The sequence below is a fragment of the Ornithodoros turicata genome, chromosome 1, assembly GCF_037126465.1.
Source record: "Ornithodoros turicata isolate Travis chromosome 1, ASM3712646v1, whole genome shotgun sequence".
NCBI lineage: Eukaryota > Metazoa > Arthropoda > Arachnida > Ixodida > Argasidae > Ornithodoros > Ornithodoros turicata.
Genome location: NC_088201.1, coordinates 33515597 through 33659775, shown reverse-complemented (window position 1 = coordinate 33659775; position 144179 = coordinate 33515597). Strand labels below are relative to the sequence as shown.

The 144179-nt window shown below is 44.9% G+C and overlaps 4 protein-coding genes and 1 long non-coding RNA gene across 12 annotated transcripts; 3 read left to right on the top strand and 2 right to left on the bottom strand.

The window, feature by feature from the left end:
* Positions 1-6709: 6709 nt before the first annotated feature.
* LOC135398081 (ganglioside-induced differentiation-associated protein 1-like) lies at positions 6710-15249 on the top strand. 7 transcript variants are annotated; one of them, XM_064629522.1, is made up of 5 exons: positions 6710-6851; positions 13666-13861; positions 13942-14091; positions 14146-14364; positions 14870-15249. In XM_064629522.1, exons 1-5 carry the CDS (start codon positions 6795-6797, stop codon positions 15070-15072), a joined length of 825 nt encoding a protein of 274 aa, XP_064485592.1. In that variant the 5' UTR covers positions 6710-6794; the 3' UTR covers positions 15073-15249. The 7 variants fall into 7 exon arrangements, with proteins under 7 accessions (XP_064485592.1, XP_064485599.1, XP_064485586.1 ...); XM_064629529.1 differs by having other exon boundaries at positions 13918-14091; positions 14146-14303; positions 14953-15249; XM_064629516.1 differs by having other exon boundaries at positions 13918-14091.
* Positions 15250-17625: 2376 nt separating this feature from the next.
* Positions 17626-33896, bottom strand: LOC135377942 (protein disulfide-isomerase TMX3-like). Its single transcript, XM_064610722.1, has 13 exons — positions 33583-33896; positions 33425-33482; positions 33138-33177; positions 32224-32387; positions 30522-30602; positions 30288-30405; positions 27927-28077; positions 25523-25700; positions 25388-25441; positions 25123-25321; positions 20230-20298; positions 20020-20149; positions 17626-19603 (listed from the first exon to the last, which is right to left on the bottom strand). Exons 1-13 carry the CDS (start codon positions 33617-33619, stop codon positions 19575-19577), a joined length of 1308 nt encoding a protein of 435 aa, XP_064466792.1. The 5' UTR covers positions 33620-33896; the 3' UTR covers positions 17626-19574.
* A 37044-nt stretch (positions 33897-70940) lies between these two features.
* On the top strand, positions 70941-126313 carry LOC135377939 (dual specificity protein phosphatase 22-B-like). The gene is made up of 6 exons (XM_064610719.1): positions 70941-71171; positions 101727-101938; positions 109214-109330; positions 113351-113475; positions 114818-114989; positions 121608-126313. Exons 2-6 carry the CDS (start codon positions 101918-101920, stop codon positions 121845-121847), a joined length of 675 nt encoding a protein of 224 aa, XP_064466789.1. The 5' UTR covers positions 70941-71171; positions 101727-101917; the 3' UTR covers positions 121848-126313.
* Positions 126314-134002: 7689 nt separating this feature from the next.
* Positions 134003-136964, top strand: LOC135377941 (uncharacterized). 2 transcript variants are annotated; one of them, XR_010418220.1, is made up of 3 exons: positions 134003-134313; positions 134387-134571; positions 136643-136964. It is a non-coding gene; the product is annotated as an uncharacterized LOC135377941 (long non-coding RNA). The 2 variants fall into 2 exon arrangements; XR_010418219.1 differs by lacking the exon at positions 136643-136964 and having other exon boundaries at positions 134387-135058.
* Positions 134013-138468, bottom strand: LOC135377940 (uncharacterized). The gene is made up of 3 exons (XM_064610721.1): positions 137995-138468; positions 137664-137810; positions 134013-134330 (listed from the first exon to the last, which is right to left on the bottom strand). Exons 1-3 carry the CDS (start codon positions 138151-138153, stop codon positions 134163-134165), a joined length of 474 nt encoding a protein of 157 aa, XP_064466791.1. The 5' UTR covers positions 138154-138468; the 3' UTR covers positions 134013-134162.
* Between the last annotated feature and the right edge of the window lie 5711 nt (positions 138469-144179).

The following is a 144179-nucleotide window of genomic DNA, read 5'->3' as shown; positions in this document are numbered from 1 at the left end:
AACCGGTTCGTGAACCGAACCGTTTAGAATAAACCGGTTTGAACAGCTATAGTTTCCTTCCGGAGCTGAACCCTCGTGGTCAAACCCGAACCGAAGCGACAACATTTTCTGTTCGACTCTCTGCACATGTGCGATAACATACTTACAATTCGCGAACTGTATTTCTTCTCGCTTTCCTTTTTAGGTTATATTACGCTTTGTTACGAATGAAAAAGCTAAAAGATTCAGGAGACCGTGGCCATGACGTTGCGCGGGAAAGCCGCGTAGCGAAAAGTGCAGAACGGGACAGGTATTGGATAAGCGTCTTCCCTAGTCTCGGGGTTTTACATCATGCATCATCTTCACCAGCTCGCTTGCTTCCTAGCCATTTTTTCATTGTAGATAAGAGCTTGACATCAGTCCTGAGACTCCAGAAGTAACATGATCCCCACAGGCTTTGTCTGCAGTAAATGGAACGGTGTCAAAAGAATTCATCATTATGTAATTATGTCGATTAGACCGGCTATGTTTTTTCTCTGTCTCTTCACAGCCGAATAACTGCTAGGCCCACAATCTCTAGAGTTGGGAAACACGAAAGAAAAGAAAGGAAAGGCAGGAACGAAAAGCAGGGACATGGTAAGCGCATTGCAAATTAGCTTCTAAGAACCAACGTATCCTTCGTCTCAGTTGTTTACTCGCAACGTGGTGATAAACTGACAGTCGAATTTGGAAGTACTCCTTGCCACGCAAACCAGCAATCTGGAGTGGAGATCGCCTATAGGGAGTGCCAGCGTCTGGGGGAATTTTCCGAAGCGAAGCCTCGGAACTCCGCCAATCAGCGACCGTTCATTTTTGAAAGTCAGTTTTTTCTCAGCGTTCATTTTGCTATGTTTATTTTTGCGGGTTTACTTGTACGTCGTGGATATATGCGCAGTTTATTTTGAAAGTCTGATTTTTAGGATATTTATTTTTCGATAGTTCATTTCAGCGTGGCCGTAAAAGCCAGGGGAGCACTACCCTGCCGACGCCAGCTGTTTCATGCAGTATGACGGGCACTCTCTCGATGTAGTTAAACTGCAACTACTACCTACTTGTTAAAGAAGGAATTGAAAGTACTAACCCACTATTTTTATAGGAAGCAGTTAACCTACACCTCTAACTATACGGCAAAGTAGTTTCAACTACGTTTGCAACTATATTTCCACACAAAGTAGAACCTAATAGAGTTGCACTGTGTCCTATGGCGTCGCACACTATATAGGTCAGCACGCTGCTGGTTCCGCCAGAAAACATCAGCTTCTACGCTCCAACGGTAACCTCACGACGGATCATTTCCCCCTTTATGGGGAACGCCGTACAACTCTTCCAACTTTGGGCACTCAACAATAATCGGCATTTGGCAGGAGAGTAGAACGTGCGCGATATGCAAAATAAGAGCCCTGTAGTGCAGAAGGGAACTGCAGTGGTGCCCATCTCTGTTGTGTGCTAAAAAAGAAGAGAGCCTCCATAGAGTTTGCGTAGGACGACTTCGCATGTGACGGGTTATAATATATTGGGCCTCCAGCACACGTGCAACGTTGTGCGCGTGCATATTGACGATTCAGTCACCCTTAGGCTGAAAATCATTTCCTGCTCCGATCGAGATATATGACAGAATACCAAGGTAAGAAAAACACGGTGCTCGAAATACATAAGAAGGTTCCTCTTCGTTTTCGACTTTGCTGGGGTATCGGACGAACTTCCAATTCCTTTCTTTTGAGTAGTTCATGTCATACACTTGACGTAAGATGTCACCTGCAGTTCTGCGTCACCGCACTCGCGTCATAGCACTCGTCCTCCATGGGCCGTGACATCGCAGGGCGCAACCACCATGGGCTGCAACCACCACGCAAGCGGTGGTGATAATGGAAAGCAAATGTCTAGCGAAGCCAATGGTCAAGCTTATGGGAGCACCAAGGCCACATTGTTTGACGATACGATAAGACGTAGAGCATAGTGGAAAGTAATCGAGAGGTGTGTGGTTCGACTCCTGCCGCTGTGTGCCTTTTTCGACAACCGCCATATTGGAAAAGACGTAACGTATAGAAGACTTGTATCCTAGGTGACGGTGGTCGAGCCTCGTGTGGTGGCTTAAACCTGAACAGATATAGAAAAACGTTCTTGCACTGCATGAATAGCACGTAGCCTCATCATTGTCTATGAAAGCTTTACGTGAATTTTGTGTTTGTCAAACGCACCAAATCAAGCCCCCCACATTTCTTACGATGTATACGTGTAATTAGTCTGGCATGCATGTGCATTCGTTCGATTTTAGCTGCTGTATTTCTGCAGGATTCTGACTTTCCAATGAGGTCAACGATAAACCCATGACAATGTTTCGACAACATCTCTGCGCGTAACACGAAGCTGCCAATGAGAATCATATCACCGAAGTGCCCGCTGCTCCTTGCTATCCCAGCTGGAATTTCCCCTCGGTGACCTTCGGAGAAGGTGCGTCTTAAAGTCATTACCCCAGACCATCCCTTAGCAGACCGCATCAATAGGATCCCCACCTGAGATAACTCACCATGTAGACAAGTAAAAGCTCTTCAACGTGGCGCCTGGAAAAAGCCATAGAAGACGAGAGGCACTGAGGAGAAGCGCGACCTTGCAGGAGTCCTCTCTAAATAACAAAAATTTGAGAAAGGGACCCATGAGGGAAAACCAGTTTCACGACAGGGAAAATTCCCGTCCATCCCGTGCTCTTTATAAAAAGAGGACTACCACTACCAACCACTAGCCTGCCTGCTTCACTTGTCCTCGTCTCACCTCCTTGTACACCTGACACCATGAGAACAGTAGTGAGTATCGTATATTCATATTACCTCCTTGTTCTCCCGAGCATCGAAGACAATTAGGTTAGGAGATATAGATACCAATGTGCATGAAACCAAGCATTACATGATATGTCAGATTATAAAAGCCCAAAGAATTTGTCATCTCATCAAATGCTTGGTTTCAAAAGCATTCCAGTCTGTAGCAATTGTATGTGCGCTCGAGTGTTTCTTTTTTCTTCTTTTTAGCCTTTCTTTGTGCAGTCTTTTGAAGCCGCTAATATTTGTTCAACTGGCTGTTAGCCTGCTTACGTAAGATTTAAGACATATTTGACTTGTGCACAGCGAATAACGATTGAAAGTTTATCTGAAACGTTCGGAACTGGAAGTCACCGTTTTCTTTTTTTTTTTTTTTACCTGTCATCGTGCATGTAATAGGAAGTGATGTCAAGTGAAGGAATACGATTCCTTTATTGTGAACCGCATGCTTGATTTATTGTTGAATTCCTCCTTACGGCTTCCTCGGTCTACAAAGGGGGGCTGCTGATGACAGGTTCTTGGGAAGCATTTCTTCAGTTCAGTGTGCTGTGCATGTGTAGAGATGTGATTTTTCAATGTTTAAATTTTTCGAGAGGGCTTTCATCGCTAGGAAGAAACACTATGGCAAAAAGTTTGTTGATGCGTTTGTCTTCAAGTCCTATAACAATGAGTGCCTGTCACATCCATGTTGGCATTGCACGTTTTCTTTTAGAAATTGTCACTTCGTGGTACACCTTAGCTGTTTTTGGATGGTAGCAAGGCATTGTGCTCAGTTTATTCTTTGGACAACCGTCCGTCTTCTCTTTGGTCTTTAACGTACGATGCATTAAACTCGACAAATTCTTGCAGCTGTTTCTGGTCCTGTTGTGCACCATCCTGGTAGCATCAACTGCAACCAACTACGGCTATGGACTGCCGATTGGCTATGGAGCGAGGCCATTGGGCATCGGTTTGGGCTACGGCGGCTACCGGCCATATGCATACCGCCCATACGGTTATCGACCCTACGGTTATGGAGGCTACGGCGGCTTTGGTCTTGGAGGTCTTGGAGGTCTAGTTGGTTAAAGACTTCTGGCAACGCTGTTAGGTAAATACCGAATAGATATTGTTTGGAATGTTTCTAGTTGTAGGAGGCGCTCATCTAAATTTCGCAGTATGGTATATACTACTTCTAAATCAGCACTTCAGTGTTGCAGAGCGAACAAAATCACCTTTCGTCACACATACATACATATTCAGCACTTTTTCGGTGATACTTGTCGTTGTTGTTGTTTATGATATTTGTATGTGTAATGTAACTTTTTAATCGTAACCTATAAAACAATTACATACACTGGCAATGTGGTAGCTCACTGCGAATCCTGTGATATGTTCTTGAATGCATGTAAGTTAAGTACAGTTTTCATTTTCAGAACTTCAGCAGCTGCGAAATGGCTGCCGAGGTCAACGCGTTCTGCTGTCTTTGTGAGCAATAAATGCCTTACAAAGCATCTCGAGTCTCTGTGAAAACTTTATGGTTGGACAATAAAATTATGAACAAAACTCATGGGAGGTGGACCGCTTCGCTTACCAAGCGATCTGCCTGATGTTGGTAGGCCAACTCCGAGACAGAGACTTCAGCAGCAGGAGGAACCTTAATTTAAAGTAAGGAAAACTGACATCGCGGGACAGAAAACAGAGATGCCGCTTGTTAGGTGTTGTAGGAACTGCTAACCCTGAAGTATCAGCGTGTGTGACATTACGCCTAAATGTCGCAGGCAGACCAGACGTGGAAACCTCGCTGCCGTCGACAGGCATGGCGATTTCATGACTGGTGTCGACGCGTGGCTAGTCCGTATCGGCGCGGAGTAGGTGAGAAGCGCTTTAGTAGTAGTCGAGGCGAGAATTGGAACGAGTCGCCACTTTTAGTTAGGTACCCAAGGGGGCTGCGTAAGGGGCAGCCGCTTCAGGAGAGTAGGAAGGCAAAGGTCTCAGAAGATCATAACACTGGGTTAAATAGAGCGAGAGCAGAGAGAATGTTCAATATAGAATTTGAATATTTTTTTTTTTTCTAATTCACTTTCTCTTCAGTTAGAATTTTTCTATAGAGATTCGAAGTGCCGAGTGTTGGGGATTCGAAATCCCGGATTTGATTTAAATCCACAAAAGAGACTGGCACATTTGATTTGGATTTGATTGGCGACTTCATTATGAACATAACTTGGATTTGGACTCAATCACATTTTTGCTTAGAGATTTGGATTTGGATTGCATCACGTTTTTTTTTTTCTTTCTTTCTCAAAGATTTTGATTTACATAATTTGCCATGAAATTCAGCCTATATGGATGAGCGATGTGCATACTTGCGTGACTGTGGTGCAACTGCTCCGGTTCCGTCTGCCTCTGTTATGCTGTGTAATATAATGCTGACACTAAATCCAATACACTTCAATATTGGGCGAATATGCCACTGAGAAAAGCTCGGTGACTCTTCATAGGATAAAAGTTGTTCTTCGCCAGAACACTGCAACGACGGTTTTGCACGCTTGTTACGTCAATTTAATGCCTATACTTCATGCGCGAAAAAAAAAAAAAAAAGGAAAGCGCTAGGACCCATCTTATCCTTCCAAGTCCCCACCCAGTGCTGTATCATTATGCTCCCCTCTCCCATCTCTTTATTTCACATATTTCTTTGCATTCGTTCGTACTTATGCACGTCAAGAAATGTATCATGTGGCAGGTATACCATACCAAGACCGGCGACCAGGAAGTAATAAGCACTGCGTTTCCTGCAGCACAATATTCGTCGAACTGTGAAGTTCCCATTTCTTTTTACCGCAGTATATGCTCATTGAGCTCCACTGGAGTAGATGTCTTCCATGTTTCGCCTCCTTTTCTTAGTTACGCAACTGTTAGGAATTAGGTATTCTGTGTAAAAATCCGAGCATCGAAAACTGCGGTCGATTCTAAAACCATTCCACAGCTGTTCAGCAGTGTTAGTTCCTCTTCTGGATTTGTAATGGATTTTAAAAACCCGGATTTTAAAAGGGATTTGATTTGGCGTGCTGAAAATAAATCCGGATTTAAAGTGATTTGACTTACTCGAATAAATTTAAACCCGGACATGATTTGGATTTGATTTAGCGCCTTCTGCAAACTGCGGATTTGATTTAAATCCGATTTGTTCCCTCAAATCTCCAACACTGTGCAGAACATAGAATAAATGCAACACACTTATGCAAAGTCAGCACATGCGTGGAGGGGGATGTGTTCACGGTCATCCCGCCCCTGGCGGAAGTCGCCCTGAGGACGGCTCTGAACCAATGCTGGAGCACGCCCTGAGATTGAACACGAAGAACTACAACGCATCAACAGGCCACCAACTTGAAGGCAGCACCGCAACATACCATGGCAAAAGAAAGCTCTAGTATGACACCGTACTTTTCGTGATGCATTTTGCAGATCCTCCAATACCGACATATGAGCACGTATAACGACGTACTTCCGTTATCCTTAGGCGTGGAGGCTTTAGGTCAAGGGTTCCAACCACGGGGGTATGACACCATGACCATGTAACATTCGCCCCCGGTTGGCCCTTGCACACACTCTGCGTAGGACATCATCCACAGGAGTCAGGACAGAAGCGTCTCGGAAGAAATACTACAATAGCGTTTCAACTTTTTATGCGTATATTACTTTGGAGTCAATATGGAGGTAACAACGCCTTGATGAGTGGCAAAAGCATACCAGCGACTCAGTAAAATCGCTTTCGTTTGCCTCCAGTAAAATGGCCTGCACGCGGTTCCAGTTGCTGGACTGCCATCTCCTTTTGGGTATTTGTAGCCGTCGGCGCAAGATGATGCGATGTGCACAGCAGCACGAGGAGAAGACAACGAGAAAGAAGCTTCGGAGGGCCGTAGGGTACACATTGTCTTGTAGCAACGTCTCCCCCGAGGGCTCAGGGACGTTGCATGTTGTACAGTCATGTATTCCGATGAGTTGATTTTGTTCTATTACCCAAATACCATTGGCTCCAGAAAGGCAAGTGCACATGTCCCATCTGCATTTGTGTGATTTGTTTCGTGGGCCGTAATATGATATTTAGTACGCCAGCGGTGTACCCTCAGATTTCAGCAACCCTTATGGAAACCTTCGCTGTGTAGTTGGAAAACCATGGACTACCAGAGCCCGTGCGAGTGTTATGATCACGACCTACTATATACTGACACGACCATAACACTCGTCGATTTCCCTATGGAACTTCCGTTCGCGGCTCAGCGAGCGGAAGTGACGTATTACGCGCAGTGCGGCCGTACGGCGGCGCTTTGTACGGGCCCCATGTATGAGGGTTCGTGTCGCTGAGTAGCGGCATTTACTCATTTTATTGCTGTGTTTTGTGGTAAACATAGCAAAGACGATTAGTACAACAGACTACAGCGTGATTTGCGCAAAATAGGTCCGCATAAACAACGTGAAGGCCGCGTAAGTAAGACGGGAGTAAAAACTGCTGGCGGACCATGTTCCCTTCTGTGTTACGTGAAAGACGTATACACAAACACTTTTCGGCAGCTGCATAAATGTTCTTGGCCAGGCGAGGCTTGAACCCTACACAACGTAAGCAATGTTAGAAATGCATGTTGTTGACCATGACGACGAGGCTTTTATTGGCGCACTATTAGGCTACAGTCGTCACTTTTAATACCTTACGTGACGAAGGCTTTTCACAAACAACGCGTTATGGTGCTTGCGTTTTCGTGTGTTTTTTTTTTTTTTTTTTTTTTAGATTCATGCGATATGCATGGACTCATAAACTTTGTTATGACTAGAGTAGCTAGCTTGGCATTGTCGCTGGCATCTTTCCTGCAGCTGAACAAGGGATTGGCTGTCACATAAGGAAGCACCAGCCTCGAAACGTAAAGAGAATTAACGACAGTCCCATTATTCACAAGCAAGCATTATCATGATGCTAGCAACTGCTAGCATCAGTTGCTACATCATGCTGTATCAGTTGCTGCATCAACTGCTAACTTTCGCAAGCAGCAGTGGTATCCTCTGTCTAGGAGGTGGCGAGTGCACAGAACAGCAAACATAGCTGTGGTCTTTAGGGCTTCGTACGTCATGTCAGTCAGAAAGGCGAGCTTCGCAGCTTCCCATGTATGGAAGTAATCCAAAACGCTGAAGTAGTCCTCATGGCACCTACGACGAAGTCGTCGGTTGCGATGTGCCCAGAGCATACGGTAGAAAAGCCCGCAGGTTGCAATGGTTAATTTGTGGCTAAATAAATATAAAGGCGAGTATTATATGCCCACGAGCAGTATTTAACCGTTTGTGACTCAAAGGGTTCGATGCCGCGCAAGAACCAAGAAATGACTATGTTTTCGTGCTCACCTGCATCGGGACCCTTAGACACATTATTCAGCCATTTATTCAAGTAGCGTCCGACGGATAGTCGTGAAACGAAATTCCTGGGGCGGGGCGCAATGCCCCTTCTTGGACTTACAAAGATGGACGGTGCAGTACACCATAACGTAGGAACGAAGATACAGTGAAATCTGACTTCAGAAATTGACCAGGGCACGTACACTCCACCATGCGAAACCACGCTGTCGATATGTGATCCGTCGTCTGCTCTCTGCTCGGGGGCCCGTATGGAGCGCCCCAAACGCGCAGCGGCCAGTCGGCAAAACGATTTCCGCGGCGCTGGGGAGGAGCGCGAGTGTTACGGTCGTGTCAATATATAGTGGGTCGTGGTTATGATGCATAGAAACACCAAGCGAGGCTGAATCTTCCGTAAATTGACTTCGCACACTCATTTGTCTAAGCCCGAACAAAATGGCCGTCAATTTCGTCAATCGAAACGTTGCGGCACTTTGGTATATGAGGTCCATTACATCATGCGTACATTGTACTACACGCCAGAGAATTGCGGAAACTGCGGTCATTCCCATTGGTTCTCGTAAGCACGTGACCCCTCCCGGGCCTCACAGGGGGAGGCTCCTGCAGTGACGTCAGACCCGGATGGGTTCCCGCATACCATACGCTACCACAGTTTGTCTCTGCGCAGAAGAAAGTAAAGTTTATGACAAACCATGTGACGAAGTGTCTGTCCAATCACAAGGTAGCAATAAGGGGATACCATTCATAGACCGGCAAGGGACCGAAATCACGCGCGCCTTAACCTTGAAATGTTCTCCCCTTATTTCCGAAGGGCCAATGAGGTGCTCCACTAGGGGGAGAGGGAAACTTTGGAGCTGCGCACACAGCTCACCTTACTTGCATATAGAGTCTTCCCGGTGCCAGTCTTCTACGCGTCCATTACCCCATTTGCTATAAAACCTGGAAAATTTGTGTCGCGGCGAAGCGCAAAAGGACGTAATTCATTGGTGGATAAAGGAATGGAAGAGCGTCCTTTTGCGCTTCACCGCGACCAGCCGCGACAAAAATATGTAAACCGAAACCAAGTAATTACTGCAACAAATGACCCGCTTCGGTGGCAGATTTTTCCCTAAAGGTGTCCACTGAAGGTCTCAAAAGGGGTAGTACCCATTTTAATGCGACGGCGCCCTGCTTTAGAAGATATGTTTTTTCACGAAGCCCATTTGAATTTTTATTTAAATAATGAGCGCCTCCCACTCATTCACACGGTGCGCAGCTTGAGGTGGTATCTGACAGATACTTGTAAAAAAGAAAGTTCTTCGATTGGTGCACCCTTCGCGAATTATTTAGCCCGGGGATTTAACTGAGACACCCTGTATATACATTGTTTTTTTATTCGTTACGGAATTTTAATTAAAAACTAGCAGAGCAAAATAGATGCCGTTTTAGCAGGTGGGTTAAACGGCAGAAAGAACATCCTCTAGGACAGCGTATGCAACTACTGGACGACTAATTAGCTAAAATTCATTAACTTAATTTTTTCTGAGAAATGCGAGATAGCAGAATTGGATCGAGCCAGTCATTATTCAAACCCACAGTCCTTATTAAACGCCTTGTGAAGCGAAAGTACGTAGAGATATAAGTCGTCAAATTTCGCTATGCAAATGAACCGAAACCAGAACTACGCACCACTCGAGTGCAGAAAGAGCGACAGGCAACCCATGTGAGACGGCCACGTGCTTTGGAGCGTGTCTCTTCGCGCTCGTAATGTATATTTACACACAAAAACTAAAAACGAGGGTGCTAACTACGCTCCATTTTTCGTGCGAATGGCTCTACGCTGCCCGTCCAGCAAGGCCTGATCGTGGCCTCCGACGACCACGGCAGAAACGTGAATGTGCGCGGTTTTTTTTTTTTTTCCTTTGGACGACCGTGGGTAGCTTGCATTCCAGTAGTTGGAAGTACTTTGGTTTTGTTAGTTACTTTCGTTAGCTAGAAGACATTCAGATAGAAGAGATTAAGCGCGCTGCCTTTCTTGACAAAACCATGTCTTGTCGCTTCGCCTATTCCCATTCGCCTAATGCTTCTTATGAGATATCCAAAAACTTCCCCATGCTCCCTCCCCCGGTGGCGCACGGGGTCCCATATCGCCTAACGTACGTGCCAGGCCGTCCCATTCCGCCTACTGAGGCGTGTCACGCGAAGAAAGGCGGTTCTCCTTTTCCGTTGCACCCTGTTCTTGACCATCACTGAAGATCGCATTTTAAGCAAAATGCCTATTTTTTTGCTGCACTCCTATCGCGCCTACCTCACCTTCAAACACGAAAACACATTCGCCGTGTTGAAAAAGGAGGTTGTATTTCACATTCAAAGTTTTCACTATCGAAGCACCAAGTCCGAAGAAGCTAAACACGTTTTTAAAGCGTAACGATCATAATGCAACGACAATGTTCAGTTAAATTGCTGTCGGTACAGTTTCCTCTGAAGTCGGCCAAGGACGCATCCTATTCCCCTGTACCCCACTGCTTCCTGCTGTGCTCTATCCATCTTTCCACGTCTGTACGTCGCTCATAGACACAGTTGCTTCGCGTTGCATACGTTGAGATAGCCGCGTTGTCAAAAGCGATACTTCTTGCTCACTCATTGATGTCTACGAGCAAATACAACTAAAGATGAACAGCTTGGTAACGTCGATGGCCACAGCTTGGCCGCTCAGTTTGCCAGTCGAAAGGAAGAGTCCAAGTTGCGAATTTAAGTATCTAGAAGTATCTGATCTGAAGTGCCGAGTCGGAAAATACTGAAGAGTATTATGTTGTTTGCAATGTCATTCACAACTTCACAAGGCTTGGTGAAAAGGACAAGTCCTGATGTGTCGTTCGAAGAAGAGTTCGTGGACTGTCGAGCCACAGGCGCCGCGGGCCTGGCTCTGATGCAGAACCGCAGCACTCTATCCGTCTGGACACCCTGCTTTTTCCGCGACGTGTGATTAGAACTTTGGAAGGTGTGCAGACTGCACACAGGGGCAGAGTCATTCCCTGCTCACGACAATGAGTGATAGTAACGCCCACTTCTTGGCTGTCCCATTTCGCCTAATGGCAGGCACCCCCTCGCCCTCTTAATCCTAAAAATCGCATTAGGCGAAATGGGACGTAACCACTGAAAACATTATTCGTTACAGTATACTCTCAGGACAATGAGCGGCTAAAATATCATTGTAAAAGTGGTGGTGCCATGCCTTCCTATCCATAGAAGTATTCTTGTACGTGGAGTTGTACAGGATGTTTCACGAAAAATGAGCCAAAGTTTAAAAATAGAATAGCTCATCGCGCCCCAAAAAAGACGGACTGTATATGTTAACAGTGGTGTGGGGATACTCAAACTATTTTTGTAATTAATTTGTGAAATTAATTAGTTTTTTTTTAATTATAAGGATTAGAGCCAAAATGTCAATGAGAAAGTTGTAGCGGGCGATACAACGACACGAAACCCGTTGGTTGCAACTATGTATCTCTAACGGATCCTTTTTTTCCCGGCTCCAAATACTAACTTTCGGGTTTGCAAAAAATCGACGTGGGACCTGCCGCAGACGTGCGAGGCGCGCCGGATTACAATGCTCTCGAGCGTCCTGTTATTGAACGAAGATTAGTCACAGTTCTCAATGACATTTTGGCTTGACATTGACTCTTGGCGCGTCTGCGACAGGCACCGCGCCGATTTTTCGCAAACCTGAAAGTTAGTCTTTGGAGCCGGGAAAAAAAGGATCCGTTAGAGGTACAAAGTTGCAATCAACGGGTTTCGTGTCGTATCGCCCGCTACAACTTTCTCGTTGACATATTGGCTGTAATCCTTATAATTTAAAAAAAAATGACTAATTAATTTCACTAGTTACAAAACAAAAAAATTGAGTATCCTCACACAATTGGTAACACTATGCAGTCCGTCTTTTTGGTGTGCGATGAACCCCCCAATCAAACCCCCAAATCGCACCTTTGGCGTGCATCTGTGAGAGGGAAACAAGGGGGGAAATCCCCTGACCCATGTAAAGTCCCCATAGAACCTCCACTCCCAGAATTTTTTTTTTTTTTTTCTGACTACGAAACAGCCTACGGTGTTATATATGAATGTCATGTCCAGGAGATACCGTCGCCAACTCTGACTTAAACGAGCCGTGAACGCCCCCAACCATATCTAGTTTTTTTTTTTTTTCTTTATACAGATTTTCCATAAAAAGCTATAAGGGCTATAGACATCCTGTTTTCACCTCTATCATCTATGGGCCGGCGGACGTTTTTGGCCATCTGTTGCTCAACCGTCGAATGACTGATTACCTAAAACTTGTTAATTAACTTTTTAATTATAAAATCTACAAGGTCGTCCCAATGAGAACATCTGGTCTCTTCGGTCACCTGATACCGTTGCCGTTTGCAGAACAAAAATCCGTTCGATAGATCGTCCGCAAAAAAATCGTGAAGGAACACCGTTTTTTTCTTTATTTTGTTCACTACGCATCTTCGGAGACGCGTCTTTCCTTCACCCCTAATGTGAGAGGGTGAAATCGTAATTGCGCAGTGACGAGACATCGTGCAGCGAAAATATTGCATTGTGGCTCCCGATAGGCTAGTCCTTCATGAATGAAGCATGGGTTTCGAGCAACGCTAAATGTTACTTTCTTGGTCCTTTGACAATGTATTCACACAAGCGACATCCCCATGGAATATTCTAGTGGAAGAAACAGCAAAAATGGGCTCACGGGACGGAAATTCCGCCACGTCTTGTGTTCAGCATTTCCACGGCGCCGAAATATTGGGAGTGGCGTACTGCGCACATAGTGGACGTCCCTTCGTGTCCTATGTGCCCAGCCGTCTCTTCGGCGCTGCGGCAGTTTACATATTAGTACTTTGAGTGCATTCTCCACATTACAACATTGACTTCTTTGCCAACGGTTACAATACGGTTCAGCGTTTCACTGACCGAGTCAGCATTGCCACATGTTTCAGCACCTGTGCTTTTCACCATTTGCTTCACTATTCTAGATGTGTTATTTTCACAGTCTAACTACGAAACAACCACGAATAGCAGACGGACAATAAGTGATGACAACAAAAGGAAGAAATGCCACTATCCGTCACTGGTATGCTCCAGATTGTCCCTTCAGGGACCATCAGGAAACAAAAATTCACGGGACTTTTCTGCAGAATGACGGACAGGCCTTCATAAAACGATTTTCTAAGAAACGAAATCTCTTTAGACTGCTCGTCAATCTGGAAGTGTTCGTGTCAAATGGTGCCCGAGTACCAAAGGCGATGTGGGGCAATATGAAGCACGCCAACTAGCACGGGTGGCAGCAGCTGTTCATACTCAAATATTGGAAGACAGTATTTTAATTACTGGACCCAAACAATTATAACGTTTGTACAATGTAGGAATTAAATACAGGTCGTAAGACACGAGCACTGAAAGGTGCTCGGCATGTGTGCAGATGTTACTGGTGTTATACTCCAGGAGCGTGGCATTTATGGCCAGAGTTATGGATGTAAAGCATGGTGAGCAAATGGAACCTTGGTTCTTGGAGATGAGCCCTCGGGGGGAGCTGCCAGTACTAAGGCACGGAGACAACGTACTCCTTGACGTCGACAAGATGATGACCTACGTTGACAACCTCAGTCCCGGGCAAGGTGCGTCAGTGGAAATAAATGGAAAGGCCCTTATGAATTTTCTATCTGCATTCCAGAAAACTGCATGAAATTATTTCCAGACAAAAACACAGAACTGGGAAGCAACGTCATGCGGATCTTCAAGGAGCTATCCAAGATCAATATTCCACTTATCGTATACGGCACACTCTTCCACCCAGAAATTTGTACGTCCAGTGCCACATCGGATGAAGAGAACAAAAGGAAAGCCGGTAATATTTCTGCTGTTGTCCGTGCTGCCAACTATAATACTCTTTGTTTTCCAGCGATGGTGAAGCAAGGCAAATCACAGATTGTTGAGCTGATGGAACGCAACCCCGATTACGCAAATTCCTATGTGGAAAAGCAGAAAGCATACGAATCTTTCCTAGCGCTCGCCCAAAGTGATGGTGCAGTAGCCAAAGAGCTGGACGAAGTAGAAAAGGTACTAGATCTTGCTGAGGAGCTTCTCACGACCAAGAAGAGTCCAGGGACCACCACTCCTGGTTAGTCAATAATGCCTGGGAATCAATGGATCAGTAACATGTGCAAGCTGGAAACTCATGATTTCATGTAACCCCTCCCAAAAATTGAATTTGTTAAACCTATAATTACAGCACTGTGGAAGATGTTACTTCGGTTGCTGCATTTCTGGTGCACTCTTGGTCTTTGTTCTATGATATTTTGTTAATTTCAATGCAGCAGCAAACAAAACGCAGAACAAGGAACACACAAGAACACTGCTAGCAGTTGTTCATGTGTGTTCCTTGGTCTGCGTTTTGTTTGCTGCTTCATTGAGATGGATACAACTACTCCACTTGCCTACGCTTGCGGACATTTTGTTGACGGTACATTTACCTTCACCAGAGCACATTTGTTAAGTCGTATCACTGAAGAAGTCTTGCAGTATTCCGGTGACATCTATGAAACTTGCAAATAGGATATCACATAATGATAGTGCAATCGTTAGCTTCATGATCCATTGAACATTCATAGGCTTGTGATTCGCAGAAGTGACGCAAATTTGGCTATTCTCCATCTACATTACTGCTGCTGATGTGTACTTGATGGTTCTGCTACATGCTGTATACAAGGCTTGCCTATGGGAACGCTACTTCGAAAAGTCTCGGAGAAGAAAGCAGCTGGCCAAGTACTTCAAGAAAATGAAACATGACCCATTGGTCACTAAAGCACTCCCTGGGCTCATCAAGTAGGCTCATGTCAGAGAAAACGCCGCCATTCAAAGAAAGAGTCGACCAGCAAAGCATGAGGCTTATCTTGTAAATGAAAATACAAAAACCATGCTGGTTGGCAAATATCCATGTAAAAGGTTAGTACACATGTACATCATCAAGAAATATGTCTTTAAATAAACCACGGATACACAAGTTCGCTCGTCTTTTATACCCACTTTTTAGGCAAGTTACAGTGGCGGTTCAATGCTCAATGAACCTGTAGAAAGCTTCACCATCTAAAAGATTATGAAAATATTGAAGTTTGTATTGTTTCACATAGGAAGTACTACAGACGAACTGCATCCATATGTACCTCAAATATAACACGTGAGTGTTCAATTTGAATTGCAAAATACAGCACCGCACAAGATGGTTCGAAATGTTTGCATATTTCAAACACGAAAACAATTTTCTCCAAAGCTCCAGGAGGGAGGAGGAGGAGGAGTGTCGTTGGGAGGAACCCGAGAGGTCTGCCTGCCTGATTAGGCGGCATGTTTCTCGGGAAGGGAAAGGTGGTGGAGAGGAGGAGAGGAAAGGGTGAAGTGGAAGACCGAGCGGAATCCGCTCGGGGGGAGGATAGCTGCGTCCATGGGCCGACTTCAGGGGAACTGTGCCAGCATACGCCTATTACACATCTGAGGGAAACCCAGGAAAAACCCCAGACGGCACAGCCGGCCCGCGGATTCGAACCGCGGACCTCCCAGTCTCCAAGCGCACGCGTTACCGCTGCGCCACAAAGCTCCAGGAAAACGAGTTTCTGTAGCATTTTGAAAATGTCTTCAGCATTACCAATGTTTTTTTTTTACATGCAATGCCGTGAGCCTACGAAGTAGTGCACTTTGGGATTGCAAAACCAGATACGTTTGCATGACCTCGAGCGGATACGTAGCATTACTCTTGTTCTGCAGGGTGCCACAGGACCAAAGAAACATCATATAAAATGAAAACGATTTAGCAGAGAGTGACCCAATTTTAGATAAAAGATATTAGAGGAACCTGTTAGGCCATTGAAAGATTGCAATTGAGACATGTGCTGTATTCATCTTTGTTTGTGTATGCCAGCCTAAGCATGTAGTAGCTGCTTTCCATCTGTTAGGCCATGCTGCCAACATGGCAACCATCTTGAATGCTGCCATCTTGCATTCAACTCCAGTTTTTCAAATGGAAGGATTGACTGGTAAAGAATTCCGGAAGAAAAATAATGGCATCATTCATAGATAAAATGGCGAAGAAGCAGGCGAGCTGGTGGTTTCATTGTTCCATTACTGGTTCCCTGACACTGGGAACAAAATTAGATACAACACAAGCAAAAAATCTGTTTGTGTTGTGTCTAATTTTGTCCCCCACCTCAAGGTGCCAGTAATGAAGCATTATTCACACTCATCTTCAAAGAGAAAAGTGCACATACAGTCATGTCTCGCTTATCCGGAGTTCAGATATCCGGAAAACTCGTTATCCGAACTACATTACCGTGAACGAACCTGCTACCATTGGATTTTGTGTCGGCTATCCGGAATTCGTTATCCGTATCCGGACAGCAAGTACGGGAAACCATTCTTCCAGAACATAGGCCGTTCTGATTCGCTTATCTGGAAAAGGGTCGCATCTTACCGGGGCATTCTGTACTGTTTGACTCCCCTTTCTTCAGATGTCACCCCCTTTTGGTGTGTGTGTGTGCGAGCACACACTAGAGATGGCAAATGATAAGCGGAAGAGGTACCCTCTATTCACCGGGCGCAAGAGGCCCACATGTGAACGTCAATGTACAGGCCGTCCGAAAGCATCACCTGCCTTTTGGCCTATGCCAAAGACATTTGCAAAAAGACAAAAACGCATGCGCGGGACCGACCTTCTGAGACGTTACCCTTGTTTGAACATCAGGGTGATGCAGCGGGTACCGTGACTGCGGCCAAAAATTCTGTCACACGCGTGGCTACTAATTTCGGGCAGCTCACTTAGTATGGATTTTTGAAGTATCGATCTTTTCCTTGTTTCTTTTTCTGGAGCTATAAAGATGTCGCCCAAATTTTCCAAATTTTTCGGGTTTTTCCGGAAGTTTGCTTGGTTCGGTCATCCAGAAATTCATTATCCGGACGAAAAGGAACGACTCCCGAGGTGTCCGGATAATCGCGACATGACTGTAATCATTCTTTAAGTACCATTCTCAAGAAACATGGGGAAACTGGATGCGAGATTGTGAGCGCAAAGACACGGAAAGCGAACAGCATATTGTGTGCCATAGACCCTGATCTGATTTGAAAGGCCTGGTTTTGTCGAAGACAGAAGTCTATGAACATGGCAAGAGAGGCAAGCTAGCTGGTGTTGAATTGATATTAACATTGCCCTGAGCTTGAGAGGAAAACACAGGACACCTGTGTTTTCCCCTCAAACTCAAGGTAAAGTTAACATCAATTCAACAGAAGTCTACTTTGACACCAGCTCTATCATGTCACAAAATATGGCTATCCACTTTCCACTTGACTTTGTATAACAGGCAATAATTTACTTCAGTGCCCCTTTAAAGTGCCACGCTGAAGTCAAAAATTCATTTATTTTATTCCATATTATAAAGCAACGTCACTCAAGGACTCAGCACACAGAGCATAAATGTTATCAGTGAACATTATGTATTTCCACAAATTTTGGAAGAACTGGCAAAGCTTCACAATTTCAGTTTCGCGTAGAGTATGTGATGTCATCATGTGCGCCAGCATTCATCGTGTAGCAACAACGCAAGCACTTTCTCAGTCTATGTTTCTCCAGTCTAAGTAGAAAGACGGCCAGATGACGGAAGGCGGCTACGGTGGCTAGAAGCATTTTTAGTTACCGTAAGATGGCCTTCGAGGAACAATGTGCTGGGGGAGGCAGATCACGCACATCTTCACATTGTACTTCTCAAAATTAGGAATTAATTTTATGTTACTTCTGAGTTACATAAACAAATGATTCGCAAGAATACAATGTGAGACACATAGGCAGCAATGGCATAAATTAAGTAAACTTCTGATGGCACGTGAGTTAGACCGGAGGGTAACCTCGAAAGCAATCTGAGTCTGGTACTGGAGTTGATGTTGCATCGTATTACAACAAACACTGCGATCACATTTCAACGTAGGTGTGACATTAGGTGTACGTGTTTAGGTGTAGGTTTCACAGTCACATCTTAAGAGGACATGCGAGAAAACTGATCTATCTGCAGATGTTTTCTAATCACAACGAAGTCTATACGACAGAAATGGCAGTCTTAATTGGTAGGGCACTTGACCGGCAATCAAGAGGTACGTGGATCAAATCCTGCCCCTGTCTGGCTTTTGCAACGACTGCCATATTTATACTGTTCTTAACCTTACGCCTGTGCGTTGCAGTTGTGACCCACGATGGCCAAATACAAACCCAGGCCTTAGATATGATGTTATGACAACTTTGACAGCAATACATTTTAGAATAATGAAATATAACTCAATAAGAGCTTCGTTTAAAAAACGTGGCGGAATGTCCAGGTGATACAACGGATACATAGAGGTCCTCAATTAACTAAATTTCACTTTTAAAAATGTAGTGTTCACAAACAGCATGCTTAAGGTGGTTCTAAGTAAAGGAAGAGCACAAGTTTCATTTTTCTTCAGTTAAATGCGCGAGTGTACATCTGCGATTCACTAGAAAATAAAAAGATCAACATCTTCCAACTTTACACAAAGTTTGTGGTCGTAATTCATGCACGCAACCAGTCCTAACAAACAGGATGGCATATATGCAAGCTAGCTGGTGGACGAACTCCATCATGCTTGAAGGGTGTGTGGTTGTTTGTCTTGCCCAGCCTCAGGCTTCAAATATGATGCAGTCTCACGATCTACTAGATTATAACGACCATGTCATAAGCGGCAACCCCTATGAGGAGCTTGTCCGCACTAGGGGCGCTACTCATCAGTCCGCGAAATCTCCATCATGATTGGACAATGGAAGTTTGAAATTTGAATGCGCAAAAGCGGACATACCACTACCGTAGCGGACAGGAACAGCTCTTATGAAAACGCGTAGAATGATGATGATAATCAACTTTTAAAAGAAGCATCTCCCGTGAGACGTGCACCGCTTGTACAAAAATACTTAGGTAAGCTGAAGTACAAAGTATTGTAGAAATTGAGGAAGCAATAACTGAGCCGACGAGTAGCGCCACCGTTAGCTTCCAAATGCGGCGCTTGGAAGAGGTGCCTATGACATGGTCGTTATAATACAGTAGGTCATGTGCAGTCTTAACAAGTACCCAGCATGAATTAGCCTTCTCCAAGACGAATAGAGGGTAACAAGATTCCTGACAAATCGTCATAGCAAAGTGCAATACTGTGTAACTTTTAGGATGTTGGTAACATTTCCTTTGCACAGAAGCCTGGCCTCTTGTAGGCAGTGCTTGAATGAACCCTGTTATTATTATTATTTATGACTTACAACTCCAGTGTTTCCATGTCCTCTCCTCTGTTTTTCTATTCTTTCTTCACATGTGGGCTCTCATCTGGAAGAATGAAATGTTCACGTGACTGGAAAGTCTACGAATACCAATTTGTCTTCCATCTCAAGGTGTCTTAAATGATTATTTGCTTGCAACATACAGTTATGATCAAAGAGTGCAACTGAAATGCTTACATGCTCAGTTCAGATTAATTCATAATGGTATGAACAGAATGCAAAAATTACAGGTATCAGTTACTTCACACCACTTTGTCAACTAGCTTAAAAATGCTAGCAGAATATTTCTGTGCATGGGGTGTCAGCAGTGATCACGTCAGCAAAGTTGGTCAATACAAGATGACATACCACATTTCTTTACTCAAAATCGAGTCAGGTACATAACTACAACTTTTGAATCCCATCAACAACAGAGGAAATTACTAAATATTTGGTACACTATGTATATCAGTGTATCCCTACCTATATCTTCGTCTTCATCAGATGCTTCTAAAATATCACAGCAGCATGTAGTGTAGCAAATAATACTAAGAAAACCCAAGGGCAGTCCAAAGAGTACGGCGGTCAACACTGGATTGCCTTTCCACATCCCCTGTTACAAAAGTTAAAGCATAAAAGAAAAGAAATTCAACTTGCAATAGATTTCAATAGTCAGGCATCAAAGTAACATACCAAAAGTGCCGTCCTGGCTTCAAAATAAGCCCGGTAAAGTCTGTAAGGAAAAGTGTCACCACCATATGGCTGGAAAAATAAAGAAGGGTCAAACTTGTGCCGGTTAAAGCAGACGAAATTGACAGGTATTAAAATGTAAATCTCTTGCTACAACAGTGGTCAAAAATACCTATTCCTACAGGGAACGCTGACTCGGATGTTTCAAAATAAAATCTTATTGCGAATTTGGGTGGTCATTTCGTGGCAACTTTTTTTGCCCGATCCCAAGCAGTCATGTTCGCTTGGTAAAAGCACAGCAATCTCGCATGTTCGCGTGGCACTTTCCGAGTGCCCAGAATTTGCCAGCTAGCACCTTTTCCACCTGGTCTCAATACGACCGGGCAGCGGATTGCCCAACTATATCCGGTGTTGTCATATCCGCACTGTGAAGGTAGCGAAGGCTCACATTAACCTGCGGCATCGAAGTTCACATGGGTTAGCAGACAAAGAAACCCTGAGGTGAGTGACTGCAATGCCCCTAGTGTGATCCAAGCTACTAAAGCTACTAGATTCGGATGGCAACTATCAGGTGACCCAGCACGGCCAAAAGACTAGCAATTTTCAAGCGCTCAGCAGTTTTGTCACATTTTCAACAAGCGAATTTGCCATTAGTTGAGTGGTGTGTGATCAAATTTTTTCCTTGCATATTTTATGCACCCTCTTTATTGTGTTATGTTTTTGGGTAAAAAGTGTGTTAATTATGGAGCAAACGCACAACCTGAGCCACTTCGACTTGACTGCCACCGTCGACTGAATGTAATACTAATCAACAGAGTCGAAGGCAACTCGTTATTTTTAAATTAGCCCATTACTTTTCAAATCCAGTAACTTCCTGAGGAACTTGTTTCTTTTTTATGTAACTTTAGGGTACATTTCAACTTCATTTTGTTTAATTCTGGTGCATAAATAATGTGAGCTGCATCCTTCCCAGATGATGGGATGACAGCAATGTGTGTGCCAATTGCGCATGCACAGCGCCTCCGGCTCTGCTCCCTTGTTGTTGTGCGGTGAACACCATGAATTCAGTGTGGCCGTGTATTCCGAAACTCAGGAGCACATGCTCAAGAGGCAGTACGTACAGTGGATTTCTAATGGAGGAGGGCATTGTGTAGCTAAAATGTCACACTTGGCGCAATTCTACAAAATATGCGCAGAGGACGGCAACTCGTCGAATTTAATAGCGTCCTCGATAAACTTGCTCCGGAATTGCCCCGAAACCACAGTGGTGCGTGGTGCTCTACACTGGCAGTGCCCTGGGCGGAGGCATTATCGAACATGAAACTGCATTGCACTGGTGGATCTGATGGATACTAGCATGCGCTACCTAGAGATCTGTGCTCGTTGTGGCTCGTAGGCTGCGCGACCCGTAGCGAGAGGCACCTGGCGAGCAGCACCGATCGAATGCCATGCTCACGATGACTGTCTGCTGCTACTTGCCCGGCTACACCTGGCTACTTGCCGCTTCCGCCTTCCTCCGTGCTTCCGGCAATCGTGATGCTTCTTGGGATTGCGCTCCGGCACTCGGCCGATTTTCTCGGTGTGGGTTCGGGGCAACTCAGTGCTGCACTGAACGGGTGCACTCCTTTAATGGAGGACGTTCAGTGCGCACCAGTGCAGTTTATCGAGGATGGCAAGCCGCACCAGGTCGCACCGGGGTGCACCGGTGCAGTTTATCGAGGACACTATAAAATTCCGATGCCTGCTCGATTTTTCACTGAAGAAGTTTATTACTACAACAAAACCATCAAAGGCCCACAAAAGGAAGCACATGAAAATTATTATAAACTGTCTCGCACCACCACTATGATACCAAGATCTGAACTAATTACACAAAGTTCAAGAACTAAGGAGTACCGTATTTACTCCTGTAATTTGCGCCCCCCAAATTTGTCACCAAAAAATTATTTTAAAATTTTGCATCGCGTAATTTGCGCACTGAGAGTTGCGCAAGTGTGATTTGCTGTCTGGGTACGTCTGTGCTATTAGTCTCCACCGACCACGTGATCTTCCAATCTTCCCTCATACCATGGTAGCCCTCACCACCCTCATGCGCATCGACAGTTGCACATGCACAGTTGCAGTTGCATGACACTGTCACGCCTGTACTGTTTGATCTGCGTGCAGTTCGTTTTCACTCCTTTCTGCCAGCATAGGCTATGACAACTACACAGCAAAGTCCAAGCTGTGTATGATACAGCTCAATGAAGAGCAGCAGAAACAGAGCAGCAGCGCAGACCTTCGGTGTTAACGAAAACAGAAAGATAGGCTGCTGACTGCCAAAGGAACGTGAAAGGGATTTCCAGGCCCAGGCAAGTACCCAGTAGTAGAAGATTTATTGCAATACGTGAAAGAAGTGGGGAATTTGGGATGTGCCTCGTGTGTCGAGATTGAAGCCCGCCAAACTGCCAACAAGAAAGGTGTTCCACCGGCGTCATTCAAGGCAAGCCGAGGATGGATCAGGCGTTTCATGAGGTGCAATGACCACTATCTGCTAGAGACTGCCTTCCGACTTTTAAGACAAAGTGCTTTCTCTGCACCGCCACATGATTGACAAACGAAGGCAGAACTGCTACTTGCTGTCTCACATTGGCAATGCAGATGAGACGCTGTTTAACTTCGGTATACCAACCGTGCACCAGAAGGGTTAGGCAAGTGTCACGATATGAACAACGGGAAATGAAAAACAGCGGTGCACGGTAATGTTAGCAGTGATGGCCAACGGTCAGAAGCTGCCCTCATACGTCGTTTTCAAGAGGCACTCGGCCGAAAGGTGAGTTTCCAAAGAAGATACACATTTGTGCACAAGAAAACGGATGGATGGATGGACGAGCGTCTCATCCAAGACTGGATACAGACTGTATGGGCGCAAGGTCAGGCGCTCTGCTGAAGCGGCCGTTGTTGCTGGTGTTGGACAGCTTCAGGGGCCATCTTGTCAACAGCGTGAAGAGAATACTTGTGGAGATGAAAACCGACTTAGCTGTCATCAGGTGGGGAGCTGACGTCGGTCCTTCAACCATTCGATGTCAGCTTAAAGAAGCCGTTCAAGAACAATTAGCGCAAACTCTACATGGAGTGGATGCCGTCCGGAAACCACAGCCTCACACCTACGGGACGTATCAAGCAGCTCTCAATCAAACTTGTGTGCCAGTGGATATGCTCTGCGTGGGAAATGGTGTCTCCCGATGTCATAGTCAAAAGTTTCATGAAAACGGGAATATCCAACAAACTCGACAGGACGGAGGATGACATTTTGTGGGACAGCAGTGCTTCAGACGATGATTGAGTCGTGGAGGACTCGTTTTCGAGCAGTGATAGTGATCAGGAACGTTGAATTCATACCGTGCAATAAAGATACTGTAAGCTTCCATGTTACAAGCCTGCGTGTCGTGCCCATGTAAAGGCCGTTCTATAAATCCCCACGTAAATACGGTACATATCATTTAGCAAGTAACTTAGAAACTTCAAGTTCATTTTCATAATGTGTAACTTTGTAACTTAGTTACATTTTTTTTATGCAGTAACCTAACTTGTAATGAATTCTTTTTGCTGAGCAAATTCCTCATCTCAAATTGGGAGTAGATTTACATGTAAGGTGAGTCAGCCTATTTGTGTGGCGACATGCTGTGTGCTGCAGGGTAGGGCTGCAGTAATTTCGACCACCTGGGGTTCTTCTGACGTGTGCCGGAAATCTCCAACACATCTCCTCATAATACTCACATCCTCCTCATCTCTGCTATCTAACCCCTAACCTATTTCCGTGTACCGAGCTAATTCCACACAAAATCATAAGCTGACCACATGCAGTAATAAACTACCTCCTAACTTATACTTGACATAAGTCACTTCCGCACGGCCACCTCAGTCAGTATATGCATAGGGCCTGACTTTTTAGGGTTAAACCCGTATCCGCCCGATATTTACCCCCCCGAACGAAATCTGTAAAATTTGGGTTTAACCCGAATCTACCCGAAAACATCCGGGTCGCGTGGCACACTCATAAGCGCGCATTAAAATAAAGTTTGATAACATTGCTAAACATTAGTTCCATGTTAAGACAAATTTTTATTAAACAAAAAAAAATCACCCGAATACACCCGAATTCCTGACGACAGAATATGCCGTAAGGGGATTTAACCCGAATACACCCGAATTTTCGAATGAAAAATATTACCCGATATTTACCCCCCGAATTTGGCCAAAAATAAAACCCGAAAAAATCAGGCCCTATATGCAGTACTAAACCAACTACTAATCCATAGGTTCTCAAACCTTTTCACACCGAGGGACCCTTGAACATCTCTAGAAAAGTCCCAACGAACCTACATATTCATAGTGCGACAGGAATCAATCTGCTGTAAGCAATTCAAAAGTGCATTGCACCAGCAACACACACACAAAGGGAGAGGTGCGCACATCAACTGATGAGGAAGAGAGGAAATAACTGCATGACTCCATCCTCTCCCATTACCAGATAAGGTCCCCAAAACTGCGCTAAGAGCATGTATTGAACAAGGCATCATACTGCTGTCTGTCATACTGTCCCCGGCTAACGTTGGCCTGGCTCCATATTTGTAGCAAGCCAAACGAAGCGAGTTCCAGTAGCGAGCAGAGGTGGTGAGGAGCTGGCTGTGGTACCCGGAGAAGCCATCCACGAAACACCCGTGTCCCCCGGAACGCTGTTTGAGAACCTATGCCCTAATCTATTCTTTGTGCAAGCCACTTGTATACAACTTACTTCAGTTGGTTCAGGTACTATTCAGGTATTAAACCAAAAGCATCCAACAAAAAACAGAAATCTGGTGAACATAGATTGAAGCAGGTCTTTCCACTGATGTGAGACTATTAAATACTTACAACTGCACTTCCATCCAATATCTGATTAAGAAGCTCTAAAACAGCTTGTGGTGATGGTGGCTGCTCTCTGCCTTCAACCTCTGGCAAAAAGTACTGGTATGTGTCAGGTTTGATGACTAAAAGGCTTGGGAGGGGTAGGTTCATCATTGCAACAGAGTTGGCCAGCTCTGGTGCGCCCACCCATCCAAACACGAAGTGCCTAGAACATAATGCGGGAATCCATATGTAGCACTGGAGTCGCTAAAACTACACATGCAGGACTTACTCATGATATAAGTCACGTGTGTTGAGTGCAATGGCTTCTAGCATATGTTTGAACCTATGAAAACGAGATAATTATGAAGAGCAGTCAAGTGTACTGCCATCTCATTACTATATCTCGCACAAATCAAATGCTTACTCTTCCATCTTCATTGACACTGCACCGACTTGATTTTCTTCTAGAACTGCAGTCACAACTTTCTTGCCACATTTAAGCATTTGGTAAAAATTTCCATATGTAATCTTTTGGAATGTGGGAAACCGTTCACGGTTCATCCAGTCGTAGCAATTAATATTCTGTTTCTCTGCTGCTTTTTCTGTAATCAGGAATGAATCAACACACTATTCTCCACTTGCAAAATTCTATCTTTGCTGATAGCGTAATAACAATTATGTCAATAACAGCTTATACATGCTTTTTGCTGTCATACTTCTCCATACAATTTGGGTTGTCAAGGCAATTTTAGAAGTACAGAGAAAAATTCTGTTAAAATGTTGCTGAAAATATCACAAAGCACACCGTATTCGTGAGATTGCAAGGTGGGTGTTTGTTTCCAAAATATGAGGCATTGGAAAAGAGCGGAACGAGTGGGGGTTCACTGTTTTTTGTTTTTTTTTAATTCCGCGTCAGCGGCACGGGGGTTAGAGGTTCTGATACCCACTATGTGTGAGTGATGGCGAAAGTGCCACTAGCCAATCACTGCAACATGACACATATCGGGGAATAGTACCATTTATGGCATTCCATAGTTACAATAAGGCGAAATGCTGCTGTGGGTTTGTTCTTAACCTCTAATATTGTTCGGAGTTAGTAATTTTCTTAGTGCTTGATCTTGTTTAGTGTTTAAAGTCTAGGTCAAATTAAAAGCTCGCATCCAATTCATGTTGGGTGCAAGCTAAACTGGTAGTCTTCGGTACATGGCGTGCCCACAGACAAGACAAATACCACTCGGATGCAATCTTAACTTCAAAGAAGACATGTAGTACGATAATTATGAGACATGTAATGATTGGGGTTAAAAACTTGTGCACAAAACTACTTCTGTAAAAGAACTGTGCCTAAGTTAGGTAGTCTCTTTTTTGTTTGTGTGTGTGTGTGTGTGTGTTATACAGGGTGTTTCACCTAAAGTGATAAGACGGTTGTCCCCAGCATCAAGGTAAAAGCGGGGAAAAGAAAGGTAAAACAAGAGGCGGGAACACTTCCTCCTCTCCTCGCATCTTCAGTGCGCTCTTGTTTGCAACAATCGAGCAGGCGGAGGTAAAGCGGAATTTTTACTAATTTTTTTCGACTATTTCTGTCGCGATACTGTGCATAGTTTTTGTTGAGTCTGTGGTTATTCGTGGAGGACTTCATATTTCTGTAAAAAGAGTGAGGTTCGCTTGGGCATTTCCAAAGTTCAATTGAAAAAATAAATTTCCCGCAATTAAAAATGGTCCAAAGTCTTCTTCAATGGTGGCAAAAGTTTCCAGAAGGTTTATTGCCAAAAGTCGCACAATCCTCCGGCGAGTACGTCGCCAGTTAGAATTTTTTATCACGTTAGGTGAAACACCCTGTATGTATGTGAAAACTATTCTTTTACAGGTCATAACATATTGTTTGTTCACAAGCTTTTCTGTTCAGAAGCCACCTCAGCATGTGAATGGACTGTGCTACCACATTAACATTTGTGTCTTGTAAATTAAGATGCACTTATACGTTTTTTACCTGTGGGTCAGCCATAATTAAGGCCCCAGGTTTTCCGCGATTCCACGAAATTTCGTGAAATCCAGAATTACTCGCGGAATACTTCGTTTGGCACAGAATTTCGCGGAATCCCTTATTTCGCTGTGAATTTCGCGTCGTCTTGCATGGAATTTCGCAGAAATCCAATTGGGTCGAAGGACGCGATTAGCGCGATGTGGAAGGTTACTACGACGTGCAGCATCCCAGGAGAAGTATTGCACGCTCCCGCGTTTTCACGGGTGTGCAATCTAAAATTTTGAAATTTTGCGCCGTTTGAATATCGTAACAAACGTTCCCGCGCAATTCGCGCACCCTCAACTTTTCCGGCTTTTTTAGGGAGAAAATGTGCACAAATTATGCGAGTGAATACGGTAGTAATTGGGTTTTGGTACGGAATGAGGGTGCTTGCTCCAAATTTAGCGTCTATTGCGATCAAGTATTTGTCAATTCCTATAAACTCTGAAAGATTTTTCAGCAGGTATAAAATGATTGTAAGCGACAGACGGCATTTGCTGTCAGAGGAGAACACAAGATACTGTATTATGTAATGCTGAGACAAAACAGTGCTTTGAAACTGTAAGTTCATAAATCATTATCCAAGAAAGTGTTTCCCGTTTCAAGCAGCCGTTGACTCCTTGCCGCAGAAAATCGTGGAATTTACGAGTCCTGCCACGGAATTTTGAATTTGCCGCAGCAGAAAACCAGGGGCCTTAGCCATAATATCAGCTCGTGTGACACTTCAACACAACTTCAAGCCACTGGGAGTTCCGCAGCAACACTTCGGAGAACAACTGCTGTAAGCTACAGATGTGGCCCTTACCGTCATAAATAAAGCTGCTATTATCCTTGAATACCAGCACAGCTGGAGAATCTGGGACTGTTCTACCATCTACCTCAGCGAGACAGTGAGGTGGTATAGTAAAAAAATAATTTTGAGATTGGAACTCTTCTGCCATCCTAGTAAAGTTGTCCTGCAAAAACATTAGACGTAAATGCGGCCGATGTTAATTGCCTTCCCTTGTGCATCTTTGATTAGTCAACCTTACATTATGATATGGCTGTGGGGAACAATAAGATGCTAAAACACAGGTATTTATGTGCAGTCAACTCTGTTGATAGCAATCTTCGTCAGGGTACCAACACAGATGTTGCATCATGGCACTGAATGACTTCACGCAATGCTACTTGTAATGATACCCAGGGGGACATGCAAGACAAGGTATATTGCCAAAGTACTGCCAGAATTTTATTATGTGGAACGTGGACAAGTGACAGCTTTACAGCTCCCAGTTGATCTTTACGTCACAGAGTTTCTCTATACATGACAAAATGGTGTAGATGCAGGCTAGCTGGTGGATGAACTCCTTAATGTAAAAGCTCGAGTCTGAGCACACAGAGGGACGACACACAACACACGACTCAAGTTGACATGCGAGTTGAGTGACACGCTTTTGACACGCTTGAGCAGGGTGTCGAACCGAAACATTTTTCGTTTCCGGTTCTACCATAAACGGTCCGGTACCGGCTCTGCTCCGGAGCAAAAAAAAAAAAAAAAACGGTTTGTACCGGTTTTAACCGGTTCCGCTTCTGGTGGGCATATTCATTCCCAGAAAAAAAATCGATGTTGCGAAATGTAAAACCCGTGTATTCCACATACATGGTATTTGATATGAATAGGCAGCTGTGAAATTGGTAGCTCCTGGTTCCTGTAGGTGACTGTCCCTTCAAATAGGCTTTCTCCTTCCTTGAAGCGCATGATACAGACAGACTTGTTTGTTGTGATGTCATACGTAAAGTACTTTCTTGCTGGATTGCTGCGATCGCATCCCATCCCAATGTCTGTTGCTGCTTCCTAGCCAGCAAGCACTACCGTACGAGTACGACGCAAATCGAGGAACATCTTCACTCACAAACGCGCTCGACGGCTCCGTTTTCTTTTCTTCGTGTCCTGTCCACAAAAGAGGCAACACTTAGCGCACGCTTGCCTCGCTGATACATAAATGTATTCAACTCCGCTGTTCAAAAACAAGCAAACAAGGGACGCGTTGCGCGACATTACTGATAGAGAAGTCGTTACGCAGCCCCCTTGGGTCGCTGTTTAGTTGAGAAGGGTTTGGGTCGATGAAATCAAAACGAACACTACGGCACTTTGGTAGAGAGCCACAACCGGTCACATGTACTTGTAAGTATATGTGCGCGAACGATAAAACGTTACAAAGGGAGCCTAAGGGCCATAGTATACCGACTTTCATTGCACCGTAACCGTAACCCTTGTAAAGTATCCATGACATGACTTCAGAACACACGACGTCAGTTTAATTCGCCTACTCGTAGTCCAAACCGGCGAAGTTTTTGCTTAAACCGAAAACCGTTAAATAAATTTTTCGGTTTCCCTCCTGAGCGAAAAAAACGTATACGGTTTCGATTCCGTTCCGGTTCGCTCCAAAATAGCGTGTTCTTTTTTCGGTTTTTGGTTCTGGTTTTCGGTTTGCTCCGACACCCTGCGCTTGAGTCATGTGTTGTGTGTCGTCCCTCTGTGTGCCCAGACTCAGGTGTTTACATTATGGAGTTCTCTGTACATACAAACTGGTCACCAACTGGTCACAACATGCTATAAGCACCCTGAGCGACATGCTCATCCTACGGCACTGTATTAATAAGAAGAAAAGAAGAAGAAGAAAGTAAAGAAATCTACTGATGGCACATACGTGAAGCAAAGCAGTTGAGCACATGCATGTAAGCTCCGGCCCTACACATGTATAAGTTTCTTTGCAGGCTGCATTGGCATAACCCCATTGGGATTGGTCTAATCATATATCATGGATATATTCGCACAATAGTTTACGTTTGAGAAGATACTCTGCAGCGTGCCACAGCAGATATCTGTATGAACAAATGTGCGTGCAGCAGACCACGATTCCTTCTGGTATCAATTTAATGTAAATAGAAACTTTACGAGAAACTACTACTTTCAGAAACATCCCACAAAATATTCTTTGTATGAATACACAATCAAGTTCCTCTGCGAAGCTTCATTCTAGTTTTCACTGCTATAGCATTAGCAGAGTAAAATGTCACCAGCTAAGTGTAGAGAGCACTCGAGCACCACAAATAAATGCATACCGCGGCAATACTTTGTAAAAGGAAAATTTCAATTAATTGATGTTAACTTGGTGCTTACTTTGAGTGTACCATCTCCATCCCCATGGATCTTGCCTTCAACATACAAGAAGAAAACCTTGTGACGCCCACGAGTTATTTGGAGATCCTCACAGTGTGTGAGGTGGCGAACAGGTGGCCTGTGAGGATAAATTGTTTCAAAAAGCTTGTGAATTTAGCAGACAAGACAGCAGTGTGAACACAGAAGCACTATCAAAAGAAAACAAGACACAAAATATAAAACGAGTATACATACCCATCCATTCTTCGTCCAAACTCAGCTATTTCATCCCTGTTTCGATCGCCCTTGTATTCCACGGTTTTGTGGCCCTTAATACTGTTTAGAAGTAAACATGCAAAACATTGCACATCCATTTACAAACCTACAAACATGCTATTGATCGATAGAAGAGATAGGGCGCAGACTAACTGGTGCATGATGATGAAGGAACGAATAACCGAGAGACAGGGGACACGAAGACAAGCACAAGAGTTCTCAGAAATGTTGTGCTTGTCTTCGTGTCCCGTGTCTCTCGGTTATTCGTTCCTTCATCATCATGCTATTGGTGGCACTTCTTATTCACTGTGGTAATAGGCAGGCATTTTGCAGGCACACTGCAATGTAGCTAGGAAACAATAGTACAGAACTAAAGTCGAAAGTGCGCATTCGTTGGGCACCAAGTATTTTAGGTTTTTAGTATTTTTGTTGTAATGCACTGATATAAATCTAGGTTGTCATCCTGCTGTTTGTGCCCAGACTCCAGCTTTTGCACTATGAAGGTTGTCCAACAGCTGGCCTGCATCTACGACATACTGTCAGTTGCATAAACATTAGACCTTTAGAACATCTGTCACTATAGAGAAAATAAAACAGCCAAAAAGTGCACAAAAAATAAAAGGCAAAACCAACTGTTGCATCTCAATCCATCCTGGATTCACAAATACAAAATATATATAAAAAACGCTTCCTTGGCTGCTGGTCTAACATTTTTCAGACCATTTAGCCTTTCACAGCCACTTAAGACCATGACAAGAAGAAATGAAATGGCAGGAAATGCCCAAAACATTTTTGTCACAACCAACAGCAGCAACACCAATACATTTTTTTTTTTCTGTCAAGTGAATAGTGTGCTATATGCACTATTATAGTACATATAGGCCGATCTGAAGCACGAGATGTGTAGGGTGGTGGGGCAAACCATAGGGAGACATTTTTTGCTCAACGTCATCTAGCCCAGAAACGCGTTGCTTGATCAACTTCTCACTTTACTGAGAGTTGTGTCTATGTGTCCACCTTATTTCACTTGAGAATTGTCGTGATTTCTTCCATACATTGAAGAGAAAAAATAATCGTCTCTTCCTGCCTGAAGGGTTCTTGTTTTTGTCTTTTTTTTTATTGTTGTTTCTCTTTGCTTTTTTCATGCGTGGAGGGAGCGCTCTACAAGTCTATTATGTCAATGTAAGTTTTCCATTCTATTTGTTTATTCAACCACCCAAAATCTGTACACAATCTAGGCTCTCTGGGCTCGCTGGTTTTGAGGAAAAAAATTTTAGTGAAGTGAGGCTATGCACGAAGCATAACGCGACAATGTTTCATTTAGAAAGGCATATCGCGAACATCCCAGCGAAATATGAGGGTGAAGCAAACAAAAGCTCCAAGAAAAGCGAGACACGTGCAGACTAGCTGCCTTATTAGCAAAGGACCAGTTCATCTTTCTTTTGTCTAATATCATTTCAGAAGACATTTCAGGCATGCAAAGTGCTCATTTTTATGCACATATCTCAAAGGTGTACATGTAGGTTTTTGGCACAGAAACAAAAAGTTGACAAAAAAGTAAAGGAGTAGTGTGAAGAAAACAAAAAAGCATCGAGTATGCAATGGTGCAGTATGATCAAGGTATTCAATAAGTAAGTATACGGTATGAACAAAGAACATCTTTAGAAGTAACAGCACTTACAAAAGGATGGTTGGAAATCCCCGAACTCCAAATTCTGACGCCACTGCTGTAAACCTTGTGCAGTCAACACGTCCGACTCTAATGTCAGTATCCACTAAGCTTTGTGCTACTTGACTCCAAATAGGCTCCAGCATTTTGCAATGACTGCACCATGGTGCATAGAACTGCATGCATAGAAAAAAAAGAACTTGATAAAAGTGATTTCACACTTATAGCACATATGGTGCACAGTCAACCCTCGATTTATGAATGACTGGAATTTCTTGGAAAAACTTCTAAAACCCATGGATTCATAAACCGAGGTTTTGAATGAGTAGCGAGAGAGTAGTGAACGAGTAGAGGCCTTGAAAGCACTAGAATGATAGGAAATACACTGCGACACAGGATATGTCAAAGACTCAATTTATCTTTGAAAATACTTTGCACAAATGCTTGGTAGCATTGTTTCCTCAGTGCCAAGCTTGCTAAGGACAGGCATAAACAGCCCAATGTTAATTGTTCCTGAAATCAAACAACTCAGTTAAAAGGTGCTGATGCCAGGATTCGGACCTAGACCCTCCTGATTTCCAGTCAGGGATGCTACCGTTACACCATGACAGCAGGACTTTCTCCTGAACTAGTCTAACTGAACAGGACTCTAACTCAGGAGAAAGTCCCGCTGTCGTGGTGCAACGGTTCCCTGACCGGAAATCAGGAGGGTCTAGGTTCAAATCCTGTCATCAGCATGTTTCCCCCCCCCCCCCCCCAAGGTTTTTTTTTTTTCTCTGAGCCAGTGAAATGTATGTGAGTAATGCAGGTAAAAGCAAAAGAGTAAACAAGTGTAGATTTTTTTCCTTGGCACTGTATAGCAAATATGTCATCAAAAAAAAGCAACACAAAATGGTACAGATACCTGTGTGGCATAAAAAGCTCACCTTTACTAGCCATACTCCTTCGTGTCGCACTTCTAAAAACCTATAAACAAGCATGAACAGGTTAAATAAAGCAGATAGCACTTTCCTGAGTGTGTCATGAACCACGGCACACACACACATAACAAAAACAAAGGCATCAACAGATAAACAAAACAAAAAAACAAATGCAGACAAACTGGTTCGTGAACGTCACTAGGAAAAAGTGTGAGTACATAGACCCGAGACGAGGAACCCGCAAAATTTCATTGTTCAAAAATCGAAGTAAACTACTGCAAACTTAATCTTACCTATCACTTAGTTCAAGCACCTTGCTTCCATGCGTCAGGTGTACACAAAGCGTAGTGCCTGTAATTTGATTATGCTCATGAACCGTTCATAGATAACACTCTACACAGACAGGTAATGCAAACCACCGTGAACTACTGAAGAACATAAAGTAGCTTACTGTAAAGCAGAAGAGATAACGCGCAGGTAAAACCCATAACAACAACTACAGTATCGTACACAACTCAAAGCTTGAGGAGCTTCCAAGGTAGATTACAGTTTTCCCTGAATGTGGTGTCGCAATAATTATGTACTCGTTCTCCGTGATTGAACAGCGCCTTCTATATTACAAAAAGGCCTCAGGATGCAGCGCAAACATTAGTTCAAGGGATGAAAGTTTCGGTAAAGGGGTACCAGCAGTTTGCCTGCAATGCCTGGTTCTCTCTAGACGTGCACCGCCGGTCACTTTTTGATCGCCGCTGCCGCCAAGTTCTGCGCGCCCACAATGGCGCGCCACTGCCGCCGCCGCCGATTCAGCCGAACGGCGCGCCGCTGACGGTGAAACAAAGTGTGAACTGTTTCTTACGTATTTTACGGAAATACAGAAAAAAAAAAAAATCAATTCCATAATAGTGTAATATATCTGTGGAAAGAAGGTTCATTGTGTGTAGCGGAATGGAGCTTCGCTTTCAAGAGCAGTCTCCAGAAATTGTGTAGTCAAGCGCGAACTACTCCTAGCGCAAATGTGACGCAGAAAAATAAGAGAGACCTCGGGCTGTCTTTGTAAATATAGGTTGGGGGAAAATTGTTTACAGAAACTAAAAAACCTAAAAATGTATTTAAAAAACTAAAAGTATACACGATATAATTGCAGTTCCGAGTTCTGAAACTTCTCCTTCGACTACGGACGAACAATAAAACGCACCGTACAAACACGTGTAATCTAAAACAAACAAACATGAAATCGTCACGATCTCCGATTCCTTTGCTCGGCTCTGACTCCTCCACGGTGCTGAGCCCCACTCTGGATGCACTCCATCGTCTTTGTAGGTCATTTTCACACTCCCAAAAGTCGAAGTTGCCCCGCTGGTAGAGGGTAAGGGCTAGCCATTTCACGTTTAACAAATCTTGAAACACGCACGTGCGTTAAAATATCCATCCCCGAATTTTGATATTGAGCCGAAACCGAAACCGCGGCGACCGGGAACGCGGGGAGTACAGCGCTCATTTCACGTCAGAGGGCCACGTGATTTGCAGCGATGTCGATGACTGCCGCTCAGTAGGTGCCGCTCAGCTGGCCATATAAACCGCTTTCCGGCCCAGATAAGCCTCCGTCGGCGAGGGTGACGCGCTCCTCAGGCGCGCTTTTTCGGTTCCGGCTCATTTGCATAACAAAATTCGGGGCTGGATATTTTAACGCACGTGCGTGTTTCAGGATTTGTTAAACGTGGAATGGCGTTCAATGAGTATAGTCTCTCAGTCTTCTATCTCGCTTTGGCCCGAAATTCCCTAATGAAAGAGTTCATGAATTTCAGGTAATTAGGCATGGCGTAGTTACGTACTGTCATCCAGAGGATGTCCGCCTGGCCTTAGAACTCAATTGCAAAAACAACAGACGTATATGCTGCTTTCACAGCTTTTTATAAAAATTCTGTAAAGGCATTTAAAAAAAAAAAGCACCCTGTATATAGCACCTCCGATAAAATTGCACCGGGGTTACCCTGAAAGCAGCAGGGTGCGGAGTGCTCCACACCGGTGGCACACAGGGCAAGGGCGATATCGAAGATAAACCTGCACCATGGCGGTGCTCGTAACGAGAGGCACCTGGCGTTTCGCGGGGAATTTGAAAAGTTCTGCCTTTTGGTTATAATGTTTCGATCAGCGTGTAGCGCGCCCCAGTTCTGCGTAGCAGCACGTGGTGACAACGCAGATATGAACGCAGCAGACGTTATTGTAGACGGAAGAAAAGATCGGCTAACGATGACAAAAGCGCAGCTAAACTAACTCATGAATGGTGAGTGCGCTTTTTGCAATATTGATCACTGCAAAGTTGATCCTCCCCACTTATTCTCTGAATTATCGCCAAGAGTTGGTCGTCATCGCTGTCCGATTAGCTGGAAAGAAACTCCTACACCAAGCAGCACGCAATTACGTACGGATGGCGTAACATACGTGCGCTACGTCGTCTGCTGCTGTCGCCTGTCGCAATGCTCCATGGGATTGCACTCCGTCGTTCGGCCGATTTTCTCGGTGCGCGTCGGGGGAACTCGGCGGCGACCGAGCGGGTGCACTCCGTTAATCGAAGATGTCCGGTGCGAACAGGTGCGGTTTATCGAAGATGGGGTGCCGCACCAGGGCGCACCAGGGCGCACCGGTGCAGTATAGCGAAGATGTTATGAAGGACACGTGAGTTCCGTGCTCCCGAAAATGTTGAAGTGTACATTGCCAAGTTTATTGGATCACGTTTCCGACTCCCTTGACTCATCATGATTGATTTTCGCAGAGGTTCTTCTTTCTTTCTTTGTTTTCTGGTGTAATTAGATAACATAAGTATGTGGTACTTTATTATGTGCGATTTCCTTCATCTGTACCTACTTGTAATAACTGACTTGTAACCTGGTGCTGAAGCTGAATCGGGGCAGAATCCATGCCTGACTGACAAAGACTAACACGGACAGAGACGCAGTCCATGACTGCTTGTCTTTGTGTCCACTCACAGTATTGATAGGTAAATATTATTGCATTTTACGAAATTGGTTAACTTGGTTAACTTAAATTGGTTTAGCTTAATTTATTTAAGATATTACTTATAATTTTTATTTATTAATATTATTAATTTATAATTTATTATTAAATAAGATAAATTAGGAGGTCAAAGAAGAACAGAGACAGATAAAGAGAAGGGGAGGGAACACAAACATTATTTCGAACGTTCTCAAAAGGAATGGACGTAAATTACCCTATCTCCTTATGATTGTGGATTAGGGAACACTGCGTTTACTGTTGTGACTAAAAGGTGGGGACGGGGGATTTCGCACGCAGAATGCAAGATATGATGGTGCGCTATTATGATGGCGTCACTGCGCACACTGTTCCAAAAAGTAATGTGGCAGAAGAGAAGGTTCTTGCAGAACACATCCTGTGCGCAAATACGGAGCGAAGTCAAAGCGTGTGTCCGTCCATCCATTCGTAGCGGACTCCTGTGAAGCGTGCTTTCACTGCCATGACATAATGTACGCAGGAGAAGCAACCAAGCAATATGTCTCTCCGCGGCTCTCAGCAGACCTAATATTGCTGTCGCTGTTGTAATGGAGTGTGATGATAATGGAGCCAGCCCTTCGGGTTTGTTTAGAGACGCACCTCAGGAAAAGAGTAATGTAAGAATAGAAGAACATGATGTTTGCAGCCTAGAAACGCGTCTCACGCTTTGTGCCCTCACCCCCCTTCACGTCTTTATTCTTCCTCTTCCTCTTCGGTATCCTACAAGTAATGCATAGTAAGTGAAAATGAAGGAGGCCGAAGCAGAGCGTGCCATACGGCAGCGACTAAATGAAAAGGACGAGGCCTGAGCCAACACTCACCAGCCATCAGAAGACCATTCTATGCGCCACCAGTTCAAAGAACCACAAAACTAAAGTCACACGGCACTAAAGGAGTGCCCAGACGCTCCAGTGGTAGTAACTCCTAACAAGTGCAAGAGTACTTTGAGCAGAGAAAAGTGACCACGAGCGCGCAAAAAATAAATAAATAAATGAATAAAAATAAATAAAGAACGAACGTGCACATCGGCTTTGTCTTTCGCGACTGAATTGCGTATATACACTATACAGCGCAGTAGAATGCATTCTGCATACACATATTTTGTCCTGATGACCAAAACCTAAATGCGTTGTTTTTGACGGTCACTAATATCATCATCTAAGCATTTGTCTAATGTAAATGGACGACAGAATCAGATCAAAAAATAAACTTGATATATCTTATGAGAAAAGGGACAGGGTGCGCGGGTAAGCCTCAGGAGCAGGAGCCCCAAGTGCAGGAGACCTCAAGTTGGCCCCATTAAAATCTTTGCTGTGGCTAAGGATTTGTGTGTCTGTCCCTTTTTGTATGTCCATGCTTCCTGGACTATGCTATGCTATGCTCCATGCTCCTTGCTCTTTTTGTATTGAATTATATATCTTTATGCGCCCCTGGAAACGTATACGCCTGGATGAAGTCTGATGGCCGGTCTGAAGCCCGAGATTTGTAGGGTGGTGGGGCAAACAGAGACTTTTTTTTTTTTTTTGCTCAACATCATCTAGCCCAGAAACGGGCTGCTTGATCAACTTCACACTTTACTGAGAGTTGTGTCTACGTGTCCACTTTCACTTATTTCACTTGGAAATTGTGGTGATTTCTTCATGCATTGAAGAGAGAGGAAAATCGTCTCTTCCTGCTTGAAGGGTTTTTTTTTTTTTTTTTTCTGTTTCGCTTTGCTTTTTTCATGCGTGGAGAGGGCGCGGGTGTTTATTTAGATTTGTACACAATCTACGCTCTCTGGACTTGCTGGTTTTGAGGAGAAAAATTTTAGTTAGGTGAGGCTATGCACGGAGCATAACGCGACAATGTTTCATTTAGAAAGGCATATCGCGAACATCCCAGCGAAATATGAGGGTGAAGCAAACAAAAACGCCAAGAACACGTGCACACTGGCAATGCCTTATTTGCAAAGGACCAGTGCAAGGCATGCGGAGAATGCGCTCATCAAGACTGTGTAGCGGGTCATGAAGCTCACTTTGCTTGTACGTTAACTAGCCGGTACGGTTCCTTTCGCTAGGTTGTCTCATTTTGCTCCGAGGGCCGGGGCACAATGAGATGACTGTGACTTTTGAAATTCACAGTATAGTTTTGTTTTATACTTAGTCTACTGCTGTATATATTTACAGGGATCGGAACATCGATACCCCTAAGAACGCTCGATTTTTTTTAAATATACGTACAAATATAAAATGACGTTCAATTGCAAACTTGCGCCTTATTTTGCCCCACCATACCTTACAAGATGACTACAGATGAATGACTACAGTTACGTCATGAGACGAGAGAACGAAAGAGAAGGGCTAAGGTTAATATCGAATATTTTCTGTGGTTGAACGATTTACAACTTCATATTTCACAGGGTGAATGTTTTAGTACAGAGGAACAAACCGAAAATGATCGTAGGCTTGTCAAATATCCTTTCATGGTCCCTTTACCGTGGTGAGTCGGTGAGTCACTTTCTCAGTGGCCGACTGAGTGGTGGCCATGCGGTTATATAGGCATGGCGTGTCAATCTCCCCTTTCGACTGCATTTGATTTCTTCCGAATCGTGCTCCCATGAGTACGGGGGATACGCCCTCATCAGGCATGCGAGACGCGGTGCTGGGCGCTGTGACCCGTACTGGTTTTTTCCCGGGGGACTGAACCCACACGCCAGCCCGTTGCACAACATCCGTGGCTCCCGTGGAAACGGGGCGTCGATTAACGAGCATGTTCCCATTGCGTATCATGCGTGCCTTTGGGACACATATCGCTCTGTGCTGCCTCCATTTATCGATTCATGACGGCTCATCGCTGGCATAACTTGACACACGTTACGGCGAATCATGACAAAAGACTGGCAAATCATGGAAAAGACTCGCTAGCAAATACTTGTGGTCTTATGGGGCATTGTTGGCACAGAAGACGCCAATAAAAGCGTTCTGCAAGAGCTGCATTGGCGTCGTGTCTTATGCAATGTTGAACATATTCGGGGCGTTTGGTACAATGTAACAAAGACGAGCGTATACGTCATCATGAACGACAACGAAGAACTCAAAGAATCAGGGAGGACGACATCGTGAGGGAAGCGCTGTCCTCTAAGAAAACTTGATACTCAACGAAATGTAAAACCCTTTCAGTGGAGATCTGCGTGCCCGCTACGTCGTCGAAGGCGGACGCCTGTGTTGCCACGCTGAGGAAAATTGATTAAGGGGATCGGAGGTATGGGGTTTTGCGAATATTGGGAAGTTGGCCCTGTGTCTAACTTTAGAATGCGTGCGCTCGGCAGACGCATGTATAAGTCATATATATAAGTCAGTCTTCATATCTGGCCTTCAGTTACTGAAACACATAAGCGTAACTGTTTGAAAATAACGGGGATGGCTAAATTTAGGGTTCGTAGAGAAACATTATTTACATCCAGTGGCCACTTTATTAGACGCTCCCTGTGAAATGATAGTCCATTAGGAGATGTAAACGCTCGAAAACAAAAAAGAAAGAAACGTGAACAATCCGAATAAAAAAACTTTCTATTTCTTCAATTAGCTCAAAATGAAAAAAAAAGAAAAAGAAAAACTGCAAAATTCCCGGACGGCATGATTTGACAGTATTATTTGGATTGTGTCGTTGACGGTTTTGTTTTGAGAAAGCAATAATGTGCCTCAGGGTGAAGCAGCGAGACATCACCGTCATCATTTTCGGATTGCATTTATGCGTTTTTGTACATTTTCCCTGTGAGTATAGCGAAATTTTGCAAAGCGGTTCGTCCGCGATTCAAATGGACACCTGGAAACTTTTCACCGTATGCCAATCATATCGACTTCAGGCAAAAGGCGAGTACAGTTGCACGGCCTTCGTCATGCTTCACGAGGCATCCGCTGCCCTGGCAGGCATCTGAGATCTGAGACAACGAAACTGGTCTCAGTTTCGAAGTGTGCATGCCAAAGTATGCAACGTGGTCGCGGGAGCGGGGGGGGGGGGGGGAAACCAGCGTACGTGCACCCTAATCTCAATGTGGGAAAAGCATCAAACGTTTCACAGGGAAACGTTCCTTCACGCAGTTATATAGACTCAGAGTGACACAGCTCTTCGAGTCGGTTGTCGCTGGATGGGAAATGTTACATCACTGTCGTGAAAATTCAGCAGAAACTTTGTTGTTGCTTTCTTTTAATGACCCACAATGCTACAGAATAGTAGATGCGTGAGCAAAGTAGGATAATGTAGGAGAATGCATGCAAGCTGGTTGGTGTAGGGTAAGGTGGGGCAAGATGAGACAGAAATTTGCAATTGAATATGCAATTTTTATTTTTCGTGTTAAAAAAAAAACTAGCCATAGGAACATTCCCAGGGGTCTAGAGCTTCTGACCTGTAAATGCAGAACGGACGTAGCTGGTCTAAAATAAGCACAGAAAAAAGAAATTCAAAAAATGCAGATTGTCTCATCTTGCCCCAACCCTCGGGGCAAGACGAGACATCGTATGGGGCAAGATGAGACACGTCGTGGTAATGAACTGTACAAACTAGTTTTTGCAATCCAAGCAGACAAAGTAACTCCCGTGGGTCCCTACACAACCCCCTTGAACCCACTGCCCACATGATGTGCAATAAAACCACACAGAACCCGGTACTATTTTGCTCCACCGTCCTTTGCAAACAAGGCACCGTCAATATGAAGTGTCGCTGGTCGCTCGCTTTGCGTGCGTTTCTGCTTTGCTGGAAATATCCTAGGAAGCCAGAAAATTTGCTGGAAAATCTTGTGCAATATGCAAAACAAAAACAAAAGTTTCTGGGGAACAAGCATAAAGCCACCTAATTGTTGACTTGTCAGTTTCTAAATTACATTAAATTTAAATTGCATTAAATTTAAATTATATTAAATTGTCGAGTCTCGCCCCGTGCATATCATCGGATGCATTAATTTTTCTGTTCAACACCGGTTGACCAAGTGTGCCCACATTTTGTATATATCTAGATGAATGAATAAAGGAATAAGATGTGGACTTACATTGACAGAATAAGCCTGCGAAACGTTGCTGCACAGATGACAAGAAAAGTGACTACAGAAAATCGCGCCTTTTTTTGCGGGTCATTACATTCCAGGCAGAAGTAACCGATTTTTTTTCTCTCTCTCTCTCTTCAACGCTTGCATCAATCCGGACAATTCTCACGTGCAATAAAGCGCACATGCAGAGCCACCTATGAGTAGAGTTTCAAGTGCTTGGAGCAACGCGTTTATGAGACAGGCGGCGTCGACCAAAAAATGTCGCGTCCTGCCCTGTGTCTCATTTTGCCCCACCTTACCCTACACGCGAGAAAGGCAATACTTCCTTGAGCCTGTGGAGACACGGACGGACAGCACACACTCGAAACCAGCAAGCACCGTTGCTGGTTTTTATTCTATCACCTCAAACTTCGGGAAACGTTGCCCTTCTCATAACAATAAGTATTCTTGATAGCACGTTCTGGTTTTCTTTCCCTTTTTTTTCTTTTTCACATTTACACATTTTCTATGAAAAATACGTAAAACGCCACTGCTGCACGACTGCTGACAATGGCCCAATAAGGCCGAAGCAGCTGTCCAGTGCTGGTATGGCGACGTTTCAGTTATAATGTTGTAACTGACTGCACGTAATGTATGAGTTTATAACTTATAAACTGAAAATGAGTTTATAACTTATAAACTCATACATTACGTGCAGCTATTAACTTCTTTCTCTTTCCTTGCCCCCCCCCCCCCCCCAACCATTAAACGTATCCAAAACAGCTTCACCAGGTGAAAAAACAAAGTGGAATACCAAGTGGGATATAGTGGAACCACTTGAACAGCAAAGTGGGTCAAGATGGAACCACTTGGTCAGCAAAGTGGGTCAAGATGGAACCACTTGGTCAGCAAAGTGGGTCAAAGTGGAACCGCTTGGTCAGCAAAGTGGTTTGAAATAGGCCAAGGTGTGTCCACTTGGAAATCAGAGTGGGCTTAGTCAGAGCCGTTGTGGGTTAAACTGGAACCCCTTTGAAAGACAGTGTGGGTTAGACAGGGTCCACTTGGGGTGTGACATGAGGAACCCTAAACAGGAAATGGAAGGGAATCCAATCCAATCCAATCCGTGTCTTTGAATCGTTTGAACGTTGCGTCTGTTGCGTGGTGTGAACAAGAATGCACGTACTGAAACGTAATGGAGCTACTGAACCTGACCACAAATAACCAGGGGTCGTAACCGTTACTGAACCGTAACCGAAAACCGCAAAAAATCGTCATTTTTTGCCGAATCGTAAACATTTTTTCTCTCCCCTTGAACGAACCGTAACTGAACCGAAAAAAATGTGATGCGGTAACCGGTTCGCCAGACGCTAAAAACGCCTATACCTTCCCACTCGACTGCCGCGCACCCGCCCCCTGCATCGCTCGGGATCTTGCCGAATTCACACAGCGGACAAATTGATAAACCAAGAAGTGGTGAGCCCGTGCATCTCCTACAGCCTCACCTCCAAAACGTTCACGACATCCCTATACATTTTTGTGACTCGAGGTGTAAAAAAAAAAAAGATGTGCTACACGAGAGCTAGACTTTGCATCGTTGCCTCGGCAGCTTCCTTTCATTCAGCGTCGCAGTGTGAAGGCGACATAAATTTTAATAGTTCACAGTGACATCCACAAGCAACGCAGACCTCACGGGAAACAGGTTGGCGTGTGGTCCAGAGCCGCGGCGTAGCCACGGGGGGTCTAGGGGGGGGTGGCTCCAGCCCCCCCTACCTGCCACGGACCGACCCACACAAATCGTGCAAATCCGAGGAGAACATATGGGGGGGGGGGGGGGGGAGAGATCAGTGTGACGATCGCGAAAGTTCTTGCCGTTCATGGCGTCTATCTAAGCGGCACTCTTGAACGGTTTTCAAAGTATGAGCTTTTCAAAATACTTCCAATCTCGTGACACCACCTCATTGGTCATGACAGCCTATACATGAAATCGTATTGTGAACGTCCAAATCTTTTTTTTTTCTCCGCAGTTTGCAGTGTGCACAAGTATGTGTGTGTTGTCGCACACAGGATCAGCGGGGGGGGGGCGAGTTTTCGTATCGAGCCCCCCTACCTTAGAGGTCTGGCTACGCCACTGGTCCAGAGCATGGAGGAAGGAATCACAGGAGCGACCTCTCGCCTTCTTTTCAACGGGGAGCAGCGTGCCGGCCTGCGCGTGGGACTTTGGGATACTCCTATCTACCACATGACCGCTTTCTTCTCTTCCTTTTTTTCTTTCGAAATTTGCGATAGCCTTTTGCAGTGGAGTTCAATTGTATGCTGTAGGCCATTTCCCAGCACTTTTCGGTACAGTAAAGGCTGAAACATTGCTGTGAACTGCATGGTTCTTTGTACAGTGCTGGACAAAAGTTTACGGAACACGCTCCGGCGCATTCCTTCCACAAGGTGGCACACTCGCAACGAATGTGACCACACGGACTTACAGACATGTGCCTAGGTAACCCAGTCACCTGTTTGCAAGTCCGTATGGTACCATTCGCTGATAGCGTGTCACTCTAAGGGAGGAATGCGCCGGAGCGTGTTCCGTAAACTTTTGTCCAGCACTGTTCCTATGAAGTGTAGAGGCGAGAGAGTAAGAGGAAGGCAGGAGGAGCAAGCCATCGCCGGAACATGGTATTACCTCTCACATGTGGTACACTGATTAGCACAGCACATATATACCGGTTCGAACCGATTAATATCGGTTCAAACCGTTACTTTGGTTGTGCTGAACCCGAACCCGAACCGAACCGATAACCATGAACCGGAACTTGAACCGAACCCCAAAAAATAACGGTTTCGAGCCCTGCAAATAACTACAAGGTAAGGCAGCTACTTTTGTTGTGGTGACCAACATGCACTTTGTAAATTTGGAAGGGCCATTTGATTCGATGTGGTGGTTCACTAACATCTCTTCAATATTGCAGGTCTGCGCACACAAGTAGTCTACATTACTAGCCAACTCCAATAAGAGCATGTCATAAGCAAAAGTGAGCACATATGCCGGGTAATATGAGACAATATACACCAATCAAACAACGTTTGATGGAGATTTATTGCCAAAAGACCAAGAGATCATGTTGAAATCAGAGGCCCTCTTCTGTTGTAGACAGAAGAGACATGGGCAAAGTTACGCAGAACGAGCCCAGAAAAGGTCCAAGTCATTGCTGGTATGTAGTTGTTGCATGCATGTGTGCTAATTTAATTGGTGTTTTAATCGGAACCCTTTTAATATCTATGTCTGCCTTTGTACTTCAGAGCTGCCTTATGTTCCTTGCATTGCTGCAAACTAGCTGCAAACTAGCTGCGAGTGTAAAAATCTGAAATAAAAGTACTATGCTGTAAAATACATGTCTATGACTGACTATAAGCTGGCAACTGAAGTGGACCCACTTGCAAGTGGTTCCGCAAGTGGACCCACTTGCAAACGGGTTCCAAAGTGGAACAGAATGCAAGTGGTTTTCCAAGTGGAACCACTTGCAAACGGGGTCCAAAGTGGAACAGCAAGCAAGTGGTTTTCAAAGTGGAACCACTTGCAAGTGTTTTTTTTAAAGTGGAGAATTTCCAAGTGGTTCCCCAAAGGGGTATTTGTTTCATAAACAACTTGCAAGTGGTTCCACTTGCAGATATTTTTCACCTGGGTCTGGCTTTGTCTTCATTTTTCTTCGTGTACTCCACTGGCTTGCACTGGGGCTTCCTTTCCTCGTTTTTTTCCCCTTTCAATAAACATATCCCCCCCCCCTTCCAGTTGGTGAGGCTGTCACCCTGACGGGAGGACATCACGTTCTACCATGACCTCCTGACGGGACTTAGAAGGGCGTGCGCGTGGGGTACGCTCGCCAATCATCCTGGTGGTAACTCTGGTACAGGGAGCATCCTAATGAAGGCTACTGACGTATATGCTGCATGCTTTCTGTGGTGGGTACTTCTCCGCGACTACCCGATCCTCAGAGCAAGAGGGACTGCACCGCCATCATATTTCAGCCTTCCCTCGTCCCCTCCCCTGGGTGCACCGAGTCGCCACCCCCGAGCAGGCTTGACCGCACCTTCCCCAAACATCATCCCCCCACCCCCTCAAACGCTGCCCGCCTGCGCACTGCTGACGATAACCCAATAAGGCCGAAGACGTATCACTCTTTTGTATTTAATGTAACCATCGTGTTTTATGAAAAATAAACTTTCCTTAAACAGCTGTGCAGCGCTGGCCTACCCTTCGTTTGTAAGGTGAGGGCGGTAATATTTTTGAAATAAAATGTGGGTAAGCATTGTGCCTTCTCCCACCCTACAGTTTGCAAAGCAAACAGTTGTCCAGTGCTGTATGGCGACGTTTGAGTTATGAACTCATACATTACGTGCAGCCAAAGAGGTTCGGCTTCTTTGTTCTTTGTAAAAAGAAACAGCTCTCTTCCAAGTCATTCAAAATTTCCGGAAATTTTATATCTCTAGTCCCTTGAACTACTATCTGGGATTCTTAGGATTTCTACTAAATAAAATACGCATGCCACTATATAAAATGTGCTAATTATCGAAAAATGAAGGATGACGATATGCTCCAGGGGCTTAGCATAAGGACGCTTACGCCAAAGTCTGAACGTCATCAATACTTCGACCTTTGTGCGTTTTGTCTGTTTCAGGTGGGACATTCAGTATAATGAGAGTCAGTGACAAGTACTGTACCGATAGCATCCGGCGACAATAATCATGTGTTGCCGTGGGATTTAAAACTAGTATCCCGGTAGGGTCTTTGGCATTTAATAAATGAAATGCAGTGACAACTCCTTGGGATACGCTTATCGAAATCGATTAGGCGGAGAAGAAAGACCGCTTGACAAGGAAGAGCTACTTCCACATGCTCGTGATGTTTTGCTCAATGTGTGTAATTTGCCAGCTATTGGCGTGAAAACTGCAGGTGCTACAGTGGAAGGTCAAGTGGCGGTTTGTTGTATCAGAAAAGTTTTGCTCTCTAGATGTGTTTCGGGATGGAAAGTGGAGAAAGTACCAGAATGACGAATAACAAATAAGCTAGCAAGACGATACAGGATAAGCTTAGTGGGTGCGGGTAATGTGGGCATGCCCGCGCTACCCGCCAACGCAGTGCGAGTATACGCCAGCATTTTTCCCAGCGACCCGCAGTGACATTGAAACACCTAAACTCTCCTTTACGTATCCGTTACGTATTAGTTAAAAGAAAGACATCAAAGAATGAACAAGTTTATTTCATTACACGAAGAACGCAAAACCTCACTAACGTCGCGGTAACAATAAAGTGAAAGGCGGTGGAACTTCCTTTTCTTGGTCCGTTGTGTGTGTGTGTGTGTGTGTGTGTATGCATATGGCTGTGGGAGTGCGCTGCAATATCGGTTCAGGGCTGCGGTCCTTTATCGTGCGGGCGCAATAACCCGGTTCAGGCAAGCAGACTCACGCCTGCATAATAATGCTATAACCATACAGGCCTACCAACTGCTCCTTCGCTAGCATTTCACAACGTTTCCGAAGTTGAAGAAATAATGGAGTCCCCACAATCTGTCCGAAATGTCCACCATCGCGGTCATTCGGAATGTGCGCGAAATGCAAATGTTTCCATCGGGCTATTTATTTAGAATCTGCGAACGGCATTCTGGCAAAACAATAACACTTGGGATAGGAGCTACTGACAGAAACGGCTTCCCCCGATCGCGCAGCTCGTAGATGTGCGTCAGGTGCACAGAAGAACGCATACCGTTACTATAGGACGCCAGAACTATGTGCAGGTCGTAAAAGATATGACCAGTCGAACGCAAGGCGATAAGAGTTTATTGCCGACGAGAATTGCGAGGCGATGCTTCCTTTGCTGCCAGGAATATCTGTGTTGTGAGTGTGGCCAGACGCTTTCGGTAAAAACGCCCCAGGTAAGATCGCCGTGAATTCACTACGAAAACCTACGAAGAGAAGCACGCACGATTCTGAAAGTCATTTCAGAAGGCAACTCCGTTACAGTGCCACGAGCGTTACAGTATCTTCATTTTTTTTTCCTGAAGAGTAGCAAGCCAAATATTGGCTGACCTCTCTCAACGCTTAGAAAGAAGAAGAAGAGCGTTACAGTTACAAAGTAGGTGTTACGGGTGTCGGACAGTTTTGAATTCCCAGCTATATAATCAGTATATCCAAACATTCTGTACATCGAAACAAAGTACAGTGTCTCTTTTCACATTATTGTGTTGTCCGAAAATGGAGGGGGGGGGGGGGGAGCAATCACTATATTTCCCAATACCGAAGCTGGCAGTAACGTATTTGTAACGTAATTACTTTTACCTAATAATGGTGATGTAGTCCCAGGTGGAAAATATCTGCAAGTGGAACCACTTGCAAGTTGTTTATGAAACAAATACCCCTTTGAGAAACCACTTGGAAATTGTCCAATTTAAAATCCACTTGGAAGCCGTTCCACTTTGGAAACCACTTGGCAGTGGCTCCACTTCGGAAACCACTTACATATGCTTTTCCACTTTGGGACCTAGGGGCGTTCAAGTCAAACCGGGACTTTTCATTTTTCGCTAAAGTAAAATGAACTTAGAGGCGAGAAATTAGTTTTATTTTTCAACGTAATCTCCAGCTGCACCAATGCACTTGTCCCAGCGTTTCACGAGGGCTTGGATGCCAGCAGCGTAGAAATCCTTACCAGCGCGTAACAGCCATGATCGGACCGCATTCTTGACCTCGTCGTCGCAGCTGCATGAAGTGGCAGCCCCCAAGGAACGCCTTCAGTGGACCGCAGAGATGGAAATGGCTGGGGGCGAGGTCTGGACTGTAAGGGGGATGTGGCAGCAGCTCCCAGCCAAGTTCCTGTAAGGTGCCTGTCGTGAGATGTGCGGTATGCGGGCGTGCATTGTCTTGTAGGACGAGGACTCCTTTGGTGATGAAGCTCGGCTTTCCGAAACTGGATGAATGATAGTGTTCAACGTTCCCACAGAAAGGTCCGTCTTTCAAGCCAGTTCGAGACATGTTATCCGTCGGTTCTTGAGGATCAGGCGCTCCACAAGTTGGATGTTCTCAGGAACTCTGACACTGGGCTCTGAGCCGTCACGGCCGGGATCGTCCTGCACTGACGTACGACCGTCTCGGAACCGTTTGCACAACTCAAACGCTTTGCTGCGGCTAAGTGTATCGTGGCCATACTGAGCCTGAAGTCTTCTGTGAATTTCAGATGACTTCACGCCTTCATTCATGAGAAACTTCATGACAATTCGCTGTTTGATGTGCGCGCTCACCTCGTTGTCGGCCATCTTGTCCAGCACGTGTCTTCTGATTTGCACAAACTTTGGACCACCACGTGGTGAACGTGGAGGCCTGTCGCGTGTGAAAATGACGAAAAACAAGTAACGCGAGCCATTTATACACTCAGGAGACAGAAAGTCCCGGTTTGACTTGAACACCCCTCGTATTTGCAAATGGTTCCACTTGTATAGAACCACTCGCAGAACCAGTTGCTATGTGAGTCCACTTCAGTTTCCAGCTTACACTCTACGCCCAGTAACGGTTACGTACGACACGAACATCAGGTACATTTAAAAAAATCATGATTTAAGAGGTACGGCGAACGTGATAAAATATGAAGTATCGCGCACGTACCCTTTCGTGCATGAGGTACATAGGTACATATGCGATACGATGCGCCTTCGCCACGTACGAACGAGATCAGACAAATGTGAAACATTGTCAGCTCTCATTTCAAGCTTCCAACCTGACATGGACAAGGGAATCGTGCCGCCAGCGAAGTCCAAACTGAAACAGTCTTACACATTCGCGACGTGCATAAAACACACACACACAATGAGGTATTGAGCAACACACTGTTTTATTACAAAAATACATACCTTGAAAGTGGCATCCAGTTTGACACAATAATGGAAAACATCTCGCGCGCACTGTCGGGAAGTATTTCACACGTATACAGATGTATCAATGTCACAAGGTATCGCACAATGGACAGACAATATGACTAGCTGCAGACCGCGGTTCTTAACAACAATATATATATTGTGATGATGAAGTGGGGAGGTTTTCCACTCTAGGAGTGGAACGCTACCCCATAGCTAGGGGTCTAATATGAGTGGTGACAATGATGAGTAATGACGATGAGAGATGACGGGAATGATCGAAGTGGTGATGGCGATGCTGAACGTGATCGTGATGGTGATGGTGGGAATGTCCGAGGGCGCTGCTGGGGTCATAATGAGTCCTTTAGGCCTGTCGCCTCAAAGAAGTCAACCACATGACGTAAGGCCGCCCTGGAGTCGGCCGCGGTGTCCCAAGGGCCGAGGATGGTCGACAAGTTGAAGGGGCGGCAGCCAAGGGTGACAAGCTGTAACTGCAGTGTACGCCTCTCGTTGATATAGGTCCGGCAGCGGAGGAGTATGTGCTCAACGTTGGCAAGTACACCACACTCGTTGCAGATAGGGCTAGCCTCACAGCCTAGCTGGTATCGATAGGACGGAGTGAAGGCCACATTCAGACATAGCCTGTGGATGAGCGACTTCAGAGGACGAGGAAGCTTTGCAGGCAGCCGGTATGACAGCGTTGGGTCTACACTTCCCAAAGAGGACCTAGTTGGAATGTCGTGTTGCCACTGTAGGGTAGACCAGGAATCGGACAAATGCCTGAGGAGGGATCTTCTGTCTCCTCTCGAGAGTATAATGGGCATAGAAGGCCGTTGTTGGTGTGTAGCGGCAGAGGCAGAGTCGGCCTCGTGGTTCCCAGTTATTCCGCAATGCCCTGGAACCCGCTGAAAGGCAACGTAGTGGGAGCGATCTTGTAGGGACTTCAGGGCGCACAGGATGTCTATCACCACTGAGGAAAGGGAACCGCGGATGCCCATGTTTTTAATGCACAGGAGAGCTGCTTTGGAGTCGGTGTAAATTACCCAGTGCCGCGGTTCGCAGTCTTCCGCATATGTCAAGAATAACAAGATAGCATAAAGTGCAGCGGAGGTCGATGAGGTACGGTGAGATAGACGACACCCACGTGTAACAGACTCTGATGGAATGGCAAAGGCAGAAGATGAAGTGTCCCTGGTCGACGATCCATCCGTGTATACAGCGGTACTGTTGTGGTATTGAGCCTCGATGAAGTCAAGGGTAAGTTGCCTAAGAATAAAATCAGGATAGCTCTTTTTGTTGTTCTTGAGGCCGGGGATGGAGACAGTGACAGGCGGCGATGGCAACGTCCATGGAGGCACTTTGGGTGCCGTCGGGTCGACTATGAATTTGGGGATATGAGGTCTGAATGATGTCATAGCAGCATGAACCGTCGCGTTCCGTCTAGCGTGAAGCTTGCGAATCAGGGAGTGATGGTTATGATGGGCACGGAAACGCAGATAGTGGCGTGCAGTTTCCGGAGTACGGAGAACCTCAATGGGGATGTCCCGCGCCTCAGCCACTACTAGACGGGTTTCAGCGCCTCGCGGGACCCCGAGACATACCCGAAGACTGCGCGCGAGCAGGGCTCGAATCCTTTGGATCAGTGTCTGAGGAAATCCGTGCATGACGGGAAGGCTGTACATCACTGAGCCACGATCCAGTGTATTGTGCAGCATGAGGAGATCCTTCTCGTCTCGCCCCCATCTCATACCTGCGAAGTGACGAATCACGTTGACCCAGCGTTGGACTTTCTTTTCAATGACGTCTATGTGGCGCTTCCACGACAAATTCCATGATAGAGTCACGCCGAGGAACTTGTGATGTGTCACCTGCTCCACTGGGCTTCCACCAATATACAGGCGATATCTATGCATGTCTTTGCGCGTGAAGGCTAGAACTGCGCTTTTCTCTACGGATATCTCCATTCCTGCCTGGAGTAAATAGAGGCGAATGGCACCTAACGTGCGCTGAAGACGCTGACGGAGTGCAGGACGGGAAGTGCCTGTAGTCCAAACACAGATGTCATCGGCATACAGGGACAGGTTGACTTTCCGCTGAATGCAGGTCCCAATGCCCGCCATAACGGCATTAAAGAGGAGCGGACTTAGGACGCTTCCTTGTGGTACCCCCTGAGAGATGGGGAATTGCTCTGTGTCGCCTTGTCTTGTCCGGACGAAAATACCTCGTTGACTGGGGAAATCAGCTATCCAAAGCAACGTTGTACGTGAGAGCGCAGCGCTGTATAAAGCATGTAAAATTGATGGATGACTAACGGTGTCGTATGCTCTCTTAACATCAAGAAATACCGCCGCCGAGATCTTCCTGCCTCGTCGTGCCTCTTCCACCGACGTGACCATAAGTCGAGGACAGAATCTATCGAACTGCGGTGCCGTCGAAACCCAGCTTGCTCTTGAGGGAAGAAGGCACGGCCCGCATTTCTTAAGGTGACCAGGTACGATATGAATCTCGGGACATTTCGAGATCCAATATTGAAGTGCAGCATGAAGAAAGCCAAATCTGAAATGTTCAAGGAAAAGTTCAGTCACATATTAGTCATGTTCGGACTGTAAGTTGGTCCACTGGCTTACCCTTCCAAGAAGCGAAGTCAACATAATCGAGTCTGAAATTAGCAGAAGCAGCTCACGACGCAGAAATCACATTCTCCGTTCCATCCGAGCCATCCGAGCGAGCACCGTGGAACGTCTGTTCTGTTGCAACCATTGATCTATATAGTATAGGCTGGATCGCGCATATAGGGTGCTCCACAGTGTGGTCACCGGCCGCCATATTGGTGGGCCCAACGCATTCTGTCGTCTGCATTTAGTTCAAGCGGGGCTGCCCGTATTTTTTAAAATTTACTTTAAACTAAAGGGCATGTCATGCCAGTTTTGTTGCAGCTTTGAGTACACTTCACACGGACAGAGAAAGAGGGATAATTTTTCGCAGGTAAGCTCTTTATTTTGAGGGGAAAATCTGTTTATTCGTATCGCATGCATCTGACAACTCGGACTTGTTTGCATTGCTACTTCGCTGGTGCCATTACGTACTAAGAAAGTATGTGTGGCTGCTCCTACAAATCTCAAGACCATGTATTTTCTATAAACAATGCGCTTGTGCTTGCAGGTTCCCCTCACAGTCGCTCAGCTGTGCCGAAGAAGCGGATGCAGAACCTGCGCCAATATGCCAATTTGTTCCACTGTTCTTTTAATTTGTGAGGTACGGTTGAAGTAAATAAACTGCTGTGTTAACCTCGTATATGCAGTCGCTCCTACAGCGTGTGTGATAAGTCATGCATGTGCATGCTCTTCGTGCACAGCTCTTCGAATTTCTGTAATGAACAGCTGACAGCTGAACAACTGCAAAGCACTCGTGACAATAACGTTATTTTAAGATTAGGAATAGGGAGTTTCATCGCCAGGGTCTATACTCCACCCCGTTGATGGTGGTGATGTGGTGAATAAAATAATGAGCCCATTCAGAATAAAGATCGAGGTCTTATTGCGAACGAGAACTGCGGAACACCACACGAAAACAGAACAACAAACGAAAACAAACAAAAAATATAAAAACGGAAGTACCTTACAATAACAAACAGTGTGAAACCTTCCTGAGCAAAAATAATTAATTTTATAGGTTGACATTCACCAAATTCACCTTCATGCGTATGTGCCCTGTGCACGACAGTTACGACCCCTATTCGGAATACAGGCAGCGGAGAAGACGAAAAAAGGCAATTCCCATTAAAAACTACAGGAACACGGCGGAAGCACGTTTGGAATACATCAGCACACTGATTCCTAAAAAAGATGCGTGCTAATCAGCAATGAGGAGCGTTTAAATCGCAATAAATACTCCAAATCAAATCGCTTCGTATTGTTTCCTATGGGAGCAACCGGCGCCAGTGGGCTCTCCAACATGGCGGCCGGTTGCCGCCACGCTCTCCCACGCGCCCCTCTCCTATGCGCGATCCAGACTTTATACATAGAGATCAGTGGTTGCAAGGTTGCAACTTGCGATCGGGTGATATCAGCGGCGATGGCGGTTTCGTGGCGAGGCGAGGCATTGAGTTTCACCTCCTATATGCGCCTGAAGCACGCTGAACTTGGAATACAATGCTGGGCAATTTCAGTAGCTCCATTGTATTGCTCTATCCAACCGACGCAACTTTGAAATCGTTCAAATGATACGAAGACATGGATTGGATTGGATTACCTTTCCTTTCGTGTTTGGTGTTCCTCATGTGATACCCCAAGCGGATCCTGTCTAACCCACTCTGACTTTCAAAGTGGTTCCAGATTAACCCACAAGGCTCTGGCCAAACCCACTCTGACTTCGGAGTGAACACAATTTAGCCAGAAAATGGTTCTATTTCGAACCACTTTGCTGACCAAGTGGTTCCAGTTTAGCCCACAACGGCTCTGACTAAGCCACTCTGACTTCCACATTGGCAAGATAATGGCATTTCAAACCGCTTTGCTGACCAAGTGGTTTCACCTTAAACCACTTTGCTGACAAAGTGGTTCCACTATATCCCACTTGGGATTCCACTTTATTTTTTCATTTGGGGTATCATCGCTTTTTTTCTGAAGTAATCATTCAACTGACACACTACATTCCCGTGGGGTAATGAGCGATGTAATTTTATTGCAAAATAAATGTAAATAAAACACTTACCCAGCTATGTGTGGACGCTTACTGGGTTACGGCCCCTCGATCGCTGGGACTGAGTAAACCGATCGTTTGTGCTTGCGCTGATTTGTACTGATGCTGTGCGATTGCATTTGTTCTGAGATTACGAACCACGCACAGTGGGGTATTAAAGCGTGACAAGGTTCCAATGGAGCTGTAATAGCCTTGAATAACATTAAGATTGTAGAGGGGGTGGTAGTCCTCACATGATACAAAAAGAATATTTTGTTCTCAAAGAGGTTCTGCCAGCACACTTGTTTTACGGGAAATATCGGAGGCACGTTCTTCTTTAAGATTAGACCTTATTAATAATCCATCAGTTCCTTATTCTTATTAGTTCACATTATGTTTTTTTCTTTTTTTTTCTATACGAGAATAACAGGTTGCAGTCTCTAAGGGCCATGCCTCTGTTGTTAGAAGGCTCTTGCCTTGTCTCGTGATTTGCCCGGTTTCTTCGTGTATACCGTGTCTCAACTAAGAACAACACCTCGCACTCCCTTTTTTCTCCATCCATCCATCAATCAATCATCAGGAAACTAATCTGCTTATCGTATCGTTACATATTAATCCATTATTATCTCATGCTACCATTAATAATGCGATAATGACCATGTGACAGCTGAAGATACTCAAGCATGGCCTGTTCTGCATTGACATTTTCACTGTTTTATTATCAGTTCTATTTCACGCCATCCAGTTTCATGAACGACTTCTACGATACCTTTCGGTTTTACTACCATTTCCTTTCCCTTTTTGATGTAGCCTTTACCGAAGAGAGTCAGACACCCTCTATTGCAAAGGAAAGAGTGCACCTGCCGCCGCAGAGAAAGCAAGAATTCGATTAAGTTTCAAAACGCGACGGAGACTATACTGATCTCCCATTAATCCTCGTCGTTTATCTTGTCCACCCCTCCGTCTCCTTTTGAAGCCAGCACAGGTCTTAGCAGCGCGTCAGTAGCCATCCTCCTTATATACAGAAAGAGAGAAAAAGAAAACCAAAAACGAAAAAAGTCGAATGCTGCCATAACATAAGACAAAGTTCTGGCGAAGGGAATTGGAATAGACTTTCCAGGACACCGCACCGTGTAGGCATGGCGTCTGCAAATCAGATTATGCTTGAAATGACCTCAAAGGGTTGACACATCGAATATAAGCCTTCCTCTCCGCAAGATAAAATATCCGAAAAGGAAGATTACTAGCTTTGACTCGAGACGTCGAGCATAAAATTGATGTCTTTGACCGCAAGGGATCGTTTCTGGTTCAGCTCCAAAGAGAAGAAAGAAACCATGCATAGGATGACTACTTCTTCTCAACATCAGAAAGTTATCCAAATAACTGTTCTGTGAAGTACGTAACCGGAACAGGAACAGCCGGGACCGGAGACCGGCAGAAGAGCCCTGTTGCCAGCAGCAGATGGACCAGATAGTTACCGAGGGAGGGAAACGGCTCTACACGTGTTTTTTTTTGTGTGTGTGTGTGTGTGTGTGTGTGTGTGGTTGTGCTGGTGGCACTTCATAGGATTTGTCTCGCTTTGTTGCCGAGCCGTCGAGGCGAACTTCCGCCTTGCCGGACAGGATAAACGTGAAGCACCCCCCCCTCCCCCTTTCTGTCCCAGAACCAGAAGCACTGTCTCAAAGAGGTGGTGCAATAATATATTCTCCATTCTACATTCCGTGGTAAATGACATGAAAGAGACAGTAGTGCAGTGACGCACAAGGTGATAGAAACAAAAAAAAACTGATATCCATTAACATCGGAAAATATCCAAGCATCCAAGTTATTTGGAGAGTGAAAGAGAGTGTAAAAAAAAAGCGCATGCGCGGCTCCGTACAACATATGCGTAGCACGAAGCCGGGGGCGAAAATTTAAGTTTCAAACAAAAAACCGTAAATGAATGCAAGAAGGAAACACAAGAAAGAAAGATATCTACCGGAGCCGGCAGCCAGAGGAGCGACCAAAGCAGAGCTAACAGGAAACGGAACGGAAAGTTCCCGAGCTCTCGCTTTATTGCCCAACATTATTAACTTCCAGGACCTACCATCCAGGGCTCTCTCTGGAGCCCGGGACGGCTGATCCTCTCATTAGTTTACCCTGAACAAGGAATATTGGTCACGCTATGACTTCATTACACAGGAACCTACCCCATTAATCACGCGGGAAGAGGAAGAGGCGATTTTTCGGTGATGGCTTATTTGTGCGCCATCGGATTTTTGAGAGAAGCAATTTAACAGTTTGTCAACTTCCCACTTCTTGCAGATCAACACGTCCCTGCTAGCTCTGCCAAGCGCCGATGGCTACAGAGCTCATGGGTCGGATTGCGACGAACACCTTATGACATGACGATATGGTAAAGTGGAGAGATACGCGCGGGAGACGAAACGTGCTACGTGGTCTGTTGTCATAGTGACCAAGACAAAAGACGACACGAGACAGAAGTGAACAACGCGTCGCAGGACATACAGGGATATAAGATGGACACCTCGGTACAGGGCGTTCCCCGGACAACAGCAGAGATGTATACGATACCAGCAACGATAACACACTTCATGACCCGCTCACCACAGTCACACAACGGAAGAACCGTGCTGGTAACATTCCCCTATTATTCCGGCCGGCATCTAGTGAACATTTATTGTGATGGTGAACCGTTATTCTATAATAGCGAATTCAGCTGGTCATTTTCGTGCTGAAAAAAATTGCACTGGTTCGAGCGTGCATGTTACACGGCCGCTCCAATCCAACGTGCGTCGCGTTTCATTGCTCCTTCTGTTCGCTCTTCGTTCGTTTCGATATAGTGAAGCCAAAACCTCCATTTTATTTTTCTTAAAATCAAATCAAATCAATCCGTTCATCCTGCGAAGTTTCGTTTTAGGCGTAGCCGTTTTACGTCCCCTTCTCCGCTGTGTTCAATCCAGTGCTGTACCTGTTACTGAAACATGGTATCGCGATACCAATACGCGTTACTAGAGTGAACAGTAGCGAATACGGTTAATGAATTTTTGATCAACCAAGTCCAGAAATTGCAAAAAGGAGGGTACCCTGATGCTTTGTTGGTTAGCGTTGGCGAGACACTTCTCGTTAAGTTTAGGGGAAGCCAGAAAAGGGGGAAAAGGACTTCTGGAAAGCCGGTAATCATCCCTTAGATCCATTCGCCGTCACACAACTTCAAGACGGTTGAGCAAAGGTACGCTGTCCCCGTGGTTTTGCCAGCGCCTGCTAAAATTTGAACAGTTGTGCAGGAGGGATAAGCGGCCGGCAGGAGCCCCCTCCCCCCTCTTTTTTTTCAACATTAAACATAAAGATCACTTTGTAGATTGCCGACAGTGCGTCGTATACAACATCCCTCTTTCGTGTGGTAGGGCACGCGTTGGCCAGACGGGGAGGTGCGTAAATACAAAAACTAAGGGCGCGTTAAGTATAGCGGCTCCAGAACGCAGGGAGCGCGCTCTTTTTTACTAAACAGTATCACTCCTTTTCCGGAGCGTGGCGCTCTCGACGAACTCTCCCGCTCCCGCTTGCAGGTCGGAGCGCGTAAGTGCTGCTCTGGCTCCGACCGCTCCGTGACGTGTGGAGGAAGGGGAGACTAGGAAACCAATGATCCGCCTTGGAAACTTCAGCGGGGCGCCGCGTATCGAGCTCGTGGCTCCGAAATACCGTTTAGTAGAGGCACCGGAGTACGAGGGACAGTGCAGGGAGTACACCAAGCGCATTGGGTAGAGCCTGGTAACGCGCCCTAAGAGAACGCCAGCCGTCCATCAAATGCACGACTCCGTCTAGTCACTTGCCCGTGCACTGTAGAGATTGTGGGTGTTACATGAATGCGACAGGAGCGTATCGTATCGAGTTATCGCACCTCCTCGCACCTGTCCCGACCGGTGGATTGGTTGATGTGTCCCTTTCGGAGAGGATTTATTGCTGTAAGTCGATACGATACGCTTTTGTCGCATTCATGTAAAAGTCCACGCGTCCAGAAAAGTAAGCGGAAGGCGCTTATTGGGCTGCGGGGAGCATGGCATGGTCCCCGCTGTCCAATAGTCGCGTCCGCAAGCTTTTCTTGACGCATCAAGTTATCTCGATAATCAGCGAGCATAACCTCCCAGGTTTCACGGAAGGTCGCAGAAGCAAGCATTATCGCAAAGTACGGTTCGCACCTTTGTGATGGTCGTGTCTTCCCATTTCGCCTATTCCCATTTTGCCTAATGCTTCTTAGCGGATTATCTCGCCATCCCTTAGCAGGTCCACCGACCTCGAACTGCAGGGGGTCCCATTTGGCCTAATGTATGCTGCAGACAGTCCCACTTCGCCTACTAATCCGTGTTACGTAAGAAAGAAGGCGGTCCTCTAGCATGCTGCCAAAAGTCAATTTCGGATCTCTTATAACTTTATATGCAACCTTGTTGATTTCACTGAAGCTTGAGGTCTGTAGTTATAATTCATATTACATTAGGGTTTCTTCCCTCATCTGTTGGTTCACAAATATAGACTGTTGCAAGAGTGAAAACATGGTTTTTATTTACAGTTTTTTTAAATTAAAAGGGCAGCTTTCATTTCGGCACTTCAATATTCTTCCAAATTTGCAGCTATACTCAATATGCATTAGATGTCCCACGGCATCGAGGTACGACATCATGTCTCGTTCGCCATTCTGAGTTATGGACTGCTCAATGACATTCTTAAGCAGTATCACAACTTTTTATTAATTCCAATGCCCTTAACGCCGGCTTTTTCAGCTTTTTCAACTGACCCAAAGTGATTTGGGAGAAATTCACAGCACACCCTGGAAGAGACTAAAATTTGTACGACACCGACCAGAAAAGGAACCCTGTTGGAAAATATTTCCGTGTATAACTCCCACCGTTAGATATCGCGCAGGCCCTCTTCAGAGCACTTTTTTACTCTATAACGCGCGCATTATACACCCGAAAATACGGTAGTTAGGTTGAACGTGGGTTAAGGCGTCTCGCTCGGTGGTGTCGTGCTGACTGGGAGGCGCTGGGTTCAAATACTACCACCGGTAGTGCAGTCTGAGGATTTCCCTGGGTTTTCCGAAGACTTTCGAGAGGAATATCGGCACAGTTCCCCCTGAAGTCTGCCCAAGACGCATATTAACCCCCCTATCCCCCACTCCTACCTGCTGTCCTCTCTCCATCTGCCTTCATCTGTACGTCGCTCATAGCCACCGCTCACCTCCACATAGCCGCATCTCGCTCATAGCCACCTCGCCGTTGCTCATAGCTTCGCGGCGCTAACACGAAAGTAAAAAAATGAAAACATAAATAAAAAGTGAAGTTAAACACGACCACAGTGACACCAGTTTCCATATTTAACATCGCTGAGGTGACACTGAACATGGCTCGAAGCCTTGTTTCGTTCGTCATGCTGTCCATCAGGACTCACCATGTAAAATGTTTGTAAAATGTTTTTGTTTTTGTTATATTTGTAGATTATATTTACACCTTATATTTGCAAATGTAAAGGGTCCTTGTTTTTGGCAACGTAAGGTAGTTGTCGGACGAGCACATTCATTTCTTGCACACGTCACCATCCGGGCGGAGCGTGTAAGTCACGCCCACTTGCTGACAGTCCCGTTTTGCCTAATGAGATTGCACGGCAGTCCCACTTCGCCTAACGGCTGTTACCCCTCCCGCCTCTTTAATCCGATAATCCGAGTTAGGCAAAATGGGAATAGGCGAAATGGGATGTAACCGTGATGGTAATGGTGATGTGATAAAAAAAAGGGGGGGATGTGAGTCGCGACGAGTCGAAGTGTTAGCACCCCGTCGCTCTGTTTACTTGATGCAGAGATAAAGTGTCTTCAGTAGGCTCAGTGAAGTATTTTGTTATCTGTCGTTGTTATTTGTCTGTAACGGGTTGCTATCCCATTTTCTTATCTGTTGTATTTAAGCTTCTGTGTCGTAATATATATTTCAGTCGAGAGCAGTCGTCCTGTGTGCTATTCTTCCTGTCCTGCTTTTGTCTTGCTGCTGTTATACCACCATGTGACCGGTGATGCAATGTGGACACTATAAAGGTATCAGTATCGGTAAAGATAAGGAGATCGCGTTACTATAAATTTTCAACGGTAATACTTTTCCGATGCCGATTGAAAAAAGTATCGCGATCCGCACTTCGATACTGAAAAAGTATCGATTACGGTAACGGCGTTACGTACACCACTGCATGGTTGAATCCCTGTCGAATGTCGATGCACTTGCTGCCGTTCCGCGTTGCATGATGTACCCCCGCCCTCAAAAGTAAACCTTATCTTCGTTGTCGTTCCCAGAGCTTCCAATCTACAAAGTAGAGCGAGACAACCAAGAAATAGAAAGAAGCGCGATAGCGCCACTTTTGTCGGCAGTACAAGGTTTTTCCTCTCATTTACTACTGACAGAAGTGTCGCTAAATGTCCAAAACATGTCGACAAAAGTGTCGCGGTGTTTGGGTGCGTCACCTGCGCTTGTGACCGCCTCATCCAACGTGCCATCTCATCCACCGTGCCGCCTCATGCAATTTCGAGCCACCTCATCCACCGTGTCATGTCATCCATAGTGTCGTTTTGTCCCCATGGCTGTTTCAAGACCTTCCGACCAGCAGATGGCACGACGGAACTTTGAGCTCGGACGTGAAATGGAGCTGTTCAGGGCCCATTTTACGTACAATGCTGTTAATTTTCATGACATCAGTTGTGGAGTACACGGCGACCTCAGCCACGTCATCCTGGCTTGTGGGCAATACCACCACGAGCGTGCACTAATGGAAGTCTCTATGCAACGCATTGACAAGCGGCCCTTCAACCTAGCGAAGATCCTCGGTCCGTCGTCGAACGCTGCCCACCAGACGCAGGGCCTTCGTATTCTGGCGGAGTACTTGTGCTCCACCGGTCTGGCGACGGCTCTTTGAAAGCCCCCACCATCATCCCTTCATCCTCTCCCAACGCGAAATAGGGCAGTGTACCGCCTCAGAGGCGGTGAATCACCCACCCCATCACCATCCCATGTGTGTGTGTCATGACATCACTAATTATCATTAATTTATCTGTTGTTGTTGTTGGTCGTGACATCACAAATTATATTGACAGGGTTCAGATGGTCGGAGCCTGGCCTTCATCCTAAATTGGTTCGCTGTTTGCGTATCTACGCACAGATGTGGCAACTCATGATCTTCGCGTTCCACTGAGCAATAAATGATTTTTGTTGTCAACCACATGAGCCGAATGTGTGTGTATGTTAGTACTTGGGGTACGTGTGCCTTTCCCTGCTACACTTCCAAAAGGTGATGGCAAGATCGCGGATTTGTATGTTTTGCGTATTTCGTTCCTGGATATGCACGGCCTCAAACGAAATGCTTGTGCACGTTGTGGGGATGTATGAACACTATGGTGTAAGCTTTATAATGCGGGAAAATGTATATTTCGTGTATTAGTGCTAGCAGATGAGGCCTTGCATATCCAGGAAAGAATAATGCAAAACAGTGCAAATCCGCGATCTGGACTGGACATAAAAACAATTACTGCATATGAATCCGCGGTCTGGATGATGATGAGGTGGGCGAAGGCACGGACGACACTAACAAACAACACATGCAAATTTGAGTACTTAACGAAAATATCGTCATTCGTGTCGCAGCCCTTTGTTCTTGAGAGCTAGAACGCGTTGTAAATAAGCGCTGTGGGTTTCTAATGCTTTGTCCAACACCGTCCCACACAAAAACATCTGCCGATCAAGTCTCTTTCACAGACGAGACAGTGCTGTGGTCGAAACACAGGATTATATTGTCAGTTGAAAAACCATTTCACACCTCTACTTATCGAACCAGGGAAAGTGGGGAGATGTGCGTGCATCATACTCGACAGAATGCCTTCGGAGCGGTCGCTTACGGGGTCAGTTGGGGAGCTAAATTGGGTCGCGACAGTATCCTCATCCATCGTGCCATTTCATCTACCGAGCTGTGTCATCCATCGGGTTAAGATATCCACAGAGCTGGAACGTCCATGCCGTGCTATCTCATCCACCGAGTTGTTTCATCCAACGTGCGATCTCATCTACCAGTGGATGAGTTGGCATGGTGGATGACCTGGCAAAGTGGATGAGGTGACACAGAGTCCACCACCTATTGAGGAACAATCAGCTAGCAGACTGAGAGAGTGGGACACAGCGACGGAGATACAAAAATGCGACCGCATGTAGAACACAACGCCGCCGGACGCAGGCAAATTTTGCGCGTTTTTACCCCTTCCATGCTGCAGCACAAAAGCTCGCTGCTGATTCTGTTTCTGCGGATTTCAGACCTCAGGGGTCTGCTCTACAACTTTGTAACTTAAACCACCGATCCATTTTCATTAATTAACCTAATTCATTACGAAAGCTTGTTAAGGCTGACGCAGGCTGTTAAAACAATATTACGTCGAAGTAGGCGATACCGCAAATGGTATGTGTATGCAGCGTAGTTTTCGAAGGGAGAATGAACAATGAATTTGGGAAAATTTTGGCCCATCCCTCGAGAAGCACCTTGTATACACAGACACACGCACACAACTAATATACATAATAGGGTAGACTTCGTCGTTGCCGCGGGGAGCCAAGAATGGCAGAGACAAGACATGTTCTGGAAGCCGGAGAACTTCCCATTGAAGGGTTACGTGAAAGACAGACAGCTCGGCGCTACCTCTTCCTGCCTGCACATAGCCATCATCACACACTGCTCAGGAAAATACCACTCCGAAAGTGGGTTTTACCAAGTGGCTGAGATCAGTTGACACGCCCGAGTCTCACTGGTATCGTAACGAAAGGTGTTGATAAAATAGATCAAAAGTACACTCTAAATCTGGTCACCCATAGTAAGGGTTAAAAAATGATCATTTTTTAACCCTTACATCAGGGGTTATGGTCTAACCCTTTTGTACGGGTTATGTAGGCGTGGCCTGCACATAAGGTGACACTCAAGGCCGCAGTTTTTTAGCCTTATGGGTTACGAAACGTAACCCTTCCCGTAGGCGCTGAACCCCGCTTTATGGGTTACCAGTCCTCTGCAGCGCTCTTCCCCTCACAGCAGTGTAGCTTGTGGTGAAGCCCGCTCGCTGAGTGCATCGCCATGTGGCCCCAGCTCATGCACTTCTAGAGAAGTGGCAGTGTGCAGGCATGAAAATAAAATTGTGTTTGTGATAAAATAAACGCATGCACACTTGTACATGAAATCCGAGTATAGAACACATCGATTTATTATGGCTAAATGACAAATTATTTCAAAACTACTCAGAGTCTGGAAACATTAGTTTGCTTCGTTAAGCCAGCTGTCTGTTGATGCGGGTGTGAGTACTGACAACATGACGGATCTGAATTACTGACAACAAATCTGCTCCTGGGAACCATATACGAAATGCTGACAAGTACATGCAAGATATTGTATGAGACTTCACTCTGCGGCTTGCGTTATCCTGGTGGTGTACCGTAGCTTGTACTCCAATCATTCTAGAATAGTCGAACAGTTGTACACAGAGGCTTACTGCGCCGTGAAATTCGATCCCGGTGTACCCAGGTCATCACTGTTTCTGCATCTTGAAAAGACACATGCATGAACAAGCCTTAGCTGACGTCAGACAGCTACACTCGCTCTCAAAAGCCGGTCACACATTAAAAGAAAGAGAGGGACAAATGTAAAAAGAGAAGAAATACACACTGTTGCAAACTCACTGTTTCGTCGCGAATGGTGGCCACAGCCATCTCCTCAACGCGAGGCACGTCTACAAAAAGCACCGCCACTTGTTTGTTTTGCGACAGCACAATTCATGGCTTTAATAATTGCGGAAGACACTCACCAATTGACTCAAGACGCCCCTGTGTTGAAGGTGAATGGCCCCAGAACACACACCACCCAGTGCGGTCGCCGGCATGATCCTCAATCTTCCTCATGAACTCAGCACAATCACACTCATTTTGCTTGCATCGACCGCAAAAGTTGCCGCGAATGTCCTCGGAAGTGAACATCACTACAGCAACAACAAGACGGAAGAGTTCAAAGCCAACGAGTCGCAGAGACAACTTGATCCAAGCCTGGACTCGAAGCTCCGAGCGTCCGCGTCCGTTCAGTTTGAATGTTTCAGCGCAGGCGCAGAAGACGCGAAACTTGTAGCAAATTCGTTCTTGTCCTCGTAATAAGGGTTACGGTTGAGAGTATGGGTGACTGGAATTACGTAAGGGTGATATTTCAAGGGTGACATCGATGACACGTCACTGTCACTCTTGTAGCACGGTGCCGAAGCGTTACAGCGGGCTCATGTAACCCTTGGAATGGGTTCTAGACGAAGTAACCCATGGATTTAAGGGGGAAATGCCAATGTAACCCCTGGAACACAGGTTACAGGCCGTTAAGGGGGACGATAAGGGGGACCGGATTTAGAGTGTAGGGAGTGACTTTTTCGGGTTAAACCCGATTCCGCCCGGTTATTCCCCCCCGAACTGACCTCCGGCCAATTCGGGTTAAACCCGATTTCTCCCCGAATTCCAGTCACTATGAAATCCTCAAATGACGTTTCCACTGAAGACGAACAAAGGTTGCCGCGTGTAACACATGTAAGAATGGGTCACTTTCGTTCCCAGCAATACACCCATGTGTGTCAACACTGTCTATGCCTTCGAGGATTACCGCTGGAAGGTCACGATCTCGCAAAAACACACACACACACACACAAAGGGAGAGATTAGGAAAGGACTTAATAGACAAGAGGAGAAACAAAAACACCCGATAACACCCGAAGGCACAATTATCGCCCGATTTTCCCCCAAATTACAGATTTAAAAATAGTGCCCGATTTTTACCCCCTGAATCTGAGAAAGGCATTTAACCCGAAAAAGTCACTCCCTAATCAAAAGCAAGCGAGCTGCCGGCATATATCTACGACGAAAACCCCTGAAACTAAGGAACAGTACACGCGTGAGTCCCCTTTCGGCATGGAAAAGTGTTGATCTTGTGCCGTCCGTAGGGTGCCGGCAAGAACTGGTTTTGTTTGTACATATAACACCGCCGGAGGCACCGTGTGAGGCACCGTCTTTGGCGATCCCTAGCAGTTCGTGGGGGGGGGGGGGGATATAAAGGTTATTAAAATAAATAATTCAGCCAGTTCGGCGCAGTTCGGTCCCTATGTACAACCCAATATCGCAATGTCTCATAAATCTTCGGATGCGAGGCGACCAACTTGCCCCCGACAATTTCGCGACAATTTTCATGACTGTGGTAGAAGAGAAAATCTCTACTTCTGTAGAGGTACACACGGATGATTCTTCAACATACGGCAAGTCTGCATCGGCACTTGTAATACCATCCGACGGTGTAGAGCGACGACAACGTCTTTTGCTCTGAACCTTAGAACTGCATAACTCTATGCTATTCTTTTCTTCCTACATTACATAGTCGATCTTAGCCCTTGTGTATGGACAGCGTTCACAGACTGGAAGTTCGCGTTGCAAGCCATTGAGAATGCAGGTACACGAGTATCGTCCGCCCCCGTGGCGGAAGATGTGTAAACGGCTTCCCGCAAGGTGTACGAGGTCGGCCATAGGCTTATTCTCCAGTGAGTTCCGGGCCACCGTGGAGTCATGGCGAACGAGCAGGCTGACCGCGCCGCACAAGCATACATCGCTCTTCTAACAGGTGATCGTTGTCCCATTCTTATAAATTTTTTGATTCCGTGTTAGCACTGCGAAGCAACTCTGGCTATGAGCGGCGTACAGATGTGGACAGATGGAGAGAGGACAGCAGAAAGGGGTGGAGGACAGGGGGGGGCCTAGTATGCCACCTAGGCCGACTTCAGGGGGAACTGTGTCGAAATTCGTCTGGAACGTCTTTCGGAAAACCCAGGGAAAACCTCAGACAGCACAGCCGGTTGTAGGAATCGAACCCACCACCTCCCAGCCTTCTACACGACCTTGACTACCACCAACGAGCGGGATGCCTTAACCCGCTCGGCCATGCCGCTGGTCCATTCTTATAGACACTTAATGAAAGCTCGTGACTTCGCGACAATGGGCGGCTGACATTCCTTCCACATCTATGCTTGCCAGGAAATACCTCTCGTCAGGATACTGCGTTAATTCACTGGAAGCAACTCAGCCTCGCTTTGACTGCTCAGTTGTGTTACCGCATGCTGCCATGGAAGCTACGGTCATTGTTGTGACTTGCAAGATCGGAATCACCCCCATTGCTCGCACTACTAACCTTTTAGGAATACACGTATCGTGTCCTTTAATCAATTAGACCTTCACTATGACGAAATTACTTGATTCGTGGTCAAATCCAGCTGAAAAACGCATTGCTCTGAGAGCACCGCTCATCTCTCTGGACAATGTAGGACTTACCGCTCCTCAGTGTGAGGCTCATCGTTATATATTCACCCAATTACCACGAGCAAAAGGATAGAGCATTGCCTAGTCCCGATACACCCTAACCAGTTTTTGTCGCATGGGCACTGGCAACTGTCGCTCGAGGTTTATTCACATCACTGAAACGGCAAGGATCCCGTCAAGAGGAGCAACGACATAAACCGCCCATAACGTTATTGTGGATAAGCGTCGAGAGTATTAACTTGTCTCTTTGCGGTGGGTCTATAAGCATTTTGCTGAGACATCGGCTCATCTTGTATTATTCGATTCTTATCGTTCATTCCAAGTATACAGGGTGTCTTTTTTAGGCGACACAGATTTTTCATAACACACACACACACATACGTTGGATGATGATGAGGTGGGCGATTCACCGGCGCTGAGGCGGTACACTGCCCTATTGCGCGTTGGGAAAGGATGAGGGGATGATGATGGGGGCTTTCAGAGAGCCGTCACCAGACCGGTGGAGCACAAGTAGTCCGCAAGAAGACGAAGGCCTTGCATTTGGTGGGCAGCGTTCGACCACGGTCCGAGGATCTTCGCAAGGTTGAACGGCCGCTTGTCAATACGTTGCATAGAGACTTCCATTAGTGCACGCTCGTGGTGATATTGCCCACAAGCAAGGATGATGTGGCAGAGGTCGCCGTGCACTCCACAAGTGGGGCATAGGGAAGACGAGGTGGAGCCGAAACGGTGTTGAAAGGCAGGTGTAAAGGCAACGTTGAGCCTCATGTGGTGGAAGAGAGCAGCTAAGGGACGCGGTAGTCGCGGACGAAGTACGAGAGAAAGCGTGGGGTCTACATCCGAGAGAAGGGAGTGAGCTATGTCGTGTTGCCACTGAGCCTGCATCTTGGGGCCGGTGAGTGTCGAAAGGAGATGTCTTCGGTCGCCCGACAACATCATTATCGGGGAAAAAGCTGCGTGCTGATGGGCGCTCAAGGCGGCTCTGCTGTCTGCTTCTTAATTTCCGCTGATGCCGACATGTCCGGGGATCCATTGCAATGCGACAGTGTGCCCTGCAATGGCCGCCTTCTTATAAACTTTCAGGATGTCAAAGACAACAGGACCGAGGGACCCACGTATCCCCAAGCTGGCCACACACTGGAGCGCGGGTCTTGAGTCTGTAAAGACGACCCAGGACTGAGCTGGACTGGCTGATATTTTTTGCATAGCAAAGAGAATGGCGTAGAGCTCGGCACATAGACGATGTTCTGTGAGAAAGACGGTGACCACAGGAGACTGACTGAGATGGAATGACAAATGCCGAGGACGAGCCATCCCGAGTAGATGACTCGTCAGTGAAAACCGACGTTGACGCCGTGTACTTGTCATTCATCATGCCCAGGGTAAGCTACTTGGCGACACACGGGGCTGTATTCCTTTTCCTTCCATGCAGGCCAGGAACAGTTAGGCGGGTGACTGGGCTTGACAGAGACCATGGAGAGACACTGGGAGCCACTGTCTTCACCACGAAACGCGGAACGCTAGGCTTCAGCTGAGCCATCACCGGGCGGACCTTACAATGCTTGTGCCTCAAGATCTTCGACACGAGCGGGTGCCGCCGATGATGGGATAAAAGGCGGAGGAAAAGTCGGCAGGTCTCACCGTAGCGTTTTTCATAAGAAAACTATAAGGGCTATAGACATGCTGTTTTCACTTCTATCATCTCTGGGCCGGCGGACGTTCTTGGCCATATGTTGCTCGACCGTCAAATGACTGATTACCTAAAAATCGTTAATTGACTTTTTAATTATAAAAGCTATGAAGTTGTCCCAAGGAGAACATCTGCTCCTTTCGGTGACCTGATATCGTAGCCGTTTTCAGAACAAAAATCCGTTCGGTAGATCGTCCGCAAAAAAATCGTGAACTTCATTGTTCAGAGCAGATAAACACACCGTCGTGTCTTTGCAACAGCAATACGAGAATATATCGCACTCCATGTATTACACTCCAAACGTACTGCCGACTTTGCTTTGTGATGTGATGTGATGTGATGTGATAAAGATGTGTGTGTGTGATGTGATGCTTTAATGTATTTAATGTATGAGACTTTAATGTATTTGTGCCGCGGGTGAAGCATTTCTGGAAAGATAGAATTACCTTAGCTTACACAGTTTACCGAATTATTATCGGCACAGTTATTTTCTCACATCAAATACGTTACACTCGTGAGCCACACAAAATCAAGAAATAATATTCGTGAGTCAGCGTATGCCAACATGCTTATTAATGTCCTTTGCACACTTACTTGTGGGTGGTACAGAGGCGATTAACTTAAAAGCGATTGTTTACAGGGTTGACATGTTTAGGGAAACGTCACATGATTGTTCTTTTTTTTTTCTGTAAATGCTTCATAAGGGAGGTAATCTCACACGGATAGACTCTTCCTGAGGAAATGATACGCCTGGAAAGAGCGTATTAAACGTAGTTTTTGGTACAGCCAAACGCTTTGTAAAAGAAGCCGTCATGTGGCTTGAAGAATAGTAGAAGGGGGCAGGCAACAACAGTAACTCCTAATTCCTGTGAGACCACAACTTTGGTGTGGTATGCCAACAGTTACTCATAAGACTGTCTACTCTTCTTGGAGACGTTAGCCCTAGCGAAAACATGAGCAAACGTTGCGCCATTCGTTTGAACTTTTTGCCACCTGGTAGCTACGTATTGAGGACTCGATGAGTGGTTGAATTGCTCCACTTGACCGCAGTGAAAACTGATCAATCCGTCGGCAAGTAAGCAGACGGAGAAGTTTGAGGTTGGGATTCGCGGATACTTCGCAGATAAACAGTCTTGCATGTTCAAAACGTTCTGCCGGGAAAATTATTAAATGCACATATGATGCTATATGCGTTAAAGTATGTCTTAGATGCGCACCATCCAAAGGTCAAGCTCTATCTGAAATAATATGGCTGGGCTGTAAGTAGTGGTATACTTTATACTGCATGCTGGTTACGTGAGGGAACATAAATATTGCACCGTCTTTAGACACAATCGGCAACCAAATGCCTACGGTAAGGTGTTTTCTGGAGAAGGGTATACGGTAGCTGAAAAGTAGCGACATAGTATTTACGTTACTATTATTTGGTAGCGGCAGCGGTATCGCGCTACTTTTTTCAAATTTGACGCTAGTATTGCGCTACTTTGTTGTGGAGTAGCGTGTAGCGGTATTCCGTTACTTCGTTTTGGTAGCGGGTACAACACTGCTTCGCAGTAGTCGTTTTGTGCCCATTACTTCTGCCGTGATTCAAACGCCCCTGGTAACGTTTTTACTGTAACGTGTCACGTACCCTCTCCGATTAGGCCTTTATCTCTGTACCGTTTTGAATTCTCGCCCCTTTAACTCCACCTTTCGTTTTTGCAAGATACCTAAGCTACGAGGAGCTAATATGGCAAATACGAAGGGTGTGGCACACTCCGTATGTAATCGGTCGCAAAAATTCCAAGTTACGCTATAACATTATCTTTTCTGGCAGCAGAGCAACCGAGACGCCTTCCCATTCTTACCTCACACAAATTCCGAAGCCTGCATCACTCGGCCACGTGAAGATCCCTATCTCTTACCTACCTCACGCGAATTTGCATTAGTCGGTGCATTAGTCGGTACTAAACCTCACTTCAGTCAGCACTGTCTACAGCAAATACAGATATGGACATTCTCTTCAGTCTTTCCTTTTCTTTTGTTTACCTACGAATATAAATCTACTCAGCCATTTATTCACGAAAGATTCTTACGCACGCATAGTTTCAATGAACCGTGGTCTGAAGGAACAGTTGGTTGGAATGACACTTTACCCCTCTTTACCCCTTTTTTCTTTTTTCTTCCTTTTCTTTTTGAATCCCCTTTTTGTTTTTTTCTTTCCCCTTGCTTTTTTTCGTTGTCCCCTTCCCCCCTGTTTCTTTTTTTTTTCGGAATAGCAAGCCGGCTCTTTGCCTGGCTAACCTTTCCTTTCTTTTTTTATTCTTAATAAACATATCCCCCCCCCCCCCTTGGAGTGACATCTAGTAGTTGCTTTTCGTTGCTGCGTCCCTCTGCTACTAACATCGCATCACGACTCGCACTTCATCCTCATATCACTCATCTACTGTCTAACATATAATGAGGTAGGGTACTGCACGTCAGTGGTGAAGTACCCCATGTCATCGTTATCATCTGTAGCTGTTGCTGTCGCACCATCTCGTACCATAAGTACCAAAACACTTTTATGCCGGCTTCGAGACAAGTCTACGTGGGTGCTGCTCAGCTGGGAAACCGGTGGGTCACCCAAACTCCAAAATGAGTATATAAATACATTCCCCCAATAATTTTATTTGCGCCTGGAGACGTGCGCCTCAAATCGCGTTTTCTCCCCACATGATACAAGCTCCATTGGACATCGTTATCTAGTGGGCCCCAGAAACAGCAAGCCTAGAACGCTGTATCGTAAATTCACTATATTTGTTGACGCTCAATGAATTCACATGTTTCGCTTTTCCATTCAGGCCATTTTAATGTTTGGTTCAAGGTCAGCGTATGGCCACTACGAATCCTGGTTGCAATCACGGAAAGAAATGAGACGGTATTTTCATAAAAGATTGGCAGTCACAGAAAATATAGTAAACGCATGATAACTCCCTTTTTTATTGCTCTATATTTTAGTTGCTTTAAAAAAAAGGGCTAACCAAAGGTGTCGATAAAGCGTCTCCTCTCGGCAATGCTGACACCAACAAAGCTTCTCCTCGAGACCACTGGAGACCCGCTGCGCTGCGGCCGCGTGGAGAGGAGGGCACGAGAAGTATCGATTCTCCCGTAGCTAGTCGACCCCTTCACTTGGCGACCAATCGAAACACCAGCGTAGAGGTACAAACTACGGCTTCGGCGCTGTGCCCCCTTCGCTGGGGACAGCGTTTGTCATCAGGGCCCACTTGTACGACAGGATAGTTAGCAATGTCGGTGACGGTTTCTCCGCGTGCAACTTCCTGGCTCTGACGCCCGTCCTTCGACTGGCAAGCATGTCTCGGCTTCACACATAGCATCTTAGAAAGTGTAAGAGACAACTGTTTTCTCAATTGCCTTTTCATTTTTCAATCACAAACGATCGCTGTTTCGTTGTCACAATGGCGTACATTTTGGGGGATTTTGTCGTTCCGTAGTTATTCCTAACGTAGTTTTCGAGGATTCGTTACTAAGGGGAGCCGAGAAAATGAATGAGAATCACTGAATGTATTTTACGGTCCTGACAACTTTGTAACGCTTAGGGGATTCGATATTACATCTACGGACAAGTGGTCCGCTGTTACATAAAACTTTTTCAGAGAATGTAACCAGAAAAATTAAGCTACCCTCTACAGCCCAAGGGCTTTTTTTATGGAATGATAGATAAGTATATGTTCCACTGTTTTCTGAACCGTGTCGGGTCTTAGGCTTTATGCACAAGAAACAGGCCACGAGAGAATACCATGTGCAGCATTGTAAGATGACAAGTCAATGTTGTGATGGCACTATGATGCGCCAGGCCACTAAAATTCAATTATGTATCCGTAGGGGGAGCTGTCTTCTTGCAACTGTTCGGGCAATTCTGCGAGGATTGTTTTGTGTGGAAACCCTAAAGTTTGTGCACTGGTCAATTCTTTCATCAAGATAGCCATAGTACAAAGCTCATACATTGTGAATATTTTCGAAGGTATTTAAGTCACCAGCGGCCAAGTTTCTTGGAACTTACCCCAAAGGAATACCGTAGCTTCAACAACAACAACAACAACAACAACAACAATTAAATTATGAATGATGATGTCATGGGGTGTTTCCCCGCTTACGCTGCGGGATGTACGCTACTCCAGTGCATATGGGTTGGCATGATTTGAAGAGTAAGCCTGGTAGAGGCTTAGAGTTGGACCACTGGTCCTGTGGCTGACCACATCTTCAATGCACATTTCGTATTTCCGATATTCACTGCTGAAGGCATTGTTATTAACGTTAAGACTATGTCTCATTGTCTAAAGCCAACCAATACTTATACACGTATATCTGATGTTGGCAAGTGGATAGAGAGATTCTGTTCCATGTCCCGTGAGTGACGGGTGACACGGGATCGACCATCAGATGTGCTGGCTAACGTTTTCTGTGGATGTCCCCGCGGACTGTCCAGGAGAATGTCAGAACACTTCCTCTCGAAGTCGACCCTTAATGCACACTAACCCGTTTTTTGTCTCACTTCTATCTCACCTATTCTGTCTACATGACTACACCTTTGTCGATTGGTTATGGTGCAAATACGAAACTCTAAATAAAAATAAAAAACCGAAGGGGGGCGGGGTAATGGCAGGATATAGGCCCGCCATTGTTGGCCACACAGAAGTGGGCGTCGTCACGACTATAGCAAAAAAAAAAAAGAACACAAAACACAAAGAAAGGACGGACGGATAGAGGATAGAGGAGGATGAAGGATGGGGATGCGGTGAGGGCGCACGAGTTCGTCGGGGAGAGCAAAGTATTAGATGGGTCGTTGAGCAAGGCCTGCCTTCTGCAGAAAGAGAATGAGGTTTCTTGCTTTGGCGGAACGTTCGGCAGAAGAACCAGCGGGGTAGACGATGTCCGCTAGCGTGCCCGAGGTGGAGCGAGGGAGATGGGCTTCGCGCGCAGTAAAAAACCGAAACTTCACCATATGACACGCTCAGAACCAACCACCATTCAGAATATCGTTCTCTTCCCTTATTTGTTGATAATGAAATGCGTAAGCTTCTTTGTGTGTGTGTGACTTGTATTCGTGTTAATTCCAACAAAAGGGGCCCTACTCCCTCCTCAAATGAAAAGCGTTAACTGTATCATTCGGCACAGTGGTTGGCAGAGAGCTTATGACGGCGAAGTTCTATTTATAGAGTGTTAAAAAAAGTATATGTCTTGAATACGAAATACACAATGTAAGGACATTAGCAAGCCACGGCGCTAAGCCAATGGACATGCCTCACTGACATGCCCCTGTCTCAGCACAATGATCAAATTCACCCGATGTCGTTTGCTGCCTAACCGTTCTGCTTGAGGCCTATCTATCTCTTCTAGTGTTGTTCGCATTTCTTCCCTCTTTTAACGCGTATCTCGTAAAGAGGAGAGAAAAAATTTCAAGAGGTCGTCCGGTCATTTCGATCAAATCTGCATATACAGAATGCACAGAACGCGCTTTGGTCGCGAAACACGAAGCCAGTGTTCACGAGATTAAATTGGTTTATTTTTTGCACGATCGTGGTAACTTTTTTAAGCGCGTTTCGGAAGGCACTCATGCATTTGGTAGGAGTTACTGCCACTGGAACGTTTTGAAACTCCTTTCGTGCTCTGTGACTCGCACTTCGGGTTTTTTTCTGAACTGATTATGCAGTGAATGGGCTTGTGATGGTAAATGATGTACTGTACAAAGGCTCGGGCCTGGTCATTCTCATTCAGTCTCTGACAGTCGCTGCTGTCTCGCGCGACCTTCTTTATTTTCAATTGCTGTGCCATTACTGTTTTCCCGAGGTGTCTATCTAAGCAAGCCCGAAGGCATCGCTTCGCCATCATCACGTTCCATTACGACAGCGCGGGGACATTACATCTCCTGTCTAAGAGAGCCGGGGAGAGACATACTGCTTGGTTGCTTCTCCTGCGTACATTATGTCACTGCCGCGAAAGCACGCTTTACAGAACACCCCACGGAAGAACAGGCGGATGGACACGCGCTTTTTCCGACTTTACTCCCTATTTCGTAGAATGCATTACGTGCATTAAATGAATGCATTATACAGGGTGTCCAAACTAACGTGCACCGGGGTCTAAAAAAAACAAGGTGCGTCATAAGCGAATAAAAACTGCAGAATATTGTGAAGAGTCGCGTGTTCTAATCGCCTGTATTTTTCATGGTGGCTGATTAATTAATTAGGCGCAATTAATTAGCTAACTTTTTAATTATTCGTCTTAGGGCCGAGATATGAATTGGAAAGTCGTAGAGCGCGTCGAGAAATACCCATCGCAACTGTTCCCTATAGCATGCGCCTTCCGTGGAGTTTTCTTCCTGGTAAGAAAGAACGCGCGCAAAATCCAAAGTGTACCACGTGACACGCCTGCGCGTGCCTCGTGTCACGCGGTACCGTTTCGGATTTCGCGCGCATTCTTTCTTACCAGGAAAAAAAAAAACTCCACGTGAGGCGTACGTTGTAGGAAATACTTGCGATGGGTGTTTCTCGACACGCTCTACAACTTTCCAATTCACATCTCGGCCGCACGGCCGAACACGCGGCTCCTGACAATCATCTGCAGCTTTCATTCGCTTATCACGTATCGTGTTTTTTTTTTTTTTAGCCCCTGTACAGGTTAACTTGTACACCTTGTGTAATATTAAATACATAAAACGAATTCATTAAAACCATTCTATCGGACCCTCCTCTCATACTATGAACGTATTGACACTATCGATGTTAATGGTCTATAATAGCCAGATTTGTAGTCAGCAGTGCCTAAATTGTTGAAGAAGAGTGCATTTATTATGTGACTAAGTATAGTGTCAGCGAAGCAGACTATGCTATCGCCACTTGCTGACTTGGTAGACTAGAATGTGTGCCTCGGGGCTACAAATGAAACGGACAAAATAGACTGTGATCTAAGCCTTTTAATCAAAGCATGCTGACCCAGCGAAACTATTTTAAGGCTTTTGGGACTCCAACGCTGTCTGTAATTGTTCTCAAGTATACCCCATTTCCTGTGTTAAGCTCTGCTTGCATGTCAGAGCACGACATTCACAGTAACGGTCGTCAAAGAAGACAACGCATCTGGCGTTGACTGGCGTCCTCTGCCGGGGCTTCAACCCACAACATCGAAATCAGTGCGCGCAATATAGTTACTTTGCTGTCGGTTCCATTTGTATCACTGAATGGACATAGAAGACGAAGAAGATGGAGCTGGTGCGAAATTTCCCTTTAAATTCAGTAGCATGAATCTGCATTCCTTGAGGTATTCGACGTTCGAAGAAAAAAAGTCCTTTTGGGGACTAGATCCACTGAAGTTTATGTGAACCGCAGTGCTGGGGGAGAAGGCTCAAATGGGGAGTAATTACCATCTACTGAACTAAAAGATGGAATTGCTACCAAATTTACTCAGTCTTTTCTTACAGTTTAGTTGGTGTCTCTTCACAATGACTGCGTAAAAAATTGTATTAATTTCGGGGCTTAAAAAGTTATGTGGAGTTGGTTAGTAGTTTCCAAATGGACCATATGTTTCCTTATGAAAAAAATTTGACTTAGCGGCCTGTTTTAACATTTTTATTCGACGAAGATGAGTGGGGCGTTCCATCGCGAGAGGCAATGCTCTATGCCATTGTTAGAGGCAATTCTGCGAAGTGAAGCCTCACAAAGAGGACCGGCGCCCGCACTGTCGTTGGCGCTAGCAAGCGCAAAAAGTCCACGTTTTTTGCTTGCGCTATACGCAATGAAAGCAAGTCAGCCTTTCGCGCAGTCCAGCTTTTCCCTTTCCCCTCGTGCACGTAGAGCGGTCTCATTGGATCGCTCTCAAATAAAGTACCACAACAACTGCACGTGAGGTCCACGTTGCTTCATCTTTTTCACCATTGTGTTGTGGTCCGTCCGCGAATGCCCTCTTGTTGCTGCTTTCTGAGTGGACAGACGCTGTGTCACATGCTTTCTCGAACACTTTCTTTCTCTCATGCGCAGAGACGTACTGTCGTAGCGTATAGCCTGTTTTTTTTTCTTTTTTGCCTCACATGCTTTGCTGAGACAAAGGGATTTGTAAGGCGTCACCTTTATACACCCGCGTAACGTAAGGTAACTGGTACATCGTACTCCGACTTTTACTGAAAGACTGAAATATGGCAGTCGTCAAAAAGCCAGACAGCGGCGGGAGTCGAACCATGCACCTCTCCATTGCGGGTCGAGTGCGCTGTCCACACCGCTAAGCTGGAAATGGCTGTCCGACAACTGACCAAGGGGCCTCAATCAAAACGAACGGGGCACGCATTCACTGTCTTCACATTCTCCCCTACATGTTTTCTCATCATAGCGTACATACGACACAGGACGAGGCAACGGCATCTGGTGAACATGATGGAAACTGTTCTGCGACTGGAACACACAGACAGACGAACTCAACACAAGAAGGCTTTTGTTGTATTTGTCTGTTCGTGTGGTCCGGCCTCAGTACAGTTACCTTCCATCATCTCCAACTTTTACTTTCGTTTTACACTTTTCTGGGGGGCGTTACTCCACTTACACCGATTACAACCATGTCCTCTTCTGACACCTACTTTACTTCCCACACAACCAGTAACCGCCCGTCAACATCCCGCGGACGCACCGGTGCGGATGTTGCGTACGTCCGCGGGACATACGCATTCTGTTCAAGTGACGTTCGTTGTGCGTCCGAACAACTCTGCTAATCAAGCCAAAAATATGCTAAATGGACATCCCACGACGGCCGCTTTCGATCTTTATGGGACTGCTTTCGGATCTACTTTGTCTCTCCACATATACCATGCGCATTCAATGGAATCAAGGATTTCCACGGCCAACGCCCTTATCCTTGAGCTAGAGCAACGCATTTTCTTGTAAGCGTTAGCTTAGCAGAGATAATGACACTGTGACACATGACGTACACGTGACACATGACTGTATAATGACACATAAGATAGAGAGCTTGTAGCAGAGATAATGACACTGGTCGCCGCAAGTACACTCCTTGCTTCCAATAATAATGATCTCTCACAATGCAGTTACCAAACAAAAGTCAGAGTACACGACTCAACATCCTTTATTCATATTTTGAGCTCCTCACGGCGTTTTACAGCTATAGAACACAGTACGTATTTAAAAAATAAAAAAAAACTGCAAAAGGGCTATACTAGTAATATGCAAATTATCACAAGAGTAGGGCAAGGTGGAGCAAGATGAGACAGAAATTTGCAACTGAACGTGGAATTTTTATTTTTCGTTTTTTTTTTGAAAGAAATTAGCCATAGGCACATTCTCAGATGTCTAGAGCTTCTGATCTGTAAATCAGAATGGACTTAGCCGGTTCTAAGATAAACACAGAACAAACAATTCAAAAATGCAGATTGTCTCATCTTGCCCCAACCCTCGGGGCAAGACGAGACATCACGTGGGGCAAGATGAGACACGCCGTAGTGATGAACTATATACAGATTAGTTTTTGCAATCTAAGCACCTACACAACCCCCTCGAGCCCACCGCCCATATGATGTGCAATTAAACCACACAGAACACGGTGCTATTTCCCTCCAGCGTCCTTTGCAAACAAGGCACTGCCAGTCTGACGTGTCGCTGGTCGCTCGCTCTTGCGTGCGCTTCTGCTTTCCTGGAAATGTCTTTGGAAACAGAAAAATTTGCTGAAAAATCCTAGGCAATATGCAAAAAAAAAAAAAAAAGGAATGTCTGAGGAACAAGCATAAGTCACCTAATAGTTAACTTTTCAGTTTCTAAATTACATTATATTTACATTGCATTAAATTTAAATTCCATTAAGTTGTCGCGTCTTGCCCTGTGCGTATCATCGGATGCATTAATTTTCCAGTTAAACACCTGATAACCAAGAGTGCCCATATTTTGCATATATCTAGATGAATGAATAAAGATATAGGATGTGGACTTACAGTAACAGAATAAGCCTGCGACACGCTGATGCACAGCTGACAAGAAAAAGGAGTACAGAAAATCGCGCCTTTTTTGCGGGTCTTTACATTCCGGACAGAAGTAACCGAAATTTTTTACTCTTCGACGCAAGCACCAATCCGGACAATTCTCACGTGCAATAAAGCGGACATGCAGAGCCACCTATGAGTAAAATTTCAAGTGCATGGATCCAACATTTTTTGCTCGACGCTGCCTGTCTCTGGGACAGGCGGCGTCGAGCAAAAATTGTCGCATCTTGCCCCGTGTCTCATCTTGCCCCACCTTACCCTATCTCTTGCAAATACGCATATCAGCGTTTGACAATACTTCCCATCTATCTAGCATCCTTACCTGTAACGCATTAGACGGTAAATAACTCCAACCTTGCTCAAAGAGTCAAACGGTGTCACATCAGCCGAAAGTGCAGCTGTGGCAGCTTTGTCCGCAAGCTCGTTAATAAGTATTGTTTCTGGTTAGCGGCGGACGTGTTCGTACAGCCAGGAGCGTAACACCGTGTTCCTCACATTCCTAGGGTTCCTTTCCCTGTTTTTTGGTTTTAATTTCTTCCCTTCCCTTTTTGGGCTGCGCAATGCGTGATTTTTCGAGTAGCAGCTTATGTTGTTGCTCCCTATCGTTCTGTGCAACTGCGTCTAGACTTATAAGGATACCCTCCTCCCCTAGTGGCGAATGCGAATGACATGCGCTCGCATGGGTATCATCTTTTCGGTTTCATAGCGAAATGAAAGAACGTGCAGGCGATCTTTCATCAACCGGCCGCTGTCGACCTAAGGTGTGCGAACGTCACCGAAGGATGACGATCCAATTCGCTAAATTCTCCGGAGGCATTCCTGGTGGCTATCTCCGCTGGACACGCAAAAGTTGCATGGGCTTCTCTTGCTCGCAACAACGGCCCCTGTCAAAAAATCTCACCCAATGCTGTTTGCGTGGGTCGTTACACGGGCTGTGCACCTGGAACTAGCCCACAGCGTCGCGCCGACGTCCTTTTTACCAGTTCTTTCAAAAATATACAAGACCCATAAGGTGCTTAGCAATCACCATCTCGCATGTCTACTCGCGCAGGCTATTGCTCAATGCAGATAGAACGTTCTGTTGTTCACATATAATGCAGAAGCAGATGCCATGAAGCAGATTCGATACTGGTAAATTTCAAAGTGACTGTGTAGTTCTTTTCGGTTTTCACCCGCGCGCTCTTTTGAACGAACAATTCAACTGGATCAGGTGTGGTCGGTTGTTATTGTGGTTAGCTCCCACAATTTGGCGCACAACGTGGGGTCCGAACGTGCCTTGCTTGCCAACTCGCCACATGGCTCGCAAAGGTAGCGCTACGAAAAGCAGTTTTCGACTCTTTCCACTCCTTATCTCATCCCAGAGTGCGCTCTTCCCAGGCGCTCATCTCTGCCCGTTATGTATGGCCTGGCCTTAACAAGGATGTACGCCACTGGACCCGAATGTGCCTTGCTTGCCAACACGCCAAGGTGGCTCGCCACACTATCGCCCCTTTGTCAACGTTTCTACCACACAGACATCGCTTTGAAAAAGTTCACATCGACATCGTCGACCCTCTTCCCTCATCCTGCTACTTGTTCACTTGCATGGACAAGTATGCCCGATGGCCCGAGGCGACTCCCATTGCGGACATCACCAGCGAGACTACTGCCTCAACATTCATATCCACATGGGTCGCACGGTTCGGCGTACCGTCCGAAGTTGTCACCGACCGTGGACCACAGTTCGAGGCACGCCTTTTCTTGCACCTGACGAAGCTGCTCGGTACACTTCGCATACGCACTAGGGCTTGTAATCCTACTACCAACGTCATCGTCTAGCGTTTCCATCGTCTCCTCAAAACCGCGCACATGGCTTCTCCCGACCCCTCTCGCTGGACTGACGCTCTACCCTTGGTGCTGCTCGGCATCCGCTCTGCTCTCAAAGACTGACTTCACCTGTTCTTCATGCGGATCTTGTGTGGGCCGTCGAGGCGCTGCTCCCCAGCCGCAGAACACTGAAGTGGCTGGTATTGCAGAAGACCTCACTGCGATACCAGGCGGTTGAGTGTTGTGCGTCACAACACCGTCTGGGGAGCAGCGTTTCAACAGCCCTTCGCAACACCGCCTTTTTGATTGTCGTCTTGAATACGGGATTCGTACGTATCGCATTTGAACTTTGCGCTACGATGTTCAATCAGGTGGAAATTTACGAGAATTGAATCTCATTATGTGAACAACACAATGTTCTACCTGCATTGAGTAATTGCCGAGCATGGTTTGCCGGCACGAGTATACTTTTACGTGGTAACACCATGTACATTGAAAAGGCGAAACACCCCTGTGAGGTCCCAAAGCAATGAGAAGGGTACGAGGGGTCCGGAAGTTGCGGGTTGCTGTTGGAGGCAGAAAACTCAAAAGCTCTAAAAACGTAAAACTCTGCCCACGGAAAATTCTCGACCGAAAGGCGCTGGATACCCTTGATCGATACCCTTGAGTGATCGCTCTGGCAAAAGTTGCAGTCTATACTTCATATGGGCCTCACACATTATCGGCCGCCCCCCTGTCCCCCACTCCTTCCTGCTGTCCTCTCTCCATCTGTCCACGTATGTACGACGCTCATGGCCACAGTTGCTTCGCGGCGCTAACATGGAATTAAAAAAACATTATCGCCCGGTCACTTCATGATTGGACGAAGACATACCGCGCTAAACCAAAGCATGGGCGTTCCCGGGCATGACTCATGTTCCATGTCACGTCGAGACTGGGAGGTACACGGGTTCAAATCCCGGTGTCGGCTGTGCTGTCTGAAGTTTTCCTGGGTTTTCCTCAGACGCTGTCACACATATGTTGGCGCAGTTCCCTTAGAAGTCGGCCCAGGACGCGTATCCCCCCCCAGAGGGTTAGTCGTGACGTTGCTCACCTCTGTGACGCCGACAACGGCGAGCTCTTTCAGCACTACCACCACCACCACCACCGGGATTTTTACCAGCTCCTGTGGCCTAGTGGTTACGATGATGGCATTCCACGCAGAGACTGGGAGGTGACCCGGCTTCGAATCCGGGCGCCGCCTGTGTTGTCTGGATGTTTTCCCGAGTTTTCCTCACACGCTTTAAGACAAAACTCTTTTGTCTGCGGAGCAATGGGTGTAACCTAACGCCACTACATGTTGTGCAACGCACTCCGTTCATGCGACCATCCAGGATCTTGACGATCTGTCAAGCATATTGAGCCAGCGCCAGTTTACTATGCGGAAGACGTCTCTTATAAACGAATCTTCACAACAGCAGCTATACGTGACATTTCGCCCCATCCATATACGGAGATCGAAGCTCTTCGATGCGCTCCATGCGACCACATTACACCTAATAGCTCGCGTCGGGTACAAATGCCTTTCCAGCATCGATATGACGCAGAGGTGCTCCAGTCACGTTCATTTTCGTCGAACCCATACATGTGTCCTACATACAAGGCGCTCTATTTTTGATACGCAGTTTGGCTCGAGAATACAGGTACCAGGCAGAAAAATACGGACAAAAAGAATATATTGATCGCCTTCCAACGTGTTATTTTGCTCATATCCAAAGACAGAAACAATGAGGAATATGTCGCCATCATTCGAGCATACGTGACTACAAAACGGTCATCAAAGCGGTAATTTCGTGTCTCAATAGACCTCTACCCGAGAAACGTCATCATGACGTTGGTAGACAGACTGAAACCAAAACAAATCGGAAGGGGAAGGCTGGGTTCCACGGATGGGCACTTGTTCGCTACCTCCTACTGAAAGAAAAGTAGGACCGAAGGTCGCTTTCCTTTCAGGGCCCATCGTAATCCCCTCAAGACCTTCGGGCGCGACCTTGTTCACCTCTAGCTTCGAGCGTAGTTCAACTTTACCAAATTTGTAGCGCTGTCGAACACTATGACGTCATTTGTTTACGAACAGGGAGAGGTCTACTGAGTAGACGGACACACTCGATATACCCATATTGTCAATCTCTTTGCCGAGACGCTATACCAAATCTCAAATAGGGTCACTCTCACATTCGGCCTCACAGTTAGGGAATCCGCCTTCCTAAGTACATGCATGATTCGCGCGAGTCTCGCTCGGCACGGACGCTTATTCCTACAGCTCCCGCCCAGACTAGGCTTAGTTCGTGAAGCTATTTCTTTCGTAACCCAGCTCTCCTACTGCTCCCTTTGGACTACTGCTCCCTTTGGACCAAGTTGTACGTCCGGGGGCCTTCCTGTCTGCCTATGAAAGGCGGGGATGAGACCCCGGGTGTTACGGCGAGCCTTCTCGCCCCACAGCCCGAGCCTCCCTCGTCGGCGGGACAGGAGTAGGTCACCTGTGGGCCGCCGAGCTACTGATGAAGCTCCTGTGGACTTTCACATGTCGGAGGCAAGTGGACCTGCTCCCCCTCCGTCGCCGCACTGTGACTGGTCGCAAGCTACGGTGACGTACGACCCCAATAGGGGCCCTGAAGATGTTGAAGATGATGGCGCAGCGGACCGCTTCACACTGGTGACATATAGAAAGAATCGGCCGAAAGGAATTCCCGTGCTCTTCAAACCCATCGATGTCACCCGTTCCTTCTGGAAGGTCAACCCCAATGTTGTGGCTCGGGACATATGCGCTGCGGCGCATTAGTCAATTTCTCACCATCGCATTAGCAAGGATGGCAGCTTGTGCGTCTTCGTGAAATCTCAAGGAGCGGTTTCCAACCTTTTGGCGCTTGAAGTCGTGGCGGGTATGGCTGTTTCCGCTTCAATCCCATCATCATACGTGAATAACATGGGAAAGATCAACGACGTACCACTTGACTATGACAACAGTGATCTTGTTTCGTACCTGGCGCAAGAAGGCGTCATAGCGGCACGCCGCCAAGTTCGTCACGTCTATCATGAAGACGGTACGGACAGCTTCATCCCTCTTCGTAGTGTCATCCTCACGTTCAAGCCCACCCTGAGGCTCCCTGAGAAGGTGCACTTGGGATTCTGCACACACGATGTTCACGAGTATGTGGAGGGTCCAACCCAATGTTATAACTGCCAGCGTTTCGGGCATCTCTCGCGCAACTGTCGTTGACCCACACGGTGCAAGATTTGCTCGGGACCGCACTCCATCAAGGAGTGCACTGCGCGGCGGCAACCAAGATGCTCCAACTGTGGAGGTCCGCATGCGGCTTCCCACTCTCTGTGTCCGCGCAAGCGGTCAGCGATACAACGGTTCCATATGGAGGTACTCCCCACCATTGTGGGCCCGGTGGTCAGCAGTACCGGTGATCTTCGTAATCGGCACTCCACCAACGTGGTGTCGCCTCTCGCGTCCTGAAAAAAAGATGAAAAGAAAAAACAGAAAATGCAACCCAAGATAAGGGCAGTTCCGATAGCGTCACTCGATACATTTGTTTTTGTTTCGTTTCCGCAAGTTAAAGCTCATCTTCGACGCATGAGGCGGCACTGTGCTCCTTCAGCCTCTCACATTGGGGGTGAAGGAAAGACGCGTCTCCGAAGAAGCGCAATGAACAAAATAAAGAAAAAAACGGTGTTCCTTCACGAATTTTTTGCGGACGATCTATCGAACGGATTTTTGTTCTGAAAGCGGCTACGATATCAGGTGACCGAAAGGAACAGATGTTCTCATTGGGATGACCTTGTAGCTTTTATAATTAAAAAGTTAATTAACAATTTTAAGGTAATTAGTCATTCGACGGTCGAGCAACAGATGGCCAAGAACGTCCGCCGGCCCAGAGATGATAGAAGTGAAAACAGGATGTCTATAGCCCTTATATAGTGTTTTTTATGAAAAATCTGTATCGAAGAAAAAAAGACACCCTGTATATAGACTGGCAGTACATTGCCAACGCCACCAATATACGAAAAGTCTGCTCAGTGATGGGCAGTCGTTGAAGTACCAAGTACTCAGGTACATTTCTGAGTACTTGTACTTTCCTTTAAATACGTTTCCAATTGTGTACTTTGCACTTCAAGTACTTTTGTCTAGTGGTGGTAGTGGTGGTGACGAAAACCGACTTGCCGTTGTTGGCCTCACTTATGTGGGCAGCGTCACGACTGTAGCCAGGATGAGATGAGATGATGTGATAACAAATGAAGGAAGTGATGACGGCCGAAAGTTAAGACTTAGGACAGCCACTGCCAGAATTGGTTAGAAGTCCGAGCAGTACTCATAGTCCTTGAGCGAGGCCAGACTCCTGGAGAAAGCAGACGAGGCTGCGAGTTTTGGAGTCTTTCCGTGAAATAGCCTCTGGGATGTAGGACATCATCAACCGTACAATTCCTGCAATGGCCAATGTATTTATCCCGCACCACAGCATATGCACAGCAATGAAGCAAGATGTGTTCGACTTGCTGGCAATGTATGCAATTTGCGTTGTCCAGAGAGTTTTGTCTAGTACTTTCCCATCAAGTACTGAAGTACCCAACTGGAAATGCAAAGAAAAAAAAAAGAAATATCAAACAAGTGTCTAGAAGCAGTATTTTTGAACAAGAAAGTGGAGTGCTGTCCTCCTTTTTCATGGTATACCGAGAAATGCAACGAGGAATAAATCAGGAAATAAATATATATTCCACTAGCACAGCTGGTTGCCTGAGCAGCTGTAAACGGAAATTACAGTTCATACTCATGGGCAAGCACAACTAGCTGGGCTTTAGAACTAGCACTTGCAAAAAATGCTTAAATTGGCATTTATTCTGTGTAAGCAACACATTCGCCAGCTCAAATTCGCGACACACACTCCTTCGTCCCGTGTTTTACATACATATGCATTGCAAATTTTTTCTCTTCAAGATGCACCAATTTGCCCACATTACTGCCTTGACTCAGTTGCAATGTACTTGGCGAGTACTTTAAGGTATAATACCCAGTACACTCTAAGAAAAAAAAGAGTAAATAAGAGTAAATGGAGTGTAACTATGACTTTTACACTCTTTCTATGCTCTTTTCTGCCCATCTTTACTCTTCCGATACTCTCTTTACCGTGCTATGACGACTATGACGCTGCCATATCACGCTGAATACGCAGGTTCTCGTCCGTTGACTACCTGTACTCTAAAATCGCGGCTTGTGAGTGATCGCCAAAGCATGTGCGTGTTAGTGAGCCATCCTTTGTCAGTCCAAGTCTCAGCGTCTGTACGCCCGTCCATATAACCCCTCTCAGTGTGTATACGCCCAGGGCGACGTCATGCACAGGGCCTGAACGTTAAAGGGGCACCCTTCATCAATAAACAAAAAGCAGTAACAAAGTAATGTAAGTGAAGGACAGTAACATAATTTTGCCCCGCATTCACGCAGAGTAATTTTTACTCCCTAGCAGGGTTAAGTTGCACTCCTGGGCGACAGTGTAACACGCTTTCGAAAAAAAAGCAGTGAACATTACGCTAAAAAAGAATGATCTCAGTGACAAAGAGTTTACACTGCATAAGAGTTGGGCATACTCTATTTTTTCTTAGAGTGTCCTTTGTACTTTACTTGCAGTATATTTAAAATGCGATACTTGTATTGCACTTCCAGTACCATTGATGCCAGGCACTTTGTACTTTACTTTAGTACAATTTTGGGTACTTTGCCCATCACTGAGTCTGCTTAATGCTTGCTCTGAATCCTGGTGGTGGTGGTGGTGGTGGTGGTGCTGGTGAAAGAGCTCGCCATTGTCGGCCTCACACAGGTGGGCAACGTCACGACTAACGCTCTGGGGGGAGCGTGCGTCCTGGGCCGACTTCTAAGGGAACTGTGCCGACATATGTCTGACAGCTCTGAGGAAAAGCTCTGAATTCTTCGCCACGTGGACACACCGAATCGCGATGTTGTCTGCTTCAGCCAATCACCACAGATGATTTGAAAACCAGGATTTGTGGCGGCTTGCCTCCATAGCTACGGCTGGTCGCTAAAAGCTTTCTAAAAATAACAATCGAAACATAATTACCTCACGTTTTATCACTACCAAATGTTGAAACGTCCAGCGATAAGATTTAAATTTGTAATCCACTTGACGAGTACTTGAAAGTACTTTGCAAAAGACTTTGTACTTTACATTAAGTACATTTGTAGGTACTTTGTATTGTAGTTAAAGCACAACAGGTGCTAGGTACTTGGTACTTTACACTAAGTACAATTTTGAGGCCTTGTTTACACTGGGTGGTGTTTACACTGCTCGAGGGAAAGGGAAGAGTTGCTGGGAGACTCGTAAGTTTTCCGTCAATGACCGATAAATGAGACGAGGGTCCAATTTTTCCCGAGCATTTTTGTAGAAAGTTTTATCGATATTCCAGTTTATACGATAGATCCGGCATAATTTTGTTTCGATTTTCCTTGGCTGCTATGTACCTCGAGTTCCATGCTAGCGGTAATTGCGAAAGCCTTGACTATACGAATACCCAGGTTGTTGGTCAGGCCGTGTATGTGACTGCACGTCGTACATCCGAACTCTACTACCTTTGAAAATACTAAACCTGCCGGGATATGCTATAAACCGTATACATACCTATATACCTATATCCTATATACGAACAGCGGGATTCAAACCTTAGAAACACAACACGAACGGCACGTGTGGTCATCAAGACCTGTATCGCAGCAAATTTCTCGAGCAGCTATAGCTCCCCTATTGTGCAGATCCCCTTTCCGGACATCGTGCGCATAAACCGCATTCGAAATTTCTTCGGGATTAAAACAGAACACAGGAGCTTCCAGTTCAACAGGCAGTCCGGAGAAATCCTACGGGATATTCGTGCGTATTCGCCGAGTCGCCGACTTTGCAACATAAGCCGATCGACAACGAAATATGACGATCATCCCCTTTCCTATTTCTTTTGGCTCCCTTTTTAGATTGATCCTTAATTCTAACACGTTTCGAACAATCATCACGCCTTCAAAACGGGAGCTCAGCATAAAGCACGGGCTTGTTTTTAACCGCCATGCAGAATATTTTGACACCTTACCACCTTACACCTTACCATTTACCAGCAACGTGGCCCAAACTCTACTCTGAAAGTGGATATAACGTCTACTCCTTTGCGATGGCCCCAATGCCATGCTAAAGACAAGAGGATTGGTGGGATCAGATGTGTGCAGATCCCACCTGAAGTAGGCCCAAGATGCACGCTAATCCCACCCCCTGTAGGATTAAAAAGATTCAAACACTGAAACTAGCGTTTGTTAACGTACAAGCTTTCTTGTAGTAGTCTGTATTTCGTCAGATACAAAAATTTTCATTTTCAGGTGCATTTTTGTACCTGACGAAATGCAGACTACTGCAAGAAAGCTTGTACGTTAATAAACGATATAATGTCAGTGTTTTATCTTTTTATCACTAGTGTTGACCGCACTTGACAAAGTTTCTACATTCCTCGATTGCGTCCAAATGTTCCAAACACATGTGACTAAAGAATACATTTTACAAGTTAATACGCCATTCACCAGCAGCTGCTTCGCAGAACATCAGGTGTCACAAAAGTGAATCCTGCAGCTACATACTACGGACAATTTTAATGTAGAATATATTCCCCACATAGGGATTGAAGTCAGTCAGAATTCGTGTACGTCCGGCCGTGGCTATCTCCTGTAAAGCGTGCTTTCACTGCATCAATACAATGTACGCAGGAGAAGCAACCAAGCAATACGGCTCTCCCCGGTCTTAGCGAGTGGATGTAATATTCCTGCGCTGTTGTAATGGCGTATGATGATAGCGAGCAGACGTGCCCTTCGGGTTTTCTTGGATCCACACCTTCGGCAGACAGTAATGCACTGCAATTCAAAATGAAGGAGGCAGAAGTGGAGCGACCATAACGGCAGTGACTAAATGATGAAACCGAGGCTCGAGCCTGTGTACGGAACATCACGAACTCGAGCCATCACAAGCCCATTTCAAAAAAACCCGAAGCACGAGTCACGCAGCACCAAAGGAGCGCCAAAACGTTCCAGTGGCAGTAACTCCAACACGTTTCTACCAATCATCACGCCTTCAAAACGGGAGCTCAGCGTAAAGCACGGCCTGGTTTTTAACCGCCATGCAGAATATTTTGACACCTGGTTTACCAGCAACACGGCCTATACTCTGAAAGTGGATATAACGTCTACTCCCTGGCGATGGCCCTAATGCCATGCTAAAGACAAGAGGGTTGGTGGAATCAGATGTGAACAGATCCCACCTGAAGTAGGCTCCAGATGCATGCTAATCCCACCCCCCGTTTTCCACTCCGCACTGCTGTCAACTCTCGACCTGTCCGTTTGTATACCGGTATACACCCTCTGCCATAGTTTCCTCGTGGTGCTTCGTGGAGTTTGAAAGAAAAAAAAGAAGAAGAACTCCGGATTTCTTTCTAAGACGGTAATATGGGCCTGTTGGAGATAATTTATTCTTGACTCCAGGATTCAACAGGCACGGACAAAACGAATAACACGAATAAACGTCTGGTCCCCCATCTTTCTTATCAAACAGGTCTCAAGAATTCGAGAAATTCTTAAGGCCTATTTGGTAAGAAAAATGAGAGACCAGGAACGTGTCAGTGGCACCTCCAGTAGCCTTGCAAGCCGAGGAATTTGACCTTCTAGATAGCTACGATAGAAGACGAATATGCCTTACCTTCGCAGCCTTACTTTTTTTTCTTTTTACACACTATACAGGTGTCCCAGAAAGCGTGTCATTGAATTTTAATTTTAAAAAACTACGCCACATAGAATCATGCGGTCCACGGCATTTGTTCTTACTATGTTTTTGCCACCTCCTGATGTGCATGTCATGTAATTCCTAAGTTTAATTATATAAATTTTTGCGAACTGAACTCGGAAATTTGCCAAGTAAAGGTCAAGGTCACCACACCAATGTGAAGAGCGTGCTCAATTTACTCAAATTAATGATAATTGACAGGAATATTGAGGAGCTATCGTATCGGAAAAGATAGCCGAAAATCATGCTCTACGGAGCTCGCAGAGGATAGCGCGCGACGAATTTTTCAGCGGAATCATTATAAATCCGACGAAAGGAGGTTGGAAACCCAGCCCACACCGGTATGGTAGAAAGAGATAACACAGACATAGCTTATCGCCTCCGGCCTCGGCTGGGACCATACGTTTCCTCTCCCAATTTTAGGAACTGTTACTTTTTCTACTATCACTCTGTGGGCTGGGTTTCCAACCTCCTTTCGTCGGACTCACAGCGACTGCGCTCAAAAAGTCCTCGCGCGTTATACTCAAGTGCCCCGAGAAGCATGATGTTAGGCTATTTTTCTCGACAGGATAGATCCTGAATATCACTGTCAATTATCATGAATCTGAGTAAATTCGGCACGCTCTTCATGTTGGTGGGGTAAAAAAGTGACCTTTACTTGGCACATTTCCGAGTTCACTTCGCAAAAATTTACATAATTAAACTTAGGTTACACGACATGCACATCAGGAGGTGGCAAAAACCTAGTAAGAACAAATGCCGTTGACCGCATGATTCTAGATGGCGTAGTTTTTTTTTTTTTATTACGGCGCACGTTCTCTGGGACACCCTGTATACACCAACGTATACGTGACGGCTCCTTGAAATAATTATGTCGATAGTGGAGCGAAGTCACGTTGAGTTATTCGTCTTACTCGTTTTACTGGGTCTACCCCAGCTCATATCACACTCAACTCAGACGAGGACAATTGATTCCGGGACAGCTCATACCGGGAAAGATCAAACCAGGAGAACAGTTGCGGGATGTGACTTATATTGAAAAAAAAAATCACACAAGTAACATTTTAGTGATTACATTTTACTGATTTGTTCTTCATTGGCACCTCAATGCACGTATAACTTTATTTTATACGTCTATTTTTACAAATTTATTTATTTATTTACTTATTTAATCATACTCCGGTCCCTCCGGCGCTGCAACACGGACAGAGCGAAAAGGTCAGGAATGACAGAAACAGAGCTGTACTACAATAAAATACACAATACGCGTGAAAAAATTACTTCACGATACAAGTACAGACTACAACATATTATACGTATAACACAGATTAGATAAGCTGAGTTGTCTCGCGACGTAAACACCCAATTATTATTATTATCAGATTAGATAAGAACACATCAATCAAGGGCTAGCTCGTCTAATCGTCATCTGACTCGTCGTGGCGAACACATATTAAGTACATTGTGAACAACGCAAGTCGAACCTTAGTCTACATCAAACGTAATGTTTTCTTTGTCTCGCTAAGTATGAAACTAGCACTGTATAAAACCCTCGTTAGGTCATAACTGGAATACGTGGCAGCAATGTGGGACTCTCATCAGGAGTCACTCATTCATGCCATAGAATGTGTACAGAATACAGCTGCACGCTTTATCCTCGGCAATTACAACTGCCCCCCCCCCCCCCCCCAGTGCCGCGTCACATCAATGAAATCCAACCTTCACAAACCGCTATTATTACTACGCTACGCCGTACAATTAATCATATTTGCTTCGTTCAAAAAATTACTACCATAGTCCTGTACTGAAGTCATCGCTGCTCTTTCGTCCTATAGATACATCTCACCACGACCTATAGGATTTCATCGCTGTCTAACTCAAATCTTTTCCGGATCATCAATGTGATTTCCTGTATGAGTTGTCCTCGTATGACTTGTCCAGATATGCGTTGGGCTTGGCGTCAGTTGTCCTGGTACGAGCTGGGATGGTCGCCGTTTTATCCGTGTCTGTTAGCTTCGGGGGTCAAGAATCCAGATATCTTGAGAACGGCGACGTGCGTAAGGCATTTTGCATACCCGATAATTATCCAGAAAAGAGTACTTTCCCAGCAGATCGAACGAGGCACACGCACACACACACACACAAAATCGTTTATACAGTGGTTGGCCTCGGATTGATTATATGAGATTGTGTTGTTTCGTCTATGCTGGCACCTGCGTGTGCGATATCTCATGTGCGTGTGTCATGTGTACGTGCGTGTGTGTATGCCTAATCTTTTTCATCGTCATCCCAGTCATATATTAACCCACATTAACCCACAATCACCTCATCCCATCGTCATTCTTGTAGTTGTTGTTGTCTATACTGGCGGCCGTTTAAATCTTTGTGGAGTGTGAACTGCGTAACATTATTGGGCTAATGTTTTGGCCGGAAAGGCTGTCTAAACCCATCGACTCTTGCTTTAAAATGATACCCCCCCCCCTTTGTCCGAAATAAACGATTTTCTCGCAACTTCGAGGCGAGTCACGCAGTAAAGGAGGTATCGATTTAAGGTGTAGGGCATAGCGCACGTGATACAATCCTCATATATACGATTTTCTCGCACGGTAATGCGACAACACGACGCCAGCTGAAAATATTACTTAGCACATCTCCCCGTACCTATAATCGATATTGACGGGGGGGGGGGAATATGTTTATTAAGAAAAAGAAAGGAAAGGTCAGCCAGACGAGGGTCGGCTTGCTATTCCAAACAAAAAGGGAAGGGGAAGGAAAGAAAAATAAGAAAAGAAAAGGGGAAGAAAGAAGGAGAAAAGGGGAAGAAAAGAAAAATAAGAAAAGAAACGGGAAGAAAAGGAGAAGAAATGAAAAGAAAATGAAAAGAAGAAAGAGAAAGAAGAGAAGAAGAGGAAAAGAAGAAAGAAAAAGAAGAGAAGAAAAGGAAAAGAAGAAATAAAAAGAAGAAAAGAAAAGGAAAAGAAAAACTGAACTAAAATACAAAACTAAACCTGAAAAGTCACACACACAGTCACACAATCACAAGGCGTTGACAAGGTTCGAAGGAGGAGCGCTGTGGTGACTGCCCACTGGGCCGAGAGAGAAACACAGGGCTCACAGGGAGCCCAGGAGACCCGTGTTACGCAGAAAGCGGAGCACCGCTTTTGTGACTCTCCACTGGTTAGCTCGCTGCACAGGGCCAAGGAGTGTTGCGAGAGAAACGGCTGTCCGTCCGTCCGTGCACCCAAGCTCTGAGAGATGTTGCCAGAGCACGGCACGATGATGGTGGTTGACGCTGACAGTGGAGGAGCTGATGAGAAATATCGTCTTCTACACCGCAGCACCGCGTGCACTGTTACAGAGCTGTATGAATATAAATGGCGGTCAAAAGCCTTGGCTAAGAAAAGAAGTGTGACCTGAGAGGGGACGAACAACTGCAAGAAAGTCGAATCGCAGATCGGGAGATCCAGTAGAAGAGACACCCAGAATAGGAAAGGAAAGGACTGCACCGGTAACAGGAGACCAACACACGGTGAATGGCTGAGAACAATATTAAACATCGCTGTCCGTCTCGTCTCTCGTGTATTTCCTGAAAGCATGAACTCATGAGTCGGTGCGTACCTTCACAAAATATGGGTATCTATAACTCCTTTCGCAGACTCGTAATACACATTGACCAGGCCTTCTGTCACCACTACGTTAGAGTGCTTCCTCGATGACTTCTCAGCAATCTTACGAAGGGGTGCTTACGATGCTATTTAAATTCTACGCATTCTAACGCCGCATATGGTTTCGTATATTGCCAAGGTCATTACGATCGTCCTTCTGTGATCGCAGTGGGGACGTTGCGAATGTGCGAACACTTAGTTTGAAGCCGAAGCGAATACGAAACGAAAAGTTGTATAACCGGACCGGATACGCATGCTACACATGTACGGCTATAAACATGCGTACTGTATGTATACGTGATATATTCGTACGGATCAGAATATGAAGTAGCATTCGCTTTATTTTATGCCCTCTCTTGTGCATGCATACCTAAACATTTCCCTATATATTCCTGGACCGGATACTTAGGACATTTTCATTCCGCGCTGGCGTGTGCAACAGCTTTTTAATTTTTTTGCAATTTCAATTCAATTTATTTCATTTCTCATAGAAATGTGGGTCGTGAACTAAAGGATAAGAACCTGATGAGGTACACGACCCTATGCAGTAGTCAGTAGCAAACGCGGATTTGCACAACACAAAATACATATTACAGTGCAAAACAAGACAGATCATCAACATCAAGTAAGAAATTTCGTAAGACCTTTCTATACATGTGAAATGTGTGGAAAGATACAAACAAAAGACTCCAGGAATTTAAAAACTCTGAAGTTAAATACAAAGTGGCTTCCTTACCGGAATTTGTCCGGCCAAACGCAAGGGCCAAAGGATTTACATTGCAGAGTTGATAATGTGTGACAGCTGCGTTCAACGATAGTGTGCCAGAAAATACATGTCTGTATGCGTATAGTCAGAGTTTAAAAGTGAATACTTGACGAATAGGCAAGATTAGTAATTCCCGAAATTAAAATTGTTCCGGTGTTACTACCACGGCATTTGTTATAAACCGGATAGCTCTTGTTTGTAATGTGTGTATTCTAAGATAATTTGCTGTGGTTGTGTATCATCAGACTAACAAGCACTAGTAAAGCGTCGGGCAAACTAATCCATAATAGCCGCCTTTTTAACCACGTTGGTACTAATTTTTTAACACGATTTAGGGCACCACAATTTTTTGCTAGTTCAGCACATCCAACATTAATATGTGCATTCCACGCTAAATTATACTGGAACCACACACCCAAGAGTTTAATTTTTTGCACTTCCTCAATTTGTTCAGTACCTATCCATAGATGTATATAATGTGGTTTATAGGATTGTTTTTGGGCCAGCATATTATATCCCTAGTTTTCTTGACATTCAGTCTGATCTTATTAGCGTTCTTTCTTGTATTTTCATCCTTCTTTCACCATCTTCACATAATGTCCCACGTGCAATGGGGTAGGGTATACCGCACCACCGCGGTGAAACACCCCATCTCATTTATTGTTGTTGTTGTTGTTATTAGCGTTTAACCAAATAGACAATTCATGAAGGTATTTGTTTAAATGAACGTTCAAATGTTCAAGTGCTAAATTAGTAACAACCTTAACTCCAACACGTTTCGAACAATCATCACGCCTTCAAAACGGGAGCTTAGCGTAAAGTACGGCCTGGTTTTTAACTGCCATGCAAAATATTTTCACACTTAATTTACCAGCGACGTGGCCAATACTCTACTCTGAAAGTGGATATAACGTCTACTCCTTGGCGATGGCCCTAATGCCATGCTAAAGACAAGAGGGTTTCTGGGATGAGATGCGAGCAGCTCCCACCTGAAGTAGGCCCAAGATCCATGCTAATCCCACCCCCCGTGGGAGTAATAAGATAAAAACACTGATTGTTAACTACTGTTTGTTAACGTACAAGCTTTCTTGTGGGAAGGGAGTTGCCTCAGAGTTGCAACTCCCTTCCTACATCTCTACCGGTTCGCTGGATTTCTACCCATCTAAGCTTTCTTGTAGTAGCCTGCATTTCGTCAGGTACAAAAATTTTCAGGTACATTTTGTACCTGACGAAATGCAGACTGCTTCAAGAAAGCTTGTACGTTAATAAACGATATAATATCAGTGTTTTATCTTTTTATCACTAGTGTTGACCGCACTTGACAAAGTTTCTGCATTCCTCGATCGCGTCCAAATGTCCCAAAGACGTGTGACTAAAGAATAGATTTTACAAATTAATACGCCATTCAACAGTACCTGCTTCGCAGAACACCAGGTGTCACAAAAGCGAATCCTGCAGCTACATACTACGGACAATTTAAATGTAGAATATATTCCCCACATAGGAATTGAAGTCAGACAGAATTCGTGTACCTCCGGCTGTGGCTATCTCCTGTAAAGCGTGCTTTCACTGCATCAATACAATGTACGCAGGAGAAGCAACCAAGCAATACGGCTCTCCCCGGTCTTAGCGAGTGGATGTAATCAGGGTGTCGAACCGAACCCGAACCCGAACCGAAAACCGTACCCGAACCGTTATTTTTGCCGGAACCGAACCCGAACCGAAATTTTCATGACACTGTTGAACCCGAACCGGAGCAGAACCGTAAAAAATAATAGCGGTAACCGGTTCGCAACAAAACGGTTCGGACATAAAAGAAGTCAGCATAAGAGTTCCTCTCTATCCCCGAACGAAGACACATTAGTATCATCATCACGCGCCTATATCATAAATTTCAGAAATGTTCACCTAGCAGTCAGACGACGACGTATAGTAAGTATACTTTCAGCGTCTTTTCAACATGTTGAAGCGCAGTTGTCCTTGTGAGCGCCGCGGCTTGCGCCGCACGCACGCGGTGCGGCGTCTACTCTTCAGAGACCAGGTGCCACGCGGACGAATGAAACACGAATGGAGTAGGCCAGTTATATAGCTCTACAGGACGAATGTGTGATCAAATACGCGCCCAAGATTTCCCTTTACACGTGAGCAGCACAAATTAAGCAAGTCAGAAACATGAGAAGTGGAGAAGGAGCGTACGCAGAACGGTGCCTGTTTGATTGGTCGTGCTTTGAAAAGTAAATGTGGTTCTGCTTATTGGTAGCGCAGTTGTGTCGTCGTGACACATTGCCGTTGTGTTGTGGATTAACAAGTACACTGCTGTGAGCTCGGACAGAGTAAGGCTTGCAGGCTTATTTTCGACATGCTTCAGTACGGTTTCAGATCGATTCACGCTGCGAAGGCAGTGTGCCGGCAAGTACTGTCGTCTATGTTACGCAGTCCATCTTATTAGGCTTCCTTTAAGTCTATCTTGCTGGCACTGTGCGTATGAAAAAAGATATTTTGGGAACACAAAGTAGCAGGACTACACCGCTTCAACCGCGTGAACTCTAGTTGCAATAAGTGTTCATCCATTTCTCATTTCTCTCACTAACGGGCTACCTCGCCGCTAGAGACGTCAATGCAGACAACAGCAGTAAGCTATTAGCCACGCATTTCCTGATAAAAGCAGTTTTATGGAACATATATAACCGAAGCGTTGAACCGGTTCGCGAACCGGTTCGGGGCTGCGAACCGGTTCGATTTCTGGCCTGGCCGAACCGGAACTGAACCGGAACGAAATCAAAACAACGCGAACCCGAACCCGAGCCGAACCCGTATTTTTTGCGGTTCGACACCCTGGATGTAATATTCCTGCGCTGTTGTAATGCCGTATGATGATAGCGAGCAGATGTGCCCTTCCTGTTTTCTTGGATCCACACCTTCGGCAGACAGTAATGCACTGCAATTCAAAATGAAGGAGGCAGAAGTGGAGGCGACCATAACGGCAGCGACTAAATGATGAGACCGAGGCTCAAGCCTGTGTACGGAACATCACTAACTCCAGTGATGGCCACTAACTACTTCTACGGTAGTTTAACTATAACTACTAACTACTCAGCCACGGAGTAGTTTAACTAGTAGTTCAACTACTTTGCAGGGGAGTAGTTAAAACTACTTCTTTAACTACTATAATGTAGTTTAACTACATCTATAACTATTTAACGTTGTCCATCAACTCCAATCCCTTGCAGTGTTCTTGGACACCTAAGCATGAATCACAAGCAATGATAAACTTTGGCTCAAGCCATTGGTACGATCGTCAAATACAAAGCCTGATGCTGGTTATTTTTGTGAATACGTGATAAACCAAGTTGCAGAATTATTTCACTGCAAATGAGGCTTCGCTGGACAAGCATTAAAAGTGAAGATTTAGTACGTATGCACGACGCAATTGCTCTGCACCTCCGTTCTCATCAGACAAGCAGCTCAAGGTAAAAGTCGGAAGCACAGTCGTGCCGTAAAGCTTTCCCATGTCATCATCACTTCTTCATTTATTGTTGTTGTTGTTGTTGTAAAGCTTTCGGCAAAATCGGAAGCAGTTGGCACCTTCAGTAACCTAACTACTGTAGTTAACTACTTAAAATAGTAGTTTAACTAGTAGTTGTCACTACATTTCTGCAAGTAGTTGATAACTACTTTTTAACTACAATCTGGTAGTTTAACTAGTAGTTTAACTACTGGCCATTACTGACTAACTCGAGCCATCATAAGCCCATTTCAAAAAACCCCGAAGCACGAGTCACGCAGCACCAAAGGAGCGCCAAAACGTTCCAGTTGCCGTAACTCCTACCAAATGCAAGAGTACCTCACCATCCGAAACGCGCAGGGAAAGTTACCACGAGCGTTCAAAATATAAACCAATGTAGTTCCGTGCACATGGGCTTTGTCTTTCGCGAGCGAGTCGCGTACGGTGGAATGCATTCTGCATAAGCAGGTCTGTGGGGATGATCAAAAGACCTATTGGAGAGTCTCTCTCTCTCTCTCTTTTTTTTTTTCTAGTTTATGGTTTCTCTCGCTTACGCCCGTACTTTGTCATTGGTACAGAATGCGAAGTGATTTATGAAAGAAAAGTTATTCGTTGTAGTGCGATAAAATATGTACGCCCCATTAGCTTTCGATCGTGTCGGGGTCCGAGAATGAAGCGTAATGCCCCGTCAAGTGTATGCAAAGACTGCGGGAGGTCACGTCGACTAAGGTGAGATTGGTTCATTCCTTTGTTTCAACTGCGCATATCGAAGCAATTTGCATATACAGGGTGTTTCACCTAACGTGAGAAAAATGTCGTATTAAAAAAGTCTACTTGTCTGAACATCATGGGGTCAACGCTATTTATCTCGGAGGAGATTTTGTCATTACTTCTGAACACTTTTATCAAATTTAATTAGCAAGAAATTGAATTTTTCTAATTGATCTCCGGAATTTGCCAAGTCGCGCAAAGTTTGCCAAGTTGCCAGTGCGATGCGAGGACCGAAATTCTGCTGATAACGGCAGCATGGTTGCAACGCATAGTTCTCTGAAGTAAGAGCAGAAGGAAGCAAGAAGGAGCGGGTGACCGTTTTTCTTCCGCCCCATCTTGCATTAACTTGACCGTGAAAACTGAGCTCGGCCTGCAATTTGCGCGCCTCGGAACAACGGTTTTCCAATTTTTTCTCGGCTATTACCATTATAGTAGTAGTGAATGTATTTCGCAATAAGAATGGGTTAAATTCGGCATGCGCTTTCTCTCAAAAGAAAAAGAAAAGACGTGAGATTGACTTGGCAAATTTCGGAGTTCAGGGAAAATTCCAATTTTCGCGAATTAAATTTGATAAACGTGCTTAGAAGTCATGGCAAAATATCCCCCGAGATAAACAGAGAGTTACCCAGTAGAGTTGACCACCCTGCCCCAAAGCTGCGTGCCGAACCCATTAGAGAAGACCGCCCGTTCGGAAGTGTGCACGAATGAAGAACGACATTCTGTCAGGTTTTCACCGCGGAAGATGTGAAACCGATGGAAATTTACCGTCGGATGACATGGCGGTATGACAACCACAACAAATACATGGAGTGACGATGAGTGAGGATATTTACTACGAAATTTGAGGCTCACTACCACAGGGCACTCTAGTTAGTATGAGACGTGAAAGAATGAGGTCATCAATAATACTACATCAAGTGTTTGGTATGATATGAAACACTCATGGCCAGATAATGACAGTACACAAAGGCATAAGAGACATAATATGAGACCCGTTCTACGTAAGAATGGAAAGGAGACCAGTGTCCCTTAGGAATTCCAGGAACAAAAAAAAAAAAATAATAATAGTGCGTGACGGTGTTGCATGATATTGAGCACTACGTGGAGAAAGGAAGCACAGTCACCAGCGAAAGCTCTTGTGAGCGCCTGCGTACTCGCATGAAGCCTACAATTCGCCGGAAATGCCAACAATTGTTAATCGGTGGTTTAACCAATGTTTGCTTTAGCACGACAATGGACGCCCTCGCTCTAATATAGGTCGGTTTCCGGGTCGGTTTCCGAATTGAATGTCTCCCACACCCACCATCAGCGTTTCACTCTTTTGAGCTCTCAAAGACCACACTGATGGCACAAAATTTCAAAACGACGAATAACGAGGTGCATGATAGGTTACGCACACATCCGGATGACTTTTTTACAAGGTATTCACGCTTCAGAGCACCGTTGGTGACAGTGCATTATTATCAGGAGTGACTACGTTGAAAAACGGCCGCGTGTAATTACATCCGCACATGCAATATCGTTAGGGTCTGACTTTTTCGGGTTAAACCCGATTTCTGCCCGACTTCCAATCACGTATTACGTTGCATCACGTATCACGTAGATGATTTAGTAGTAATTCTATTCACACGTCTGGTGAAAATATTATTTGAGTGCAACAATAAACTATGCGAAGCACATATTACAATATGCGGTGTTTTGTGACGATAATTCGCGAGGAATGCATGTCTGACCAATATGTGCCCCTTTAATCTACGGGCTGTTCGCTGGACAGAAAGAAAGAAATAACCCGATAACACCCGATTGTATCAATAGCACCCGATTTCATTCCGAATTCCAGATTTGAAAATAGCACCGGACTCACCCCCCCCCCCACTCCCCCCTCCCCGAATTCGGGAGAGGCATTTCACCTGAAAAAGTCAGACCCTAAATATATAATTAATACAAATTCATTTGCGGTATTCATTTGAATCGTTCCCGTACATTGAAATACCGCATGCGTCGATTCAGCCATGCAAATTCGCTATCGTACCGTTCAAAGGTACTGTGCAAACAACGTCTGAGATTGACCTTGAGGTTTTTTTTAACATGTTAGTGTGCGAGCGCAATGCAGAAAAGTATATTTCAACTGGTACAACTTTTTCTTAATTCAATCTCAGAAGAGACTATATATTTTGTTGCTTCCGCTGATCTTGACGGGCTGACTGTGACCTTGTCAAGAAATCATTTCAAATCTCTTCGGAAGAAATCTCTTCCGTGGGATTTTTGGCGCACATATACCCTGCACAGATTCCTGGCCAAGGACCGAGTAATTTAAATATCAACGAATATATTAGGGGAAGTGATTTGGTTCTCCTTATTACGATTGGATCATGGGAGTCGAAGGAAAAGTTGTCAAAGGAAAAGTTGCACCAAATTGACGCGTTACAGCACGCGAGCACGAAAAAACGAATTGCACGAAGGGCGCTAAAAAGGTGATCCAACCAACAGCAGACATCGTCATTTGTGCCGCCTGCCTTGATTGCTTCGGCCGTTTCCATCAATAATCCCTCCGTAGGACTGGTTAGGTGTTGCTCTTCCAGCGCCGCCGTCGCCTAATCGACTTTCATCGCGCCATCAAGGCCAAACTTTTGGAGAGACGCCCATGTTTATGTCGAGAATCAAAATTTCGACAAAAATTAAATACGAGTTGACTGCAAATCGCAATACTTTGAGACAGCGGAACCACTCACAAAAACAGCGAGAGGTTTTTTCCCCCCTCTTCTTTTTAATTAAATACTCTCGCCCGCGACCCTCAAGCCTTGTTTGCTGTGCCTGCTGGAGTATGAAGGACTACATGTTGACAATAACGTGTTGTTTAAGGCAAACTCACTTACAACGTTGCTTTTGTAGTCTCTGTCTATCGAAGCGAAGACTCCTAAAACGAGAAGTAAATTGTTTGCATGAAACAGAGTCTACGTTGTCTTGACACTATTAAAAGTGACTAGGATTTCGACAACCGTTTGTATTTCGTCCCTTTGAAAGACTCGCCACATCCGACAATTGCCGAACATACTATATTACGGACTAGTTCATGTATTGACTTCGTGTCCATGGTTTCGTGCAGTTCAGACCATATTTAATGTAGAATGCATGTCAAATAGCGTGTGAAGCCAGACAAAGCGTGGCGATATCACGTGATGCGCTCGTTTAGGTCTCTCTCTTTCCACTTCCGCTTTCGGCGGCGTGACATGCCACGAGCGTGCAAAAATCGAAGCAATTTAATTCCATGCACACCGTGCCCTCAGCGACCGAATAGCGTGTACGGTAGTACGGTTTAATGCATTCTGTAAGTACAGATTTCGCCGGGATGACAAAAAAAAAAATCTGCAGAATTTTGTTTTTCTTGTTTAATAAGATTTTTTTCCTCTCTCAGGAGAACAAAAGATAATACAAAATTTTCTGCATATCTGGGCATATTTTGGACGGACCTACACGGCTGTCAATGTTGGTGGACCCAATAAAGCCTATAGGCTTAATACATTCCACCAAAATCACACACGTTTCAAATACGTAAACGGACGTAACTTTAAACTACGAAAGAAGCCAATATGTAAATAGCGGAAGGTTGCTGAAACTCGAGCCTGCGCTGGCATGTAAGCACTCAGCTACAGTTATGTGTTCTAGCCTTATAGGCTACCTCATTTCATTTCTTCTCCAGAATTCTTTGTGCAATGCTTCGAGCGACAGCGGGATATATCTCCCTGTAGCTCTCTTAAACCTGCAGTTATTTTTTGGCTCCGTATTCGTGTTTTAATAAACCTCAGGGTGCATCCTGATTGCGCTACTAGATTCAGATCCAGTCACCTTGAGACGGGATGGAATATTGATGTCGTCAGCGATGCCGTGTACTGTGAAGTATGGAGTTCGTTGCAATTATAACATCAAGGTCTTCATACTGGAAAACTGCGGAACTGTAGTGTCTTATGCCTGCAGCAAACTACAAGTGCCGTCAGCTATAAATATGAAAATATAAAGACTGAAAGCATGTATCTTCTTCATTCTGGTTTCTTCTTCCGCTTTCGTTCTTTTTGTACACTATTTCATGCAAACGTACGAATCCAACCTCAGGACAGCACAGATATTTTGCAAAAGCGACTACGTCTCGGCATAACTTGTATGGTTACCTCACTGGAGTTCGCTGGGAGAACTCGTTACCCACGTCTTCGCTCGTGCACGTAGCGTTTCGGGCGGCGAAGCGGAACTACCTTTATTGCACGCGCCTGAAGTGCATAAGCTCATAACTGAAGTATTCACTCTTATTGCTGTACGTGTTGGATGCAGGCGAGACATATCATCATAGTGTAAGAGCGTCTCCATCTGTAAATAAATTTGCGAGGGATCCTATACCGGCAACGTGTCAGGTATTAAACGAATTCCCCGCTTTACAGTACATGTCACGTACGTTATAAGCACCAAGGATTCAAACGGCAAACCAAACGGAAGATGTTAGGATGGCGGAAAGCCATAATCTTTTCCTGCTTTGCTCTATAATGCAGAGTGTACCTGTAGCAAGAGTGACCATGTGGAAGCTATCGGGCACGCCAACGTCCAAAGATCCCCCACCTGTATCCTGGACGCGTCCCTTCGTCCGCAAGAGGTGAGGGAACGCTTCCTATCCCTTCATCCCTTCCGGTGTCCTGACATGTCCTGGCATGCACCCCGAAGATTGTACCACCACTAGCACATCATGGGGAATGGCATGAACAAGGTACGTGCTCTAAGCTTTTCACACATTATAACAGAAAGAAGACGGTTGAGAGCGTCTGATTTTAATGAAACGAGACTTTGGTGCAGAAGACTGCACTTCAGGTTATAAAAACCTGAAGAAGTCTAGCCTTCTGCACGAAAGACTGGTTTCATGAAAATTAGATGCTCTCAACTGTCTTCTTTCTGTCGTGAATTTCTATCGCCGGATACTTGCACACTGCTTACACGTCACACATTATATGTCACCCATTAAAATTGAAAGGACTACGCAGTTTTACCTCTTTTATACGCTATCTCTGTACTCAGTGCGCAATAAGTGGACGTAACGAAAAACGTGCATGGTATGAAACAGACAAGGATTCTTCGTCGAAGGTGGAAACGTTTGGATCAAAGGTCAAAATTCTGAGAGAAATCCCAGGGACTGCAATCCCCCACACGATTTCTCGCTAATAAACAAAGTTAGGGTAACTAACTCTTTAATTCGACTGACCCAAGTAAAGGTCTCTTCGAAGAAGGCCGTGTAATATCGTTTGCCAATTGCTGCAATAATGCCCCTTTGAAGTGGATACAACATCGATACAGGATTATTTATTTTTGTCGCAGTAGTGCTATCACTTTTATGTTCCGTGTTGATAAGCTATACTGAACGCACAAGGTTACGTGAAAATCGGACGCACGGAGAGGTACAAATTCATAGCATGCATCGTTGTACAACCCCATCTAATTAGCCTGGCAGTTCTGTTTAATGATCAGCACTGCCATCTTTCATATCGCAATACGCGTTTAATCTTGTTAATTGAATCGAAAGTAATTTGCCCGCAGCTGTTCCGTTCTGTGAGTTCACACGTCCAACCGTAAAGCAAGCTCCAATAGAGAACCCCATCTTGATTGGGTACCGAGGAAATTGATCTCTCTATGCTCATTGCGAGCATCATCTCGCGAGCGCATGTTTGCCATCACTGTGCGTTCTTATATACGGGAATTATAGGAATATGAGAGTCGCGCATATCGTCATGCAAGTATACAACCAGGAAGCGTTGAATTTCTTGTTCTTTCTTTTTTTGTCGTACAGCGTAATTCGTTTGATGCACCGCGATATGTAAGAAATTATTTACGCTTAGGTATCGAAAATAGCGATTTTTTTTTCTTGTGCTATCTTTATCGGGTGCATTCTTACACAGTGACACACTCGCCCACACCCATCATCAAAGTTTAATTTTTTTTAATTTTTTTTGTTTATTATTGCCATATACACCACATGACCATCAAAGACCACATTGTTGGCACAAAATGTTAGGACGACGGTGAAGTCAAGAATGTGGTGCGTGCATATAGGTTGCGCACACATCCGAAAGACTTTGTTCCTCGCAAGGTGTTCACGCTTTAGAGCACTGTTGGTGCAAGTGCGTTAACAAAGGGGGGTGAGGGGGTCAGGCCTGGTCACGCTATGGTATCGTAGCTTTTTGTCTGTACTCCCTGCCAAACCATTGGTAAAATTGTAAAATAAATATTATTATTATTATTATTATTATTATTATTATGTTGAAAACCAAAGACATGTAATTTCACCCACATGCAATATAGAGTTAGTACAAAATCATTCGTTTGAATCACTCTCGCACATTGAAATGCCACATGCGTCGATTCAACCATGCAAATCCGCTATTCAGTTCAAACGTACTGTGCAAACCATGTCTGAGTCTGGCCTTGAGGTTTCTTTAACGTGTTAGTCTGTGAATGCAATGCAAGAGAGTATTATTCCAGTACAACTTTTCTTAATTCAATCTCAGAAGAGACCATACTTTGTTGCTTCCGCTGATCTTGACGGGCTGACTGTGACCTTTTCAAAAAAGCATTTGGCGATCTCTTCCGTCGGATTTTTAGCGTGCATCCGCCCTGCACAGATCCCTGGCTTCCTGGCCAAGGACCGAGTAAATCAAATATCAACGAATGTATTAAGGGAAGTGATTCGGTTCTCCTGCTTACAATTGGACCCTAGGAGTCAAAGGCAAAATCCACAGAGGCAGAACGTACATTTTAAGATAACTTGTACGCAAGTGCAAAGATATCCGTTACGGTATTTAGTCGTGCGTCGTTGCTGCCGTAATTCTCAGTTTTGCGTCTGGTCATAGCGTGCGAAGAATCATAGCGTTTTAGACGTCGTTGAATCCCAATTCGAGTGGAATGAAACAGGATCAGAAAGTCCTTCGAAACGGTTTACGAGCGCGGCAGAAAGTGAGATAAACGCTTCATAGGACGGAGCAATGAAATGTGCTAGATATATAAACGTTGCGGTAGAAAATCGAAGCTCAGAAAAGCTGCAAGGTCTGGAACACATGTCTATATAGAGAGGATTCGAGAGAACACCGAAGCGAATAGGTGTTACATGATTTTCCCACCGAGATGCACATACCGAATTTGAAATTTGTTTGGTGAGTTGTGGTTTATCACCAGAATTGACTGGTTACATTGCCAAGTGACTCACAAAACCTTTTTTTTTTTTTTAAATCAATTAGTCAACCCTTGGCAACCCAAAACAATGGCAAGCTCCTTCGATAACTGTCAAAGTGATTACGGTGCGCCCATTTTGTATAGTAATGGATTCGGCGCGTTGTTGTTGCAAGTTCATAATGAAGAGTGCGAACAACGGGACGAAATGGGAATTGAGTGCTTGTCCGTGTTTGCCTTTCGTCCCGTTGTTCGCACTCTGGATCATAAACATGCGCCCATTGTTGCACAGTCGCGGCAAATGAGAAAATGAGCGAGAAGAAAAAGAGAGGCGTATTCCACGTATAACGCAATTGGAGGATGCCAAATTTGGAGAACAGAGTCGCCTCCCTTCTTTTCTTTTTCTTTTTTTTTCTTGGTACTTGATAGAAATATAATGTCGTACGGCAGTCGAACGAAATGAAAACGATACGTCTACACGAAAGCCTTGGTGGTGTACGCAGATCGTATCTGGTTGGAGACCCTGGCCTCAGACTTCCCTTTGTGTCTTCAGCAGGCGTTCCAGTGGATAGTACAGGATGCAGCAGTCATAGTAGTCCACGTGTTTTGAAGCAGCGAAGATCGTACAGACCCTCCACGATGTTTAAACTCCGCATGCACGATCAGAAGTCACTGGACCCGTACCACATGTTGAGAAAAGGCAGACTGAGAAGTTATTTCAAGAGGCCGCTTTTGCTCATGCAAAAATGCCACTTGGTACAGGCGTACCCTCAAAGCAGCAGCAGCGGTGCTGTTCTGAAAATCATCAACCAGCAGAGCTTCGCTGAACAGCGTTCTTACATAGTGTGTTCTATATTCTGTGTAGGTTCTTACGTACTATGGCGCTACGGTCTAATTGTGATGGGAAGTGTGAAAAGTGCGTCAGAGTTCAGTTAACTTCTGCCAAACTGTCGTGGCAGCGCGAAACATTAAACGAGCAAGCTGGTGTGAATTCAATAATACGCCTTCCTGCTTGTTTTGTTTTGTTTGTTGTGCGGTTTCTCTTCTTTTTTTAAATGCCTCTTGGTCATCTTGAGGTTGGTTTTTCTATTTTCTTTTCTATTCACGAGCACTGGAGGAGCCTGACCCGAATTTGTGGGGTCTCACATTTCCGTATTTTTTATATCTCAATTAATCAATACACTTTCCTTTGAAGCGACGAAGACGTATTCTACGTATATGAGGATTTTGTCAACGATTAATCAAAGCTGGCACGGTGTTTATAGCGTTTGATTATTTATTTTTATTTTTTGCACGTGCGGTTTTTGAGGAGGAGTGCGTACGACTTTCGGGACTTCGGTTCGTGAACTGCTGTGTCCTGTGCTGTGTACTCGACCGTGTTCCCGTGAGAGTCCGCTCTAACGCAACAACTTCAAGCTTCGAGCACTTCACGCATTGAATTCTTTTGCTAGCGCAACTCTCTGCATGAAATGAGAGTTCTTGCGAACCACACTTTTATGACTAGTGCTCATAAAAGTAGAATGCAAGCAAGCTGGCGTCGGGGAAAATAAGGGGAATCCGTGAATTAAAGGGATATTAAAGTGCGAAAAGTGTCTCCGCGCGGAATAAAAGGTGCCGTTTCCGTGATACCACCGCAAAATGAACGCGATTCATCCGTTGCATACTTCGTGAGTTATGATCGATAGAAAAAAAAAAAAAAAAACGCAATTTACGCTTTCCCTCTCCTTCTCAAGATGGCCGGCAACGCGGGGCGGGATCTCATTGGTCTCCTCAAACGACCTGTCCAATTATCGCGGGAGATCGTTTGAGGAAACCAATCCGAGGCCTTTCCGCGTTGTCGCGCTTCTTGAGAAGGAGAGCGACGCAACCGATGAATCCCCTTCCTCTTGTGTGGGTATCAGGTAATGGCATCCTTCATTCCAGGAGGAGAAAGTTTTGTGCTTTGGCGCCCCTTTGAGGACATAGGAAATAGGAAACTTTTTTGTGACCCATCCAATCAGTGAACGATAAAGAAGCTGGTGTAGGTGCGGATAAGGTAACATTTCCTCGAGTTTGAGGGAAAATAGAGATACAAGACACGAGTTTTGTCCTGTGTACGTCGTGTTCTTTTTTGTATCTTCTCTTTTCGCTCAAGCTCCAGGCAATGTTACTTTGTAGCGGACGCTAGACGACGACAACGACGACAACGATGGCCACGCGCGTGGAGCACCCGCTTCTCAGTTCCACCGGCGTGGCCATGGAGATAGGCCACCGTCATCGCCTCTCCGTGGCATACCATCATCGCCGGTCGGGGCTCATGTAGAGGAAGACCACCGTCCTCTACAACTTTATTCGAATGATTATCGATGTCACGGACTTTTTGCGATTCTGAGGTGCGAATTCCAGGAACTTTGGAATTTCTAGTCAGATTCGGCGAGGTTCGCAAAGGTTCGCACGCTCGTGTTTTCTAATCGAAGATTGAAAACACCGTTATTGATGTAGCTTTTATACTTTAAAATATTGAGTTTGGAATCGAATGCTCCTAATATGCACGACGCACAAGAAAAGATAGAAACGTTGTTTGTTTGTACAACGTTGCCTTTCCGCCGCACCAGCACAGCTCGCCATGTGCCGTCCATGACAGGCCGCCACAAGCTCAAATAAACATATAACACGCAGTGAGGCCTACTGCGTCGGAATCGATACATACCGCCAGTACGTGGCGGATTCTCCACTCATAAAATACGCGCTTGATCATCCAGGAAGGTGATAGACGCGCATGCGCAATAAAATCGAACCTCGGCGAACTTTTTTTTTTCAATTTACCGGGTAAAAATGGGAGTGTCGCGAAGTTCTACGAATGTAAACCTCGGCAGGTTCATGACGAAACGGAGGTGGTCACGTATCGCGATATCCGTGTTACACTCTAGAAACGGATGAGTAAACGGTTGGTAGTGGCGTCTAAATCAGAATTTGACCACACAACACGATCATGGCCAGACTTGTACATATTTTAAGTATCCTATTTAAAGTACTGTAAACTTGTAAATCCTTTTCTCGGTATTTAGTATCTTACTATAGTTACTTTTTCGGATGAGTATTTTGTACTCTATCTAAAATACTTTTTCGGTATTTTCTACTCAGAACTGATTACTTTGTCAATCGTCTTGGCACTGCTGGCCAGGTTCGCACAGCCCTTCAGAGCTTTCGTTTGTTTGTTTTCCCGCTCTGATTCTGGTAAACTTATTCTCCATTTTGTCTTTGAGTGATACAAGGATACCGTCCTTTCTTCTTTCCTTTCCTTTTTTATTCTTAATAAACATATACCCTCCCCCGCCCCCGTCCGGTAGGGTTGATATATGTAGGGGGCCGCCTATATTCTTAGGTTGCACCATGGAGCCACCAAGCAGCCGCCTTTGCTTGCTTTGCGATATCTCGAGACCGTATTTTGAACGGATCTCCCAGATGATTTCCATCCCATGATCCCATTTTAGTGCAGTCCGAACCGTGCTTAACAAAAATAAAATAAAATAAATAACTTTATTTGGAAATGATGAATGGGGAGTTTCATCGCAAGGGGGCGATACTTTACCCCATTGCTGGTGTTGATGTGGGGAATGGAATAATGAGCCCCTTCACAACAAGGGAAAATTCGAAAAGTATCTTAAATGTATCTTAAATATTTTTTGAAGTATTTGATACTCTATTTTAAATACTTTTGTTTTAAAGTATTTTAAGCTGTATTTTGATTAGAATCAGCTCTCAATATTTGGTATCTTATTTTAAATACATTTGTGCAGTATTTTGTAAATGTCTGCTCATGGCTGATGAGCAGTCAGAATCATATCGCTCTGTCTCCTGACTCGCTGAGGACGAGGGGCGTGCGCCATTTTTGGTAACACTTTGCCTGGAAAGTGTTACAGAAAGGGCGCACACCTCCCGTTTTCGAGACTGAAAAGACAGAACTACATTATTCTGAGTGCGTCTTAGCCGTGTTTTTAGAGTGTAGTTATGGGAAGTTAAATGAAAGCTTCCTTCATTTCCTAGACAGTAAGAACCATACTAGGTGCGAGTGGGTACGTGTAATAAAACACGAGACACCGTGAATTCCGAGTGCACATTCCAACTGAAGCGCACTGAGGTTGCAAAATGCACAGGGAGGTTGTCTAAATGTCAGTGGAGGAGGAACCCTTGAGGGACAGCAAGGCTCATCCAACAGGTCTATTTGACAAGTGACACCTGCTACCTATCGTAAAGGCGTGGACTTCATGAGCAACGAACATCGTGACGCTGTAACGTTTGGCCGCAACCACACCCTATAACCCCGCTGCTCTTCTAACGCCTGTATCGCACAGTTTCCAGTATAGGAACGAGTAATTCATTCATCCATATCATCGTCATCATGTATCTCTCTCTCTCTCTCATTCAAAGTGTCACGTGGGAATACGTTTACCAGACAGACCGAGGGCTGTTCCAATAACGACACTTCTTGCTCCACGCCTAAACCGCGCCAGCAATACCTCCCATGTTATTAAAGCCACAACTTTATATAGGGTCCACCAACGTCGACAGTAGGTGTAAGTAAGTCCGGCCGTAACGGTTGTGGACCAAAGACCAGGATCGGAAATTTGCCGTATTTAAACGCGTTCGGCAGAGTGGCCGAAAAAGCAGCCAATAGTTACTTTATCTGTTTTTTCTTTTTTTGTCCACTTTATTTGGTGACCTACGGATTGAGAAAGCACAAGGGAAACTACGCACATCAAAAGCGTTTTCGAACAGCCTGTGACGCGTAAAAAATTAAACGAGAAATTGCGGCATATCTGATGGTGAGGAGCACCTCTGCATGCAGGTCTTGCCCGGTGTCTACATCGGCAATTTCCGGGACTCAAAGGACCCCGAGCAACTCCGAGCCAACAACATCACCCACATCATCTCCATTCATGACACTGCGAGGAAACTACATGAGGTGAGACTGCGAAAAGGCCTTGCTGTAAATGTTGCGTGGAAATAAGTAGCTCTAGAATTGATTGCCTCGTTGATAATGATGGTGATGACGGTAATAAAAAAGATACGAGATGTAGGCCTCACTTAACGTGGGGCTGGCTACTCAAGAGCGATTTGCATCGCACGACTGAAAAATCTTCAAATGAGGTCTCCTTCTCTAGGATCTTAAGAAACGATGTGAGTTGACGCCGCGCAGCTTCTAGATGGACGGCAGGGTAGTCTCCCAACACCTTCACTACGTTAAATGGTGTATTGTTCATTTTGTCTGGAGCTTTTCGCAGCGCTTGCAGACTCGTCGAGCACGTCGATGAAGTTGCGACACCAATGTTATGCAGAGACGCCTTAAAAATTGATTGCTTTTTTTTTCTTCGTGTGCCCTTTCCTTCTAGCTCTGATATACAACACGTTATATCCAACCACTATTGACCGTTATTGACACAGAACGAAAATAGAAGCAAGCATTCCTGATCCAAGCAGCACAATGTACTGGAAGTGGAGTGCATTAGGGGTGGACGGTATGTGTCTTATCAATGTTCTCTAGTTTCATGAATCTGTTCAAGGCCTTTCATCTACCCGTCCACCCCTATTGCACTCGACTTTCAGTGCATTTTGCTGCTTGGGGATAGTCTTGAACACCTTGCGTTACCTTATCTGCGTTCATCTATTGCTCAAATCCCAAATTTCACCATATTCATGTTCGATTTTTGCTAGCAGAGAGAGCACATACAGAGGTACGTTCAAAACATGGTAGAAACGACCAGGCCCACGCGTTACACAGTTCGGGATTGCCGAAGTCCGTTACAGCTTAAGGTGCTAACAGCCAAAAAATCGTACCTCCCAGAAAACAAGTCCCCACGAGTTTATTCGATTACGCATTTCTGGCACAGACACCTCCACACACTGCACTCCTTATTCGCGGGAGGAAAAGGATGCCATCAACGGACGGTGGGTAGAGCACGGTTCTTCGTTCTTGGAGTACATAGCCAGCTGCGTCAAATCTTCTTTCGCTGTTTTTGCTCTCCCCACAAGACATTCTATAAACACATTGCCAACCAGCCTTTTCTCCTGATTGCGGAATATCATCGCCATCAGCAGTGCGAGGATGCACAGTCCGCCTCTCTTCTTCACTGAGCATTTGGAGCTGGTGGAGGTTAGGCGACTTTGTGCGCTGCGGAGACCTTTCAGACTTCATTCATTTTCTGTTCTTTGGTGTAGCAAAAGACGTCCTAATAATGGCTGGTGAAGCAAAGCCCAAGCAGGGCACGGGGTCAAAATCTGTGACAGCCCCGGGCCGTGCAGGAGGTCCACGAACCAGACCGCGTCAATTTCGAGTCTTAATGTAAAACAATTCAGCCGCCTCTCTTCCTGGCCGAGTTGAACGACAGCCCACGATGCTAGTTTTGTTTAACTTGCAATTTGAACAGGAACTAATGGGCTCTTTTATGGGTACACCACTTTCGCCGGATCCGATCCCTAGGTTGTCAAAGACGTTCGTTGCGGCACTGACCTGTCGGACAACAACAGTTAAATCGTGACTATGACATGGGGCGATTCGCGGCTGGAGAGCACAGTACCCTACCCCATTATACAGTCGACCCCCGCTTATCCGGACTTCATTTATCCGGATCCCGCGGTATCCGGACAAAAGGCGCGGGAACGGATTTTCCTCCATGTATTTTGTTCTCGTTTATCCGGACTTCAGCTTCCGGACTCGGACAAGAATTCAAGGGAACGAAAGTCGAAAATTCTTGTAATCCAGCTTCAGTTATCCGGACTACCGTGAGTAAGAGGAGACGCTGACCCCACTTCGTCACCCTTTTCGCTGTTTCGGGGTTATTCCCGTCACACGTTAGGGACCTACATTCCTCCGTAGGGGAGACAACCGTGCACGATGACCCCCTTTTCTATTGGTGTGCGTTGGGGCACGTTGACCAATCGAGTCATTTGGAAATATCTCGAGGAACTGTCCGGTTCTAGAGGGGGAGACTCCAACCCGAAGGCCTGCTGCTTACGGCCCGTTGAGCTGCGATTCCTGATGCAGAGGCTCACTGCGACTGCCGTAGATGATGCTGCGGTTTCTGACTACGTTGACGTTGATAAGGATGATGACGCGTGTGCAGCTATGACTGATGACGGTGTGATTGCTGCTGTTGCCTCCTATCATGTGCAGCAAGACGGTGCCGATGACGCCGGTGAGAAACAAGGCTCGAATATTGACGCTTTGCGACCGCACTGACATTCTTCGAACAGCGCAACAGCGTGGCTCAACTCTATGCAATTAGCAAAAGTTTGCAGGAATCGAGTGCCTACACTACTATGTAACAGCTGTCATTGACGAGATTTCTGTGTTTTAATTCAACCTTGCTCTGTAGGTCGTCTCTATTCGGTCGTTTCATTTATCCGGATGCCCCGGTATCCGGACAATTTCGCCGGGAACGTCACCGTCCGGATAAACGGGGGTCGACTGTACATACGTGACAGTAGATGTGAGACGTTTCCGACATACACATTGCTGGGAACAAGAAAACGGGACGGAGTATTACATCTCGCGAGCAGGCAACAAACGGGTTCCGATGTTTCACTTCGCAAATTGGAGTGGAATTTTAGGGTATAGTTAATTCTCGGCATCATTGGTGATAGCTTAGAGCGACAGCGAAAGACAAAATGACACATGGAGTGGTCTTCTTTTTGATGCGATGGGCGAGGCCATGTATGTAAAGGATTGGCTGCACGGGTCTTTCTTTTTCTGGGGCGGCGGCAAATTGCTTTTGAAGAAGCATGTTGCGGGCTGTTGTCGTGGTGAAATTCGAAGGACATTCGGAGGCGCTCAACTTGACAACTTGAAGGAAAGCGCTTGAGGGCGTAAAGTAAGGGCTATATAGACTTGCGAACGGAGAAGCGAATGAAAGACTACACGATGACTATCTTCACTGTCTTGAAGTCACAGCCGGGGCACGGAAGAGATGGCTCTGTGATGATGATTGAAAGAAAAAAATTGGGATGGGGATAGGTGGCTCTGTGAAATAGCTTGTCCAGTTCATTCAGTTTCCTATGAATAAAACGCTACTGGCCATCATAAACCTTCCACTTTTATTTACGCACGTGCTAAGCCGTAGTGTCTTGTTGCATATTCTATTAAGTTTTTTCTTTTTACAAACAAATTTATGTAAACCTAACCCTGCAATGACCAGCGTCTAAAGGTTCCAGTGTAATTAAAGAAAAGTGTTACAGCATAGGCACCTCTGCATGCCTCTTGTGTTACGCAGTCAGAGCATGCTTTTTGGTCACCGTAGTTTTAGATTTTGTGAGCACTTGAGTTGGCTTGCATGACAAGCTGCCAGACGCTGCTAGCGGTTCCTACGCCCCCTTGCGTATTTAGGGTTGGATGGTACATGCCATCAGTCTGATGTTGTAAATAAGTGCAAATAGCCGCATGAATACACTTCAGCTATGAGTTATATCTTTCATCACAAGATGTTGGTACAGTGGGAGGCTCTGGCTCTTAATGTTACATTGATAATCAGCTGCCCTACTTCGAAGGAGAATGAAGCTGTCACAGTTAACTATTAATAACTAGGGCTCTACCCATGAATGAATGACGACGTGCACATTTATGTGGAACCGATAGACCGTTCTGAATGTCACTACACAAGTAGCATATAACACAATAGTAATAAAAGAGCGAGAGCGAGAGAGCGAGGGGCTGATTAAAAATGCATTTGTGTGGATTTGTGTGGGCGCTGTCTCCATCTTCGCTCTTACATGCATTGTAAGTCACTCTACAAATGTAACAACGTGTCTCGGAAGGAGGCGAGTCGGTGGCGGAGCTATACGGCCAGGAATCTTGACAGGGAGGAAAGGCAATCAGTGTATACATTTTCTTACATTTTCTCTCATGATATCAACCTAATGAAGCAAACACATCGATAACGTGAACATGCAGTTAAATAATTTATGCAACTCCACCTTATCCGGTCAACAGGACAAGGAGTACCTCTGCATCCAAGCATCGGACACACCCGGACAGAACCTGACTCAGTTCTTTTCTCAGTCCAATGATTTCATCCACAGTGCAAGGTTCAATGGGGGCAATGTGCTTATCCATTGGTGAGTAAGACTCCACAACCACCTTTTCTCGCTGTATCAAGATACGAAGAACGAAAGCCACCAAGTAGTGTGCAAGCTTCAGCCTTGCGCCAAGGTTATGCAATAACTCGCAGTGACTAGGGGCCTTTGTTCAAGGGAAAGTTCGCTCTCCATGGTAATTTAGATAAATATGTGCGGTAGGAGCCATCTGACTCCAAACAGCTCTCCTGCGAGCCCTTGCGCTCGCAATCGATGTATTTCGAGAAGAGTTACACGTAGTCTGTCGTGAAAGCCGGCAGCGGAATCGCACCCCACTGACGTCGCGCATACGAGGTCTCGGCATAGGGATTTCAAACTTTCAAACCGTGCGGATTCCAGTGATTTTTAATGACAATAATTAACTGTATACCGCAGCTAATTCGGCAAATTAAGGATTGCACTACCTGTAGAAAGAAAAATCTACGAACTGATGGTTGTAGAGCCTTTAAATCTATACCACACAGAGAGCTGTCTCGCAAAGGAGAGAAAAAAAGTCGAATACTGTGGTTTGCACCTCGGTTGTCAGATGACTTGCCATTTATTTAACTTCGTGTATGTGCGCCGGCAAAAGGACTGGGAACGGTGACAAAATTAAACTTCCCTGTGACGTTGCAATTTAGGAAATGTAATAATTAAGGTACTGAAAATACTACCCCAAACATTTCACTAGCCAAGTTGGGGGAGCGTTAATTATGCGAGTAAATATTACAGCACGGGAATGACATGTCATCCCCGTGCTGTAATATTTACGCAACCAAACAGTCCGAGTCTTGGTTCGACATATAATCAAGGCAATTGTACGGTCATGTTCACTGCTACGGCCAGGGTCGGCGAGATGGGGGAGAGGGTCGGAGATGGAGCCCCGAGGTCTGGGCCTCTTCAGTGGCACGCCCGACCCAAGGCCCGACGGCTGCTAGCACCAGGTGACGTGAGGAGGGGAGCCCGGCAGGACTCATCCGGAGTCATCCCCGGGGCCCGCAATTTCTCTCGCCGGCCCTGGCTACAGCGTAAGTTAAACGTTCACCGAGAGATGCGACGAGTACATGCAAACGCACATGTAACCATTTTGTAACAGCAATAGAATCACAACAAGGGGAGGTTTTCTTCTTGAAAACAAAAAAAGTAAAAAAAAAGCTAAGTGGTGAAGGTCGGAAAGTGGAAAATCTAACGATTCGGTGAAGGCAGATAGAAGCAAAAGCATTAGGGTCCGATCTGCTGCTATTTCGAATAGAGACTGTGATTGTCCATATTTTGGGGTATCTGCAGTGTTGCAATGTAATGTTGAAAAGAGCAGCGTGAATTTGTGTTTTCTTCCTCGTGTTAGCCTTGCAGGTGTCTCAAGAAGCGTCACTATCGCCGTAGCATATGTCATGTCCGTGACGAGCCTCAGCTGGCGGGAGGCCCTCAAGGCCGTCCGCGGCGCGAGAAGTATTGCCAACCCAAATTTTGGCTTCCAGAAACAACTCCACGAATTTGAATGCAAGAAGCTTTATGAGGTCAGTGTACTATGTCTTACGGTATCTTCCAGTCTGTACCTGATGAAATGCAGTCCACTGCATGAAAGATAATAAACGGTAGTTTCAATGCTTCATCTTTTTATCAGTCTGTACGATTATGCAAATTTAAAAACGTTGAAAGTGAAAAACAGTGCAGCTCATGGGCTTTACTGGAGAGTCCCGCACAGTTTGATTCCGAAACTACATTGAAAATTTATTCATGAGCACTGTAGACGCACAGCAATGAAAGTTTCATTCATCACAAACTGGAGCAGCTTTTTTTTTTTTTTATTCATAATCCTACATCGCCAAACGGCATTACAGTAGGAGAGAAGTTATCGTAAGGCACAATTCAAAAGAAATCTGGATAATCGGCCATACTCCACCGAAAAGGTTCTTGGGTGCTGGCCAGCAAATCAGCTCATACCTGCCATGCGCGCCCTTGTGCAATTTCTCGTCTCGACGGACCTGTTTGACACATTGTGACACTCTTTGTTTTTAGTGCCTTGAGACTTCGCTTTTGGTGACAAGCTCGCTGATGATGTTCTCATTTATTCTTTCAAAGCGTTTCAAAGCGTCGAGGTTAGTGTAGTTTCCCTTTCTTTTATTAATAACGCGTCCTGGAGTAGCCAGTCCCGAGTGGCTCGAGACTACCATCTCCATTTTTTTCTTTTAAAATCAATCAATCAAAAGAAACTGATAACACGACACATATTCAACATTATTCAGCATCACTCCTGCACAGTTGTTTATAAAATAAGTCAACACTATAGGCTGCTCAACTAGAGCTAGACAAGCGCGGTTCCACCGTTCTACCGTCCAGGGGAAAAAAGAAAATTTAAGAACATCTGTCCTCCTATTATATTCACATATCTTTTGAGCATGATCAATCCTAGTTGACCTGTATGTTGGTGTTTGCAAATACTTCGAAGGGGTCAAAACGGTCTGGTCGTGATAATTACTGTAAAAAATTTTAGACGAAGGTTCTTTCTACGTGTTGGCAGTAAAGGTCATTCCAGCAATGTTTTCATTTCGGTAACACTATCAGCGATACGATACCGATTGCACGCAAACCTGGCTGCATCATTTTATATTATTTCTAGTTTACTTGTACAGGATGAGTAATTTGTGTCCCATAAGATACACGCGTATTCAAGTGTCAGTCTAACGTGTGTAAAACACATTGTCTCCTTGACCTTGGTAGGTGCATTTTTAAAATTCCGTATTACTAACCTTAACGTGCGACTTGCTTTACCAACAGTATATCTAATGTGGTTGTTCTACTTGAGGTCGCTACAAAAAAATGACGCCTAGATATTTGTATTCCTGGACTCTTCCAAGAGGGGTCCTGTCAAGAGTGTATAACCCTGTGAATGGGCTTTTGCTTCTAGTAAATGACATTAACTTGCATTTGTTAAAATTTAAAGGAAGTCGCCAAGTGTCAGACCAGTTGAATATCTCATCTATGTCTTCCTACAAGGCAACAACATCTCCGTGGCCGCGAATTTCCCTATACAAAAGACAATCATCTGCAAAGAGCCGTATTTTCGAGCGTATATTTTTGGTCATGTCATCTCATTAATATATATTAAGAACAATAGCGGCCCCAGCACCGATCCTTGGGGGACACCAGAAGCTACCCCAACAGTATCAGACCTAAAACCATTGATAACAACACACTGTTCCCTGTTGGTGAGGTATGCCTGAAGCCATGCTAGGATATCATCAGTAATCTTTAAAGCAGGTAATTTATGTAGTAGCAGAACATGAGGCACAACATCAAACGCCTTCCCAAAGTAAAAAAACACTGCGTCCGTCTGGACACCATTATCAAAGGAAAATACCAAATCAAAATGGAGGTCGATCAGTTGAGTTGAAGTTCACATACCAGAGCGAAAATCATGCTGGGACGGCGAAAAAAAAAAAATTATTACAAGTCAAGTGTTTTATCATGTTACTGTAGATAATATGTTCAAGCATTTTAGCTGACACGCACGTTAGTGAAATAGGTCGATAGTTATCAACCTTGAATCTGCTACCACTTTTGAAAACCGGTACAACGTTTGCACACAACCAGTCATGAGGTAATTCCTGACGTGTCACGGAAGCGTCATACAATAACATAAGAATGTAGGAATAATAGGACGAGATTTTAAGACAACAGTAGGCAAACCATCGGCACCGCCCCAAGAACACGCTGACATCCACTCATCCTGAGGATGTCATTGCAGGGCAGCAGTGAAATCCTGGGAATATCCCCACATGATCCTGAATTTGTTAGAAAAGTGTTAGAATGAGACTCCAGAGATGGTCCTAGGGACAACATCTGGGGACAAGACTGGGATACTCTCAGGAGCACTATAGGATCATGTAAAATCCTCTAGATCTGCTTTCATTTCTCACTTTTAGAAGTTAGCAGACGTTTACAGTGGAAACGGACTCTCTCTCTCTTGCAGTTTTCAACCTCGGCCACCAGCTTGTCATTTTCCGTCTCTCATTTTTGATTCTTTTTCGATAACGAACAATGGTTGCAGTGGTATAAAAAGCAAAAAATAGAAAAGGTCATGTGCCACTAAGTGTAAGACAAAGACAGCCGACTTTGAAAGGAATATCCAACAGTGGCATTTCCTTTCACAGATAAAACATATACTATATATTGCTTATCTTGCGAACTTCCGCATGTGCGAGAGTCCTCCTAGAATCTCAGTCAAAACGAAGGGTTAGATAACTAAGTTAAATTCAATGTCATGTATAAGCAACACACCAGTGACCAATTCCTCGGAGTATAAGGATACAACCAACGTAACGTCCGTGTTTCCTACTTAGTTGATTTAAAACATCCACCGAAAGTCAAGCACGCGCTGTAATATGCCATCACTTTTCTGTATCTTCCACGGAAATGCTCCGTGGAGCATCCCGTCAGGGACCTTGTACGGATGTTCATGGCAACAAGATCACGATGGGAGGTCTAGCAAGCTATATTTTATCGCAGATTGAACCCAGTACATGGAGTATCCGTTGAAATCATTCAATTTGTATTTGTACCACTGTATTTTGTATTTTTCTTTGTAGTATTTTTGTAGTTTATACATGATCTCTGCTGATTTGGTTGAGTGTGGTTATGACAAACAAACCGAAACACTAATAAATGGACGCAGGCATAGAAATGCACATCGCATTAATAAATTAATTTAGTTCTCCTATATATGTCCTCCGGCTGGCGGCCACAGGATGTAGGCAAATGACTATCACTGGAAGATCCCATGATGACATTCACCGGATCTCCTCCGGACATCCCATCACGGACGAGGACGCGATGACACTTTGAGAACGTCCTGAGGATCGCTGGTGTTCTTGGGGCGTGTGCTTTACGCAGGGACTGGACCAAATGCACAATTCCGTTGTAATCTAATCTAATTGGATGCACTGGTTTCAAAACCTGCGAATAGTACGACGGTAGAACTACGTTAGAGGTTAAATTAGTTCCCACAGAAACAAAGTGCTCATTTCAAAAATTCGCCTTTTCTGGGTCAGTAGTGACCAAACTATCACCGCTTTCCAATGCCCATTCGTGGCACCCAACCCTCCTCTTCAGATTTGTTTCGGTTTGTCTACCAACGTCATGATGACGTTTCTCGGGTAGAGGCCTATCACTGTGTCGAATGAATTTTCAGAAATCCTTGGGGCTTTCCTTTAAATTTAGTGCCAAGTAAATTTAAGTAGTCATTCTTTGAATTCTTCATGCCTTCCTTGATTTGTTCTGAGAATTCCTTAAGTTTCGAACGCAGCTCATCAGTCGGATGTTTACGATGTTTCAAAAGAAGCCTTTTATTTCTATTTATCATCCTTCTTAAGTCAGGATTGACCCAAGGTTTACGGAAACGTCGTCTTCCTGACGCAACCTTAGAGGGCACATAAGTAGCAACCAAAGAATACAGTTCATCTTTAAAATTTCGCCATATTTCTTCACAATTTCTTAAAGTTTGCATAGCAATAAGCTCTGGGAGAATGTTAGTCAATGCATTGTTAATACTCTCATAGGCTCCACTGTTATAGAAATAAACTTGGCGACTCTCATAACTAGTGACACGTCCTTCTGGAACAAGAAAATGGGCTATGACTATTTCGTGATCACTAATACCAGGGCAACAACATTCGAAATAGACTCAGTATGATTGCAAAACAATAAGTCTAAGAGTGACACATGATTTTCCACTGAACGCGTGGAGAAAGATACAAACTGAGACAAATCATATTGGGATATTTATCCAACTCGATCAGTGATGGGGAACAGGATGACTGCAGTATCAACTTTCTATCAGCTCAAGCGGCTTCATGTAAATTAAAATCACCACAGATTATAAGAAAATCGTCCCTATATAATTACTGACAGCGCATCTGGCAGCTCAGAAAGCAATAACGAACGTATGTTCAAATGGGGGGGGGGGGGGAGGTTATAACAAGAACATAAGGCAGCTGTACGACCTGTCGGCAATTGAATACGGCACCATGTCATTTCAGCCAAGCTAGCTGGGAATTCAATATGCCAACTGGGAAGAGGTTGGTCTACAAGCAGAAAAACACCGCCGCCGTGACTATGCCTGTCTCGACGACATACAGTATAACCACGTGGTATAACCACTGGGAAATACCATACAATCAGGTACCGTATCGTCAAGCCAAGATTCACTACCGAAAGCTATAGTAGGTACACTACAAGCTGTAAAAGCAAAAAATTCGTCAACTTTGCTGCAGCGGCAGTTCACAGTTGCTAAGGTCTCCTTAGACCCTGTCTCCCACGTGTAGCTATGCATTAACCTCGTTAACCTCGTTTTGAGCAAGTTCCGGCGATGTACGGCGGAACCGAACGTTCAGAGCCAGTGATAGGCAGAGCCGGCTCTGCAAACGTTGAGTGACTCTTTTGCCGATCACTTGTGGTTCGTGCTTCATCAGTACTTCGAGCGGATCATGTGGAGATTAGGCTTTAATATCACAATTGCAATGTGCTCCCTAAAGGCAATAATTAAAAAGTTGATTAGAATATCTTAATTAGTCACATAGTTGAGAAAAAAATACAGTTTCCTAGTAGCAGCCCCGTCGAGTAATCCAATGACAAAATTAAAAGCGTCCTAAGGCAACTCCCCTTTTTATGAAAATTTTTTCAGCTAAAAAGAAACACATTTTTACTGCGGCGTGTTCCGCAATGAATAAAATGAGATCCTGCGAAACAACGACGAACACAACCTCAGCACGCGCGCGAGACCTCCATTCCGCACACCTTTCAAAAATCCTCCCTTCTTGGAAAGAGCGCATCGGAGAACGAGCGAAGGGCGAGGGTAGTCGTGGCGTAGCCTGTTCCCTTGACATGTGACTTGTGATGTAGACTGGGGCAACTCAAAGCGGATGTAAAGGCGGGTTCTCACTGCCGGGTGTCCGCTCCCGTTCCTTGAAACGGCGTCCGGAGAACGGCAAGAGTGTCCACCGCTCCAGTCCACACTCAAGGCACTCGACGGTCGCCGTAATCTCGAGGTATCTCGACAAGAGCGAGGCTTGCGCTACTTCCGTCTCCGCTGTCCGGTCAGCAGCTCAGCTCTCCGTTTCAGGCAACTTCTGTGCTTTCCTCCCCGCAATAGCCATGGAAGAAAACGAACTTCTCGCCACAATCAACGTGCTTCTGTTGCCAGTAGGTCCGTAGTCGTTCTTGACAGTAACTTCGGAAAGGACGATCAGAGCAGGCACTCCGCCGAACGCGGCGTCACTCTTTCCCTATCAATTCCCACGTTGTCATTTCGGGTCGCTTTTTTTCGTAGAGATATATCTTAACCCTCCTTCACTAAGTCCTTAACCCTTTCCAGCAGCAATACTATGTAACGATCTGCCATGGCGAACGACGTTCAAATGAGGGCGAAAGCGGCGTGTTCACCACGTCTGTAATGTGGAGAAAAACAAACGCCGTCGCCGTGTCCAGAACCGGAAACAGACGCCTTGCTCTCCTTCGACACGATTGGCTGGTCATCACCCGTATGACGGCGTCAGTCGCGCAAGGAGCGACTGCTTGGACGGCGCCGGAGAACGGGCCTCCGGCGTCCTCCAAGTGACGTTTCTGCTGTCGCGGGCTCCCGCCTGGGACTTGTTGACGTCACGCGAGGATCGTAACAGCCGTCAGCGGCTGCTTCCACTCGGAGCCCCAACGTTACTCCTCCCTCCCTTCCTCCCAACTTCTCCCACGACTGCTTTCTCAGACTGTTTTTGTAAATTTTATAGCTCAGCTACAATGCACCGCACAGCCAAAATATTTTGCGTGGTGGCTCCTGATGGAAAGCTCAACGAATGGGACAGGGTTCGAGCCCTGTTGAATGTCACCTCATTGCTCCTTTAAATTGCTTGCAGGTTTAGTTTATGCTTAATTGTTTGCATAGATAAACACAGACACAACACAGAAGACGCCTGCAAGAAACATGAAAATTGAACACCACTTATTCTTTCTCTCAGATATAGGCAATTCCAACATTCATAATATCTTATTAGGCTATGAAACTACTACAGTGGCTCCCTTCATTTCTGTTGTAACATTCAATCTTTGATCCCATACATGTGACACAACTCTGTTCATTGCAGGAGCGAAAACGTTTGCGGCAGAAGTTCTCCCGAGAGAGTTTCTACGATGATGAGCAGGAATGTCGCAAACTCCTGGTCGCTTACCATAACTCAGTGCGTCCGCTGGAGCCCTGTGCAAGTATATGCCGCCGAGGACCAGGTCTTACCCCTCCATCATCTCCTCGCCGGCGCCGGCGCAGTCCTTCACCATCAACATCGGGTTCTTCCCATGGAACTTCCTCCTATTCGAGACCACCGTGACTTATTGCTTAGCACGCTTGTACGTGTACCCCAACAGATTATGATTCCATCATGCCAGAGCAACTGAACGAATGCTCAGGAACACACCTGTCTGTTAGGTTGCATTTTGACAGGCAGGGCTCACGTTCTTGGAAATCTCGATGAATTCATGACAGAGGTGCTTGCTTCACACAGCCTCGGATGTATTTTTGCGCCCTTCCATTGTCCTGCTAATGAGTTCATTGTAAAACAATGCTTTGTGAGAATCCATACGAGCCAACTGTTAGGAGCCTTAACATAGACAACTAAGCACTGCAAAACACCTTCTTCTAGTTAATTTCCGGCCTCTGTTGTATCAGTACAGAAAATACTTACTTTTGGTGTCACGAAACATTGATTCTCTTTATTTATTTATATATTTATCATATATCCTACCTAGTTCAGTATATGCCTGTATGTATTACAAAAGTGTAGCAGCCTTCTATTCTTATTCTGTCATTCAGTGTAAAGCCAGTTATTTCAACTAATTCTTCCAGCCAGGACTTGCCTTGTTCAGAGGCGGCAAGCAGATTACATCCATGTGCACACTTACCAGCATGCATCGTAAAAGGGAACAAATGTATGCCAAGCATATGTTACAGATGATGATTTACAAGTTACAAAAGATGTCTGAAATGTTTGAAGACAACGAACAACAATTGCACTAAAAGAAAATGGCGAGCATTTGCTTTGTTTCGCCTAATTGTGGATGAAAAAATATGGGTCACATATGGTCCTACTAGGTATATGTACCCAAAAATACACAGTGTTGCACTGTGGTCACCACAGATCTTCCCGTGTACTGACAAGGCTTTCAATGCAACACACTACGAGATTGATTTTTTCTCTACTCAGAGTCGAGCCGAAGCAAAGCATAATTCTGTGTTTTCATGTTGAACTCCGCTTTGTCACTGAGATCACGGGATCTCTTCTAGCTGGATGGCTTTTGTCTAATGTGTGGTTGTGCAGAAGGTACTGCCTAAAGCAACCACAACATTTCCAGTGAGCCATAATGGGAAGCCGCAACGCATCAGTTGTGCCTTTTAGGTCATCAGTGTATATACCTTTTCATACACGTAGTTAGTTCAGGTCCATAGGACTATGAGGGCATGCACAAGCTCCTCTAAAAACTTGCTCACATAATTTTATGTTTTGTCAATGAGTTGTGGGGCTCATGGCTCATATATTCACCAAGCCATAGCACTGAGCACTTTGCACTCTTTCTGCTTCTCCAGAGATATCATACAGTAGCTTCACTTCATTGTAGAGAGATCAACAATGATGTGATCGAGATGACTTGTGGCAAGCACACATATCTTTCACATTTGCGTGCTTGGTGTAGGCTAGTCATGTGCACAACTTGAGATTTTCTATGCAAATTCATAGTGCTTCTTGCTCTGCTATTATATGTCATAGGGGTGAAATGGTGTCTCTTAGGTGGTTGCGTATCCCTTTGAGCATATGACGTCATGATGCAAGAACGATATGTTGGTTGGTAGTTTGTTATGGCCGAGCGGTCTGCCTGCCCGTTGAGAACGAAACAGGCTTGAGAAAAGTAGTTGTGATGGGGGTACTCTATGGCGAGGGGCAGATCTAGAGGGGGGGTCCGGATGTCCTGACCCCCTCCTCAATTTCTGTCTACACATAGTGTTTAATTGACCGTTTAGATCGCTATCTAGCATGCTGTCCATGGCTGGACACCCTCCTCAGAAAAACCCTGGATCTATCCCTGTCTATGGCTAAATGAATGCAAGGGTAGGCAAGACTGCACACTCGCTCAAGCTGATGCCAATGACCTTTCCAAGCAGCAAATGAGTATAGCCCATTTAAGGGGCATAACATCTAATTCTCTCCCTGCACTACACTGTGCTTGTAACGTATCATGGTCTGCTGCTGTATGGCACAGCATGATTGCTGCAGGTCTACAAGTGCTAGCTCTCCAGGTTGTTATGCACTCTTGCAATAGCAAATGCTCATTAGGTAGAGTTCAGGGAATGGAATATGGCACGACTATCTGGGTTATGTGCATATGTTTCTCTGAACTATTCTTTGGATTTAGCTGCAGTGCCACAATGTCAGCAAATGCTAAAATCCTAAAGTATAAACGAATGGATAATGAGTGCAGAACAATTGGCTATGCAGGGGATGCAAACAGAGTAGCTTGGATGCAAGATATTAGCGTCCAACTTACTTGCTTTTCAATTTTCTTCACCTGCATGCCCTCTGCTGCATACATTACACGTAACAAAGGTGGCTTTATGAAAGATACCTCATTTCGGTTGTTTACGTTCTCTTATTGCAGGCTCATGTGTGACAGATCCATTTCACTAACATAGTTTTTGTACTTCTCTAGGAATTAGAATACTGAGAGTATCTGATAGCATTAGAATGGTGCTTAAACTTATTTTGATATGTGAAGGTAACCATAAGCATTGAAGTACGAACACCTACCTGCATCCGACATGTTACAAGGCCTTTTTGCCTGTTTTGTGACCACTGTGTTAGAACAATAATAACCTAATGTCATTGATGTTGACACAGTGTTCATGCTCGTGATCCACAACCACGTGAGATGGGTTGGAAGGTAGGCTGTGATAACGAAATAAAGGCAGCCCATGGTGGTGAATTGTAAACTTTAAATATGCACTCCATGCTTGCTAGAACAAACACATCCTGCAAAACCACAGGGTATTGGCCGACTGTTGTCAACGTCGCTTACTGTGATAATTACGTTATGGTGAACGGATGACTACAAGACTTGTTTGTGAAATGGCATTTTGTGGTAATATCTTCACATATTAAAATAACACATAGTTTCTTAGATATAAATATTACAGACATATATAGCTATAGTATTATTTACAATCTATAAATGTCTTAGGAATATTTATTAAGTGACACAGTGATAACATAATTAAATAAACTTGGAGTAGCACAAAGGAAAGCACTTCCAATGGAACACTACAGACTCAATACGAGCTAGAACTGCAAATGAATTACTGCAATTAATTTGAAAATGAAGCTTTTAGATATCTAACTGACTAGTCGAAAATAAATTACGAAGTGAAAAGTCGTCATGCAGGACAAATTACTCATACAGCATATCGCACAGGAGGAGCTGGAATCTGTTTCTGTAGCACTGAATTATACATAAATATTGTTAGTATTTTGTCCATGTACACACAACGAAATGAATGCACAGCTGTAGTGATACAGCGAAATGGCCTCTATCTCAAGAGGATTTGACCTGAACATCACATGCTTCGTATGTCTGTTTGGCATTAAACAGAGTGGAGCCACCGAAAGGATGTTTATATTCTGAGAAAAATATGTTACGTATCTCAATACGATGTTGGAACTGCAGTGACTTAGTTTACTATGGCTACGTTTTGCTCAATATACGTAATATGTAATTACTATATGCAACACCAGTGGCTTCAGAGCCGACCTGCACTTGCGTATGTGAAACATTATCATAGAGGAGAAATAATGCAACATCACTTTAATTCAGGTAGGTCGCCAACCTAATGTAGCAAGAAAAATCGTTGTCTGCTCCGCAAACAAATAAACTACGAAACGTCTGTTATATTATAACTGTGCAGTGCAGCCACAGTTGTGGCAGAAGTGAAGCGTGAATGTCTCAAACTTATGATGGTATATTTTGATCACTTCATCCTACATACATTGTTCAATGATATTGACACAATTTCTTACTGTGTTAACCTGCTTGTGGTATGGGGATGATTATTGCGAAGCTGAAGCGATTGATAAGTTTGGACTTAGAATTGCTTGATTGAATTATACTACACAAAATTCCAGCTGAATAAATTATATGGGTCAAGTATCAAAATGGCGTTGCACCACTTGACGTGTACTTCAAAAAAGTTAGCTTGGTCAAATTCAAATGAAGTGTCAGAACAGGCAGCGCAAAAAGGTGTATTTGTTTCCCAAGCACTGAACCAAAAGCACATATCTGGACTGTAATTTCCCCAATAAATGCATAATTGTGCCTGATGCTTCCTACAGGTGCATTCAAAGAATAGGTAGGGATTGACCCCAGAAACGCCGATACCGAAGCACATGTGATTAATGGAAGTAGTTTTCAGTAAGCGCAGTCTCAGCGTGGTGAGTGAGCATGAACAAATGTTGAAGTGTAGGCAGCTGCAACCCATGCTCAATCCTCAATGTTTTGCCATATTTCTTATTCTAAGTATAATAATAGACTGATGTCAATTATGTTTCATGCTGGATGCAATTTGCACTGCATACCATGTACTAAGAAGCATTTTGCAAGTTGCAAGGAAGGCTATTAACACTTGAAAATTGGAAACAATTACTAGCAAAGTGTAAGGTACACGTTTGCAGAGTGTTTCAATAACCATGTAAAAATATTTTAATGAAAAAGCACGCTATACTGAAAAATATGCGTATAATTACATCTGTAGAGAACTTTTGCCATGCACAACAAGTAATTTTATCAAATTCTAATTGAAAGAAGTTTAATTTCTTAATTGAACTCCAAAATTTGTCAAGTCAACCTCACATTTCCTTGCCAGAAACAGAAAGCGCATGTCTGATTTACCCTTATTCCACCAGAAAGAAACATTCCCTACTGCAACGGTGACAGCTGAAGAAAAGGAAAAGAAAGAAAAGAAAACTGAATGGGCAGGTTCATGTCCTCATGTCACTTCCTGAGGGAGAACTAAAGGTGCACATATCTCGGAAGAACAATTTTCTATTTTGTTTTTTCTTTTTCAGCTATTACCATTGTGGTAGGGACCATATTTTGCAATGGAATAGGGGTAAATCCAACATGCGCTTTTTCGTTCTGTAAAAAAAAATGTGAGGTTGACTTGGCAAATTTTGGAATTCAATTCACAAAATTCAATTTCTTTTAATTAGAATTTCATAAAATTACATGTAGTACATACAGTAGCTCCCTACAGATAAATGCCATTGATCGCATATTTTTCTGTAGCGTGCTTTCTTCATTAAAATTCTTAACATAGTTACATAAACATACTGCAATATATTGCTGTGCTATCTATCTTAGAAGATGTAACTATTTATGCAGCCTTTAGCATTTCGACTTGCTAGCACCAACTGATATCGTTTTACAGTTCATTTATTGAGATTATGATCAATCTTGCAAAGGGATGATAAAAAGCAATGCATAGGATTGAATACCATTTCAGGGCGTTATCCTATTCCTCATCAGAAATAAGAGCCAATATGAGCTAAAAATCTTCTGGATATTTCAGAAAGTGGTCAACACAGTGTGTGGTCAGTGGCTCTAACTGGCAGTAATTGCTCTGAGATGTTTCGCAGTGTGTTGGGGCAGCTACAGTTTTGACAGGTAACATGCTTGTCTTACCTGATGCTGTCAGTTTCTCGTCGCTCAATAGACAGCTTCTGTGAAAATTTTGAGAGACATTCGAGAAACATTGGGGAGGGGGTACTATTCCGAACTGGCACTGATAACGGGATACGACTTGCCAACAAATTTTTCAGCAGTTATGTACACAGTCACACGTGTACGTAATCATCCTCAATTATTAAACCGACATGCTTCACCAATTCTATTTCGCATTGCTGGGCAAATGCATACCAAATGCAGGTGCAGTACAAAGATGCAACTAAGTTATTCTAACGTGGGGTGCCATCAAACGGAATTCCACAGCGTAATATGCACACCTATGGCGATACATTTCTTAACAATGTGTACATGTCTGTACATCAAGATACAATATTTTGGTTTGCTTGTATATGCTCATAATCATGATGGATCAATGAGATCCATGTGCTGCTTTTGCTTTTTTGCAGCTGTTTTTGTAGTGCTATTCACAATCATGTATGGTGCTGTGCAGTATAGCATGTATGAAATCCTAAATAGTCACACTGTATTTGTTTACTGCGAGTTGCCATATTCTTCATTGCAAAGAGTAAAAAATCATCAGAGAAACCTAAAATAAAGGGTAAATGCTTTTTTGTAATGCACTAATTCATAAAATGTAATTTATTTTGGAGTGTGCATTTCCTTGTGGCTTTTTTTTCTCTCTCTCTCTCTAATAGGTACTTCTTAACATGACTGAAAGGTTCATACGTACTCCTACAAACGCATGAATATCAGATTTTTCTATTCAATCTGTTTTTTAGACTAGTGCTAAAGACTATATGTTGTATGAGCCTGACCCTATGTGATATATCCATATAGTTGGGAAAATCTCAAACCCAAACCCATACTTTGGGTGACAGATTTTGAAATGAGATCATGCTTGAAATATTGAACAGAATATCAGACTATCAGTAAAAAATCATTCTAACGATGACATAAAATGTGATACACCTAACACATCACCAATTTTGGAAAATCATGAAGTTTCAGGTAAATCTGGAATGCAGTATTCTAAATATGGAGCATAAATTTGTGATCAGCTGATGCAATGAGGTGCGTCCCACTTCTTGATATGTGTTGGCCATTCTTGATATGTGTTGGCCATTCTTGATATGTGCTGGAATTACAACACTTGACTGTTCGGCTATTCCCAATTAAATGGCATCCTGACAAAAAACAGCATTACAGCTTTCAGTTAAGGACCTTGGGCTAAAAATGGACCATTTTGCATGGGTGAAGAATAGTGGATTGCAGAGGTGAATTCAAACAGATATACCATGAATATTTTTGATACCCTTGTAGTGACTAAAAATTTTCTGTGATTCTAAACCTAAGAAATCCACCACATCTGCAGTTGTTTTGGGCATTATATCCCACTTTGGTTTCTTGTGACACCCCCCAACTTCCCATTACTACTCACTCCCCATGCTGGTTTTAAGTCGACCCAATGCTGCACTGACTTTTGCACATAACATCTCCATTGCATCAGCTCAGAGAGTGGTCAGGTGTATCACTGATATTGTTTGTGACACCACAATGCAATGAGACCATCCAATAGTGAAGATATGATGATGTAAAACTGAAATGTTTGTAAGTACTGATTGTTATTTTATCCTGCAACAGGAAAGCTGAACTCAAGGCAACAAGTTCTGTGCAAATGCAAAACTGCACTTCCAAAAATTAGAAGCTAATTTATAGTATGTTGTATGTCACACATTATATGTGGCATTTTTAGTTTATGTGCTTTATGTGCAGTATACCTATGTTACAAAAGTCATGCTGTACCGTTAAAAGTGCCTTTATCGTAGGTTCGTCCAATTCTGTTTCTAGGCAAAGCGAACTAATATTGGTGTGAAACAACTGCTAGAGAACATGGAACAATAGGAGCAATATGTTATCGCATTTTGAGCACCATATTATAATAAAGAACGTTTCTATATGTGCGTCCTTCCTGTCTACCTTCTGTGTATGTGTAGTCCCAAGCAGTGCTGTGCTCCACCTACACTACCCTTTACTGCAATCAGTCACAATTAGAAAAACTGGAATATACCATTGCACCACAAAAAATGTAGCTCCGCAGATGCTGCTATTTTTTCACTCCTTATTTATGTGAGGCATACTATAGTGATAGCCGTAAACAATCAAGTATACCAGCACTGCACTGCAGAGCTGTATGATAATAAGCTTGACTGATGGGTCAAAGGTCTGCTTCAGACCACATAACCATAGATCACAACAGAGTGTGTCTTTTGTGCTTTCTTTTAAAACTTCTCCCAAGTATGGAAGGCTGCCACAAAGGAAGAATGTATGCTGAACAGCATACTAGCTCTCTGCAAAAGACGAGTCACCGAATAGAAAAATAAACAAGCAATAAAAAAAAAGGTTGGACAAGTGTTGTTGCATGCCACTCTGCACATCAGTTGAGTAGATTATCTTCAGATGGGATATCTGCAAGAGGAAAATGTACTGCTGGGACACAGCGTAGCAGCGGTGTAATTCACAAGACAATTGTGTAAGCACTAGGACATGCAAAGTAAAAGAATTTATTGTAGTTAAGGCCAGTTTGTGCTGGCACCAGAATTTGAACCTGGGGCCCTAAGCTGAGCACATCATAATGAGAATTTGCAATAAACAATGTCTCTCATATGGCATAGCAAAACAGCCTGTAGTACTTGTTGTGAAGCCATAGAGGTTTGTAGAAGGTTGCCGACGGTCTCCAAACATGACTGCGTGTAGCTGGGGATACAGTTTGAGTCGTGCTCATATGGCAGGTGTTCTTGGTCAGTTGTGAGACAGCAGACTCGCCGTCGCCACTACACATTCATAACTATCCATACGGCTTTGATGTATCCCACAGCAGCGCTCTTCACTCTGAGGAGCTATGATGTCTGTAGAAGCCCTTGTTATCATGCCGAACTCATCACATACACATGCACATGCAGAGCCACAGACGACGTGCATATTCCAGATTGTTCTAATTAATGCCTGGTATGTGACACAATTGTGCACCTACAGAGTGTTGAAGACAGTACAGCAACTACAGACAGGCAGAAACGGTTCTGAAAATAATTCACAAAGAACAAGACATAGTGAAGGTTAGCGAAAGATATGATCCAAGAACGTTGACACCATTTCAGAGGGACACAAGGATCCAGTGCTGTCAGGAGGACTTGGAAATGTTTGGTGAGAACCTTTTCTTTTTTGATCAGAGGTGTGACATGGGTTAGTGATAGAGATCCTGTGTCTGACATGTAGTCTATGCAGTAGAACAAGTTTTCACATATCCCTAAGAAAATCAAGGTGGCATCAAGGAGTTTGTTGGCAAGATCATAGCACGTGTTTTTAGGAATGATGAAGGACTTTTGTTCCTAGAGTTCACGTCATGCAACAAAATTGGAGAGTTATGCAAGCACAATGATAGCTTAGTGAGAGTCCACCAAGGAGAAAAGGCAAGGAAAGCTGATAACAAGTGTGCTGCTCCTTTATGACAACGTTTCAACTCCCTGTCAACGTAAGGTTGTTATAAGCCTATAGCAAGTACAGATCATCTGCAATGTGTACTTGCTCTGTACACTGAAACAGGTAGCAGACCTTATTCTTTCATACTGCAGATATGCCGAGTTGCTTTTTGTCAAAAGGATCACAATCACACTTTAGCTAGTAACGTAAATTGTAAAGTCTCGCCACCGGCACTAGCTGACTTTTTGTCAACTGCCGTCTTTGAGAACATAGTAGCCAATAAGAACTACGACACAACTAGACTAAAAATTTTCCCACCAAGTGCACATTTATGGGAGATTGCAGAGTGGGAAATCATTGGAAATCCCATCTAATGAAGTTATTTTAACAGCAAATTATTTTTATGGTCTCCTGAGTGTTGTGATAAGGAGTATGATTGTGACACTTGCAAAGCATCTTCCAGATATTTTATAATTATAATTAATAATTGTTGTTAATAACTGTAAAACTAATTGTAATTAATAATTATTGTTGATGACAAGACAACGTGCCTATTGATGAACCGTTAAAAGCAGTTCTGAATATTTAAACCCTTTGACAACATATGGAGAGAGGATATCACTCTTCGCATCCACCCAGTATGGGCACATATTTCTATTCTGCGTTAGATGTGCATATTTTCCAACAATTATTTGCATTCTCAGAACAACGTATTGTTTATGCACGCACAAATGTTTGAATTTTTGAAAGCTTGGCATTCAGTTGGATGTGTGACAGCACACCAAATGCAGATACTCGATTCCTGTGGCTTCCACACAGCAACCAAGTGAACCACCATATATTGTGATTCTTAAAACTCAGCTGACTTCAACACCTAGCCAGTAAAATTTCAAAATAAAATTTACTTTTATTCATGACTACATCTGCCAGCAACATAAAGGTGTGAAGTGGGAAAACGCATTTCAGCCACTGCTATAAGAAAACAACACAGTCGATTCAGGTTGCTACAAGTACCAGTGTCTCACAAAACTGGTTAAATGTGATGTGTCAAAAAGGCACATAAAAGAAAATAACAAGAGGACATTGTGATGTACCCAGAACATTGTGATGTAAACATCTGTTATTACCTCTCTCCAAGATGGCACATTCCCCATGGGAAAGTACGAATAGATGGGTACTGTAAATGCATAGCCACTTGTCCTCCACAGCAGGGGTAGAGTGTGGTAGCTACACGATTAGAAATGCTTGCTGCTGAAATTATGTCAGGAACAGCACAGGCACGACATTAAATTTTGTAATAATCAATGTGCCCACGACAGGTCTGCAATTTCCTTGCGTCACAAGACACAGCAACACGAAAAATGCTTAGTATAGCCAAAAGTGCACTTACTGGAATGATTATCACAGAGATTGACTATCACGGGCAATATTAAAGGAGCGTAGAAAGCATTGAAACAAACAAAAAAAAGTCAGGAGGAACAGAAATTACTATTGCAAGCCTCGTGATATATATTCGCACAAAAAGTACGAGTGCAGCGTGTGACCATGGTGTGCAAGAAAGCTTTCAAATCAGAGAAGCTGCTTCCCTCGGCTGCAAATCTGTGACGTAACGTCAGTTGCCCAATAGTGAAGCGCGTGCCTTCTTTATTATTTCTTTCCTCTTGCGGTTGTATTTGGCGCCGCCTGTCACGTGTCTAAAGCGGAGCAGTCGACGCTTCGACTAGCTTCCTTCGGCACCAATAAAAGAGCTCCGCTGACATGACGTTACAACACACCAGAGACTCCTGTGCGCGTTCTTAAAATAATTCACTACACTGCAGCATAAACAAACTTTCTGAGGAAATGCGCGCAACCCAAAACAAATATTTTGCGTGACAGTCCCGAAGGTAGTATGCTCAGATCATGCGGAAAAAAGAAGAAAAAAACACATGTTCAAGGAGATACATGATACCAGTATCAGCTGGCTACTGCCACATATATTCATATAAAATGTATTCATATCAGGGAATCGGGTGAGAATGCTGTGGGGGGAATCCCTGAGCATAACAAAATTCCAAAGGGATAAAAAGGGGCATAAGATAATTTCTCAACATCACAGTCACACTGCTAGGCACCAGTAATAATGGCAAAGCGATAGTATGCTAGTCAAGGATAAGATGGGGGTTTCATCACCCTCAGAACCATCAGACCCTCATCAGAAACTGAGGCAATGTCTTCACATTTACTTCTTTTTTTTCTGCATTCCTTTAAAAATGAAACCCTATTTTCATACCACATGACCACAACCCTGTGAAAAATTGGTCCTGGATCATCCTGTCGTAGCAAAAAAAAATTACTGCTTTCCTTGTGAAACTGACTTATCCATGTATGTAATCCACATTATACAATATGCCAACATGTTAGCCACACTAAAAGAAACAACGTGCATTTCCGGTGTAAACCAAATACCACAGACACATACAAATGCTATCGTATTCCCTTGCGTTACCTGGCATGTTAGAATGAAGCAGGGGATACTAGCACACAGCAAACTGCTGTATTTTGCAGCATGCTTCCCTGTATGCTTTGTAGAGACCAAGTTTTACAAACCTGGAAAATGGATCTCATGTATGCATGCAAGGAAATTGGGGGAATATGGTAATTTTCCAAATTCTACAATTTAAGTTTTTGCAAGTTCCACATAACCACCAGCAATTATGTCCCTTCATGACTGTAGCCAAACCAGATACAAAAATAAAATGTATATGTAATACCTGCCTAACATATTGTGAAGGAATGTACTAAAGATCCCAACAAAAACAAAAAAAAAAAACATTCAGTTGCACATTTTTCAAGACCAGCCCGTAGAGCCAGTTACCAGTTAAGAACAGCCAGGTGAGGTAACAACAAGTCTTGGCAAAGCTGCTTGTAGACGTTTTATGTTTGCATATCTGATGTCTAAAGCATATTCATCACAAGGTGTAATGTTGCACTGAGTGTCTGAAAGCAAAGTGAATTTGTAGTCCCCAATCTGTCCCACTGGTTTGCGTGCTGCACTCTAGTTCTTCAGTTACATCTCAAATCTTAAATCCCATCTTTACTAATGATGTTGCGAACCATCAAGTCACAAATCCTGTAATGCTTAGAACATAGTTGCATGAACACTACCTGTGTTGCAATCTGCCAACCTCTAGGTATGTTTCTCAACTTCATACTACGCGTGAAGTGCTGCATTGATAGTGTAGTCTCGAGGGTATCATATCTGTACCTCTACAGTGTACCACTTTTAGATTTCATAGCTTTTCACAGCACAGTGCCAGGGTAGATTGTGTTTATTATGTGCGAAAAGCGCTAGCAACGAAAGGAGTATGCCACAAATAAACACCTCAGCAGCCCTGCTTACAGTACAGCTACAACAGCCTTGTCATGACGAAAAAGAATGCAGTGGCAAGGACACACATCCTTCACGATATCTTGAAGTGATGCGAAGGTTCCCGACTGTATTGTGTATGCCATGGTTTGCCAACTTGACTACCCTTGTGCATCAGCAAAAGACCAAAGAGTATCAGCACTGTTCCAAGCCACCACAGCAGTGTCAGACGTTCACCAAACAAGGTCTGGCCAAAGATAGCCTGTGGGGACAGCATGCAATGTTAGTTTACAATGTGAGAAATGTCTTATTTTGCAGGAAATGTTACTTGTATCCAAGGTGAAAATTTTTGATGTCAGGGGCGCAAGTATAAGAAGAGTAAACAAACATATATGGAACAGGAACAAGCATCAGCACCTGAAACGATATGGACTTGCCTACCACAACAATGATGTGTCCTCATCAGCGCTACAATAACGACCAAATGATAAAACCACAGGAAAGTAAGCCATCATGTGCCGATAGGAATGTAATTCCATGAAAACAGAGTGCCAGTATCGCAGCAGTCATGGCATACTTGTTTACGATTTTTTTTCTCTTGAAGTCGGTGCATACCTGTGACACCTGCAATGCAGCATGCCGTTTTGCATGAAATAATCCGGGACTAAGAGAGCAATTAATGGGTTGTCACCAAAAGTGATAGGTATAGTGGCAGTCAAAGGTAGAGGGCATTAGTAGAGAGTACATGTCCAGCTCAAAATTATAGGTACACTATGGCACTAGTCATATTCCTGCACAAGTAAAGCCCATCAACTTGAGGCCACCTTTGATCAGGGACGGCCAGCATGGAGTGTGATGGTCCCTGAAAACTTGAAACTGCTTCCCATATACGTAAGGACTGATATGAGTCTTAAACATTATTTTTTGCTAGTAGAGTAGTTTTCCTCCACTAATACAAGTGTTCTGCTAGCATACAGAAGGAGAACTAAAGTGTTAATTTGCCGCTGCACATGCAACACGTACAATACCGCCAAGTACAAACCAGCTGAAAAACTTGAGAACAGTTGTTATCCAAGGGACAATGACCAACAAGAGGAGGAAGTATATTGTATGTCTCCATATGTTAATACCCATAGCGACAACAGAGCTCTATGTGCATGCACTGTGCAGGTGTGTCTGTGGGACTTAAACCCAAGGGTTCACATCTGTACTGATGTATGATGGTACGTAAATCAGAAAAAATAAAAAGCTGGTACGGCATTTTGGTGATTGTAGGTAATTATGTGACGTTAATTAGGTGCTGTACTGCACCACAACAGTATTCAGTAAAAAGAATTATCCTCCACGCAGCACATTTAGCCAGATAGATTCTCGAGCACACTGCCCTTCCGAGCAATGCAAGCGAGATCATTTGTACGGGCTCACAGGTGGGCTTTGTATGGGATCTCTATGACCTCCGCCCAGCTGCAGACCTAGGGGGAGGTCCAGATGCCCTCACTCCCTCTCAATTTCGCTCGTCACCATTGGGCATAATAAGCAGTGGCCCCAAAGTCAAAAGAGTCATGGCTCCATCCACTAAATGGCCAAGTGCACTGCCGGTGCACGTAACTCAGTCAATTTCTGACACTATCTCAAAAGTGGAGTCTCGGAGCCAAAGAGACGGGGTCAGAAGTGACGTAGTTCCGCCACCTCACAGACGTATTTTGGCGCATGGCCCTGCACTGCACGGAGATATTCGAATGCCCTGCACGAATCTATAACGATGAACGTTGCTCAATGGAATCAATTGATTGTGATCCGCGTCAGGAAACTTACCATCGCTGATCACCTGCGTTAGTGCACCTAGCAAAGTCTTTCGGCACTTGCACCTTGGTTCGCGTGCTTCAGCACAATATTTGTCAAACTCGTCATCGTCCAGGAGCTGGACATTTTGATTTGGTATAAGCGCCATTACAGAACGCTACAACTCAGCCTTTTGCAAAATCCATTTATTCAATGCTCCGCTTTTAAAAACTCGCGCACCTGCAGTGTCTGCCAAGAACCCTGAAGAGGAAATAAGTGCGAGTAGAAGCTGATAAATGGTGGAGCGTCATAGAGGGCGGAGTGTCAAGCAGAGGCTCCTAGTGGGATTAGACAGAGTCACTCCCGTTGGAGTGCAAGAGTTGCTACTTAATGCGCCCATTGATTGTGCTTCAATTTATCTTAGGCAGTGTATGTAGCATGCTGTCTTAAGCCAGACCACCCTGCAGAAATATCCTGGATCAGCCCATCTCTACCTAGTCTTCTGGACGTGGGAACCCGCGGCGTCAACGGAGGAGCAGACTGCAATGGTGTCATGTTTGGAATTCACAGCTCAGATCTTTTCGTGTGACTATTACCTGTTTTGCAGTAATACGTATATTGCAGATAAAAATCACCATCTCATACATCTATTCAATATCACTTGGTGCAACCTGTCACAACTGTTGTGACAGACATGCCAATACCGTGTGTACTGGTTGAACGTAAGACGTGAAAAACTAATAAAATGATTGTATATATGTTTTAGGAAGCCTTTTTTTTTCTTTTTTGCAGGCCACACTTCTTCAAAGAGATAGACAACTGGGACAAAAGCTAAGGAAATCAAATTCTGAAACCATTACGACATTGAACTGACCAACCTTCATGCCTTGCAAACACTGCAAGCTTGCAGAATGAATAGCACCTTTTCATTGCAAGACACAACCTCAAGCATTAGGGGTTGCCGACAGTATGTGCAGTGGCAGCAAAGACTTTGCACAGCTCTGAAATGTACAACTAAATTGTTCACCATTGCTTCCATCTATGCAAAACAGCAAGCATATGTATGTTATGCCCTAAAATTAAGCTCTCGCAAAAATTACTACTTATGCAATATATTGCATACTCTTGATGTCATCCTCATAAAGAATGACAATGAAATATCAATGCCATGTTCTTGGTTCAACCATCAATGGAATGTTGAACTTCATTTCCAAAGCTGACCTATAGGGTTTATTCACATGATGTCATCCGCAGGAGACCGCAATTGTCGCTAGCAGGCAGATGTGCTGTATTCGACCGCCATATTGTAGGTCCCATCCAAGCCATTGCTCATATCGTACTCACTGTATTTGGTGTTTCAAAGTTATTGTGCTGTGTGATTTGTAGCACATCCAAGCAAATTCCATGTTTCCAACGCTAATAGTCATCCAAAAAGCATATGCCAGCGAACGAAGGCGGGAACATAACTTCGAGGGACCTACAGTATGGCAGCGAGGTGACGTCAGTGAATAAACCCTATACTTTGCCTTACCATTTATTTCTGCATGAATTCTTGTTGTTCGGATGGTTAGTTTTCTTTATTGTAGATATATTCTAACTGCTTGTGTGTTTTGCTTTTATCTACTTGTACGCTAATTGCGAAAAAAGCAGCCTAAAAAGTACAGACTGTTGCAACATCGTGAATACACATTTCCATCTACATGCTGCTGCATACGAAGTTCTGTCAGGACGTAGCAACTAACCAGCCATTCAAGGAGTACCCTCACCAAGAATATGAATACTGTCCCATTGTCTGACTATTCAAAACACATACCGTGGAGAAAAAATTGGAAGCAGTGTTCGTGACAGTAGCTTCCAAAGTGGTTGTGCAAAGCCGTAATGCTTTTGTGAATAAGGTCCACATAACAGCGTTGCAGGTAATCATCAAGGTAAAGAAAGAAAGTCGTAGCGTCGTAACCATCTGAAAAGAAAGAACAGTGGGGAATTATTGTATTGCTTTCACAACCATCTTTTCAAATTACAGGGTGTGTACAGATAAAGTGTGCCCACGTCTGCGCATGTAAAGCGCTGTGGTTATGTGGACACATTTTGTAGAACAGTAGACGCACGTTATAACTGAATGTATAGCACCACTCAGGTCTTACCCTGTCGCAAAAGTAATGAGAGCTTCCATTTGAAAACCAATTAGAAGATAAGATCTCGCACAAGTTTTGCGTTTCATCCGCTGTCATAGAAAACTTCCCACATAAGGAAGCGAGAGCAGCGAGGAAGCCAGAAATCAGAGCAAATGTCATCCCCTTCATATTCAGCACGAGTATAAGGACGAAAACATAATTCAGGTGTGTTCTTCGCGCTGAGAGTCGGTGCTGTCGCAGTCGTCGTTGCTACACACGCTACACACCTCTAGCCATTTCTTTCCTTTTTCTTTTTTTTTTAAACAGAAATTGTTGCCAGACAGGACGTGGTAATTCCGTCAATTCCGTGTCGAGTACTTTTGCAACGTTTGGGGTGACGGTTTAGTATTTGGTCAGTGCGCAGTTACGCGGCAACAAAGACAAAAAAATCATTAGACAGTTGGTATTGATCTAGTAAAAATATGCACAACTGAGCCCGAGCTGAGCGGAAGTGCGTCACCGAACCGGAAATCGATCAGTTGGGACAACAGCTTTGCGCTTGCGCAGTATCTATTGCTGTGTCGTCTGCTTCCGTTGGTTTTCGTCGTAGGGCACCGTTATGCGTCAGTGGCTTGAAGGTTTCGCTTCTGTCAGATTTTCTGACGTTGTGTTCCCTCTTTTTTTCTTTTTGTACATCATTTCACGTTTCATTCCATGTTGCACGTAGTGTGTGGAAGACAACGACGACCGATTTGCTTGCCGTTCACGCGGGGCAACTCGCGCGTTCGTCCATCACGCTGGCTGCAAACTCTGCATCAAAGCCTGTGTCACATACCACCGTACCATTTTCCTTTCAATAAATATATATCCCCCCCCCCCTGTGTCACATAAAGTTTCTCGACATCTGTCACATTTTACATTACATTTACATTTACAAGCACTAATTCCACAACTGGTTCATGTGGTACGGCGGTCTAGATTGTCTGGATGAAAGCCATCTCAAAATTTCAAAATAGCCGCCATCTTCTAGCTCAGGAATTGTGCGAAGGACCTGCGAGCTCGCCCTCCAAGCTCCGAGCGAAGCCAGCTGCCTCGGAGGTGACTCTGAACGAATATTAAAACACAAAGCGGGCGAATCTGAGCCAATTCTCATACGCCCTCGAGCCAGCTCTGTGACGACATATCCGCTCCGAGCGCCTCCGGGCGATTAAACATAAACGCCATGATAGGCAAGCCTGAGCGATGGGCAAGACACGTAAGCTAGCCTGCTAGCTGCATTTACGCCATTCTGTCAAACATAAACGCCCAAAGAGGGAAAAAGCTATCTTGTGACGTCACGTGCAAGCCAAGTATGTATACGCCATGCGCGCTAGCGATCACGTGGTGCGTGGTGGTGTGGTGGTGTCAAGAGGTCACGAGGCCCTACTGGCCCTACGCAGCAGGGTAGTTTCATTTTAAATCGAACAATCGGTACGGGTCGAAAGTCGTGTTTTTTAATTCGCCCAGAAAAAAATATATGTTAGAGGACAGCTCCAACGAAGCAAATCGTACCACGTGCGAGGCTCGTGCGTGGAGCAGTTTCCGCGTGGAAGAGGAGGAAAGTCTGAGGCTGCTTGAGCGCCCTTTCTTCTAGACCGACTTTGACGTGATCTGTCACCGCTGATTTTATGCCTAGGAACTGGAGTTTTTTTGTGATTATAGGCTGCACCATAGACACTGTCGACAGCCACCCACAGAAAGCTGAGGGCCACAGATTTTCTGTTAATAAATGCCAAACTTGGCGTAAACGTTCAAAATGGCCAAACTTTGTTACCAATTTGCTTCATGACGGAACGTCTCAGGACATCGAGCTTAGTACCATTCGATAGGACGTTGAAAGAACTTTCGTGCTGTGTAGAGTTCAGTTTTCTCAGTCCAGTGCTTTCTGTGTTATTAGCTTGAGAATCGCACATGGTAGGCGAAAATTGCCAATGTTGCATCTCAATTTTCTCAAAAATGCCATCTTCGATTTACTTGATTATCTTTGAAAAGGTGGCGTCATGTCTCTACTTTAGACGTCAAGTGAGACAATCTTTTATTTTTACCCGAGAGACGCGCAGCGATTTTTTATTTTATTTTTGTCAGACAGGGTCCACGAGGCTGCGGCCTTGCGCGCCCCACCTACGAGCACGTGACTTTCAACCTTCAAATATTCATCTAGCCACCATACTTCAACCTCTTCTTTGCTACAGGTCTCCCGCTGACGGAGAAATCAATGACCACACTGCGTGAGCTTGTTGTAGTGTCCCCAGAGCATCACTTTACGTTTACCCATTGGCCGTTCCATCAGGCTCATTCAAACCGTGGGAGAGTACATGAGTTGCCTATGCACCCTTGACGAGAAACCCCAGTCCAACGAACATACCGACAAAGCAGTGAGAAGAAACGAAGCGCTTCGTAAAGATCTTTATCAACTGGTAACATCGTAGCTTTTATTTCAGGTTGCCACCAGTCCCCCAGGCAGTGTGAAAGTCACATCCTTTCCATTGGTAAAAGAACGTTGTGGAAGTTTCGCAAAGCGTAAAATGTGCCAATTGCGAGACCCCTGCAGGTGATGGATGCAACCATTGGATTAGCATCATCCGATAGGTTTAGATATGACCTTTCACATGATATAAAGTGACTGGGTTCAAGCGCATGGATGCCAAAAGGATTACTGAAGACCACACCGAGGGTTTAAGGTACCTACGGCAACCGGAAACGAGGGATTTAATTGTACATTGTTCTGTCGGAAATTTTGATTCCCACAGTGGCACTGACACAGCTCGTGGAGGGCGAACGTGTTATACTTGAGAGCAGCAACATACTGTCATCACAGAGGTCTTACGGGCTTTGTATATAGTACTCGTCGTGGTTCCGAAATAATGCTACGTGGCCTAAAACTAATTAAAGGTAGCATGCACAGCTTCGAAACTATCACTTATTGCGCCCAAGCTAAGAGACGGCTGCAACCAGGCGGACACAAATTTGTATTCTCAGGTGTTGTAACTTTCGTCCCCTGTGGCTGTAGTTCTGCCTTCCTAATATTAACCCGCACGACAGCCTCATAGCGTGCGTATGTGCATTGCCTCAAGCACATGTGATGGAGAATAGTGAATATGCGCACGTGCATACGCACACGTCGTGCGTGCGACTCCCATGAAAGTGCGTAATAGCAAGTTCAAAGCGCCCACGAAGGTATTAGCCTGCGTCTCCAAAGGAAAAAATAAACATACGTACCATAAGTGCAAAATAAGTACAGAACGCAAACTCTGGGCAATAAATTGCAAAGCAAAGACTACGAAGCAAAGCGCGCTCGTAAACATACGAGGAGCGCTGGAAAAATCGCTCCACGGAAAGGTAGCCCAGCGTCGTAATCAAAAAGAGAAGAGGTACCTTACCAGCAGCGCAAAGTACAGGTATAATTCTGCCCCTGTGGAATAAATCGTGAAAAATATTCTGGCGTTTTAGAAATAATTAAGACCGAACATGCAAAATTTTCGCGTACCAGTCGTGGTTTTGCGATACTAGGCAGACAAAAAATGCGCTTGAACCCAGTCACTTTATATCATGTGAAAGATCCTGTAAAGCTTCCGGATGATACTAATCCAGTGGTGGCAGCCATCATGTGCAGGGGTCTCGCAATAGGCCCATTTTACGTTTTTCGAAACTTCCACAACGTTCCTTTACCAATGAAAACGATATGACTTTCAACTGCCTTGGGGACTGGCGGCAACACGAAACAAAAGCTTCTTATTCTTCACTGACTGGGCGGGAGTTGGAACTTGGTGGCTGTCCAAAAGGGCGCCTGCAGCTCCATTTCTTGTGAGTTTCGCCGATATGGCAGTGACTATCATACGTGACACTCTGTAGTGAGCATCACATGTACTATTGTGTTTTGTTTACACTTGTTCTTTAGTAGCGGCTCGATATGCCGCTATTCTTCAAGAATGCACATAATGCTTTCATGGCTTTGTCTTGTTGTTGAGGACTGGACCAAGGTCCAAGAATCTTGTAGAAGCTGAATGGACGGTTGTCAAATTTTTCCAGTGTCGTTTGAAGTTTTCTTCTATGTTTCTCAAACACTGGACAATGCATTATGACGTGGTGCGTATCTTCAGGGACGTTGCAAGTTCTGCAGAGCGGGGAGTTTGCTAGCTTCATTTTGTGAAGGGTTTTTCTTGTATATAATTGTCCCAGTCGGGTCCTGTGAATAGCTGTTTGAATAGTTCTGTCTAAGCTGACAGGGATATTTGTTGTCAGACCTGGATCTATTGTAGAGAGGTAATCTTCGGGCCGTAGAGATGCCTTCCAGAGGTTTCTAGTGAGTTGTTGAATTGTGTTCTTCAGATGGATTTTGCTGTCGGCCTTTGAGAAGGGTATGGCACTAAGCCTGGTCTTCTGCAATGCTGCTTTTGCTGCCTTGTCGGCAACCTCGTTGCCTGGAATTCCGCAGTGGGAGGGGATCCACTGTAGAGTTAGATTGTGTCCATTTTGTATGACCTCTTGGAAGGTGACAAGAATTTTATAAACCAAAAAGTTGTTGTCACACTGTTTGGTGATTGCCTGTAGGGCTGATTTGGAGTCGGTGCATACTAGCCAACTTTTGTGTACGGATCTCTTGATAAAACGGAGTGCCTTCAGTATCCCGTGAAGCTCCGCTGTGGTGGAGCATGTGTCGTGTGAGAGCCTGTATCCTTTGACTGTGTTTTCAGCGACGAAGGCACTTGCTGATTTTCCTGCAGCAACTGAGCCAACAGTGTAGATCACTGTCTCCATAGGGAAGTTGTCTTGCAGGTAGGCGAGGGACAGTGTTCTTAACACAGATGCATCTGTTTCCGCCTTTGTAGTTATTCATGGGATCTGTGTGCAGATTTTCGGTTGCAAGAGGAGCCATGGTGGGTGTTCCTGTCGCAGAGTGTGGACTCTCTTCTTGGGAAGGGTTGTGTTTAACTTCAGCTACGATGTTACCACTGGATAAAGATCTTTACGAAGCGCTTCGTTTCTTCTCACTACTTTGTCGGTATGTTCGCGGACTGGGGCTTCTCGTCAAGGGCGCACAGGCAACTCATGTACTCTCCCACGGATTGAATGAGCCTGACGGAACTGGGAGACCATTGGGTAAACGTAAAGTGATGCTCTGGGAGGAAGATGCTACGAAGAAGAGGTTGAAGGTCGCGTGCTCGTAGATGGGGCGCGTAAGGCTGCAGTCTCGTGGACCATGCCTGACCAAAAAAATCGCTGCGCGTCTCTCAGGTAAAAATAAAAGATTGTCTCACTTGGGGTCTAAAGTAGAGACATGACGCCACCTTTTCAAAAATAATAAAGGAAATCGATGATGGCATTTTTGAGAAAATTGAGATGCAACATTGGCAATTTTCGCCTACACTCTAAAAACATAACTTCACCGAACACTGTGCGCAAACCATTGCAACGAATGATAGGGTTATCGCTTGTGATTGGAAGACAGAGGGAGGCGTACGCCTTTTTGTGGCAATTTTCATATATCGAAATTGCCACAAAAAGGCGTACGCCCCCTCTCTCTTCGAATCAGAAGCAATAACCCTATCATTCGTGGCAACGGTTGGTGTACAGTGTGCTATGCGGTGAAGTTCTGTTCTTAGAGTGCGATTCTCAAGCTAATAACACAGAAAGCACTGGACTGAGAAAAATGATCTCTATACAGAACGAAAGTTCTTTCAACGTCCTATCGAATGGCACTAAGCTCGATGTCCTCAGACGTTCCATCATGAAGCAAATTGGTAACAAAGTTTGGCCTTTTTGAACGTTTACGCCACGTTTGGCATTTTTTTTACAGAAAATCTGTGGCCCTCAGAATTCTGTGGGTGGCTGTCGACAGTCTCTATGGTGCAGCCTATAATCAAAACAAATCCAGTTCCTAGGCAAAGCCGGTCCAGAAGAAAGTGCGCTCAAGCAGCCTCAGACTTTCCTCCTCTCCCACGCGGAAACTACTCTACGCACGAGCGTCGCACGTGGCGCGATTTGCGTCGTTTGAGCTGTCCTCTAACATATATTTTTCCTGGGCGAATTAAAAAATACGACTTTCACACGTTGTTCGATTTAAAATGAAACTACCCAGCAGGGATATCCTAGGGATACCTTCCGTGCCTTTCATCAGGGGAGACTCTTTTCGGCTGTAGTTCGAGTCCCACGGGATCCGCCTCTCGGCGAACGTC

What these genes read in the sequence shown, in the direction of transcription:
- LOC135398081 (XM_064629516.1), top strand. Translation starts at nt 6,795, where the DNA reads ATGTATTCCGATGAGTTGATTTTGTTCTATTACCCAAATACCATTGGC. An exon ending in CAACCTCAGTCCCGGGCAAG is followed by an intron (nt 13,862 to 13,917) that starts GTGCGTCAGTGG and finishes TCTGCATTCCAG; the next exon opens with AAAACTGCATGAAATTATTT. An exon ending in TCCAGGGACCACCACTCCTG is followed by an intron (nt 14,365 to 14,869) that starts GTTAGTCAATAA and finishes TGTGATTCGCAG; the next exon opens with AAGTGACGCAAATTTGGCTA.
- LOC135377939 (XM_064610719.1), top strand. Translation starts at nt 101,918, where the DNA reads ATGGGGAATGGCATGAACAAG. An exon ending in TGGGGAATGGCATGAACAAG is followed by an intron (nt 101,939 to 109,213) that starts GTACGTGCTCTA and finishes CTCTGCATGCAG; the next exon opens with GTCTTGCCCGGTGTCTACAT. An exon ending in CTGCGAGGAAACTACATGAG is followed by an intron (nt 109,331 to 113,350) that starts GTGAGACTGCGA and finishes TCCGGTCAACAG; the next exon opens with GACAAGGAGTACCTCTGCAT.
- LOC135377940 (XM_064610721.1), bottom strand. Translation starts at nt 138,153, where the DNA reads ATGAAGGGGATGACATTTGCTCTGATTTCTGGCTTCCTCGCTGCTCTC. An exon ending in CTCATTACTTTTGCGACAGG is followed by an intron (nt 137,811 to 137,994) that starts GTAAGACCTGAG and finishes CTTTCTTTTCAG; the next exon opens with ATGGTTACGACGCTACGACT. An exon ending in CTTCCAATTTTTTCTCCACG is followed by an intron (nt 134,331 to 137,663) that starts GTATGTGTTTTG and finishes CTGTCCCCACAG; the next exon opens with GCTATCTTTGGCCAGACCTT.
- LOC135377942 (XM_064610722.1), bottom strand. Translation starts at nt 33,619, where the DNA reads ATGGGTTTTACCTGCGCGTTATCTCTTCTGCTTTACA. An exon ending in AAGGAGTATGGCTAGTAAAG is followed by an intron (nt 32,388 to 33,137) that starts GTGAGCTTTTTA and finishes CTATGCATGCAG; the next exon opens with TTCTATGCACCATGGTGCAG. An exon ending in AAGCCAGGACGGCACTTTTG is followed by an intron (nt 20,150 to 20,229) that starts GTATGTTACTTT and finishes CTTTTGTAACAG; the next exon opens with GGGATGTGGAAAGGCAATCC.